Source organism: Coloeus monedula (assembly GCF_965178545.1).
Source record: "Coloeus monedula genome assembly, chromosome: 28".
Taxonomy (NCBI): domain Eukaryota; kingdom Metazoa; phylum Chordata; class Aves; order Passeriformes; family Corvidae; genus Coloeus; species Coloeus monedula.
The window spans coordinates 3,599,366-3,733,731 of NC_138808.1; the positions used below are offsets into that span (position 1 = coordinate 3,599,366).

A 134,366-nucleotide genomic window follows, 5' to 3' on the forward strand; every position below is an offset into this window, starting at 1 on the left:
ATTAATTATTATGATCCCAAAACAACCCCTGGGTTTGGGGTTGCAGTTTCATAACTCAGGAAAAGGAATTGGGAATCCTGGAACTCCCGGAGCCGGCACCCGGAAAGGGAGGGAAATGCTCTGGGATGGGGCTTCCAAAGGGGGGCAAGAATGGGTTTTGGGGTCAGGAATGTTGGGGGGGTGTCGGGAATGTCGGGGGGGGGGTCAGGAATGTTGGGTGGAGTTGGGATTGATTTTTGGGGTCAGGAATGTTTTTTGGGGTTGGGAATGTTGGTAGGAGTCGGGAATGTTGGTGGGGGTCAGGAATGTTTTTTGGGGTCAGGAACACCAGTGGGGGTCGGGATGTCGGTGGGGGTTAGGAATGTTCATTGGGGTTGGGAATGGTTTTTGGGGTTGGGAATGTTGGTGGGGTGGGGAATGGTTTTTGGGATCGGGAATCGTTTTTGGGGTCAAGAATATTGACTGGGGTCGGGAATGGTTTTTGGGGTTGGGAATGTCAGTGGGGGCCAGGAATGCTGGTGGGGGTTGGGAATGTTGGTGGGCGTTGGGAATGCTTTTTTGGGTTGGGAATGCTTTTTGGGGTCAGGAATGGTTTTTGGGGTTGGGAATGCTTTTTGGGGTTGGGTATGGTTTTTGGGGTCGGGAATGCTTTTTGGGGATCGGGAATGTTTTTGGGGTCAGAAATGTTTTGGGGGTTGGAATTGATTTTTGGGGTTGAGTGCTGGTGAGGGTCAGGAATGTTTTTGGGGTCAGGAATGTTGGTGGGGATTGTTTTTTGGGGTCAGGAACGTTTTTTAGGATCAGGAACACCAGTAGGCGTTAGGAATGTCCGTTGGGGTCGGGAATGTTTTTTGGGTTGAGGAACACCAGTGGATGTTGGGAATCCCGGTGGTGCCAAGCGGGAGCGAGCCGCCTTCTCTTCACCATTCCCATATTCCAGGTACTCTCAAGGCACTCGGGATCACCCCCAAATCCCTCCAGCTGCTCCCTGCCCTGCCACCATTCCCATTCCAGCTCCCAGCGCTGATTCCCACCCGGGCAGGGGTGGGAGTTCATGCCGGTCCTCATCCCGGGATTTGGGATCGGAGGGAACACCCTGTGCCGGGGGCGTCTCCCGGGGTGTTTCCCTCTGGATGGCCGGGAAAGGGGTCACTGGTTATGGCCGAGGGTTTGGGGGTGGTGGGACCACCCCGGAGGCACCCCGGAATGTCCCAGGGGTTGGATCCACCTGGAGAGGCTGGGAAAGGGGTGGGAGGTTTGGGATGAGCCCTGTGGGGTGGGAATGCTGGAGGATGTCCAAAGGAACGGAGCCCGGGATGTGCAGCCCTCAGAGCCACCCCCGGTCCAACGGGTTCCGGTGGGATTTTGGGATGGTCACGGCGCTGGTCAGGTTGTGGGATCGCATTCCAATGCGTTTGGGGGTGCTTGGGATGAGCCCTGGGGGGTGGGAATGCTGGGGGGTGTCAGAGGGAATGGGGAGCCCGGGATGTGCAGCCCCCGAGACCACCCGTGATCCAACGGGTTCCGGTGGGATTTTGGGTGGCCTTTGTGCCGGAATTCCCAGGTTCCGGAGCAACATTCCAAGGGCTGTGGGGCGCTGGGATTTGGGATCGGCGGCGTTGGGAAGCGCAGGCTCCCGGCCCCTTCAAAGAGCCGCTTTCAAGTGCCGAGGGGAGATGGTATCACCTGGGAACGGGCAGGGCCGGGCCGCTCCCCCCGGGGCTGGGAGCAGCTCCCACGGGAGGGGGACACGGGATGGGGACACGGGAGGGGGACACGGGATTTGGGTCACCACTGGCCGGATTTGGGTCACCAGCTCTGTCCCCAGCGCTCTGTGGGGACACTCTGAGCCCCGTGCCCACAACGCATCCCTCCCTCCCAAAGAAATCCAGGCTGAGCCCTGCGGAGTTTGGGATGACTGAGGCTGGGATCAGTGGGGTGAGAGCTCCATGGATTGCGGGATGACCAAGGGTGGGATCAGCAGGGTGGGAACCCCATGGACTGCGGGATGACCAAGATCAGCAGATTTTGGGATGATCAGGACTGGGATCAGCAGGGTGGGTGCCCCATGGATTCCAGGATAACCAAGACTGAGACCAGCAGATTCTGGGATGACCAAGGCTGGAATCCGTGGGATAAGAACCCCACGGATTCCAGGATGACCGAGGGTGGGATCAGCGGGGTGAGAACCCCACAGATTCCAGGATGACCGAGGGTGGGATCAGCAGGGTGAGAACCCACGGATTCCAGGATGACCGAGGGTGGGATCAGCGGGGTGAGGGCTCTCTGTGTTTCGGGATGACCGCGGCTGGGATCAGCAGGGTGGTGGCCCCGCAGATTTCGGGATGACCAAGGCTGGGCTCAGCAGCAGCCCAGGATGACACAGGATGTGCTGGCAGGGGTTTGGCAATCCCGGAGTCATGGGGGGCAGGGAGGGACATGGGGGACACGGTCAGGGGGTGACACTGAGCTGGGGCTCCCGTGGGACTCTCCCCCCTCATGTGGGTGACACAGGGTGACCCCAGCCCAAAGTTCAGCCGTGGAGGGGGTGGGGGGATCCCCTGGGGACACCCGGGTGGCAGCAGGGGGAGGGGCAGTGGCTGCACACCCGGGGGGGGGCACGGGGGTCCCGTGGGGGGCAGGGCCGTTTGTAGAGGAGGTTTGAGGCTCCGGGGGACTTGGGGTCCCAGGGGAGTCCAGGAGCACCCAGGGCGGGGGCTCCAGGGCGATTGGGGGGTGCTGGGGGATTGATGGGGTCTGTGGGTGGTGGGTCCAAGGGCTCTTGGGGGGTTCAGGGAGTTTGAAATACCGGGGGGGGTCCGGTGGTCTCTGTGGTCTGGGGGTGCAGGGGGGTCTCTGGGGGGTCCAGGGCTGAGGGACTGGGGGGTTCAGAGAACTCCGGGAGGGTCCCGGGGGATCCCGTGGTGGAGTGGCCGGGGGCGTCCGGATGGCCCTGAGGAGGAGTGGTCCCGGGTGGTCCCGGGTGTTTCCTGAGGGGTCCGGACGGGGGAGTCCCGGGGTGTCCCGTGGGGACCCCGGGGGATCCCGGCGGGAGCGGTCCCGGATGGTCCCAGGGAGCTCCGGGGGGGTCCCGGGGAAAGAATCGCGGGTGGTCCCGGGGCGTTCCCGAGGGGGTCCCGAAGGGTGTTCGGGGGGGTCCCGCCGGAGTGTCCGGGGGGGGTCCCGGGTGGTTGGGTGGTCTCGGAGGAGGGCGGGGTCTCGCAGGGTGTCCGGGGGGGTCCCGAGGGGATCCCGCAGGGTGTCCGGGGGGAGGTCCCGCAGGGTGTCCGGGGGGTCCCGGGTGGTCTCGGGGAGGGGATCCCGCAGGGTGTCCGGGGGTCCCGGGTGATTTCGGGGAGGGGATCCCGCAGGGTGTCCGGGGCGGGTGTCCGGGGGGATTCCCGAGGGGGTCCCGCAGGGTGTCCGGGGCGGGTCCCGCAGGGTGTCCGGGCGGGTCCGGCGGTGCCGCTGCCCGCGCTGTCCCCGCCCCGGCCCGGCCGGTGCCGCCCATTTCCGCCGGGCGGAGCCGCCCCTCGGCCCCGCAGCGGCCCCGCCGCCAGCGCCCGCCCGGCCCGGCCCGGCCCCGGCCCCGCTCGCTCCGGTGCAGCCCCGCCATGGCGGGCGGCCCGGCCGCGCTCGCCCTCGGTACGTGCGGGGCGCGGGGGGCTCGGCCCGGGGGGCTCCGCGCCCCCAACCCCGGGCAGACCCCGCCGAGGGGGGAAGCGCCCGCGGCGCCCCCGGACCGGGGCGGTCCCGAGGGCTCGGAGGGTTCTGGGGGTGGGGTGTGGGGGTCGGCTCCGTGAATTGCGGTAACGCGGTGAAAACCCCATAAAAATCCCATAAAAATCCCCCGCGCGGGCGCTCCCGAAGTTCGTTCCCTGTGGGAAAGGCGCCTTCGCCGCGACGCGTGAGTACGGCCGCGGTCAGACGCTTAATTAGGGCGGTTAATTAGGGCCGGGGGCTAATTAGAGCTGGTGGGGGGTGGGTGTCGGGGGAAGGGGCAGCGGTGGGAACTGGGGGCGCTCCGGGCTGGAGGTGAGGGCGATGCTGGGACGGGACGGGACGGGACGGGACGGGACGGGACGGGACGGGACGGGAGCGGCACCGGGGATGCTCCCGGGGGAAGGATCCCGGTGCGGGTGGCTGGAGCCCGGCTGGTTTTGTCCCGCTGTCCCCGCCCGTGTCATCCGCAGCTCCGGGGGTTCTATCCCGGTGGGAAAGCGGCGCTTTGGAGCGCTTGGATTCGGGAAAGCGGCTGGGCTTGGCCCCGCTCCAGCTCCCGGCGCTGCCGCTCTGGCTCCGGCACAGCCGCTCTGGCTCCGGCACAGCCGCGGCGTGTCCCGGTCCCGCTCCTGCGCCGAGCGTCCCCCGGGGGGTCCTGGCGTCCCTCGGGGGGTCAGTGGCTCCGGCGGGGTGTCCCTCCTTCCTCGGCTCATCCAGAGCTCCCGTGTCCCTTTTCCTCTCTCCCTGCTCCTTCCCATTCCCGTGGCTCCGGGTCTCCCCGGCCCCGGTGGTCGCGCATCTCGGGGGGGTTGAGCCGCGCCTTCCCCACCTGTCTGGGAGCCCCAATCCCTGAAGATCCGGTTGATCCCTGAGGCCGTGGAGGATCCCTGAAGCCCTGGTGGATCCCTGAACCCGGCGCTGGCTGCTCCCGGTTCCCATCCCGGATCGGATCCGGGTGGGAGAGGAGCCCTGGATAAACCCCAGCGGATCGGAGCATCCCCTTGGGATGGCGGGGAAGGAAAGGGGGGACCCCTCGAGCTCCCCGCACCTCCGGGATGGAGCCGAGCGGGAATGGGGCCGGGCGGATCCGGAGGGAAAGCTTGGAGCGGGGAACGAACCCCAGGGATAACGGGGAGCTGGGAGACGCCGTGGGGAGAGCCGGGGGCTGGGAATTAGCGGGATGGAGCTGCTGGAAGCGCGCTGGGAAGGCTTGGGAGCGCTTTGGAGAGTCGGGGGGCTCCTGCCGGCAGGCTGAGCTCAGGGGGGCTGGGCTGGCAGGGGCGATTCCCGAAAATCCCGGGAAACGGGGTGGGATGGGGCTGGAAAACCAAGCGGGGGAGGGTGGGAGGGAGGGTGGGTGGGTGCAGCCCCGCTCCGGGGCTCGGAGGCACCGAGGGTGTGGAGTGTCCGAGTGTCCAGGAGGTGTCCGGAGTCCCCACGCCGGCCCTGGGGATGGAAAACTGCGGCCAAGGGTCAGGGATCGGGGATGAGGGCCGGGATCGGGGATCAGGGCCAGGGATGAGGGCTGGGATTGGGGGTGAGGGCCAGGATCAGGGATCAGGACCGGGATCAGGGACGAGGGCCGGGATCAGGGATCAGGGCCAGGATCAGGGATGAGGGCTGGGATCGGGGATCAGGGCCAGGATCAGGGATCAGGGCCGGGATCGGGGATCAGGGCCGGAATCAGGGACGAGGGCTGGGATCGGGGATCAGGGCCAGGATCAGGGATGAGGGCCGGGATCGGGGATCAGGGCCGGGATCAGGGACGAGGGCCAGGATCAAGGATGAGGGCCGGGATCGGGGATCAGGGCCGGGATCAGGGTCGAGGGCCAGGATCAAGGATGAGGGCCGGGCTCTCCACCTGCCCACAGAGCGGAGCTTTGGGAAGAGGCACCGGAGCCGAGCGGGTCCCAGCCGGAGAGCGCAGCAGCTGGAATGCCGAGGGGATGGACGCCCACCCCATCCCACAGGATGGGCCCTTTCCCAAAAAACCCCGGAGTGGGGTCGTGATTGGCACCAGTGGGGCCGGAGGACGAAGCCCCGGGGCAGGAAAAATGGGAAAAGCTGGGATGAGATGGGACTCCTGATTGGATTTCGGCGGGAGGAGAATCCTCAAGGTCTGCAAGGAAACCGAGGAGGCCGTGGAGGATCCCTGAAGCTCCGGTGGATCCCTGAAGCTCCGGTGGATCCCTGAGGCCGTGGAGGATCCCTGAAGCTCTGGAGGAGGATCCCTGAAGCCATGGAGGATCCCTGAAGCCGGGGTGGATCCCTGAGGCTGTGGAGGATCCCTGAAGCTGGGATGGATCCCTGAAGTTCCAGTGGATCCCTGAGGCCGTGGAGGATCCCTGGAGCTCTGGTGGATTCTTGAAGCTCTGGAGGAGGATCCCTGAAGCCGTGGGAGATTTCTGAAGCTGTGGAGGATCCCTGAAGCCGGGATGGATCCCTGAGGCCAGGGAGGATCCCTGAAGCCATGGAGGATCCCTGAAGCTCTGGTGGATTCTTGAAGCTGGGATGGATCCCTGAAGTTCCAGTGGATCCCTGAGGCCGTGGAGGATCCCTGAAGCCAGGATGGATCCCTGAAGTTCCAGTGGATCCCTGAAGCCATGGAGGATCCCTGAAGCCAGGATGGATCCCTGAAGTTCCAGTGGATCCCTGAAGCCGGGGTGGATCCCTGAAGCTCCGGTGGATCCCTGAAGCTCCGGTGGATCCCTGAAGCCGGGATGGATCCCTGAAGCTCCGGTGGATCCCTGAAGCCGGGATGGATCCCTGAAGCCGGGGTGGATCCCTGAAGCCGGGATGGATCCCTGAAGCTCCGGTGGATCCCTGAAGCCAGGGAGCATCCCCAAAGCCCCAGTGGATCCCCGAGGCTCCGGTGGCGCCAGGATTTGCGGGATGTGCCGCCTCAGGCTCCGTCTCCCGCCCGCCGCCTTTTCCGCGCCGTTCGATCGAATCCGTGCGGGAAATTGGGTCAAATCCAGGGAAAACGGCCGCTGGCTCCGTGCCCTGGGAATGCTCCCAGCCGGGGGGGCCCCTCTGTCCCCAAAAAGGGGCGGCTCAGGGGGGTCATTCCCGCTGGGACCCCCCCCCCCCCCCTTTTTGCCATCATTCCGCCCGCGCGGGGAATTCCTGCGCTTTCCTTACAAAACCTCGGAGCGGTTTTGGGAAGCCCGGCTCCTTCTGGGGCTCCCGCCGAGGTTTTGGGGTCGGGGTGCGGCTGACGCCGTGTGTCCGTCCCCGCAGGTGTCCTGCTGGCCGCGTGCCACGCGCTGGAGAACACCACGGCTGCCGCCCGGAACGGTGAGTGAGAATTCCCGGGACATCCCGCCCCCCTCTCTGTGGGATAACGGAGCCCTGGGTGGGATCCCGGCCCTTGATCCCCGTGGGAAAACCGGGAACGGTTTCCATCCCCAAAATAAAGGGGTTTGTCCCCAAAACAAAGGGTTTCCAGCCCTCTCCCTTGGGGGATAAGGGGGCCCTGGGTGGGATCCTGGCCCTTGATCCCCATGGAAAACTGGGAGTAGTTTCCAGCCCCAAAAAAAAGGGGGTTGTCCCTAAAAGGAAGAGGTTTCCAGCCCCAAAGGGAAGAGGTTTCCAGCCCCACAAGGAAAAGGTTTTCGGCCCCACAAAGAAGGGGTTTCCAGCCCCACAAGGAAGAGTTTCCAGCCCCATGAGGAGAAGGTTTCCAGCCCCAATGGGAAGAGGTTTCCAGCCCCAATGGGAAGAGGTTTCCAGCCCCAATGGGAAGAGGTTTCCAGCCCCAAAGGGAGAAGGTTTCCAGCCCCACAAGGAAGAGTTTCCAGCCCCATGAGGAGAAGGTTTCCAGCCCCATGAGGAGAAGGTTTCCAGCCCCAAAGGGAAGAGGTTTCCAGCCCCACAAGGAGAAGGTTTCCAGCCCCACAAGGAGAAGGTTTCCAGCCCCACAAGGAAAGGCTCTGTGGTGGGTGTTGTCCGTGCACATTGTTTTGGGGGGCAGAATTCCCAAAAGTCCCGGCTCAGGGACGCTCGGAGGTGCGTTCCCAGCGGGAAGCTGCGCTCCCAGCGGGAAGTGCCGTGCCTGACTCCAGAGCATCAATCGGCTCATTCATGGCAGGGCCACAACGGCCGGGGCAGCCCCGGGCCCTGCAGAGCCGCGGGAGCCTGGGCAGGGCCGGGGGCGGCGAGGGGAGACCTCCTCTGGGGCCAAAAACCCTCTCCTTTTTGGGCCAAAAACCCTTTCCTTTTGGGGCCGAAAACCCTTTCCTTTTGGGGCTGAAAACCCTTTCCTTTTGGGGCCGAAAACCCTTTCCTTTTGGGGCCAAAAACCCTTTCCTTTTAGGGCCGGAAACCCTCTCCTTGTGGGGCCAGAAACCCTCTCCTTGTGGGGCTGGAAACCCCTTTCCTTTTGGGGCCAGAAACCTTTTCCTTGTGGGGCTGGAAAAGCCTCCCTTTGGAACTGGGAAACCCTTTCCTTTTGGGGCCAGAAGTTCTTTCCCTCTGGGGCTGGAAACCTTTTCCTTTTGAGGCTGGAAAAGCCTCCCTTTGGAACTGGAAAACCCTTTCCCTTTGGGGCTGAAAACCCTTTCCCTTTGGGGCTGAAAACCCTTTCCCTTTGGGGCCAGAAACCCTCTCCCTTCTGGGGCCGGAAACCCTCTCCCTTCTGGGGCCGGAAACCCTCTCCCTTTTAGGGCCGGAAACCCTTTCCTTTTAGGGCCGGAAACCCTCTCCCTTTTGGGGCCAGAAACCCTCTCCCTTTGGGGCCAGAAACCCTTTCCTTGTGGGGCTGGAAAATGGGATGGTTCCACAGCATTTTCTGGGATGTGGGACCAGGAGGTTTCAGAGCAAAGTCCTGGGGCATTCCCGGCACCCCGAGGGTGCTGGCAGCTCCTTTCCCGATGGATTTGTGCCCAACCTCCCTTTTGGGGTGGAAAATCTCCCTCTTGGGGCTGAGAAATCTCCTTTTGGGGTGGAAGAAATCCCTTCTGGGGCTGGAAAAGGAGATTGGGAAGCATTAATGGGAACGGTGCTGGGAGACTTGGTAGCGAAACCCCACGGTAGCTCCTTTCCTGATGGATTTGTGCCCAACCTCCCTTTTGGGGTGGACAATCTCCCTTATGGGGCCGGGAAATGTCCTTTTTTGGGGTGGACAATCTCCCTTTTGGGGTGGACAATCTCCCTTATGGGGCTGGGAAATGTCCTTTTTTGGGGTGGACAATCTCCCTTTTGGGGTGGACAATCTCCCTTGTGGGGCCGGGAAATGTCCTTTTTTGGGGTGGACAATCTCCCTTTTGGGGTGGACAATCTCCCTTATGGGGTGGAAAATCTCCCTTTTGGGGCCGGGAAATGTCCTTTTTTGGGGTGGACAATCTCCCTTTTGGGGTGGACAATCTCCCTTGTGGGGCCGGGAAATGTCCTTTTTTGGGGTGGACAATCTCCCTTTTGGGGTGGACAATCTCCCTTTTGGGGCCAGGAAATGTCCTTTTTTGGGGTGGACAATCTCCCTTTTGGGGTGGAAAAGGGGATGGCTCAACGGCATCGCTTGGGAGCAAAGCCCCGTGGCATTCCCGTCACCCCGAGGGTGCTGGCAGCCCCATTCCCGATGGGATCGTGCCCATCCCGGGGGCTGCAGGGCAGGGGCCGCTCCGAGGGGACCCTACAGGGACAGGGAGGGATCTGTGGGGTGGGAGGAGGAGGAGGAGGAGGAGGAGGAAGCTGCAATGTGGGCGACAGCTGCGAGCGGGGCTGAGCGGGAGCCAGGACACTCCGGGATCGGGATGCACCGCAGGGACAGAGGGTCCCATCTGGGGGGGGGGGCTGGCGGATTTGAGGGGTAAAACCCTAAAAAAGGGGAGTTTTATGGGGCTATTCCAGCGGCAGGAATCTGGGATAAATCCACCCCCAGGGATGGAGCTGTCGGGGTTTCCCTGGAGAGGATTCCAGCGGTGATTCCCACCCCAAATCCCAGCTCCGAGCCCTCCGAACCTCCTCAGAGCAGGGGACACGGGAGACATCCCAAAGACCCGGCAGCATTCCCACATCTGTGGGTTTAATGGGGTCAAATCCAGGGAAAACAGCTGCTGGGAATGCTCCAGGCCAGGGGGGGCCCCTCTGTCCCCCCAAAAAGAGGCGGCTCAGGGGGGTCATTCCCACCGGGAGCCTCCCGTTCTCCATCATTCCACCCGCACGGGGAATTCCTGCGCTTTCCTTAAAAAAAAAAAAAACCTCGGAGCGGTTTTGGGATCCGCGGCTCCTTCTGGGGCGGCCATAAATCCACGGCGCAGGAACTGGAGGTGGCTTTGAAAGGGCAGCGATCGGATGTGCCTCGCTGCCGGGATCATCCCGGAGCAGGATATTCCCTTCCCGCAGGATAATTCGAACCAGCGTGGGATGTAATGGGAAACAGGATCCCAAAAGCAGCCCCCGGCCTGCTTTAGGGTTTAACTCTCTCCTCCTCCCTTTTAAGCTCTTTAGGAAATTCCTTTGGGATTATTTTCCCTGCTGGTTTGAGCAGGAGCCGCCTGGGCTCTGTCGGTGGCCGCTGGATCGTGTCCCACACGGCCATCCCAAATAATGTTGTTGGGGGATCCCAAAACCCTGGGTTTGGTGTCCTGGGGATCCCAAAACCCCCGGCTTTGGTGCCCAAAACACCGGGTTTAGTGTCCCAGGGATCCCAAAAAAGCTGGGTTTGGTACCCAAAACACTGGGTTTAGTGTGCTGGGGATCCCAAAAAAGCTGGGTTTGGTACCCAAAACACTGGGTTTAGTGTGCTGGGGATCCCAAAAAAGCTGGGTTTGGTACCCAAAACACTGGGTTTAGCGTCCTGGGGATCCCAAAAAAGCCGGGTTTGGTGCCCTGGGGATCCCAAAAAGCCGGGTTAGGTGCCCAAAACCCCGGGTTTGGTGTCCTGGGGATCCCAAAACCCCAGGTTTGGTGTCCTGGCCATCCCAGAACAGTGGGGTCAGTGTCTCAGGGATCCCAAAAACCTGGCTTTAGTGTCCTGGGGATCCCAAAAAAGCCAAGTTTGGTGCCCAAAACACCGGGTTTAGCATCCTGGGGATTCCAAAAAGCTGGGTTTGGTGTCCTGGGGATCCCAAAAAAGCCAGATTTGGTGTTCTGGGGATCCCAAAACTTGGGTTTGGTGTCCCAGAGATCCCAAAAAAGCTGGGTTTGGTGTCCCAGGGATCCCAAAACCCTGGGTTTAGTGTCCTGGCCATCCCAGAACACCGGGTCGGTGTCCTGGTGATCCCAAAACCCTGGGTTTGGTGTCCCGGGGATCCCAAAAAAGCCGGGTTTGGTGTCCCGGGGATCCCCGCTGGCCCTAAAGCACAGCTGGGTTGGTGCCAGCCCAGGAGGATCCCGAAGCCGCCGTTTTTCCCTGTTCTCCTGGCAGCTCCGGTGGCGGCGGCGGTGAGGTCCCACTTCCACGAGTGCCCCGACTCGCACCGGCAGTTCTGCTTCCACGGCACCTGCCGCTTCCTGGTGCAGGAGGACAAACCCGCCTGCGTGTGAGTCCCCACGAGCACCGGGGTGCCCCTCCTGGGAGCCCAAAGCACCGGGGTCGGGGTCCTGGGCATCCCAAAACTGGGTTTGGCATCCCAAAGCACCGGGGTGCTCCTCCTGGGAGCCCAAAGCACCGGGGTCGGGGTCCAGGGCATCCCAAAACACCGGATTTGGCATTCCAAAACACTGGGTTTGGCATCCCAAAACACCGGGGTGCTCCTCCTGTGAGCCCAAAACACCGGGATCGGGGTCCAGGGCATCCCAAAGCACCGGGACCGGGGTCCAGGGCATCCCAAAGCACCGGGGTGCTCATCCTGGGCATCCCCAAACAGCGGGGTCGGGGTCCAGGGCACCCCAAAACACCAGGTTTGGTGCCCAAAACAGCGGGGTGCTCCTCCTGGGAGCCCAAAACACCGGGGTGCTCCTCCTGGGCATCCCAAAGCAGCGGGGTGCTCCTCCTGGGAACCCAAAGCACCAGAGTTGGGGTCCAGGGCACCCCAAAACACCGGGTTTGGTGCCCAGAACACTGGGGTGCTCATCCTGGGCATCCCAAAACACCGGGTTTGGTGTCCCAGGAATCCCCCAAACACCAGGTTTGGCCTCGCTCCTGGTGGGTCCTGGGCTGACCCTGATGTCCATCCCGGGGTGACTCCCTGTCCCAGGATGATTCCCTGTCCCCCAGCTGTCACTGGGGTTCATGGGGATGCCCTGTGGGTGCCCTGACCCGCTCTGTGTCCCCCAGGTGTCACTCGGGGTTCGTGGGGACGCCCTGTGGGTGCCCTGTGGGTGCCCTGACCCTCTCTGTGTCCCCCAGGTGTCACTCGGGGTTCGTGGGGACACGCTGTGAGCACGCTGACCTGCTGGCCGTGGTGGCAGCCAACCAGAAGAAGCAGACGATCACGGCCCTGCTCGTGGTGGCCGTGGTGGCCTCGGCGCTGCTCGTCACCGTCTGCGTCCTGGTCCAGTGAGTGCCGGCCGGGAATTCCCGGGGGCATCTGGGGACAAGGGACCCCCTGACCCCAGCCCTGACCCCATCCCTGACCTGGCCCTGGCCCTGGCCCTGTCCCAGACCCCAGCCCTGACCCTGATCCCATTCCTGGCCTCAGCCCTGAACCTGTTCTTGACCCCATCCCGTCCCTGACCCCATCCATGACCCGGTCCCTGACCCTGACCCTGGGCCCACCCTGTTCCTGTCCCCGTCCCTGTCCCTGACTCCATCCTGACCCCGTCCCATCCCGGTCCCTGTCCCCATTCCCGTCCCTGTCCCCATCCCCATCCCTGTCCCCGTCCCCATCCCTGTCCCCATTCCCGTCCCTGTCCCCATCCCCATTCCCGTCCCCATCCCCGTCCCCATCCCGGTCCCTGTCCCCATCCCCATCCCTGTCCCCATCCCCATCCCTGTCCCCGTCCCCATCCCTGTCCCCATCCCCATCCCTGTCCCCATCCCCATCCCTGTCCCTGTCCCATCCCATCCCATCCCCATCCCTGTCCCATCCCATCCCTGTCCCCACAGCTGCTGCCGCCTGCGGAGGCGCTGCCCCGGCTGGTGCCGGGAGCCCGGAGCCGGCCAGGACAAACCGGGGGGGCTGCTCAAGGGGGGAGCGTCCTGCTGCCACCCCGAGACAGGTGAGGGGACACGGGGACACCGGGGGGTGGCACCTGCTGAGCCAGGTGAGGGACACGGGGACACCTGGGGGTGGCACCTGCTGAGCCAGGTCAGGGACATGGGGACACCGGGGGGTGGCACCTCCTGAGCCAGGTCAGGGACACCTGGGGGTGGCACCTGCTGAGCCAGGTGAGGGGACACGGGGACACCTGGGGGGAGGGGACACGTCCTGCTGCCACCCCGAGACAGGTGAGGGGACACGGGGACACCGGGGGGTGGCACCTCCTGAGCCAGGTAAGGGACACCTGGGGGTGGCACCTGCTGAGCCAGGTGAGGGACACGGGGACACCTGGGGGTGGCACCTGCTGAGCCAGGTGAGGGACACGGGGACACCTGGGGGGAGGGGACACGTCCTGCTGCCACCCCGAGACAGGTGAGGGGACACGGGGACACCTGGGGGTGGCACCTCCTGAGCCAGGTGAGGGACACGGGGACACCTGGGGGTGGCACCTCCTGAGCCAGGTGAGGGACACCTGGGTCACTTGGGGGGTGGCACCTGCTGAGCCAGGTCAGGGACACCTGGGGGTGGCACCTGCTGAGCCAGGTGAGGGACACCTGGGTCACTTGGGGGGTGGCACCTGCTGAGCCAGGTCAGGGACACCTGGGGGTGGCACCTGCTGAGCCAGGTGAGGGGCACGGGGACACCTGGGGGTGGCACCTGCTGAGCCAGGTGAGGGACATGGGGACACCTGGGGGTGGCACCTTCTGAGCCAGGTGAGGGACACCTGGGGGTGGCACCTGCTGCTGTCCCCTGCCCGCGGAGGCCCAGTGCCAGCAGCCGGGGCTGTGACCTGTGCCATTCCCGCCCCACAGGTGTGTGACAGATCCGGGGACACCCCGAGAGCGGCCCCGCACCCCCATCCTCTGTTTCGGATCCTTTTTGGGGCCGTTTCCCCGTTTTCCCTCATTTTCCTCTGGGCGCCGCGGGAGCCGAGCCCTGAGTTTTCCCCTTGGCTTTTGGGTTGTTTTCCCGGGATTTTCGCCCTCCCAGGAATTTGGGGTTTAAACCAGAACCCCCGGCAGGATGTGGGGCTTTATTTTTCTACAGAGAAAAAAAAAAAACCAACAAAAAAACAAAACAAAACAAACAAAAAAAAAAAACCAAAAAAAAATTAAAAAAAAAAAACACCAAAAAAAACCCCAAAACCCCAGCTCATTTTTTGGGGACAAATCCCAGCTTTTTATGAATAATTAATGATCATAAATCCTAGGAAACCTCCTCGGGCCAGAGCTCCAACCTCCAGCCCGGCCTTAATTCTCCCCGTAGTCCTTTAACCAACCCGGAGCTTTTCCCTCTGTTTTGGGGCTGTTTTTTGGGGTTTGTTGTTGGTTTTTTTTTTAAAGTCATGGTTACTCTCATGTCTTCTGTATATGTTGCACTGAAAGTTAATATTTAATGTTTTAATTTATTTTGCGTGGTTTAAATTAATTTTGATTCCTATAAATATGTTCTTGTCATCGCCTGGTCTCGGGGCTTTGTTTGTTTTTATCCCCTGTCCTAAAAAACCTGGATTTGAGGTGTTTAAGGGATATAAAAGGCAAATGTTTTTCAGGAAATTTGTGGTTTGGGGCTTTTTTGGGGGGGATATTTGGGAAGGAGATGATGGATCCCACAGGTGGGAGTCGGGGGAATATCCCCAGGGATGGCCAAGCCCCATTTTCCCATGATTTCATCCCAAATTTTGAAGTACTGATGCCCCAATAATGGACTTAGCCCCATTTTTCCATTATTTCATCCCAGATTTTGAAGCCCCAGTGCTCCAATAATGGATTCAGCCCCATTTTCCCGTATTTTCATCCCAAATTTTCCATCCCTGATGCCCCAATGATGGACTCAGCCCCATTTTCTCTTGATTTCATCCCAAATTTTGAAGTCCTGATGCCACAATGATGGACTCAGCCCCAATTCCCCATGATTTCATCCCAAATTTTCAATCCCTGATGCCCCAATTTTGGGATCAGCCCCATTTTCCCATGATTTCATCCCAAATTTTCCATCCCTGATGCCCCAATGATGGATTCAGCCCCAATTTCCCATGATTTCATCCCAAATTTTGAAGCCCCAGTGCCCCAGTAATGGATTCAGCCCCATTTTTCCATGATTTCATCCCAAATTCTCAATCCCTGATAACCCAGTTTTGGGACCAGCCCCATTTTCCCATAACTTCATCCCAAATTTTCGATCCCTGATGCCCCAGTGACGAACTCAGCCCCATTTCCCCACATTTTCATCCCAAATTTTGAAGCCCCAATGCCCCAGTTTGGGGTTTAGCAGGTTTGGGACAATTCCCGGCGGAATTCGGGGCGGCTTTGGAGCACTTTTAGGGCGATTCCCGGCAGTTTTGGGGCAATTCCCGGCAGTTTTGGGGCGATTCCCGGCAGTTTTAGGACAATTCCCGGCAGTTTTGGGGCGATTCCCGGCAGTTTTGGGGCGGGTTTCGGGTGATTTCCAGCAGGTTTGGGGCACTTTTGGGGCAGTTCCAGGTGGGGTCGGGGCGCTTTTGGGTTTTCCAGCAGTTCTGGGACAATTCCCGGCAGTTTTGGGGCGGTTCCCGGCAGTTTTGGGGCGGTTCGGGGCGCTTTTGGGTTTCTCAGAGGCTTCGGGGCCGTTCTCGCAGATTTTGGGGCGGTTCCCGGCGGTTTTGGGACGATTCCCCTCAGGTTTGGGGCGCTCCCCGGCGCTTTTGGGTTGCCCAGCGGTTTGGGGGCGGTTCCCCTCAGGTTTGGGGCGGGTTTTAGGGCGGGTTTAGGGCGGTTCGGGGCGGGTTTACGGCGGCTTTAGGGCGGGTTTTAGGGCGGTTCCAGGCGGGTTTTAGGGCGGGTCCCGTGAGCTTTGGGGCGGGTTTTGGGGCGGTTCGGGGCGGGTTTGGGGCGATTTTAGGGCGGGGTTCGGGGCGGGTTTAGGGCGGTTCGCGGCGGTTTTGGGGCGGGTTTGGGGCGGTTCGGGGCGGGTTTGGGGCGGTTCGGGGCGGGTTTAGGGCGGTTCGGGGCGGTTTTGGGGCGGTTCGGGGCGGATTTGGGGCGGTTTGGGGCGGTTTTGGGGCGGTTTTAGGGCGGGTTCGGGGCGAGGTTTGGGGCGGGTTTTAGGGCGGTTTGGGGCGGTTCGGGACGGTTCTAGGGCGGTTTGGGGGCGGGTTTTGGGGCGGGTTTAGGGCGGTTAGGGACGGTTCGGGGCAGTTTTAGGGCGGGTTTAGGGCGGGGTTTAGGGCGGTTCGGGGCAGTTTTAGGGCGGGGTTTTAGGGCGGATTTAGGGCGGGTTTAGGGCGGGTTTAGGGCGGATTTAGGGCGGTTCGGGGCAGTTTTAGGGCGGGTTTAGGGCCGGCCCAGGGCACGCAGCGGGCCGATGGCGGAGGCGGCGCAGGGCCGGGTCCAGGCCGCGGTGGAGAGCGCGGTGCAGGCGCTGGAGCGGGAGCGGATCCGCGCCATGCAGGTACCGGCACCGCGGGGAGGGGGCTGGGGGCGTCCGGGGCTGCGGCTGCGACCCCCCCCAACCCCCCCACCACCAGCACCACACACGTGTGTGCCCTGGGCAGCGACGGGACCGGCCCTGGGACCCCCCAATTCACTGGGACCACCCCCCCAAGTCACTGGGACTCCCCCCAATTCACTGGGACGCCCCCCCAGAACAACCCTGGGACCTCCCCCCAGAACAACCCTGAGCCCCCCCCGGTTCACTGGGAACCCCCCCCCAATTCACTGGCACCCCCCAGAACAACCCTGAGCCCCCCCCCAATTCACTGGGAACCCCCCCCCCAATTCACTGAGACCCCCCCCAAGTCACTGGGACCCCCCTCCCAGAACAACCCTGAGCCCCCCCCATTTCACTGGGACCCCCCAGAACAACCCTGAGCCCCCCCCCCCAATTCACTGGGACCCCCCAAGAACAACTCTGAGTCCCCCAATTCATTGAGACCCCCCCAAAAACAATCCTGAGCCCCCCCAGTTCACTGGGACCCCCCCCCCAATTCACTGGGACCAACATTCCCGGTGTCCCCAACACGCCCCGTGCCCCCCATGCTTTGGGCACACCCAGCTCCTCCCGGGTGCCCCCCACTGACCCCTTGCCCCCCATGTCCCCCAGATGACCCCCCCCGTCCCACCATGGCCCTGAGGGTGCCCTCACTGACACCCCCCCCGTGTCCCCCCAGGCTGACCCTCCCTCCCCGCCAGGTCCCCCGGGTGCCCCCCGGTGTGCCCAGGGTGTCCCCTGTTCCCATTAATCCCCCAGGGTGTCCCCCACTGACCCCTTGGTGTCCCCAGGGTGTCCCCTGTTCCCAGTAATCCCCCAGGGTGTCCCGAGGGTGTCCCCTATTCCCAGTAATCCCCCAGGGTGTCCCCCGCTCTGTCCCCCACTGACCCTGGGTGTCCCCCACTGACCCCGAGGTCCCCAGGGTGTCCCCCACTGACCCCCGGTGTCCCCAGGGTGTCCCCATCAACCGCCACGTGCCCAGGGCACCCCCCATTAACCGTGGTGTCCCCTGGGTGCCCCAGTGTTCCCTGGGTGCCCGTGTGACCCCAGTGTGCCCCCGGTGTCCCCAGGGTGCTCCGGTGTCCCCCAGCTGCCAGTGTGACCCTGGTGTGACCCCAGTGCCCCCAGGGTGCCCCAGTGCCCCCGGGTGCCCTGGTGTTCCCCAGTGTGCCCCCGGTGTCCCCCGGGTGCCGGTGTGACCCTCGTGCCCGTGGTGTCCCCGGTGTGCCCCTGGTGCCCCCAGTGTGCCCCTGGTGTGACCCCCGGGTGCCCGTGTGACCCCTGTGCCCGAGGTGACCCCCGGGTGCCCGCGGTGTGACCCCGGTGCCCCCCCAGGGGACGATGTTCCGGTGCAGCGCGCGGTGCTGCGAGGACGCGGCGGCCTCGATGCAGGAGGTGCAGCGCTGCATCGAGCGCTGCCACGCGCCCCTGGCACGCGCCCAGGCCATCGTCACCGCCGAGCTCGAGCACTTCCAGGTGAGGATGGGCAGCGGGACCCCCAGGAAAACCCGGAATGCCCCAAATCTCTGCAATTCCCACTGCACGTTCTGTGCACCCCCCCACCCCGGTGCGTTCCCTGTGGGCCCCCCAGCATCCTGTGCCCCCCAGTGCATCCCCTGTGCCCCCCAGTGCATCCCCTGTGCCCCCGAAATACCCCCTGTGCCCCCCAGTGCATCCCCTGTGCCCCCCAATCCATCCCCTGTGCCCCCGAAATACCCCCTGTGCCCCCCACAGACGCCCCTTGTGCCCCCCAGTGCATCCCCTGTGCCCCCCACACGCACCCCTTGTGCCCCCCACCCCCAGTCCCTCCCCTGACCCCCCCCAGTGCATCCCTGACCCCCCAGTCCCCCCACTGACCCTGCTGTCCCCCTGCTGACCCCGCTGACCCCCCAGTCCCCCTGCTGTGCCCCGCTGACCCCGCTTAGCCCCCCAGTCTCCCCACTGACCCCCGAGTCTCCCCACTGACCCCACTGCCCCTCCAGTCCCCCCGCTGTCCCCTGCTGACCCCACTGTCCCCTGCTGACCCCACTGACCCCGCTGTCCCTCCGATGACCCCACTGACCCCGCTGTCCCCCCACTGACCCCACTGACCCCGCTGTCCCCCCGCTGACCCTGCTGTCCCCAGGACCGGCTGAGCCGCTGCTCGCTGCAGTGCTCGGACCAGGCCAAGGACGCGCTGGAGTCGGGGGGCTCGGAGCCGCGCGTGCGGGGCCAGCTGGACGCGTGCCTGGCCACCTGCGGGGACCAGCACCTGCGCCTCGTGCCCGCCATGGCCAAGAAGATGCGGGACGGGCTGGCCGCCATCGAGCAGTGACAGCGTGGCACCCCCGGGCACCCGCGCGCTCAGGAAAGGCGAGGGGCACCTGCCACCGACCGCGGGGGATGGGGGACACTGGGAGGGTGATGGGGGGTGATGGGGGGCACTGGGAGGGTGATGGGGGGTGATGGGGAGCTCTAAGGGGGTGATGGGGGGCACTGGAGGGAGGATGGGGTTGGTGATGAGGGGACGCTGCAGGTGATGGGGAGCACTGGGGGAGATGGGGGCACAGCGGGGGGAGCCCCTGTGGGGCGCAGGTGTGGGGTGGCGCAGGTGTGGGGTGACGCAGGTGTGGGGTGGCGCAGGTGTGGGGTTCAGGTGTGAGGTGGTGCAGGTGTGGGGTTAAGGTGTGGGGTGACGCAGGTGTGGGGTGACGCAGGTGTGGGGTGACGCAGGTGTGGGGTGGCGCAGGTGTGGGGTTCAGGTGTGGGGTTCAGGTGTGGGGTGACGCAGGTGTGGGGTTCAGGTGTGGGGTGGTGCAGGTGTGGGGTTAAGGTGTGGGGTGACACAGGTGTGGGGTGACACAGGTTGTGTGCTGTGCAAGGCTTGGGCTGTCCCCGGGCGTGTGCAAGGGACAGGGGCAGCCCCTGTGTGTGTGCAATGCATGCGGTGACCCTGCGCGTGTGCAGGGCGGGCACGCGGTCCCCAGGCCGTGCACACCTACACACACACGGACACGTACGGACACACAGACGGACACGTGGATACACGCGGACACACGGACACACATGCACAGACAGACACACACGCGCTCACACGCACGCACACGTACGGACACACGGACACACATGCACAGACAGACACACACGTGCTCACACGCACGCACACGTACGGACACACGGACACACATGCACAGACAGACACACACGTGCTCACACTCACGCACACGTACGGACACACGGACACACATGCACAGACAGACACACACGTGCTCACACTCACGCACACGTACGGACACACGGACACACATGCACAGACAGACACACACGTGCTCACACTCACGCACACGTACGGACACACGGACACACATGCACAGACACACACGTGCTCACACTCACGCACACGTACGGACACACGGACACACATGCACAGACAGACACACACGTGCTCACACTCACGCACACGTACGGACACACGGACACACATGCACAGACAGACACACACGTGCTCACACTCACGCACACGTACGGACACACGGACACACATGCACAGACAGACGCACACGTGCTCACACTCACGCACACGTACGGACACACGGACACACATGCACAGACACACACGTGCTCACACTCACGCACACGTACGGACACACGGACACACATGCACAGACAGACACACACGCGCTCACACTCACGCACACGTACGGACACACGGACACACATGCACAGACAGACACACACGTGCTCACACTCACGCACACGCGCTCACACTCACGCACAACACGTGCTCACACGCACACGTGCTCACTCGCACCGCACACCACGGCCGCCATGTCGCTGTACATCCCCGTGTAGCCGCGCACTCCCCCCCCGCCCCCTGCTCCGCCCTCTTAGCACCCCGCTACATTCCCCTCCGCTGCGCCCGCTACTCGGGTGAATGCGGTAGCGCCCCGCGGGCCATCATTGGCTGCCGTTGGCCGGCGCGGGGAGACGCAGGGCGCGCTGACGTCAGAGCGCGGCGCGCGGCAGAGACGGGCCGGGGGCTGTGGGCGCCATGAGCAAAGCGCACCCGCCCGAGCTGAAAAAGTGGGTCTGGGGGCGTCGGGCCGGGGCCGGGGCCGGGCCGGGAGGCGAGGGGAGCTGGGGAGGGTGTGGCGGGGAGCGGGAACCGAAACGGCGCGATCCGCCGCCTGCCGGTGTCCCGGCGTGCACCGCGGGCCCGGTGTCATGGCGGCGGCGGGGGGGGAACGAGGGGCTCGCCCCGGTGTCATGAGGGGGTGACGGGTTGGGGGTCTCTGGCCCCGTCCCCCCTTCCCGCCGGTGCTGACCTGGTGCCATTTCGTTGCAGGTTCATGGACAAGAAGCTGTCGTGTGAGTTCTGGAGCTGATCCCGCCCCGATCCCCCTCGCGGTGCCCGGTGACCCCCGCCCGCCCTGAGCCCCCTCACGGCCCCCGCTGTTGGGGACCCGCCCCGCGCCCCCCTGCAACGCCCGGTTTGGGGGATCCTCCCCAGCCGCGCTTCCCCCTCACGGCCCCCGCTGTTGGGGACTCCTCCTGAGCCCCCCGCCCGGTTTTGGGGACCCCCGGGCTCCCCTCACGGTGCCCAGGGAGGGGTCCCGGCTGCTGAGGCTGGTGCTCAGAACAGCCCGCCTGGAGCAGGTCCTGACTGACTTCAGGCCTCACAAGCCGTTAATTAAAATGAAAATAATTAATTAAAACAATCCATTCATTTAAACCATAGTTCGTTAATTTAACTATAATACAAAACTTCGCTCTTTGCCCCCTTTCCTTACCCCATCCATGGGCTGTGCTTAATCCTTTCCATTCCCCCTCCCCGCGGGTCCCGCTCCTTCCACGCTGCAGTTTTGGGGGGAAACGGTCCCGTTTTGGGAATTGCCACCCCTAACAGCCCGGGTTTCCCGCAGTGAAGCTGAACGGCGGCCGGCACGTCCAGGGCATCCTGCGGGGCTTCGACCCCTTCATGAACCTGGTCATCGACGAGTGCGTGGAGATGGCGCCCGGCGGGCAGCAGAACAACATCGGCATGGTGGTGAGCACTACTGGGAGCACTGGGAGCCACTGGTGGGGCCGGTGTGGGCGGGATGAGCGGGAAGTTTGGTGAGGGACAGGTTTGGGATGTGTCAGCGGGGACTTCAGCAGAGCTTTGGGTGCTTCTCCTTCCCAGAGAGGTGAAAGCTTGGCTGGAAACACCTGGATGGAGGCGTGGAGGGAGGGAGGGATAGACACAGGGATGGATGGATGGATGGATGGAGGAAGGGAGGGAGAGATGGATGGATGGATGGATGGACACAGGGATGGAGGGAGGGATGGATGGATGGATGGATGGACGGACATGGATGGGTGGATGGATGATGGATGGATGGATGGGTGGACACAGGGATGGATGGATGGATGATGGATGGATGGACGGACGGACACATGGATGGACAGACACAGGGATAGATGGATGGATAGAGGGATGGATGATGGATGGATGGACAGACACAGGGATGGATGGATGATGGATGGATGGATGGACACGGGGATGGATGGATGATGGATGGATGGACGGACACAGGGATGGATGGATGGACACAGGGATGGATGATGGGTGGATGGACACAGGGATGGATGGATGGACGGACGGACGGATGGATGGACAGAGGGATGGGTGGATGGATGGATGGATGGATGGACGGACCCAAGGATTGGTGGGAATGGGGCCAAATCCAGCTGGGAGCAGGCATCAGTGATGTCCCCGAGGATCAGGATTGGATCCAGTCCTGTGTAGTATCTTCATCAATGATTTGGGCGAGGGGATCAAGGGCGCCTTCTGTGAATTTACAGATGGCACCGTGGTGGGAGGGACGTGGATCGTCTGGAGAAGGGGCTGGAGCCCCAGGAGAGGCTGAGGGAGCTGGGAAAGGGGCTCAGGCTGGAGAAAAGGGGGATCAGGGGGGACCTTGTGGCTCTGCACAAGTCCCTGACAGGAGGGGGCAGCCGGGGGGGTCGGGCTCTGCTCCCAGGGAACAGGGACAGGAGGAGAGGGAACGGCCTCAGGCTGGGCCAGGGGAGGCTCAGGGTGGACAGCAGCGGGAATTTCCCCATGGAAAGGGTGCTCAGGCCTTGGAATTGCCCAGGGAGGTTTGGAGTGCCCATCCCTGGAGGTGTCCCAGGAACTCCTGGAGGTGGCACTCAGGGCTCTGGGCTGGGGACAAGGTTGGACTCGATGATCCCGAGGGCTTTTCCACACTCAAGGATTCTGGGATTCTGTAATCCTTGGGGATTTCGGGTTAAAATCAGCCCATTTTCATCCTTGTGGGGGAATTCCAGCCAGTTTCCCAAGGATCGGTGCTTTGGGGAAATAAACGGGAAGGAAGGAACCCTGAGATGGGAGGTAACAACTCTCAACTTGCCCCTTCCAGGTGATCCGAGGGAACAGCATCATCATGCTGGAAGCTTTGGAACGAGTATAAAACCCTGGAGAACCTCAAATCCCAACCCACCGGTTCCGTTCCCTCGTCCAAGACGCCGCCCACAAGTGTACAATTATTTTGTTGTTAATTAAATTTTGTAATGGTTGACCTAATTCAAGCCTTTCTTGCATCAGTTTTTGGCAGCTGGGCGTTAATTCCGCTCCCAATCCTGGGAAAACTCCTGGGAAAACTTTGAGGGGGCTGAATTTATTGAAGTGGGTGTTAAATTTCTGCTAGTTTTGGTGGTTTTCTCCTTAAAAAGCACTCAGGTCATTAAATTCTTTATTAACTCCTTCACACCTCTACCCAGCGACAGATACCCGTGGTTTTTCCTCTTTCCCACCCATTTTGGCAGCTCCCAGCGCTCCATTCCCCCCCATCCTTAGGCTACAGTGAAGTTTGGGAAGCAAACAAAGCCCCCATTTCCACCCTGAGGAGTAATTCCTTGGCAGACCCTTTGGAAAAGTTGGGGCAGAGGGAGGGACAGGCAGGGAGTTGCTATTCCCAGCTGGAGAGGGCATGGGATGGGCATGGCTTCACAGTGATCCCCAGCTGCAGGGCACTTTTGGGGTCAATAGGGCACTTTTAACCAATTCCCCAATCTCAGACAGGGATGAATGGAGGGTTTTGAGGAAAACTCAGGAATTTGCTTGAGGAAAATGTCCTGGCTTACTTGGGAACGCTTCACTGCTGTCCTGCTCCCTCCTGAGTTGGGCAAACGGCTTCCAAGTGGCACCAGGGGAGGTCAAGATGAGATACAGGGAATAATTCTGTCATGGAAGGGTTGTCCAGCCTAGGTCAGTGGTGGAGTCACCATCTCTGGAAGTGTCCGAACAACGCACGGACGCGGCACTTGAGGACATCGTTAACGGTGAACGTGGTTGGGTTGATGGTTGGACTTGAAGGTCTTGATGATCTTGAAGGTCTTGATGGTCTTGAAGGTCTTGAAGATCTTGAAGGTCTTCCAACCTTAAGGATCCCATGATCCTACAAAACACCTCCTTGGAGGGGCAAAGCACAGAGATCATTAATGTTAATTATGGCATCTTGAAGATCTTGAAGATCCTGAAGGTCTTGATGGTCTTGAAGATCAAGATCTTGAAGATCCAACCTTAAGGATCCCATGATCCTATGAAACACCTCCTTGGAGGAGCAAAGCACAGAGTTCATTAATGTTAATTATGGCATCTTGAAGGTCTTGAGGATCCTGAAGGTCTTGATGTTCTTGAAGGTCTTGATGACCTTGAAGATCTTCCAACCTTAAGGATCCCATGATCCTATGAAACATCTCCTTGGAGAGGTGAAGTATGGAGTTTGTTAGCGTTAATTACGGAATCTTGATGATCTTGAAGGTCTTGATCTTGAAGGTCTTGATTGTCTTGATGTTCTTCAAGATCTTGATGGTCTTGAAGATCTTCCAACCTTAAGGATCCCATGATCCTATGAAACACCTCCTTGGAGGGGCAAAGTATGGAGATGGTATGGAGTTCATTGGTGTTAATTACGGCATCTTGATGGTCTTGAAGGTCTTGATCTTGAAGGTCTTGACCATCTTGAAGGTCTTCCAACCTTAAGGATCCCACAATCCTACAGAACACCTCCTCAGAGGGGCAAAGCACAGAGTTCATTAGTGTTAATTAAGCCCCAGGAGGGGTCTCAGAGCTCTGTTTTGAGCTTCTCGTGCAGGTCCTCCTGGTCGATGCTGGCGCTGTGGCCGTGCCAGCGGTGGAAGGCGAGCAGGGCGGCGTTGCGGGCGGCGATGGCGCTCATCTCCATGGCGCTGGCCGCGCGCTCCAGCCCGTTCAGGTAGTACAGCTGCTCGTGCAGGATGATGGGAGGGCACTTCTCGGGAGGCCTGTACTGGGGATACGCCAACCACGGCTTCACCTTCACCGAGTCGTACGAGGAGAAGAGCAAACTGAGCTGCTCCTTGGTGAGCACCTCCTTGGAAAACACCTTCCAGACGGCCGACTGTAAGGGCAGCTTCCCGCCTGCGCCGGTGTCCCCCACGGGGGAAACCACACCCAGGCTGTTGATGAACAGTTTGGGGTTGTCCGTGGTGAAAATGGCCCCGAAGTGAAAGGCCTGGGGGTCCCGGTAGCCAAAGAAAGAGGCGTTCAAGCGCCCGTGCACCAAGGTGGTGACGGTCTGGTGGTAGGGATTTGGGAATTCTGGGATGGGAGGGTCGAAGTTGCGGAAGGTGATGTTGGCCATCCTGCGGCCGAGCGGGGCCGCGATGATGACGATGTCGTAGGTGTCCCCTGTCAGCCCCGAGGAGGTGTTGTAGGTGACCTGGTACAGCTTCACCGGGTCCCCTGTGGAGAACAGCTCGGTTATCCTGCTCCGGGGTGGGAGGGAATCCCGACTGTCCCTGGCATTTCAAAATGCCACCGCGTTTGGGTTCATAGACTTGTACAGCTGCATTCTGAGCCCTCTTTTCATGGAATCCTGGAATGGCTTGGATTGGAAGGGATGTTAAATCCCATCCAATGCCACCCCTGCCATGGGCAGGGACACCTCCCGCTGTCCCCAGGCTTCTCCAAGCCCCATCCAGCCCGGCCTTGGGCACTTCCAGGGATCCAGGGGCAGTCACAGCTTCTCTGGGAAATCCATCCCAGCCCCTCCCCACCCTCACAGGGAGGAATTTTCATTTTGGAACCCTAAGGGGCCGAGGTTGATCTCCAGCATCACGGTTCCCCTCCCCACTGAAGGGAATTCCAGCCCCACTCACCGCCAGGCCTGTGTCTGATTTTCGGCTCTATGGACACGACTGTTCCCGGGATAACCTCGGCCTTGGAGGAGTAGATGAGGCCGGAGCACACGAGTTTGTTCCCCCCTTTCACAGACCAAAGGCCTGACTGCACCCCAGCCAGGGACACAGCACCTGCGAGGAAACCACCACTGTCAGAGCAAGGAAACACTGGAAAAACTGGAAAATTAGGGGGATAAATCCCAAAACACTCACCTACAAAGCCATTGATGGTGACCCCTTGCCCGTAATTCACCCTCATGGCCGGACAAACGACCTCGTTGATGAATTTCTGGGAGAAGCCCGCTTTCTGCATGGCCTCGTCGATGGTCTGGTTGAGCAGCTGGGTGAAGTCGTTGCCTCCCAGGGCGTGGAGCAGGCGCTCGTTGCTGCTGAAGGCGTAGTCGTGCATCTGGTATCGGTAGATCCTTTAATTGCACACAAGAAATTGTCTCTGTTAATGAGCTCTGGGGCCCTGGAAGCTGCGGGGGATCTCATGGCGTGGCTTTGTGGGAGTTGCAGGGTAAGGGCCTGGAGGGACAGGACAAAGAGGGGAGGTTTAGGTTGGATATTGGGGAGTTTTGTGAGGATGGTGAGGTCCTGGCACAGTTTTCCCAGAGAAGCTGGGGCTGTCCCATCCCTGGAAGTGTCCAAGGCCAGGCTGGACAGGGCTTGGAGCAAGCTGGGATAGTGGAAGGTGTCCCTGGCCATGGAATGAGGTGTTTTTAAGGGCCTTTCCCACTTTTTCCCCCTCAGGACCCCAACCCACCTCATGAACTTGTCCAGGATGTCTTCCACCCACATGGACATGCGCAGGGGGTTGAGACCGTAGTGCCAGAGCAGCTTGAGGAGGTTGATGAAGGACCAGCTGCTCTCCTCAAACACAAATTCCTCCCCGTTGTAAACACCAGCGAGGCTGCCCTGGGCTGAGGCAACCGAGAGGCCTTTGGGAAAAGGATGGAAAAAGGTAATTCAGGGAAAGGCAGAGCTATTCCAACTCAATTTTAACTTCCTGAGACATCCTGGCTTCGTGCTGATAAGGGTGAGTGATTGAAGACTGGAGTCCCAAGGCATGGAAAGTGGAATTAGCCCTTGACCAGGAGCCAGGGAATGATTGGAGGTGACTTTTGGACCTTTATGATGGCCTTAGTGGGTCACCTGTGGGGAGAGGGGGGACCATTCCCATTGGGATGTAGGTTTCCTTTGCCTGGAGTGGGGCTGGGATAGCACAGGGAGCATGGGGGAGGTGATGGGGGGCTACCTGGGAAAGGAATGTGGCCTGTGGGGGAGGGATTTTGGAGAAAGGTGATTACTAGGGAAGTAGATGGGGGGAATATTGGGAGAAGAAGGGGGGCTATTGGGGAAGGATATGGGGGTTACTGGGGAAGAAGTGAGACTACTGGAGAAGGATATGAGGCCTACTGGGGATGGATAAGGGGCTACCAAGCCTTGTTCTTTCAAGGGATATCCCCCAGCAGAGTGGGCCCCAGAGCACCCCAGGGGGATAATTTTGGGACAGAAGGATAACTTTGGGGTTGGGGGACACCAGTGTGGGGGGTCCCTGCTCACCCAGCTCCTTGACAAAGTGCTTCATGTGCAGGTTGAGGGGGTGGATCACGGACCCCCCCGCCTCGTAGGTGGCCCCCTCCACGTCCAGCGTGTTCAGCCGGCCGCCCACCACCGCCTTCTCCAGCACGTGCAGCTGCACGCTGCGGCCGAACTTCTGCCGAAGGAAATACGCGGCGGCCGAGCCGCCGATGCCGCCCCCCACCACGGCTGGGAGAAGCGGGCCCGGTCACCTTCCCACCCCCACGGGCCCCGATCCTCACGGATCCACCCACGGGACCCCCCACTTCACACCCCCCACCCCTCACAGATCCCTGCACGACAGATCCCCTCAAGGGACCCCCCCGCCCCCTCAAAGATCCCTCATGGTCCCCCCAGCCCGATCTCCTCAAGAGATCCCCTTTCGTATCCCCGGCCCCTCACAGATCCCCTCATGGGCCCCCCCTGACCTCCAGGGACCTTGAGGGGTCCCTTCATCGCACCTTCCTCACAGATCCCCTCAAAGGATCGCCCTCACACCCCCGACCCTCTCAGACCCCTCACGGGTCCCCCCACTTCAGATCCCTCGAGGGACACCCCCTCACACTCCCTGCCCCTCATAGATCCCCTCACGGGCCTCCCATGACGAAGCCCCTCAAAGTCCCTTGAATTATTCTCTCCTCACACCTTCCTCACGAATCCCCTCAAAGGATCTCCCTCGCACCCCCCGCCCCTCACAGATCCCCTCAGTCTCCCCCCCAGATCCCTTCAAGGGACCCCCCCCCGCCATACCCCCCTCGCCAGACCCCTTTAAGAGATCCCCCCTCAGCTCTCCCCCTCAGATCTTTCACAGACCCCTCACAGAGTCCCCCTCTCGCCCCCCACCCCCTCCCTGACACCCGCCCTCCCTCACACAACCCCCCCAGCTCCCCTCCTCTCACCCCGTGCCCCTCACGCCTCCCCTCACACCCCACGTCCTTAACCCCTCTCTCCCGCGCCGCACCGATCCTGGCGGGGCCATCGCGGAGGCTCAGGGCGGGCGGGCTGAGCGCGGCGAGGAGCAGCAGCAGGAGCCGGCGGAGGCCCGGCATGGCGCCTGCCAAGGGCACAGGGCGATGGGCGGGCCGGGAGAGCTGCCCGGGCAGGCTGCGGGCGGCGGGCACATCAGGGACACGGGGAGCGCCTCCGCCATCCGCGCCGCTGGTGTAGTGGTATCATGCAAGATTCCCATTCTTGCGACCCGGGTTCGATTCCCGGGCGGCGCAGAAGGTTTTGCGTCCCTTTGAATCCTTCCGTCCTGAATTCCAAAGTTCTTTATTTTACTTCCCTTTGATTTTTTTTTCAAATCCCTTTCTTTTACTTCCTTTGATTTACCTTCTTCACTTTAACTCCTTTATTTTAATTTCCGCGCCCCTGTGGAAGGCACCCCCTTTCTCGGTGCCCACATGTACTTTCTCACCCTGCTTTTAATCCCTTTACTTTTAATCCCTTTACTTCTAATTCTTTTAACTCCTTCGTTTCAAATTCGTTTAGCCTCAACCCTTTTGTTTTAAACTCCTTTATTTTTAGTTACCTTATTTTAACTTTTTTATTTTTATTCCCCCCCCGCAAGGCCTCTATTCCTGGTGCCCACATGAATCTTTTCACCCTGCTTTTAAACCCTTCACTTTTGATTCTCTCATTTCTAATTCCTTTAATTAATTAATTTTAATTCATTTATTTTTAATTACTTTATTTTAGCTTCTTTTCTTCTAGTTCCTGTATTTTATAAACTTTATTTTCATTTCCCCACCCCAGTGCCCCGTTCCCAATGCCCACACGTCCCTTTTCACCCCGACTTTACTTTCAATTCTTTCATTTATAATCCTGTAATTTTACACTCCTTCACTTTACACTCCTCTATTTTAACTCCTTTAACTCATTTATTCTAACTCCCTTTATTTCTATTTCCCAGCCCTGCTGCCCCCATTCCCAGTGCCCACACGTCCCTGACTCCCATATCCCTTTCCACCGCGGTTTTGACCCCTGTACTTTTAGTTATTTTCTTTTTAATTCCTTAATTTTAAATTCCTTTCAACACCTTTATTTTCACCCCTTTACTGTCACTTCCCCGCGCTGATGCCCCCGCGCCCGCCAGCACCTTTTCACCCCGCTTTTAAGCGCTTCTCTTTTAACCCTTTCATTTTGAACCCTTTTCTTTTAAACCCCTCCATTTCTCACCCCTTTACGTTTAACGCCTTTATTTTAAATCAATTTTCACCACTTTTATCGCGGAGCGGCCGCGCATGCGCGGAGCGGCCAAGGCGGGCGGGCCGCGCGTCCCCGCGCCGTTCCCGCGCTCTCCCCGCGCACGCGCGTTCCCGCCCCCGGCTCCTTCCCCCCCCCCCCCCCCCCTCCCACCCCCCCCCGGCCCCTCAGCCCGCCCGCCCGCCGCCATCTTGCGAGGAGCCGCCGCGGGACCGTCCGCCGGCGGGGCCGGCGCCGCTCGGGCTGCCCGGGCTGCCCAGGGCTCACGGGGCCGCCCCGGCGGGCGGGAAGAGCCGGGGCGGGCGGCGGCGGCGCCATGGAGGATGAAATGCCCAAGACCCTGTGAGTGGGGAGGGGGCGAGACCGCCTATTGTTCCCGGCTCCGCGGGGAGGGGCGGCCCGGGGTCGCCTCACGGACGGGCCCCTCAGGGCTCCGCCGCGGACCCTCAGCCGCCCGCAGTGCTGAGGGAGCGACCCCCGCCCGGGGCTGAGGGGTAGCCGGCTCCCTCCGGCAGCGGGGGGAGCCCGGCTCCCGCGGTATTCCTGCCCTTTCCCCGTTCCCAGTGCTGGGCACCGCCGGCCTGCCCTACGCTCCGGGCGTTCCCCTGGGCCTCCAGCTCACATGTGGAGGGACAGGGCTGTGTGGAAGCTGTGTGTCCCTTCCCCAGTACATCCCAACTCACATTTGGAGGGAAAAGGGGTCTGGAAGGTGTGTCCCCCCTTACTAGTCCATCCCAGGTCACATCCGGAGGGAAAAGTGGTCTGGAAGGTGTGTCCCCCCTTGTCCTGGATAGAAAGGGGGTCTGGGAAGTGTGTGCCACTCTGCCCAGTCCATCCCAGGTCACATCTGGAGGGAAGGGCAGTGTCGAAGGTGTCCCCCCCTCCCTGGTACATCCACGCTCACATCTGGAGGGAAAGGGGCTCTGGAAGGTGTCTGTCCCCTCCTCCCCAATCCATCCCAGCCCATGGCAGGGGATAGAACTGGATGATCCAAGTCCCTTTCACCCCAAACCATTCCATGGTGATGATCCTGTCGTTCTGCATGATCCATGTAGGTTTTTGTGAGCGACTGGCTGGCAAGCAGCTGGAGCCCCACTGCCATGCCCAGCACCTCCGTGATTGCTGGTGCCCATGGATCCAATGCTTGTCCCAGTGTTCAAAGCACTTTCTGAACCTGTTGCTTCCCAAGGAATGAATTACGAAGCCACATCAGGGGAGGTTTAGGTTGGATTTTAGCAAAAGGTGCTGGTCCTGTGCACACCTGACTGTTTCCTGCAGCTCCTGTGCACACCTGGGCTGTGTTTCCCTCCTTTTCCCAGGCAGGTGTTATCTGGAGTAGTTTTCCTGTGTTTGGATCAGGGAAATCAGGCTCCAGTCTTCCCATCCCACCTCTAGAAACCTTGTTCTCTAGTGCAGCAGGAAAGACAGGAGGGAGAGGGAATCATTCCAAGGTGAGGGAATGTTGTGCCCTTGGACTGCTGCCCCTCCCCAGGGGTTGAGAAGTGACTTGGCCGAGTGACCACAGGACAACAAGACCCTGACGTGCCTCACCCCAGCTGTCCTGAGCAGTGACCACTCTCTGCCACCCAAATCCCGGTGTTTTCCCACATTTGGGGAGCTATTCCTGGCCTCTGCAAACACAGAGCCGCTGGTGTGTTTGTGTGTTTATTTGGGAAGATGTTTTCCCCCCATCCTAAGGGTCGTGTGGGGTCTGGTGGCCTCAGCATGTGCCAAGGAAAGCAGGTCCCTGTCCTGGAGCACGTGTGGCTGGTGGCACGGACAGGGAGCCAGTGAGGCTGGAAAAGACCTCCAGGATCACCAAGTCCAGCCCTAAAACAGCTGAGGACTGAGCAACAGCACAGATTTCTCTGACTCCAGTGACTTTCTGGGCTCACACAGGGAGTTGTCACCAGCTGGGTGTCACAGGTCGGGTTTAGAAGGAGCAGGTGAAGGCAGAAGGTGCAGCTAAAGGTGATCTTTAAATCCACGCTCACACGGGGATTTCTGTAGGATTTCTGCTCCAGAAAACCCTCCTGGGTGTGGATTTGGGGGCTCCCTCACTTGTGTGGCCCCCAAAGCCCTCTGCACCCTGTCCTTTCCTTCCTTTAGTTGTTGTTCTGGAGCAGATCACAGACATTCCTGGAAGGAACTCCTTGGTTTTGCCTTTCCCACCTCACCCATGTTTAGTGAGAGGGGTGCAGAGCCCTGTGTTCGTTAGGAGCTGTTTTCCCTCGTGTAAATGAATTCCTGGAGAGGCAGCTCCTTCTCCCGTGGGCAGTCCCCTTCCTTGACAGGCACTTTCAGCAGCAGGTTATGGATCTGCAGAGCAGTTATGAGGCAGCCTTGGAGGCGACAGAGTCCTGTTGTTTGTGTTTGTGTGGGTGCACGTGGCGTACGTGTCCTAAATTAAATCAATTTGTGGTCTGAAGCACGCACAAGTGCTGGCAGCAGTTGGGTTGGGCTTCTCGAGATAAACTTGGATAACACAGCCTTTCATCGGCAAAGTCATCCACTGATTCGTTAATTGGATTCTCGTCCAATTAGCAGGAAAGAGAGGGGTGGGAGAGGTGCAGGAAGAGCCAGGGCTGAGCTCTCCTCAGTTGTTTCCTGGCTGGGTCACCTGGGTGCTGGGTTATTTGTGTGTGAGTGACCCAGGACAAGGTCCAGGTGTGCTGGATCCTGCCTGTGCCAGCTCCGTGGGACGTGGAGCAGCACTGAAATTCCATGGAAAAGTCAGGCAACAGTTCATGGCACAGAGTGGGGTTGCAGCTCTGGGTGTTCCCCACCCGCCTTGGCACGCTCTGTGTGTGTGCACACGTATTCCTGCAGTGGATCCTTGAGGGAATGCCTTCGGGAAGATCTGGGCATGCAGAGATTCCGTGGGGCTGTTGGGAATTCCCTAAAACCTGCTCTCTGCAGCTGAACCCAGTGCTGAGGTCAGGAATGCTTCAGGAGACGCCTGTTTGTGGGGATGAAATCCCATTAGTGCAGAGGTCAGGGACCCTGATTCCGCTGTTTGGGAATCTTCCAGTCACAAATTAATTAGTTGGGACCCAGAAGGTCACGTGAGGCTCATCCCTCTGCTGCTTCCATTGAGCTGTTATCCAAATAATTATAAGATATAAAAAAAGAGGGAGTTAAAGAGAGGCCTTGCTAGTTCTGCTCTGGTTAACAAGGTGGTGATGGGTCAAAGGTTGGACTCTGATCTTGGAGGTCTTTTCCAGCCTCTCTGATTGCCCCTCTCAGTTGGACTTGATGTGGGGACAATGTCCTGGTGTTAATTACTTTAATGAAGTGCTCTAATCCCTCCCTTTTTTTAAGGAAACTTGTCAGAAGTGCAAGAATCGCTCACTCAGAGCGAGACATTGTCCTCCAAAGTCTGTCTGGAGATTTTAAAACCCAATCCTGCCTCCTGGCTGAACAGTTGTCCGGATGATGAACACAGAGCTCCTGTCTGAGCCCTTCCTGCCACAAAACTCTGTCTCCTTCCCACATTCCCTGCGTGACCCAACCTTCCCGGCCTGGTGGCAGCAGCAGGAGCAGAGCAGAGCCTGGATCTGCTGCTGGTGCTTTCCTGACAGCCCCTTTGCCCCTCTGGCAGCAGCTCGGGGGGCACTGCAGGTGCTCCAGAGCGGTTTTGGCCGGGATTCCCGTGGCAGAGGTTTCCCGTGGGACGTTCCTCTGCGGGAAGCTGCGGCCGCACCTCGGGGGCTGAGGTTTCTCACTGGGCTTTTTATAAAAATCCCGTGACTTGGGCTCGACAACAACAACAACAGCAGCCACCCGTGGGTCACGGATGGGCTTCGTGGCCAAGGAAGCCAAAATCCCAGGTGGGAGTGGGGATTTGGGATGTGGTTGTGCTTGAGGAGGCTGATCCGTGCCCGAATTGGGAATGTGTGCCCCCGAGCACGTTGGCCCTCGGTTATTCCAGGCAGATCTGGTGCTTCCAAAACCTGAGGGCTTTGGGAGGAACCGACCAAATGTTGTGTAGAACGTGGGCAAACACCAGCCTGAGCTGCTGGGGCAGCTGGGAAGTGGTGCTCAGGAAGGGATATGGGAACTGGAGTTTCTGTACTGGGAAATAAATGGGTGTAGGGATGTGGGAACTGGAGTCTGTACTGGGAAATCAGTTTGGAAGGTCGAGTTCATGGAGTCATGGGATCATGGAACGGTTTGGGTGGGAAGGAACATTAAACCCACCCAGTGCCACCCCTGCCCTGGGCAGGGACATCTCCCCCTGTCCCTGGGTGCTCCAGCCTGGCCTTGGGCACTGCCAGGGATCCAGGGGCAGCCACAGCTGCTCTGGGAATTCCAGCCCAGCCCCTCCCCACCCTCATTCCTTCCCATTATCCCATCTCACTCAGCCCTCCAGCACCGGGAAGCCATTCCCCCTTTTCCTATCTCTCCATCCCTTATCCCAGGCCCCTCCCCAGGTTCCAGCGTGTCCAACATCCGTCTCCATCCCTGTGTTTGACCCTCAGGTACGTGGGGAACCTCTCCCGGGACGTGACTGAGGCTCTGATCCTCCAGCTCTTCAGCCAGATCGGACCCTGCAAGAACTGCAAGATGATCATGGATGTAAGAGCCTGAATCCTCTGATTTCCCTGTTCCTGGGAGCTGCTGGCTCCAGGCTGTGCTTGTGGGTCTGGGAATTCCTCTGGAAACACACAGCCACCTTAAATAAATCTGGAGATGCAGTCAGGTGTTTTTGGCATCATTTCTGCCACATGCCTGGTGGTAAATTTAAGGATGGGTGGACATGGAGAGGGACAATGAATTCATTAAATCATGGGGAGGTTGTAAATGAGGTTTTACAAATTCTTCACCATAACTTTACCTTTCTAAAGCAGAATTGAAACCTCTGGGAGCATTGGTAGTAGAGTAAGAGTAAGAAAACTCTCCCTGTAGAGTCAGAAAACTTGTCCACACGGGGCTGTGGAGGTGTCAGCAGTCAGAGGCAGAGCAGAGCAGCCAGAGTCCGGGCTTGTATCCCTAATCCCGGGCTCGTTTCCTGTCTCAGACAGCTGGGAATGATCCCTACTGCTTCGTGGAGTTCTACGAGCACCGGCACGCGGCCGCCGCGCTGGCCGCCATGAACGGCAGGAAGATAATGGGTAAGGTAAGCTGCCATGGCCCGGGGTGAGTTTGGGCTGCCACACGGGCTGGGCCAGGGGCCCTGCGGGCATTCCAGGGGCACATCCCGCTGGGAGCGATGGGGACTCTTCGTTTGGGGTGGAGATCTTGATGGGACCTGACTGGGAGGAGGAGTTCGGAGTGTCGGGAGGAGGAGTTCGGAGTGCCGGGAGGAGGAGTTCGGAGTGTCGGGAGAGGTTCAGAGTGTCGGGAGAGGTTCAGAGTGTCGGGAGGAGGAGTTCAGAGTGTCGGGAGAGGTTCAGAGTGTTTGGAGAGGTTCGGAGTGTCGGGAGAGGTTCCGAGTGTCGGGAGGAGCAGTTCCGAGTGTCGGGAGAGGTTCAGAGTGTCGGGAGGAGCGGTTCAGAGTGTCGGGAGGAGCAGTTCAGAGTGTCGGGAGGAGCAGTTCAGAGTGTCGGGAGCAGTTCAGAGTGTTTGGAGAGGTTCAGAGTGTCGGGAGGAGCAGTTCCGAGTGTCGGGAGAGGTTCCGAGTGTCGGGAGGAGCAGTTCAGAGTGTCGGGAGAGGTTCCGAGTGTCGGGAGGAGGAGTTTGGAGTGTCGGGAGAGGTTCAGAGTGTCGGGAGAGGTTCCGAGTGTCGGGAGCAGGAGTGCAGGGTCCTGGGAGGAGTTCAGAGGGAGCTGGGGATGTGGAACTTGGAGAAAAATCTCAGAATTCCAGAGTGGGTGGGGTTGGAAGGCACCTCCGGAGATGATCCCGTCCTGAAGTCCATTCAGAGCAGGGTGCACAGGGTCGTGTCCAGGCAGGGTTTTGGTGTCTGCAGGGAAGGAGATGCCACAGCCTCTTCCAGGCCTCAAAGGAAAGTTTTCCCTCATATTTTCCTTCTTGTTTTCCTCATATTGAGGTGGAACTTGCCATGTTTCAGTCCTTGCCCCTTACCCTGTCACTGGGCACCACTGATAAGGGTCTGTCCCCATCCTCTTCGCGCTCACCCCAAAGACATTTGGAAGCCGTTCCCTGTGTCCTGTCCCTCCATGCCTTGTCCCCAGTTCCTCTCCAGCTCTCCTGGAGCCCCTTCAGGCCCTGCAAGGGGTTCTGAGCTCTCTCTGGATCCCTCCGTTCTCCAGGTGAACACCCTCCAGCCCCTGTTAATTTAAGAACAAACCCTCTCCCTAGAAAAACATCTTAAACTTGAGTTTTAACCCCAGCCTTGCACCTGGGGGGGCCCTGTAAAGCCAGAATTAAGCACTGGATGTGTCTGACCTTTTAGGGATTTACCAAACCTGATGTGTCATTCCCATTTGCAGGAGGTCAAAGTGAACTGGGCCACCACCCCCAGCAGCCAGAAGAAAGACACCAGCAGTAAGTGTTGATTGGTTAAATCCCAATATCCACGGACAAAAGCCCCTCTAATTAAAGTTAGACAGTGGGGTGTTTATCCAGGCACTGGCAGGTGGCATGGGAGCAGCATGGGACATGCCAGCCAAGTGCCAGGTTCTCTGTTCTCTGGTTGTTACTCACTCCGGGTTTGTGTGGCCCCGGCACCTCCCTTTATATGCAAATGAGGTCATTACCTCAGTTTCTCTCTCAAATTGGGTCACTGCTCCTGAAGGATGAAGTCAGGAGCATCTTCCTCACCGTGACCTTTTTACCTCCTTGCCTTCATGACCTCTTGGCACAGCCCAAGATCTCCTACTTTTGATTAATTGTTACAAGCCCCGGGTGCTGTTCTTGGTTCTGTTGGTTGCGGTTTGTTTTGATGAGAGTTCATTCATTCTGTTTCCTTCTAGAAAGAAAACTTAAAAATATCATGGCAAATAATACATCACTTGGCTCTAGCTTAGGCATCTAATAGTCATTAACTTATCTTTTGTTTTTCTACTTTGTGTCTTAATTAATGCCAATTTCTTCTCTTAGCTAAAATTTCAACCTTTTAAAACCTTGGCTCAATGTCACCTGTGCCCTGAGCTGTGCAAGTTCTTAAACAGAAATGCACCACACAGAGCTCTGTGGGAATGGTTTTGATTGGAATCCTAATTATTTATTGTGTTTGTGTTAATTAAACTTCAGGGCAAATCTGATCTTTGCCATCAGGTTCGCACAGTGTTCACAAGGTAATTAATTGTTTCTTCTTCAACATCAAATGGTGGATCTCCAGGGTGGTCCCTGAAGCTAAGTTTGGGGGGTTTTGGTTTGTTTTCCATTTATTTTTTTATGGAAAGACTTCCCTTTCATTTCCCTGTAGCATCAGGAAGGGATTTGGTGTCCAGAGTTTCGGGTTGGTGCAAATCCGTGGCTGTTTGGTACCGGGGCAGTTGTGATTTAAACCCCAAAGGCTCGTTCTGTGCTTTTGAGGCACATTCAGCATCTCCCAGCAGGGCTGCTGCTCCTTGGCAGCATCCAGGCTCCTTCCAAAACAGCTTCCATCACTCCCAACTATTTCTGTGCAGAAAATCTTGGAATTTCAGGCTGATGGGGCTAAACCCTGTCAGTGCCCGAGCAGAGTGGAGAGGGTGGTGCCTGCTGTGGCACAGCTCAATCTGTGCCACACACTGTAGGATTGGGATGGAAAACTCCTCGGATTCAGGCCTTTTGTGCCTGTTTTCGTCAGGAAGGGATCCCTCTTTCCATCCTGACACCTTCAGTCCTGGCTCACTGCAGCTGCCCCATCTCTGGCAGTGCCCAAGGCCAGGCTGGAGCAGCCTGGGACAGTGGGAGGTGTCCCTGCCCATGGCAGGGGTGGCACTGGATGGGTTTAAATCCCTTCCCACCCCACCATTGCAGGATTCCACATCACAGCTTAATGCTGGCCCAGGGAGACAGATTTTCCTGGGGACTGGGCACACCAAGTGTAAATAATCTCAGATTTGTGCAGTAAATGCTGGCAGGCCTTAAAAGCAGATTGTAAAATTCGAGATCCAAATGTGTGTCCTTCAAATCACGGGCTTGTGGCACTGCCAGGCGCAGGGGCTGTCAGGAACAGCAGGAATTCTGTTCCACAGCGAACTCTGCTCTTCCTGTAGCATCCAGGATGGGTTTTTGTGGTGTCTAATAGGTATTTTTGTGCTTTTTAACAATGTATTTTGAATAGCAGCTGGAGTTTTAATAAAGGGCTTTGTAGAAGAGTTTCTTTACTCTGCTCAGAGTAAAACACTTCATTTCTTCACTTCAACCACTGAATCCTCCTTTCTCTTCTTCCCCCAAAGACCATTTCCACGTCTTTGTCGGAGACCTCAGCCCCGAAATCACAACTGAAGACATCAAAGCAGCCTTCGCTCCCTTTGGAAGAATCTCGTAAGTCCTTTTTTAGGGCAGATCAGCTCCTGAGTGGAGGCAGCTTCGTGTTGGAGTGAGGGTCACCGTGGCACTGCAGGGACACACTCCCACAGCCACATCCTTTATCCCCCTCTCTTCTGCTTTCCCAGGAAAGTTGAATCCAGCTTGCTTTGGCTTTGTCCTCCTTGCCTCATTTGGCAAAGCTGGAAAATGCAGGTCCTGCACCTGGGCTGTGCATTCCCTGCCCCGAGAGTCCCTTGGCACTCCGGATTTTTGCTGCCAGCCACCCACAGCCAGCATTTTTGATGGAGTTAATTCCCATTCCCCTGAAAAACGAGCATTTTTTCGGAGCACGTTGGGGCAGCATCACCTTGTCCTGAGGCCCCACAGCTTTATCCAAACCCTTTGGGTCAGGGAGCTGGGACGGTCCCAGCGTGTCCCACGCTGGTGCCAGCCTGTCCCTGCCAGCCTGTCCCTGCCAGCCTGTCCCTGCCAGCCTGCAGCAGAGCGAGGAGCAGCACCTCCATTCCAGCCCCCAAACGTAAACCATTAATTTTCCTTGTAGTGTTGTCTGTACTGGACATTGGATGTAAGAACATAGAGTGCTTTGGAGTGTTGGGTAGTGAAGCATTTAATTGAAGTAAGTTTGGTTTTTGTTGCTTTATATTTTTTCTCCCCACCCCTCCCTCAAGAGTTGCAGTTTATTCCTCTTTTCGTGCCAGCTTGATTTGCTTTTATTAGAAGGTTTAAAAAGTTCTCTACATGGGATTTTTTGCTTCAGACGTCCCCTGAGGGCAGCTCAGGGGCACCAGGGAGTGCAGAGGGAGGGCTCCAGGGGGCTCATCCTCTGGATGGAAGGGATGGGGCTCCAGGGGGTCCAACCTCTGGCCAGATGTGGCTGAATAGAAGGGATGGGGCTCCAGGGGGTTCATCCTCTGGCCAGATGTGGCTGAATAGAAGGGATGAGGCTCCAGGGATTCCAACCTCTGGCCAGATGTGGCTAAATAGAAGGGATGGGGCTCCAGGGGGTTCATCCTCTGGAGGGAAGGGATGGGGCTCCAGGGATTCCAACCTCTGGCCAGATGTGGCTGAATAGAAGGGATGAGGCTCCAGGGGGTTCATCCTCTGGCCAGATGTGGCTGAATAGAAGGGATGAGGCTCCAGGGATTCCAACCTGTGGCCAGATGTGGATGAATAGAAGGGATGGGGCTCCAGGGATTCCAACCTCTGGCCAGATGTGGATGAATAGAAGGGATGGGGCTCCAGGGGGTTCATCCTCTGGATGGAAGGGATGGGGCTCCAGGGGGTCCAACCTCTGGCCAGATGTGGCTGAATAGAAGGGATGAGGCTCCAGGGATTCCAACCTGTGGCCAGATGTGGCTGAATAGAAGGGATGGGGCTCCAGGGATTCCAACCTCTGGCCAGATGTGGCTGACTAGAAGGGATGGGGCTCCAGGGGGTCCAACCTCTGGCCAGATGTGGCTGACTAGAAGGGATGGGGCTCCAGGGGATCCAACCTCTGGCCAGATGTGGCTGACTAGAAGGGATGGGGCTCCAGGGGGTCCAGCCTCTGGCCAGATGTGGCTGACTAGAAGGGATGGGGCTCCAGGGGATCCAGCCTCTGGCCAGATGTGGCTGACTAGAAGGGATGGGGCTCCAGGGGATCCAGCCTCTGGCCAGATGTGGCTGACTAGAAGGGATGGGGCTCCAGGGGGTTCATCCTCTAGATGGAAGGGCTGAGGCTCCAGGGATTCCAACCTCTGGCCAGATGTGGCCGGAGGGAAAGGATGGGGCTCCAGGGGGTCCAACCTCTGGCCAGATGTGGCTGAACAGAAGCGATGAGGATCCAGGGGGTCCAACCTGTGGCCAGATGTGGCTGGATGAAGGGCTGAGGGGCTGGCACAGCTGGAATGGTGCAGGAGGGCGGCAGGAGCAGGCAGGGTGTTGGTGTGAGAGTTTCCCATCCCTGTGGCAGTGAGCACCTTGCACAAAAGTCCCCCAGAACCCCCAAATTCCCTCCCGACCCCACAGCTGGGGCCAGGCCCTTTGTCCCATCTTCCCTGGAAGAGTTTTTTCCCCTACAAGAGCTGTCCCTGCCCGGTGCTGACAGGAAGGGAATGAAGCTCACACTGGCTCAGACTCACCATCCAACCTGAAAATTAAGTTTTTTTCCCCCAAAAAGCAGAATTCTCCCTTTTGAACTCCTGTTCCAAACCCCAAAGGACCCAGATTTTCTCCTTATTTAAATTCCACCTGGAAAACCACGGGGTGGAATGAAGTGACTTCTCCAGCTGTGTCTCACCTCTGGAAATGTGCTGCTAATTGACTGTTTCCTGATTGATTCCTTTTAATTTGAATCTTTACTGGTGCTAAACTGATTTTTACTGGTGACCTCGAGGCATGATGAGCACAGAGAGGAGTTGGGGTGATTCTTGGCCTCTGGCTGGTTTGAATCCCTGTCAAACACCCTCTCCCTCCCTTTGTGCTCACTCTGCTCATGTCTTCACTTGTTCTCGAGTCTTTATTCCCAAATTTTCAGTTGAGGATGAGTAGAGGGGAGTTTTTCCCCTCTTCCCTCTCAAGCAAGCCCAGCTCAGCCCCCCTGAGTGGCTTTTCCAGGCAATTTGGGACTTTGGACCCAAATTCAAGGAAAGTTCAAGAGGAAGAGGGATGTAACCGAGAACAAATATCCCTGCTGCTTTGGAGAGGTGTTTTCCTCAGGCATCTGCCTCTGTGGGTGCCAGAATTACTCTTAATTAGGCTTCAAACCTCCGAGCCTTAACGAACTCTGTGCCCGCCGTGGCTCAGCGCTGTGCCCGTGCTCTGCTGGTTTCTCTGCCCCCTCTCATTTCACTTCCATCATTTCCTGACTGGGTTTGGGGTTGGGTTTTTTTTTTGCTGTTTCTGTTTCTTTCCCTGTGGGGAGGGGAGCAGAGGGTGGCCTGGGGCTGAGGACACGTCCCCCCAAGGCTGCCTTTGTGCCCGGATTGCCCGGGCAGCGCCGTGTGCCACCGGTGCCTTTGGCTCTGGAGCTGGGATCTCTCCTACCTCAATCCCAAATAACGGGGCTCTGGTTATTTTGCAGAGTGTCCCTGAAGAATGGACAGCATTCCATGGCTAACCACAAGCTTCACAGTGGACAAACGTTGTAGTTTTATTTTATTTTATCCATTTTATCCCTTTTCCCCCCGGCCCTTTTGCTTCCTACACCTCGTAGTTCCAATCACTCCCGTTTGATTGCTGTTGTGCCGATGATGTGTGGTTTGAAGAGTTGAAATATGTTTTCTTTTCCTCAATAATTTCTGAAATATCAATCTCTCAAAATTTACAGCTGCCCACAGCCCAAAAAGGGGGTAACGAATTGACCCGAGAATTAAAGAATTCAGTTAACAGGCGACGTATGCCTTTTAATTCCTATTTTTTTTATTATTTTTTAATTTTAACTTTTATTTTCTATTCAATCTTTGGAATGAGCAGGTAGAATGTGTTGGCAAATAAATTAAGACTTTTAAAAAATTGCATGGTTCCAGAGAGCCAGCCAAGCTCCTGAAGTGATTTGAAACAGCTGCTTTGACCACGCTTTGTGTCTTTCCCAGCCTGTGACAGTGTCTGGAGCAGGAGCCAGCTGTAAAACGCAGCCATTTGTTAGAGAAGCTCTTTGATTTGCATGTTTTACGTTTAATTTTGCTCCTTTAGCCGAGCTGTGTGTAGACAAGGAGCCTTTTTTGCTTTGAGTGTGGTGCTGGTGCAGGGAGCAGTGCAGGGGAAGAGGTGGAGCTGAGCCTGCCCCAGCTGGGCTGGGGGGGCTGAGCTGGCTCCTGTTTGTGCTTTTTAGGGATGCACGGGTGGTCAAGGACATGGCCACGGGCAAGTCCAAGGGCTACGGCTTCGTCTCCTTCTTCAATAAATGGGTAAGAGCCCTTCATTTCCTTCTCCAAAAAATGGGTCAAATCCCTTCATTTCTCTCTCCAAAAAATGGGTCAAATCCTTTCATTTCCCTCTCCAAAAAATGCGTAAAATCCCTTCATTTCCTTCTTAAATAAATGGGGAAAATCCCTTCATTTCCCTTATTAATAAATGGGTAAAATCCCTTCATTTCCCTTTCAAAAAGTGGGTAAAATCCCTTCCTTTCCTTCTTAAATGGGTAAAATCCCTTCATTTCCTTCTTAAATAAATGGGGGAAATCCTTTCATTTCCCTCTCCAAAAAATGGGTCAAATCCCTTCATTTCCCTCTCCAAAAAATGGGTCAAATCCCTTCATTTCTCTCTCCAAAAAATGGGTCAAATCCCTTCATTTCTCTCTCCAAAAAATGGGTAAAATCCTTTCATTTCCCTCTCCAAAAAATGCGTAAAATCCCTTCATTTCCTTCTTAAATAAATGGGGAAAATCCCTTGATTTCCTTCTCCAAAAAATGGGTCAAATCCCTTCATTTCTCTCTCCAAAAAATGGGTAAAATCCTTTCATTTCCCTCTCCAAAAAATGCGTAAAATCCCTTCATTTCCTTCTTAAATAAATGGGGAAAATCCCTTCATTTCCCTTATTAATAAATGGGTAAAATCCCTTCATTTCCCTTTCTAAAAGTGGGTAAAATCCCTTCCTTTCCTTCTAAATGGGTAAAATCCCTTCATTTCCTTCTTAAATAAATGGGGGAAATCCTTTAATTTCCCTCATCAAAAAGTGGGTAAAATCCCTTCATTTCCTTCTCCAAAAAATGAGTCAAATCCCTTCATTTCTCTCTCCAAAAAATGGGTAAAATCCTTTCATTTCCCTCTCCAAAAAATGGGTAAAATCCCTTCATTTCCCTCTCCAATAAATGGGTAAAATCCCTTCATTTCCCTCCAAAAAGTGGGTAAAATCCCTTCATTCTCTCTTCAAAAAATGGGTAAAATCCTTTCATTTCCTTCTCCAATAAATGGATAAGAGCCCTTCATTCCTTCCTCAAAAAATGAGTAAAATTCCTTCATTTCCCTGATCAAAAAGTGGGTAAAATCCCTTAATTTCTCTCTTCAATAAATGGGTAAAATCCCTTCATTTCCCTTATTAATAAATGGTAAAATGCCTTCATTCCTTCCTCAAAAAATGGGTAAAATTCTTTCATTTCCTTCATCTATAAATGGGAAAAATCCCTTCATTTCCTTAATCAATAAATGGGAAAAATGCCTTCATTTCCTTCTCCAATAAATGGGAAAATCTCTTCATTTCCTTAATCAATGGGTAAAATCCCTTCATTTCCCTCTCCAATAAATGGGAAAAATCCCTTCATTCCCTCCTTTATTTCCTCCTTCATTCCCTCCTTCATTCCCTCCTTCATTCCCTCCTTCATTTCCTCCTTCATTTCCTCCTTCATTTCCTCCTTCATTTCCTCCTTCATTTCCTCCTTCATTTCCTCCTTCATTTCCTCCTTCATTTCCTCCTTCATTTCCTCCTTCATTTCCTCCTTCATTTCCTCCTTCATTTCCTCCTTCATTTCCTTCATTTCCTTCTGTTTCTTTCCCCATTAAAAGGGAAGATCCCTTCATTTCCCTCTCCGGTGAGCAGCTGAGTCTCTGTCACGCTCTCGAGCTTCCCCAGCTGATTTTCACTGGGGTTTCCCTGCCTGTGACAAGGGCAAGCTTCTCTCTCTGTTCCTAAATCCACAGAAGTCACAGAATCTGTAGCGGGTTGGGTTTGTAACCAGGCAGAAACACCAATTTCGTGTAGTGGTTTGGTCCAAAATACTCATTACTGTTTATCTTCTGTGAGATAACAATTAGGAGAAACACAAAGCAGGCACCAACCTTGAAAGAATAGAAAGAAGTTTATGAACAGACCTAAAAGAAGAAAAAAAAATTATACCACACCTTCAGAGCTCTCCTCCTCCCCCCACCTTCCTCCCCTCTCCCACTGACAATGGAAAAAGACAACCCTTGAGATGTTCAGTCTTTACCCCTTCCAGAATAACCTTGTTCAGTCCATTTAGAAAGAGAAGTCTCTTCTTGCTCGTGCTGTGAAAACATCATCACAACGAGAGAGCCACCCACTTCCAAATATTGTTCAGTCCATTTAGGAGGAGGAGTCTCTCTGCCTGCGTGTGAGTCCCTTCCCTGACTCGCAGCTTTCCCAACAACTGCTTTTGAGGGTCCACTCTTGGAGGTTTTTTTGGGGTACAATTTTAAGGTTGAGCCATTCAGAAATAAAAGTTCTCTTCACCCATCTCTGGGAGCATTTCATCTCTAAGAACAGAGGCCCTTCTCCTTTCCTGGGAGCAAAGGGTCTTCCTCATCTTCATCTCTAGGACTGTCTCTGGGAGCATCTCTAGGAACTGAGGTTTCTCCTTTCCCATTTGGAGCCAAAGTCCTCATCTGGTCCATCTCTCCCTGTCCAAACTTCTCATGAAATTACAGCTCTGTCAGCCTCTGCCTATCTCAGCGCAGGTGCTTTTGCTCACGAGTTGAACACTCCACCCCCCAGATCTTCATGAAATTACAGCAGGATACTCTGATATATCATAGCTTTACAACAGAATTTCAGCTTTAAGCATCTCCTCTTTCTCTTCCCTCAGGTTTACAGCTCTTCACAGCAATAAAAGGGTCAATCTCACCTCGGCCTTGCAGCTGGAATGTGGCTTATTGCAGTGGAGAGGGGGGAGAGCCAAGCTGCTCCGGGGGGTTACGTGGGTGGAACAGGGCCACTGGCTCCAGGATGGTCATGGCCCACTGGCCCCCGCACGGGGCCCGCAGCCACCTGTCCCAACACCAGAAACGAGACAGAGCCTCCGCCTCAGGGCTTCTGTTCTTAAGTTAGCATCACAGAGGTGGTCACAGCTTTAAGTGGCTCAACGAATTGTCCATATTCAAACTGGCCACTGCTAGGTCCTGTCAGGTCACAGAGGAAGCTGTAAGCACCCCTTGGCAAGGACATCACTTCCAGGACTGTGCTTGCTAACCCATGACAGAATGCCACAACGATTTGGGCTGAAAGGACCTTAAATCCCATCCAGTGCCACCCCAGCTGTGGGCAGGGACACGTCCAATCCCCATCCAGCCTGGCCAGGGACGCTTGCAGGGATGGGTCCCTCAGGAGGGCAGTGCTGTCGTTCCCGTGGCTCTGTCCCAAAGGAGCCGGTGCCAGCAGTGGGGTTTTTGTCTCCCTCTCGTGCCAGGACGCCGAGAACGCCATCCAGCAGATGGGGGGGCAGTGGCTCGGGGGGCGGCAGATCCGGACCAACTGGGCCACGAGGAAACCTCCGGCTCCCAAGAGCACCTATGAGAGTAGGTGCCCACCCTGTGCCCTGGCAGCTCCTGGGGCAGGGGATCCTGCTGTCCTTGGGGTGGGAAGGACCTCAGAGCCCACCCAGTGCCACCCGTGCCATGGGCAGCGACACCTTCCATTGATCCAGGGTGCTCCAGCCTGGCCTTGGGCACTTCCAGGGATCCAGGGGCAGCCACAGCTGCTCTGGGAATTCCAGCCCAACCCCTCCCCACCCTCATTCCTTTCCAAGATCCCATTTCAATCTCCCCTTTCCCAGTGGGAAGCCATTCCCTGTGTCCTGTCCCTCCATGCCTTGTCCCCAGTCCCTCTCCAGCTCTCCTGGAGCCCCTTCAGGCCCTACAAGGGTCTCTGAGCTCTCCCTGTAGAGATCCTCCATGACCCCAGCAGGTGTTTGTGGGTTGTGCTCCAAGTCCTGTGCCAGTCAGGACTAAAACTCCTCCCCAATTCCCATCCCATCCCTTAAAAATCCCCGTGCAATCTCTTCCAGCGAACACCAAACAATTGTCCTACGACGAGGTGGTCACTCAGTCCAGCCCCAGCAACTGCACCGTGTACTGCGGGGGGGTCACCTCGGGCCTCACAGGTACGTGTGGCCTCGCCCCCGTGCCCGCTGTCCCCGTGCCCGCTGTCCCCGTGCCAGCCACGGCTGCCTCACGCCGCTCTCTCTGTCCTTCCTGCTCCAGAGCAGCTGATGCGCCAGACCTTCTCTCCCTTCGGGCAAATCATGGAGATCCGAGTGTTCCCGGATAAAGGCTACTCCTTCGTCAGGTGCGGCGGGATTGGGGGAGGGAGGGGAGCTTTGCGAGGGTGGGAGCGTCCTGGATTTCAAGGGGTTTTCTTTCCTGTGGTCTGAGGAGGGTTGGTGGTTGTAACAAGGGGGGGAAACCCCAGAAACCCCTTGGAGCAGGGCCCTGTGTGATTTAGAATCTCCATCAGCACAGAGGAGTCACTGAAGCCTCCCACATTAGAGGGGTTTTCCTTCCTGTGGTCTGAGGAGGAGTTTATGGCCTTAACAAGTGGGGGAAACCCCAGAAACCCCTTGGAACAGGGCCCTTTGTGATTTAGAATCTCCATCAGCACAGAGGAGTCACTGAAGCCCCCCAGTTTAGAGGGTTTCTGCTCTGAGGAGGAGTTTATGGCCTTAACAAGTGGGGAAAACCCCAGAAACCCCTTGGAGCAGGGCCCTGTGTGATTTAGGATCTCCATCAGCACAGAGGAGTCACTGAAGCCTCCCAGATTAGAGGGTTTTTCCTTCCTGTGGTCTGAGGAGGAGTTTATGGCCTTAACAAGTGGGGAAAATCCCAGAAACCCCTTGGACACCACAGAGGAGTCACTGAACCCTCCCAGATTAGAGGGTTTCTGCTCTGAGGAGGGTTGGTGGTTGTAACAAGTGGGGGAAACCCCAGAAACCCCTTGGAGCAGGGCCCTGTGTGATTTAGGATCTCCATCAGCACAGAGGAGTCACTGAAGCCTCCCAGATTAGAGGGTTTTCCTCAATTAAAAAATAAAAAAAAGTAAAAAATCAATAAATTGACTAATCTTTCCCACTGAGTAAAAATTTAGTGAAAAAATCAATAAATTGACCAATCATTCCCACTTAGTAAAAAATCAATTAAAAAATTACAAATTGAGTAAAAAAATGAATAAATTGACTAATCCTTCCCACTGAGTAAAAATCGAGTAAAAAATGAATAAATTGACCAACCATTCCCACTCAGTAAAAAATCAGTAAAAAACCGATTAAAAAATTAAAAATTGAGTCACAAATCACTAAATTAACTAAATCCTTCCCACTGAGTAAAAACTCAATAACAAATCAGTAACAAATCAATAACAAACCCCCCCATCCAGTAAAACATCCCCACCTTGCCCGCTCTCCTTGCTGACCTCCCCGCTTGCCTTGGGGAGTTTCGCAGCGCGGAGGAGCCACCGGGGCCTCGTGCCCTGTGCCCGCTGTGGGGCACGGGGACAGCTCTGGCACCCAGCCTGCCTCTGACCCACCCCAATCCTCTCTGGGGTTGTTCCTGGTGGAGTCGTTCCCACTCAAATCCTGCCCTGCACCTGCTGTGGGTCACAGGGACACCTCCAGCTCTGACCCACCCCAATCCTCTCTGGGGTTGTTCCTGGTGGAGTCGTTCCCACTCAAATCCTGCCCTGCACCCACAGGGACACCTCCAGCTCTGACCCACCCCAATCCTCTCTGGGGTTGTTCCTGCTGTGCTTCCCGAGTCCTTCCTGCTCAAATCCCAATCCTGCACCCGCTGTGGGGCACGGGGACACCTCTGCCTCTGACCCACCCCAATCCTCTCTGGGGTTGTTCCCGGTGTGCTTCCCACTCAAATCCTGCCCTGCGCCCGCTGTGGGGCACGGGGACAGCTCTGGCACCCAGCCTGCCTCTGACCCACCCCAGTCCTCTCTGGGGTTGTTCCTGGTGGAGTCATTCCCACTCAAATCCTGCCCTGCACCCGCTGTGGGGCACGGGGACACCTCCGGCTCTGACCCACCCCAATCCTCTCTGGGGTTGTTCCCGGTGTGCTTCCTGCTCAAATCCCGATCCTGCACCCGCTGTGGGGCACGGGGACACCTCTGCCTCTGACCCACCCCAGTCTTCTCTGGGGTTGTTCCTGGTGGAGTCCTTCCCACTCAAATCTTGCCCTGCACCCGCTGTGAGGCACAGGGACACCTCTGCCTCTGACCCACCCCAGTCTTCTCTGGGGTTGTTCCTGGTGGAGTCATTCCCACTCAAATCCTGATCCTGCACCCGCTGTGGGGCACGGGGACAGCTCTGGCACCCAGCCTGCCTCTGACCCACCCCAATCCTCTCTGGGGTTGTTCCTGGTGGAGTCATTCCCACTCAAATCCTGCCCTGCACCCGCTGTGGGTCACAGGGACACCTCCAGCTCTGACCCACCCCAATCTTCTCTGGGGTTGTTCCCGGTGTGCTTCCTGCTCAAATCCCAATCCTGCACCCACTGTGGGGCACGGGGACACCTCCGGCTCTGACCCACCCCAATCCTCTCTGGGGTTGTTCCTGGTGTGCTTCCCGCTCAAATCCCAATCCTGCACCTGCTTGTGGGGCACGGGGACACCTCTGGCACCCAGCCTGGCTCTGACCCACCCCAATCCTCTCTGGGGTTGTTCCTGGTGTGCTTCCCGAGTCCTTCCTGCTCAAATCCCAATCCTGCACCCGCTGTGGGGTACGGGGACACCTCCGGCTCTGACCCACCCCAATCCTCTCTGGGGTTGTTCCCAGCTGAGTCCCTCCCGCTCAAATCCCGATCCTTTGCCCCGCCAGGTTCAGTGCCCACGAGAGCGCTGCCCACGCCATCGTCTCTGTCAACGGCACCACCATCGAGGGCCATGTGGTGAAGTGCTACTGGGGCAAGGAGACGCCCGACATGGTCAGCCCTGTCCAGCAGGTCAGGGGTGCCCTGCTCACTCCTCAGCCTGGTCAGGGATGGGGAGTGGCAGTGAGCTGGGAAAGGGGCTGGGCCTGGAGAAAAGGGGGATCTGGGGTGGGTTATGGGGTTGGAGAGTGTCCAGGGATGGGTTATGGGGTTGGAGAGCATCCAGGGGTGGGTTATGGGGTTGGAGAGTGTCCAGGGATGGGTTATGGGGTTGGAGAGTGTCCAGGGATGGGTTATGGGGTTGGAGATTGTCCAGGGGTGGGTTATGGGGTTGGAGATCATCCAGGGATGGGTTATGGGGTTGGAGATTGTCCAGGGGTGGGTTATGGGGTTGGAGATCATCCAGGGATGGGTTATGGGGTTGGAGAGCATCCAGAGATGTGGAATTCCTGAGGGAGCTGGGAAAGGGGCTCGGCCCAGAGAAAATGGGGGTCAGCGTGGCACGGGACGGGGATCGACCGGATATTGGGCAGGGATGGGATTCCCTGAGCAGCTGCAAACATCCATGGCCAGGCTGGAGCCACCAGGTCTGTCTAGCAGGGGGTGAGAATTCCCTAATTCCGTCATTCCCTGTCCCCAGAACCAGCTGAGCTACCCGCCGGCCTACGGGCAGTGGGGACAGTGGTACGGCGGCGCCCAGCTGGGCCAGTACGTGCCCAACGGCTGGCAGGTGCCCACCTACGGCGTCTACGGCCAGGCCTGGAACCAGCAGGGATTTGGGTGAGTCCAGAGCCCTTTTTATCCCAATTTTTATCCCCCCTGGGAAGCGATTTTTGCACCTCAGCGGGGCCGTCCCAGCTCAGGCGGGTCACAACAGCCCCGGAGCGCCCTGATCCTGCCTGAACCCCGTCCCTGCCGAGCTGTAGGGTTTGTTTAGGAATTCCTAAAGGATTGGTTTGCCCTCTAATTCTGGTGCTCAGTGCACGAGCTGTGGGTCAGAGAGTCCAGCTGCGTCTTGCGGGTCGCTGAAGCAATTTTGGGGTCAGGAAGGAGCTGCTGGCTGGGGTGGCTCGCTGGGTTCTTACAGAGGGAACAGGGCAGGAACCGATGGGATCGGCTCCCGTTAGCTTGGAGACAAAGGGAGAGAGAGGCTGTTCTGGTCTGGCTCCTAATGGGTTTATTGTTAGAAGTTCCAGAAGCAGAATGAGATGGGATGGGATGGGGATGGGATGGGATGGGGATGGGGATGGGATGGGATGGGATGGGATGGGATGGGATGGGATGGGATGGGATGGGATGGGATGGGATGGGATGGGATGGGATGGGATGGGATGGGGAAGGGGATGGGATGGGGAAGGGGATGGGATGGGGAAGGGGATGGGATGGGGAAGGGGATGGGATGGGATGGGATGGGATGGGATGGGATGGGATGGGATGGGATGGGATGGGATGGGATGGGATGGGATGGGGAAGGGGATGGGGATGGGGATGGGAAGTGATGGGATCATCCCCTGAGGCTCATCCTCAGGTTTATAGGGAATTTGAAAACAAGGGAAAACACCCAGGGGGGGATACAATCCAACAAGAACCAGTGGGATAAACAGGGAGGCGAGAGTTCCAACAGAGAACCGGTGAACCACCGAGGAACCGGGAATTGTCCTGAACCAGGGAGGGCAGCGTGTACCGGGCAGTGTGTACCGGGCAGTGTGTACCGGGCAGCGTGTACCGGGCAGTGTGGGAGGGCAGTGTGTACCGGGCAGTGTGGGAGGGCAGTGTGTACCGGGCAGTGTGGGAGGGCAGCGTGTACCGGGCAGTGTGTACCGGGCAGTGTGTACCGGGCAGTGTGGGAGGGCAGTGTGTACCGGGCAGTGTGTACCGGGCAGTGTGGGAGGGCAGCGTGTACCGGGCAGTGTGTACCGGGCAGTGTGTACCGGGCAGTGAGGGAGGGCAGTGTGTACCGGGCAGCGTGTACCGGGCAGTGCCCGGGGTGAGGGAGGGCAGTGTGTACCGGGCAGCGTGTACCGGGCAGTGTGTACCGGGCAGTGTGTACCGGGCAGTGTGGGAGGGCAGTGTGTACCGGGCAGTGTGTACCGGGCAGTGTGGGAGGGCAGCGTGTACCGGGCAGTGTGTACCGGGCAGTGTGTACCGGGCAGTGAGGGAGGGCAGTGTGTACCGGGCAGCGTGTACCGGGCAGTGCCCGGGGTGAGGGAGGGCAGTGTGTACCGGGCAGCGTGTACCGGGCAGCGTGTACCGGGCAGTGTGTACCGGGCAGCGTGTACCGGGCAGCGTGTACCGGGCAGTGTGTACCGGGCAGTGTGTACCGGGCAGTGAGGGAGGGCAGTGTGTACCGGGCAGTGCCCGGGGTGAGGGAGGGCAGTGTGTACCGGGCAGTGCCCGGGGTGAGGGAGGGCAGCGTGTACCGGGCAGCGTGTACCGGGCAGCGTGTACCGGGCAGTGTGTACCGGGCAGTGAGGGAGGGCAGTGTGGGAGGGCAGTGTGTACCGGGCAGTGCCCGGGGTGAGGGAGGGCAGTGTGTACCGGGCAGCGTGTACCGGGCAGTGTGTACCGGGCAGCGTGTACCGGGCAGCGTGTACCGGGCAGTGTGTACCGGGCAGTGCCCGGGACTGCGGCCGAGCCCCCCCTCGCCGCCTGTCGGGGCTGGGCCGGGCCCGGCGGCCCCGCGTTGCCCGCAGTGCCGTGGCTCACGCCACCGTGTCTCGTTGCCCGCAGGCAGAGCCCGCCGTCGGCGCCGTGGATGAGCCCCGCGTTCGGCGTGCCGGCGGCGCAGGGCCACAACGGCGCCGTGCTGCCGGCCCAGCCCGGCTTCCGCGTGGGCTTCGAGGCGCCCTGAGCCCCCAGCCCGCTATTTATTGCCGCAGCACCTCCGGGGCCATCATGGAACGAGCCCTCCCCCAGCGCTGAGATTTGACAGAATCCTCCCCCCACCCCCCTTTTCCTCCTCTCTTCTCCCCCAAAAAAACAAAACCCAGATGCTGGATCGCCACCGCCGCCGCCTTCTGCCGCCTTCGGGTTTGTCTTGTCCTTTTTGTTGTTGTTTGGTTTGGTTTTGTGGTTTTTATTTTATTTTATTTTGGTTTATTTATTTTATTTTATTTTATTTCATTTCATTTTCTTGTTCATTTTATTTTATTTTGTTTTGTTTTTCTTTTCTTTTTATTTATTTTTATTTTATTCTATTCTATTTTAATTTTATTCTTTTGTTTTATTTTGTTTTATTTATTTTATTTTTTGTTTTATTTTATTTTGTTTTGTTTTGTTTATCTTTCCTTTCCTTTTTATTTATTTTTATTTTATTCTATTCTATTCTATTTTAATTTTTTTCTTTTATTTTGTTTTATTTTGTTTTATTTTATTTTATTTTATTTTGTTTTGTTTTTCTTTTCTTTCCTTTCCTTTCCTTTTCTTTTTATTTATTTTTATTTTATTTTATTCTATTCTATTCTATTTTTTTATTTTGTTTTGTTTTATTTTATTTTATTTTGTTTTTCTTTCCTTTTCTTTTATTTTTATTTTATTTCATTCTATTCTATTCTATTCTATTCTAATTTTTTTGGTGGTTTTTTTTGTTTATTCTATTTTATTTTATTTTCATTTTTTTATTTTATTTTATTTTTTCTTTTCTTTTTTATTTTATTTTATTTTTTTTTTTAATTTATTTTTGTTGTTATTTTATTTTATTTTATTTTATTTTATTTTATTTTTTCTGTTCCTTAAATCCGTGGGTTTTTGTTTGGTTTTTTTCATGTTTTTGGAAACACGAATGCAGGGACTTCGCTGCCTTAGCTGAGAATCGGGGCAGGAATTGCACAAAGTCATCCTCGGGGGGGGGGGGGGGTTTAATTTTAGTTTTTAATAATTTTTTTTTTTTTTGGAGGGGATTTTTTTTTCCCCTCGGAGAAACCAGAAACAGCTGGGGAAAAAAACCAACAAAAACACAAAAAAAAAAAGAAAAAACACCCCAAAAAGAAGCCAAAAGTGTGGGAATCCTGGAGCTGCCTCCAGCCTCCCACCCTCTGTTTTTAAGGAGCCTCTTGGAGAATCCCTCCGGCTTTTGTTCCACCGGGAGGGAGGGAGGGGAAAAGGTTTTTTGGGAAGATAAATCCTTCGTTTACATCCTTTTTGTGGATCTCAGTGTGTTTTTCAGGGTCGGTTTTGCCTTATGCTGGGGAAAGAAAAAGAAAAAAAAAAAAAAGAGATTTTAAAAAAAAAGGGACCTGAAAGTGCCCAGCTCCCCACGTGAGCCAAGATTGCCACCCTGGGACAGCAAAATTCCTGTTGCTAGAACGTGACAAAGCCCTCCAGGAGGTTGTTGTTGTCGGGTTTGATTTGTTTTTTTAATTTTTATTTTTATTTTTTACTGATTTCTACATTTTCCTGTACTGATTCTGTAAAATATTCGAGCAAATTGAAGAGTTTTTTGCACAACCCTTGGCCACTTTTGTACGTTTCCTTATTTAAAGGTAGGACACGGAGGCTTTGGATGGGATTTATGCCTCAAATCTTCCTTTTTTTTTTTTTTTTATTTTTTTTGTGAATGTGAGCTTTCTCTTGGAATATAAAGTTTTTAATCCATTGTGTGAAATTCCCTCAGTAGCCCAGGTGTGTTTCACAAGGGAGTGAAGGTGAGAAGAGCTCCCAAACCTGACCTATCAGAGGCCAAAAACGCCCTTTTCTATCCTACCTCTTGCCCAGCCTTTAAAAAAAAAAAAACCACAAAAATGGAAAAAAAAATACGAAAAGCTTTTTTTTTAAAAAAAAAAAAAAAGGGAAAAATGAAAAAACCGAGCTGCTTGTGTGCTGTTTTTTGTTGGGTGGTGTCTCAGCTGGTGCTGAGGGGGGGCGGGTGGAGCTGGTGGGATTTGGTGGGGGAAAAAAGTGGAATTTGGGCGGGGGGAAAGGCGAAATTTGGGGGGAAAAAGGGGAAAGTGGGGAATTCACGCCGCGGGGGCCGAAGGGAGTTGTAGTCCAAGCGCTATTGGGGGTTCAGCGCCTTCTTGGACTACATCTCCCAGCAGCCTCTGCGGGGCACCACGTGGTGCCAGCGAACCAATAGGAGTGCGCCGATGGCGGTAGCGGGACTCCCTTCACGGCGCTCTCGGCGGCGGTAACGGGGCCCAGGTACCGGGGCGGGCCCGGCGGCGGAGGTGACGTCACGGGCCGCGAGGGATGCTGGGAAACCTTGGGAGACGCCGGTGAGGGGGGGGAGAGACCCCGGGCCTGGCCGTGAGGGGAGAGACCCCGGGCCTGGCCGTGAGGGGAGCCGGGGCCTGGTGGTGAGGGAAGAGACCCCCAGGGCTGGCCGTGAGGGGAGAGACCCCGGGCCTCAGGATGGCACAGGGATTGTCAGGGTGGCCATTGGGGTGGCACAGGGACTGCTGGAGTGGCACAGGGACTGTGAGGGTGGCACAGGGATTCTCAGGATGGCACAGGGATTGTCGGGGTGGCACAGGGATTGTCGGGGTGGCCATTGGGGTGGCACAGGGACTGTTGGGATGGCCATTGGGGTGGCACAGGGACTGCTGGAGTGGCACAGGGACTGTTGGGATGGCCATTGGGGTGGCACAGGGACTGTCGGGATTGCCACTGGGGTGGTGCAGGTACTGCTGGAGTGGCCCAGGGACTCTCAGGGTGGCACAGGGACTCTCAGGATGACCACTGGGGCAGCCCAGGCCTGTCAGGATGCCCCTGTGCCCAGCAGGTCCCCCCCATGCCCTCACTCCCGTCTCCCCATCTCTCTCCCTCCAGCTCCATGGATCCGTGCCCGGCCCGGCCCAAAGCCCCGTCCTTCCTGTCGGACCTGGGCAAGGCCACGCTGCGGGGCATCCGCAAGTGCCCGCGCTGCGGCACCTACAACGGCACGCGGGGGCTGAGCTGCAAGAACAAGACGTGCGGCACCGTGTTCCGCGCGGGCACGCGGCGCCAGCCGGGCGCCGACGCCGTGCGCGTCCTCACCGGCTCCCACAGCCAGCTCTACTCCGTGCGCCAGCGCGACTCCCGCTGCTTCGTGGAGCTGGGGGTGTCCGAGACGGCCATCCAGACCCCCGAGGGCACCCTGATCACCCAGCTGAGCTCGGGGCGCTGCCACGCGCCCGCCTGCTCCAAGGCGGCGGCCGACAAGCAGTGCCAACACCTGAAGCTGGCGCTGGGCTGCCAGGCCGAGGCCACGCCGCTGCCGCTCAAGAGCTCGGTGCTGGGCGCCGTGCAGGCGCCCGCCGAGGCCAAGCAGAGCCTGTGGGAGCTGGCCACCGAGCCCACGGGGCCGCTGGTGCAGAGGGTCACCAAGAGCGTGCTGGTGGTCAAGTGCAAGGCCAGCCAGAGGCACAGCCTGGGCTACCTGCACGCCAGCTTCGGCCAGCGCCGCTTCTCCTGCGCCTGCCGCGCCCCCGGGCACGGCCCCAGCAAGGGGGAGGAGGAGGAGGAGGAGGAGGAGGAGGAGGAAGAGTCGCCCCCCCCACGCTGCATCCACTTCCTCGCCTGCATCTGCGCCTTCGCCAGCGACGAGAGCTTGGCCCAGGAGTTCTCTGAGTTCCTGGCCTCCGACGCCGGCGGTGGGAGCGGGCAGGGGTCCAGGGGGGGTCCGGGGGCTGGGGTCACCCCAAACGCCTGCCTGGGTTCTCCCAGCAGCCGTCCCGTGGTTCCCAGTGGGTGCTTCCCATCAGCTGGGGTTGGGTTTGTGTCCTGCCCCGTCCCTGGGGAGGGATTCGCACCGGGATGCAGCCAAATCCTGTGGGAGCAGAGGGAGGGCTCTGCTGGGAGCTGGGGGGGCAGATCCCTCTGGGTTGGGGGTCCTTTAGCAGGGCTGGAAACTCCGAACCCCTTCCCGGAGCAGCCTCTGGGGTTCATTCCCTGTGAGCTCCGTCCCACAGCAGGAATATCTGGGGTTCATCCCCCAAACCCCTCCCACAGCAGGAATATCTGGGGTTCATCCCCTAAACCCCTCCCACAGCAGGAATATCTGGGGTTCATCCCCCAAACCCCTCCCACAGCAGGAATATCTGGGGTTCATCCCCTAAACCCCCCCCACAGCAGGAATATCTGGGGTTCATCTCCCCAAACCCCTCCCACAGCAGGAATATCTGGGGTTCATCCCCTAAACCCCTCCCACAGCAGGAATATCTGGGGTTCATCCCCCAAACCCCTCCCACAGCAGGAATATCTGGGGTTCATCCCCCAAACCCCTCCCAGAGCAGGAATATCTGGGGTTCATCCCCCAAACCCCTCCCAGAGCAGGAATATCTGGGGTTCATCTCCCCAAACCCCTCCCACAGCAGGAATATCTGGGGTTCATCCCATAAACCCCTCCCAGAGCAGGAATATCTGGGGTTCATCCCCCAAACCCCCCCCACAGCAGGAATATCTGGGGTTCATCCCATAAACCCCTCCCAGAGCAGGAATATCCAGGATTCACCCCATTAAGGGAGTTCTGTACCCCAAAAGGTGCTCCCCAATAACCCCACCCAGTCCTTGGGCACCCCAAAGGTGAAAACGCACCCTGAGGGCGCAACGGGAGCGGGATAAAATCCCCCCTCCCCTCCGTGTCCCCCCTGGTGGGAGGCTGGGGGGTCCCTGGGACATTTGGGGTGTGCTGGGCAGTCGCTCTGTCCCTCTGTGGCCCCGTGGCTCGTGGTCGGGATGTTTTTAGGGACAGGGCTTTTGTCCCCAGGGCTGAAGGGGACGGTGACCCCGCAGCTGCTCCGCGGCCCCGGAGCCACGGCGCGGCCTCGGGGGGCGGCTGCAGCCAAGGCCAAGAGGAGGAGAAGGGACGTGGGGCCAGGTGAGTGTCCCTGCGGAGGGCTGGGGGTGGCAGGGAGCCGAAATCCCCCCGGGGCAGCTCCCTGGGGTCACATCCAGCTGTTGGAGCCTCTGGAGCAGCTCCCTGGGGTCAGATCCAGCTGTTGGAGCCTCTGGGGCAGCTCCCTGGGGTCACATCCAGCTGTTGGAGCCTCTGGAGCAGCACCCTGGGGTCACATCCAGCTGTCGGAATCTCCAGGACAGCTCCCTGGGGTCAGATCCAGCTGTTGGAGCCTCTGGGGCAGCTCCCTGGGGTCGGATCCAGCTGTTGGAGCCTCTGGGGCAGCTCCCTGGGGTGTTGGGCTCTCACTTGCCCCGGGCCCGTGGGGGTCACTGGGGCTGGGGGGTGCCCGGGTACTGTGAGTGACCAGCGGGTGCCGGGGCAGTCCCGGGGGCTGTGAGTGACCAGCGGGTGCCGGGGCAGCCCCGGGGGCTGTGAGTGACCAGCGGGTGCCGGGGCAGCCCCGGGGGCTGTGAGTGACCAGCGGGTGCCGGGGCAGCCCCGGGGGCTGTGAGTGACCAGCGCTCCCTCAGGGCCGCAGGGGCCCGGGCCCCTCCTGGCTCCGGACCCGGCTCATCCCGGTCCCAGGAGGAGCAGCCTGAGGAAGCCGCCGGCCGCGTCCTCCTCATCCTCCTCTTCCTCATCCTCCTCCTCCTCGCTGAAGAGACACGGTGAGCACTGGGTTTGCGTGGGTTGATGTGGATTTTGGGGAGGAATTCCTGGCTGGGAGGGAATTCCCAGAGGGGTTGTGGCTGCCCCTGGATCCCTGGCAGTGCCCAAGGCCGGCTTGGAGCCCCCTGGGATAGGGGTGGGAACGGGGTGGGATTTAAGGTCCCTCCCAACCCAAAGCATTCCAGGATTCCGTGGGCTGGTTTAGATGGGATTTTGGGGAGGAATTCCTGGCTGGGAGGGAATTCCCAGAGGGGTTGTGGCCATCCCTGGATCCCTGGGAGTGCCCCAGGCCGGGCTGGAGCGCCCTGGGACAGGGGAAGGCGATGGAAGGGGATTCGGTGGGATGGGATTTAAGGTCCCTTCCACCCCAAACCATTCCAGGATCCCGTGGGCTGCTTCGGATGGGATTTTGGGGTGGGATTTTTGACTGTGAGGGTGGCGAGGTTGCCCAGAGGAGAGCTCAGAGCCCCTTGCAGGGCCTGAAGGGGCTCCAGGAGAGCTGGAGAGGGACTGGGGACAAGGGAGGGAGGGACAGGACACAGGGAACGGCTTCCAGTGGGAAAGGGGAGATTGAAATGGGATCTTGGGAAGGAATGAGGGTGGGGAGGGGCTGGGCTGGAATTCCCAGAGCAGCTGTGGCTGCCCCTGGATCCCTGGAGGTGCCCAAGGCCAGCTTGGAGCCATCTGGGATAGGGGAAAATGTCCCTGCCCATGGCAAGGGTGGGGTGGGATGGGATGGGATGGGATGGGATCGGGATAGGATGGGATCGGGATAGGATGGGATCGGGGTGGGATGGATGGGATGGGATTTAGGGTCCCTTCCAACCCAAACCATTCCAGGATTCCAAGTGCAGGTTTAGATGGGATATTGAGAAGAAATATTGGATGTCCCTGGATCCCTGGAGGTTGGAACAGCCTGGTCTTGGGGAAGATGTCCCTACTGGAGCAGGATGAGCTTTAGGGTCCCTTCCACCCCAAAGCACTCCCTGATTCCATGAGTTGTTTGCGTTGGGTTTGTGTGGGATGTCGGGAGAGGAAAAGTCCCTCCAGCACCATGGAATCTCGTGGGTTTCCCCACAGCCCTGTGGGAACCCCTCTCTCCACGCTGGCACTGCCCCGTGCCAGGCCAGCAGCCTCTGCTTGCTGCTCTTCCCGCTCTCGGCTTCCCTTTGGCCTGGAAGTTGGTACAAATCCTCGTTCTCCTGCTTTTCCCTTGCATGGAGCTCGCCCATCCTGCCCCAGAGGGCTGGTTCAGCTCCCACAGAGCTCTGGGGGGCAAGGTTTGGGGCAGGGTGGCATCAGGGTGGCATTCCAGTGTCCCCTGTCTCCTGCAGGCTGTCACCAGGCTCTGGACGAATCCCAGGTGTCCCTGTCCTTCCAGGAGTGGCATTCCAGCGTCACAGAGCTCTGTGGGGTTGTGTCCAGGGTGCCATCAGGGTGGCAACAGGGTGGCATTTCAGTGTCCCCTGTCTCCTGCAGGCTGTCACCAGGCTCTGGATGAATCCCAGGTGTCCCTGTCCCTTCAGGAGTGGCATTCCAGTGTCACAGAGCTCTGTGGGGTTGTGTCCAGGGTGCCATCAGGGTGCCATCAGGGTGGCATTTCAGTGTCCCTGCCATTTCCTGCAGGCTGTCACCAGGCTCTGGATGAATCCCAGGTGTCCCTGTCCTTCCAGGAGTGGCTGGCCAGCGTCACGGAGCGCATCCACCAGACCATGCACTACCAGTTCGAGGGTGAGTGTCCCCTCTGGCTGCAGGACGTGGATTTTCCCCCTGGGAAGTTTTATGGGATTTGATCGAGGTCACATCAAGAGCAGGCACATCAAATTTGGGGATGATTTGGTGTCATTTGGGGAATTCTGTCCCTCTGGCCCGCTCAGGTGAGACCCCACCTGCAGCTCGGGGCTCCCAGAGTCCCCTCCGGAGTGGGGCTGGGAGAGCTGGGAATGTTCCCCTGGAGAAGGTTCCAGAACATTCCAGGCCCTAAAGGGGCTCCAGGAGAGCTGGAGAGGGACTGGGGACAAGGACGGGCTGGAGGGACAGGACCCAGGGAACGGCTTCCAGTGGGAACAGGGAGATTTAAATGGGATCTTGGGGAGGAATTCCTGGCTGGGATGGAATTCCCAGAGCAGCTGTGGCTGCCCTGGATTCCTGGCAGTGCCCAAGGCCAGGCTGGAGCCCCCTGGGACAGGGGAGGTGTCCCTGGGTGGGACTGGATGGAATTTCGGGCCCATCCTGTGATTCCAGGGTTCTCAAGCCCCTCTGCTCGTTGGGTGCCACTTTGGGAACGCCGTGTCCCTTCTGGGGACCATTGGGTGCCATTTTGGGAACCATTTGGGTGCCTTTTTGGGAACGCCGTGTCCCTTCTGGGGACCATTGGGTGCCATTTTGGGAACCATTTTGGTGCCTTTTTGGGAACGCCGTGTCCCTTTTGAGGACCATTGGGTGCCATTTTGGGAACATTTTTGATGCCATTTTGGAAACACCATGTCCCTTTTTGGGGACCATTTGGGTGCCATTTTGGGAACCATTTGGGTGCCATTTTGGGAACATTTTTGATGCCATTTTGGGAACGCCGTGTCCCTTTTGGGGACCATTGGGTGCCACTTTGGGAACCATGTGGGTGCCTTTTTTAGAACACTGTGTCTCTTTTGAGGACCATTGGGTGCCACTTTGGGAACCATTTTGATGCCATTTTGGGAACACTGTGTCCCTTTTTGGGAACACTTTTGGTGCCATCTTGGGAACGCCATGTCTCTTTTTGGGGCCAACTTTGGTGCCATTCTGGGAGCCATTGGGTGCCATTTTGGGAACCATTTGGGTGCCATTTTGGGAATGCCATATCCCTTTTTGGGGAACACTTTTGGTGCCTTTTTAGGGGTCCTTTTGGTGCCTTTTTGGGAACACCGTGTCCCTTTTTGGGGATGATTTTGGTGCCGTTTTGGGAACAATTTGGGGGACATTTTGGGAGCACTGTGTCCCTTTTGGGGACCATTTGGGTGCCATTTTAGGAACACTTTTGGTGCCATTTTGGGGGTACTTTTGGTGTCATTTTGGGAACACTTTTGGTGCCATTTTGGAAACACCATGTCCCTTTTTGGGAACACTTGGGTGCCATTTTGGGAACATTTTTGGTGCCATTTTGGGAACACCGTGTCCCTTTTGAGGACCATCTGGGTGGTGCCATTTTGGGGGTACTTTTGGTGCCAGTTTGGGAACACTTTTGGTGCCATTTTGGGGGCACCGTGTCCCTTTTTGGGGATGATTTTGGTGCCATTTTGGGAGCACTGTGTCCCTTCTTGGGGACCATTTGGGTGCCATTTTGGGAACACTTTGGGTGCCATTTTGGGGGTACTTTTGGTGCCATTTGTTAACACTTTTGATGCTATTTTGGGAACACCATGTCCCTTTTGGGGACCATTTGGGTGCCATTTTGGGGGTACTTTCGGTGCCTTTTTGGGAACACCTTTGGGGGCACTTTTGGTGCCTTTTTGGGGATGATTCGGTGTCATTTTGGGAACATTTTTGATGCCATTTTGGGGGCACTGTGTCCCTTTTTGGGGACCATTTGGGTGCCATTTTAGGAACACTTTTGGTGCCATTTTGGGAACACTGTGTCTCTTTTTGGGGACGACTTTGGTGCCATTTTGGGAACATCTTTGGTGCCATTTTGGGAACACTGTGTCCCTTTTTGGGGACGACTTTGGTGCCATTTTGGGAACACTTTGGGTGCCTTTTTGGGAATATTTTTGATGCCATTTTGGGAACACCGTGTCCCTTTTTGGGGACGACTTTGGTGCCATTTTGGGAACACTTTGGGTGCCTTTTTGGGAACATTTTTGATGCCATTTTGGGAACACCGTGTCCCTTTTTGGGGATGACTTTGGTGCCATTTTGGGAACACCGTGTCCCTTTTTGGGGACGACTTTGGTGCCATTTTGGGAACACCGTGTCCCTTTTTGGGACCACTTTTGGGTGCCATTTTGGGAACCACATCCTTACCATCTGTGCCTCTCAGCCCCAATGCCACTGTCCCCACCCCCCTCCACCACCGCGTCCTCCCTGTGACCACAGGGACCCCCCAAAACAGGGACAGCCTCCAAATCCCAGACATTTTCCTGGGAATTCAAGCAGAGCCCTGCCCTGCTGATCCCACGAGCTGCAGGGACACTTTGGGATGGGGGTTTGGGACACCCCTGACCCCGCTGTGGCCATCCCAGGCCGCCCGGAGCCGCTGGTTTTCCACATCCCCCAGTCCTTCTTCGAGGCGCTCCAGCAGCGCATCTCCAGCGGCAGCGGCAAGAAGAGGCTCCCCAACTCCACCACGGGTGAGGGATCCCAAGGAAAAGGGGGAAAACTCGGGAAAACCCCTCTGGGAGCTGTGTTTGGGGGGATAATCAGGGGCACGGAGAGGATTCGGCGCTGCCCGGGCGGTTCCCGGATTTTTCTTGGCTGGTGCTGAGTGGGAAATGCTGAGGGGGAAAACCAGGGGGAAAGAAGGATGGGAAATAAAGGGGGGAAAAAGAGGCAAAAATGGAGGAAAAGAGGCAAAAAAGGGAGGAGAAAAAGGGGAAGAAGGGGGAAAATAAAGGGGGGGAAAAGAGGCAAAAAAGGGAGGGGAAAAATGGGGAAGGAAGGGAAAAATAAAGAGGAAAAGAGGCAAAAAACGGGGGAAAAGAGGCAAAAAAGGGAGGGGGAAGAAGGGGGAAAATAAAGGGGGGAAAAGAGGGATGGGAAATAAAAGGGGGGGAAAGAGGCAAAAAAGGGAGGGAAAAAATGGAGAAGGAAGGGAAAACAAAGAGGAAAAGAGGCAAAAAATGGGGGAAAAGAGGCAAAAAATGGGGGGAAGTGGCAAAAAATGGGGGGAAAAGGAAGGAAAAGGAAAAATAAAGAGGGAGAGGAAAAAAGGGGGGGAAGAGGCAAAACTGGGGGGAAAGAGGGGAAAGGGGAAAAAAGGGGGGAGAAAGAGGCAAAAAATGGGGGAAAAGAGGGGGAAAGGGGAAAAAGGGGGGAAAGAGGCAAAAATGGGGGAAAGGGAAAAAGGGGGGAAAATAGGCAAAAAATGGGGGGAAAGAGGCAAAAAATGGTGGAAAAGAGGGGGAAAGAGGAAAAAGGGGGTAAAGAGGCAAAAATGGGGGAAGAGGCAAAAATGGGGGGAAAAGGGGGAAAGGGGAAAAATGGGGAAGGCAAAAAATGGGGGAAAGAGGCAAAAATGGGGGGGAAGAGGCAAAAATGGGGGGGAAAAAGGCAAAAATGGGGGAAAAGGGGGAAGGAGAGGAGAAGGAGGGAAAGAGGGGAAAAAGGGGGGAAGGAAAGGGAAAAAGGGGGGAAGGAAAGGGAAAAAGAAAGGGGGCAGAGGCCCCCCCCAAGCCCATGCCCACCCCTGCCCGCAGCCTTCGTGCGCAGGGACGCGCTGCCCCTGGGCACCTTCTCCAAGTACACCTGGCACATCACCAACGTCCTGCAGGTGAAGCAGATCTTCGACACGCCCCAGGCAAGGGGGGACCCCAAAACTGCCCCGGGGAGGGCAGGGGGGGACCCCAAAACTGCCCCGGGGAGGGTGGGGGGGGGACCCTAAAACAGCCCCAGGGAGGGACCCCAAAACAGCCCCGGGGAGGGCAGGGCTGGACCCCAAAACTGCCCCGGGGAGGGCAGGGCTGGACCCCAAAACTGCCCCGGGGAGGGCAGGGGGGGACCCCAAAACACTCTCGGGGAGGGCAGGGGGGGACTCTAAAACAGCCCCGGGGAGGGCAGGGGGGGACCCTAAAACTGCCCCGGGGAGGGCAGGGTGGTTTTAGGGGATTTGGGACCCCCTGAGGAGGTCGGTTTAGGGCATTTGGGACCCCCCTAAAGAAGTTGGTTTTAGGGGATTTGGGATCCCCCAAAGAAGGTGGTTTTAGGGCATTTGGGACCCCCCTAAAGAAATTGGTTTTAGGGGATTTGGGGACCCCATCAGGAGAGGGTTGGGGGACCCCCTAGGGAGGTTGGTTTAGGGGATTTGGGACCCCCCAAAGAAGGTGGTTTTAGGGCATTTGGGACCCCCCTAAGGAGCTCGATTTAGGGCATTTGGGACCCCATCATGAGGTACTTTTAGGGCATTTGGGACCCCCCCCCCAGGAGGTGATTTGGGGGGGATTTGGGACCCCTCAGACAGTGGGGGGACACTCGGGGAGCGAGGCCCGGCGCTGAGCTCTGCCGGCTCCGCAGGTGCCGCTGGAGATCACGAGGAGCTTCGTGCAGAACCGCGACGGCTCCTACGAGCCCTTCCGCAGCCCCCGCGTGGAGGTGGAGCGGCTGCCCGAGGGGCTGGGCCCCCCCGAGAAACAGCCCCCGCTGCGGCCCCTCGAGCTGCAGACCTTCCTCAAAGTCGGTGAGAGCCGGGGGGGCACCGGGGCACCCCGAAACACAGCCGGGAGGGGCAGGGGGGAACCCCAAAACAGCTCTGGGGAGGGGCAGGGTGGGACCCTGAAACAGCTCCGGGAAGGGCACAGTGAGACCCCGAAACACAGCCGGGAGGGGCAGGGGGGAACCCCAAAACAGCCCCAGCAAAGGCACAGTGAGACCCCCAAAACAGCTCTGGGAAGGGGCAGGACTGGACCCCAAAACCCATCCGGGAGGGGCAGGGGGAAACCCCAAATCCCATCCGGGAGGGGCACCGGGGGACCCCAAAACAGCTCCAGGGAAGGGCAGGGTGGAACCCCGAAACAGACCCGGGAAGGACAGGGGGGACCCCAAAACAGCTCTGGGGAGGGGCAGGGCTGGACCCCAAAACCCATCCGGGAGGGGCAGGGGGGGACCCCAAATCCCATCCGGGAGGGGCAGGGGGGACCCCAAAACAGCTCTGGGGAGGGGCAGGGTGGGACCCCGAAACAGACCCGGGAAGGACAGGGGGGATCCCAAAACAGCTCTGGGAAGGGGCAGGGCGCGACCCCAAAACCCATCCGGGAGGGGCACTGGGGGACCCCAAAACAGCTCTGGGGAGGGGCAGGGTGGGACCCCGAAACAGCTCCAGGGAGGGCACAATGAGACCCCAAAACAGCTCCGGGGAGGGCAGGGGGGGACCCCAAAACAGTCCCAGGAAGGGCACAGTGAGACCCCAAAACAGCTCCTGGGAGGGGCAAAGGGGAACCCCAAAACAGCCCCCAGGAGGGACAGGGTGAGACCCCAAAAGAAGGGATGGGAAAAGGGGGTCCCAGAGGTGGGGGGGCTTCAGGGGAGGGGACAAGGGGGGGGTCCCAGAGGGTTGGGGGCTCCAAGGGAGGGGGTCCCAGAGTTGGGGGCTCCAAGGGATGGAAAAGGGGGGGTCCCAGAGGGGGGGGGGTTCAGGGGATGGAAAAGGGGGTCCCAGAGGGTGGGGGGCTTCAGGGGAGGGGGTCCCAGAGGCGGGGGGGGTTCAGGGGATGGGAAAAGGGGGTCCCAGAGGGTGGGGGCTTCAGGGGTTGGAAAAGGGGGGGTCCCAGAGGGTGGGGGGCCCCAAGGGATGGCAAAGGGGGGGTCCCAGAGGGTGGGGGGCCCCAAGGGATGGCAAAGGGGGGTCCCAGAGGGTTGGGGGCTTCAGGGGATGGCAAAGGGGGGGTCCCAGAGTTGGGGGCCCCAAGGGATGGCAAAGGGGGGTCCCAGAGGGTGGGGGGCTGGGCGGGCCGGGCCTGCAGCACCCCCGTGCCCCCCCAGGACACACGTCCCCCACGCAGAAGGAGCCCACCCCGTTCACCATCGAGTGGATCCCCGACATCCTGCCCCGCTCACGCCTCGGGGAGCTGCGCCTCAACTTCCAGTACGGCCACCACGGGGGGCCCCGGCAGCCCCCCGCCCCCCGAGGGACCCCCCCCGAGCCCCCCCCGGGCACCGGCACCTTCTCCTGAGCCCCCCGAGAAAGGGGCACGGGGGGCTGGGGCTGGGCATGGCACCGGGGAGCCCCCCCAGAATAAAGCAGCGCCACCCCCACCCCACAGTGTGCTGAGTGTCGGGGGGGCGGCTGGGAGACCCCCAAAATGGGGGGGGAGACCCCAAAATGGGGGGGGGGGGAGAGCCTCGGAGTGGGGGGAAAGGGGGGAGACCGGAGAGATGCCAGTATTGGGGAGGAGACCCCAAAATAAAGGGGGAGACCTGAGAGACCCCAATAATGGGGAGGAGACCCCAAAATAAGGGGAAGACCCCAAAATAAGGGGGGAGGACACCTGGGAGATCCCAATAATGGGGGAGACCCCAAAATAAGGGGAGAGGACCCCAAAATAGGGGAGGGGAACCTGGGAGATCCCAATAATGGGAGGAGACCCCAAAATAAAGGGGGGGACCTGGGAGACCCCAATATTGGGGGGGGGAGACTCCAAAATGGGGGACGGGGACCTGGGAGACCCCAATATTGGGGGGAGACCCCAAAATGGGAAGGGGGAGACCCCAAAATAAGGGAAAGGGACCCCAAAATAGGGGAGGGGAGGGGGACCTGGGAGACCCCAATAATGGGGGGAGACCCCAAAATGGGGGGACCCTCCAAGACCCCCCAGTGGTAGCAGGGGATGCCCAGGAAAGACCCCCAGCACCCCCAGTAGGCGTCCAGCAGCTCCCAGTTGCTCCCAGTTGCCCTCTGTGGCTCCCAGTTGCACGCAGAAGCTCCCAGTAAACAGCAGCTGGCTCCCAGTAGGTGCCCAGTTGCTCCCAGTTGCCCTCAGAAGATCCCAGTTACCTTCAGGGACCCTCAAGAGCTCCCAGTAAGCGGGACCTAGTTCCCAGTAGGCTCCCAGTTGCTCCCAGTAAGCACTCAGCAGTTCCCAGTTGCTCCCAGTAAGCACTCAGCAGTTCCCAGTAGGCTCCCAGTTGCCTTCAAGAGCTCCCAGTACTCCCAATATCCCCAGGGTTCCCAGTATCCAGGGTTCCCAGTATCCCCACTCCCCCCAGTGCTCCCAGTTTGCCCCCAGTATCTGCAGTACTTGCAGCACTCCCAGTGATCCCAGTCCCCCCCAGTGCTCCCAGTGCCCCCCAGTACTCCCAGTATCCCCCAGTGCTCCCAGTTCCCCCCAGTGCTCCCAGTATCCCCCCAGTGCCCCCCAGTATCCCCCAGTGCTCCCAGTGCCCCCCAGTGCTCCCAGTGCCCCCCAGTATCCCCAGTGCTCCCAGTGCCCCCCAGTATCCCCAGTGCTCCCAGTTCCCCCCCAGTATCCCCAGTGTTCCTAGTTCCCCCCAGTATCCCCAGTGCTCCCAGTGCCCCCCAGTGCTCCCAGTTCCCCCCCAGTATCCCCAGTGCTCCCAGTGCCCCCCAGTATCCCCAGTGCTCCCAGTGGCCCCCAGTGTTCCCAGTTCCCCCCCAGTATCCCCAGTGCTCCCAGTGCCCCCCAGTATCCCCAGTGCTCCCAGTGCCCCCCAGTGCTCCCAGTTCCCCCCCAGTATCCCCAGTGCTCCCAGTGCCCCCCAGTGCTCCCAGTGCCCCCCAGTGCTCCCAGTTCCCCCCCAGTATCCCCAGTGCTCCCAGTGCCCCCCAGTACCCCCAGTGCTCCCAGTGCCCCCCAGTCTCCCCCAGTGCCCCCCCCGCGCTGACCTCCCGCCGCCAGGGGGCGCCGCCCCGCCCCAGTGCCCCGCCCCCAGCCAAGATGGCGGCGGCGGCGCGCGCGCTGCGGGTGAGGGGAGAGGGGGGGAAAAACACCGGGAATGAGGGGAAAAACACCGGGAATGAGGGGAAAAACACCGGGAATGGGGGGAAAAACACCGGGAATGAGGGGAAAAACACCGGGAGTGGGGGGAAAAACAGCACCGGGAATGGGGGGAAAAACAGCACCGGGAATGGGGGAAAAACAGCACCGGGAATGGGGGTGACGACGCGAACGGGAGGGCACAGCGGGACAGGGGGGACAGCGGGGGCTCCAGGCCTGTGAGGGGCACTGGGGACGGGGGGCACTGGGGACACTGGGGATGGTGGGCACTGGATAGGAGGGCCAAAGGAAGGGCTGTGGGGTCACTGGGGATGGGGGGCACCAGCTGTGGGGTCACGCCGGCGCTGTGCCCACTCCGGAGACACCAGCGTTGCTCCGGGGGTTTCTGGGGACGCGCTGGCTGCTGTTGGGCCCAGGGGACGGGGCCGTGCCCCTGCCAGGCTGTCCCCAGCCCTGTCCCCCCCTCTCCAGGTAGTGCCCTGTGCCCTCCACATCCCCAGCGCCACCCGGCACCTCCACACCACCCCCGCCTGCCTCAAGGTGAGTCCTTGGGGACCCCGGGGCCGTGTCCCCATGGCCCCCCATGGCCCCCCGGGCCAGCCGCGGTGTCCCCGCTGAGCCCGCTGTCCCCACAGACGCGAGCGGCGCGGGTGCGCGCGGGCAAGGGCGACAAGCTGGTGACCTACGAGCGGGCACACCCGCCCCACTACATCGGCCACCGCAAGGGCTGGCTGTCCCTGCACACCGGTGGGTGACACGGGCACAGCGGGGACCTGAGGGCACTCTGGGGAAGGGTCACGGCGCGTTGTGGGGGACAGGGACGTGGAGCAGGAGGGGACTGTGGGGATGGGGGCATGGGGGGCATTGTGGGGACTGGGCATTGTGGGGATGGGGACAAGGGGGGCACCTTGAGGACATGGGGGTGTTGTGGGGACTGGGCATTGTGGGGATGGGGACAAGGGGGGCACCTTGAGGACATGGGGGTGTTGTGGGGACTGGGCATTGTGGGGCACGTGGGCGTCATGGGGATGGGACACGGGGACATGGTGGGGACAGGGATGTGTGGGGCACAAGGACACTGGGGACAGGGATGTGTGGGGCACATGGGCACGGCGTGGGCAGGAGGGTGTGGGACGCAGGGACTGGACACAGGGGACATCCTGGGGATGGGACACAGGGACACGTGGGCACGGTGGGCATAGCGACGAGGGCATCCTGGGGATGGGACACAGGGACACAGTGGGGACAGTGACGTGGGCATCCTGGGGATGGGACACAGGGACACGTGAGGAATGGGGACACACGGCACACGTGGGCATGGCATGGACAGGGACCCGTGGTACCCATGGGCATCCCAGGGATGGCACACACGAGTCCTGCGGGGCCAGGAGCACGCCGGGGCTGGCACCCAGTGCCACCGCTGTCCCTGTCCCCGCAGGGAACCTGCGTGGCGAGGCGGGCGCGGCGCAGCGGGCACTGGAGGACGCGTTCCTGCGGCGCTTCCTGTACGGGACCTTCCCGGGGCTGCTGGCGGACGAGGTGGTGCTGAAGCGCCGCGGGAACCTGCTGGTCATCGGTGCCCTGCTGGCCCAGGCACTGCCACCCCCCAAGCTCTACTTCCTGCTGGGCTACGCCGAGACCCTGCTCGGACACTTCTACAAGTGCCCCGTGCGCCTGGAGCTGCAGACTGTGCCCACCCGCGTGCCCTACAAGTACCTGTAGGGCTGGGAATAAACCTGGGAACATCCCACAGGGAATGCTTTGGGATATCCCCTGTGTGCCCTACAAGTGCCCGTAGTGCCAGGGATAAAGATCCCACAGGGAATGCTTTGGGATATCCTCAGTGTGCCCTACAAGTGCCCGTAGTGCCAGGGATAAAGATCCCACAGGGATGCTTTGGGATATCCCCTGTGTGCCCTACAAGTGCCCATAGTGCCAGGGATAAAGATCCCACAGGGAATGCTTTGGGATATCCTCAGTGTGCCCTACAAGTGCCCGTAGTGCCAGGGATAAAGATCCCACAGGGAATGCTTTGGGATATCCTCAGTGTGCCCTACAAGTGCCCGTAGTGCCAGGGATCAAGATCCCACAGGGAATGCTTTGGGATATCCTCAGTGTGCCCTACAAGTGCCCATAGTGCCAGGGATCAAGATCCCACAGGGAATGCTTTGGGATATCCTCAGTGTGCCCTACAAGTGCCCATAGTGCCAGGGATAAAGATCCCACAGGGAATGCTTTGGGATATCCCCTGTGTGCCCTACAAGTGCCCGTAGTGCCAGGGATAAAGATCCCACAGGGAATGCTTTGGGATATCCCCTGTGTGCCCTACAAGTGCCCGTAGTGCCAGGGATAAAGATCCCACAGGGAATGCTTTGGGATATCCCCTGTGTGCCCTACAAGTGCCCATAGTGCCAGGGATAAAGATCCCACAGGGAATGCTTTGGGATATCCTCAGTGTGCCCTACAAGTGCCCGTAGTGCCAGGGATAAAGATCCCACAGGGAATGCTTTGGGATATCCCCTGTGTGCCCTACAAGTGCCCATAGTGCCAGGGATAACCCTACGAAGGTCCCTAAATAATGCTCTGGGATATCCCCCATGCCCCCTTCCCCGCTCCAGCCATCCCAGTTCAACCAGTCCAGGATCTGACCCAAGGGTGGGACGGTTTGGGGGCACCTGGTCCCATCCCTGTGGTGGCCTTGTGCCCCCATGTCCCTGTCCCCACAGTGCCCCTGTGCCCCATGGGGCTGTGTCCCTGTGCCCCACGGGGCTGTGTCCCTGTGCCCCATGGGGCCGTGTCCCTGTGCCCACTGTGTCCCTGTGCCCCACGGGGCCGTGTCCCTGTGTCCCCCACACAGCCCCATGATGTCCCCCTGCCCCGTGTGTCGCTGTCCCCCTGTGCCCCACATGTCCCTGTGCCCACAGTGCCCATCAGCTTGTCCCCACGCTGTCCCTGTGTGCCCCACGGTGCCCCTGTCCCCACGGTGTCCTTGTGCCCCACATCGTGTCCCCACGTCCCCAACCCCTGGCACATTTGGGAGCTGAGGCGCAGCACCCCTTCCCCACCCCCCGGCCCATCCCAGTCCATCCAGTCCAGGATCTGACAAAACCAGTTTAAATAGAAAGGGGGGGCACGGGGGGGGGGACTGGGGGGCGGGGGGGCTCAGCCTTTCCCAGACACCCCCTCCTTGTCCTTGTCCGTGTCCTTTTCCTTTTCCTTGTCCGTGTCCTTTTCCTTTTCCGTGTCCTTTTCCGTGTCCTTGAAGTAGGGGTTGCCAAGGACCAGCCCCGCACCCCGTGCCTTGTCCCCCGCCGTGTCCTCCTCCGCTGGCAGCCGCGGCCTGGGCCCTGTGGGGACAACGGGGACGGTGCCAGGCTGTCCCTGTGCCCCGGGGATGGGGACACGGGGGACAACGGGGACGGTGCCAGGCTGTCCCTGTGCCCCGGGGATAGGGATACGGGGGACAACGGGGACAGTGCCAGGCTGTCCCTGAGATCTGGGGGGCCGGAGGGCACGGGGGGGGGTGGGGACAATGGGGGGACAACGGGGACGGTGCCAGGCTGTCCCTGTCCCCCTGGAGTGAGGATTCGAGGCTGGGGGGGTGACACGGGGGTACGGCGGTGCTGGTGCCAGCCTGTCCCTGTCCCCGGGGGGGGTGACCCTGCCCGTACCGATGTAGCTGAGCAGCACGGGCAGGAAGACCAGGCCGTGTGCCAGCCCCACCAGGGTGATGATGAGGTTGAGGCGGAAGAAGAAGATCTGGACGAGCCGCGCCTTGGCGAACGCCAGCACCACCACGCCCGGCAGGTTGGTCATGGCCACCCCGGCCACCACCTGCGGGGACAGCGGCCACCCTCAGCGACACGGGCTGGCCAGGCAGGGAGGGCACCCCGCGGTGTCACCTCCCGGCCCCGCTGTCACCCCCATCCCATCAGGTGTCCCCAGTGTCCCCCGTGCCCACCTTGCTGCCCATGGTGACCGTGGCCTCGGTGGCTCGTGCCACCCGCGTGGGCTGGCGGCTGTGGGCGAAGGCGCAGGTGATGTGGGACACGAACTCCACCGAGATGCCCACAGCCTGCGGGGACACGGCGCTGTCAGCCCGGGAGCCACCCCCTGTGCCCCACGGGCCTGTGCCACCTCAGGTCTCTGTGCCACCCACCCTGCGTTTCCTGTGTCTCTGTCCCACCCCACGTCCCCATGCCACTTTGTGTGTCCCAAATCCCGTGCCACCCCACAGTTCCCATATCCCCGTGCCACCCCATGTCCCTGTGCCACCCCTCACACCCTGTGTCCCTGTGCCACCCCATATCCCCCATGTCCCCGTGCCACCCCATGTCCCTGTGCCACCCCATATCCCTGTGCCACCCCATATCCCCATATCCCCGTGCCACCCCATATCCCCCATATCCCCGTGCCACCCCATATCCCCGTGCCACCCCATGTCCCTGTGCCACCCCTCACACCCTGTGTCCCCGTGCCACCCCATATCCCCATATCCCTGTGCCACCCCATATCCCTGTGCCACCCCATATCCCCATATCCCTGTGCCACCCCATATCCCCCATGTCCCTGTGCCACCCCATATCCCCGTGCCACCCCATATCCCCCATGTCCCTGTGCCACCCCATATCCCCGTGCCACCCCATGTCCCCATATCCCCGTGCCACCCCATATCCCCAGGTCCCTCATGCCACCCCATATCTCCGTGCCACTCCATATCCCCCAGGTCCCTGTGCCACCCCATGTCCCCGTGCCACCCCATATCCCCGTGCCACCCCATATCCCCGTGCCACCCCATGTCCCCGCTGTGCCCGCACCGCCACGAGGTTGATGAGTGCCACGGCGTTGTAGGGCACGCTCCAGAGTGCCATGCAGCCCACGGTGTCCAGCAGCACCATGGCGATGGTCAGCAGCGTGGCCAGGCTGGAGCGCAGGTCCATGCCCAGCAGCAGGAAGGACACGGCGAAGGTGGGCACGAGGCACAGTGCCAGCATCACCAGCCCCTCGTACACCACAGTCAGGTACTGCTCGTAGTACACGTACGTCACCCTGCGGGGACAGCGCCGCGGGGGCACCGCTTGGCACCGGCTGTGGCACCGGCGTGGCACTGGGGAGCCCGAGATGGGCATCGAGCACCCCAAAACGGGCACTGGATACACCGGTATGGGCACTGAGCACCCCAAAATGGGCACTGGGTACACCGGTATGGGCACTGAGCACCCCAAAATGGGCACTGGGTACACTGATATGGGCACTGAGCACCCCAAAATGGGCACTGGGTACGCTGATAGGGGCACTGTGGCTCCCCAGAATGGCACTGGGGACTCAAATACAGCACTGGGCACCCCAAAACGAGGACTGGGTACACTGATATGGGCACTGGGCACCCCAAAATGGGCACTGGGTACGCTGATAGGGGCACTGTGGCTCCCCAGAATGGCACTGGGCACCCCAATACAGCACTGGGCACCCCAAAACGAGGACTGGGTACACCGGTATGGGCACTGGGCACCCCAAAATGGGCACTGGGTACACTGATAGGGGCACTGTGGCTCCCCAGAATGGCACTGGGCACCCCAATACAGCACTGGGCACCCCAAAATGGGCACCAGGTACCCTGATATGGCCACTGGGCATCCCAACATGGGCATTGGGCACCCTGATACAGGCACTGGGCACCCCAAAGCAGCACCAGGCACCCTGACATGGGCACCCCTTAACTGGTCATCCCGTACCTGGGCACTGCCTGAGTTGGGGACCCCTCTAATCCCTGACTGGGCACCCGTTTGTGACCCCCATCACAAGTTCTGGGGCACCCCCGGCACCCCAGGATGGGCATCCTGACCTGGGCACCTCTAACTGGGAACCCCTAAAATGGGCACCCACACTGACGCCTGACCGGGGCACCCACTTGTGACCCCACCAGCCCAGCACCCCCGAACGGGCACCCCGACCTGGGCACCTCCAACTGGGAACCCCTTAACTGGGAACCCCTAACTGGGGCACCTACCCATGACCCCCGTGAAGGGCTCTGGGCACCCCCAGCACCGGAATGGGCACCCCTCGCTGGGCACCCGCTGCTGACCCCCGCGCCCGTGGCATCCCCGCGGTGCCACTCACGTGTAGGGGAAGACGCGGAAGGCGGGGTCGGTGCCGGGCACCCTGCGCAGGGTGTGGGTGATGCGCTCGGCCAGGGCACGGGCAGCGCGCAGGGCGGCCGTGAACTCCTGCGAGGTGCGGAGCGGCCGCTGGTACGCCATGAACCGCGACGCTGCGGGCACCGGGGGCAGCGGTCACTCCGGGGGCACGGGGCACTCTAGGGGCAATGGGCACTCTGGGGGCAATGGGAACTCTGGGGGCACGGGGCACTCTGGGGGCAATGGGAACTCTGGGGGCAATGGGAACTCTGGGGGCAGAGGGCACTCCAGGGGCACGGGGCACTCTGGGGGCAATGGGAACTCTGGGGGCAATGGGAACTCTGGGGGCACAGGGCACTCTGGGGGCATGGGGCACTCTGGGGGCAGCGGTCACTCCGGGGGCACGGGGCACTCTAGGGGCAATGGGAACTCTGGGGGCAGAGGGCACTCCAGGGGCATGGGGCACTCTGGGGGCAATGGGAACTCTGGGGGCAGAGGGCACTCTGGGGGCATGGGGCACTCCGGGGACAGCGGTCACTCTGGGGGCAGCGGTCACTCCGGAGGCATGGGGCACTCTGGGGGCAATGGGCACTCTGGGGGCAGTGGTCACTCTGGGGGCAGCGGTCACTCTGGAGGCATGGGGCACTCTGGGGGCAATGGGCATTCTGGGGGCAGAGGGCACTCTGGTGGCAGCGGTCACTCCAGGGGCACGGGGCACTCTGGGGGCAGCGGTCACTCTGGGGGCAGAGGTCACTCCGGGGGCATGGGGCACTCGGGGGGCAGAGGGCACTCTGGTGGCAGTGGTCACTCCGGGGGCACGGGGCACTCTGGGGGCACAGGACACTCTGGGGGCAATGGGCACTCTGGGGACAGCGGTCACTCCGGGGGCAATGGGCACTCTGGGGGCAGCGGTCACTCTGGGGGCAGCGGTCACTCCGGAGGCATGGGGCACTCTGGGGGCAGCGGTCACTCTGGGGGCAGCGGTCACTCCGGGGGCATGGGGCACTCTGGGGGCAGCGGTCACTCTGGGGGCAGCGGTCACTCCGGGGGCATGGGGCACTCTGGGGGCAGCGGTCACTCTGGGGGCACAGGGCACTCTGGGGGCAATGGGAACTCTGGGGACAGCGGTCACTCTGAGGGCAGTGGGCACTCTGGGGGCAATGGGCACTCTGGGGGCAATGGGCACCATGGGGGCAGCGGTCACTCCGGGGACAGTGGTCACTCCAGGAGCATCAGTCACCACGGGTGGCAGCGGGCACTCCGGAGGGCAGCGGTCACTCCAGGGCCAGCGGGCACCACGGGGGCAGTGGTCACTCCAGGGCCAGCGGGCACTCCAGAGGGCAGTGGCCGCCCCGAGGGCAGCAGTCACCTCCAGTGGCTACCCCCGGGGTCAGCAGCCACCACGGGGCACAGCCGTCACCGCCGGCAATCAGTGGTCACTGCCGGGGGACGGTGGCCACCCCGGGGGGCAGTGGTCACCCCTGCGGTCAGTGGCCACCATGGGGCCAGCGGCCACCACAGAAGACAGCAGCCACCACCGGGAATCAGCAGCCACCGCCAGGGACGGCGGCTACCACGGGGGTCAGTGGCCACCCCCAGGGACAGCAGCTACCATGGGGGTCAGTGGCCACCCCCAGGGACAGCGGCTACCACGGGGGTCAGTGGCCACCCGCAGGGACAGCGGCTACCACGGGAATCAGCAGCCACCCCCAGGGACAGCGGCTACCACGGGGGTCAGTGGCCACCCCCAGGGACAGTGGCTACCACGGGGGTCAGTGGCCACCCCCAGGGACGGCGGCTACCACGGGGGTCAGTGGCCACCCCCAGGGACAGTGGTCACCGCCGGGTTCAGTGGCCACGCCCGGAGCCCTGTCCCCCCCGTGTGCCCCCCGCACTCACCCAGGATGGTGCCGTTGGCATCCATGCTCACCGCGGTGTCGTAGGCGCCCAGGCCCCTGTGGGGACAGGGGGACACCCAGGGGGGTCAGGGGGCACCCGGGGACACCCGGCGAGTGCCCACGCTGGGGCTCGAGTGCCCACGCTGGGGCCGTGCTGGGCCTCACTGGCCGGGACCCTGCGGGTGTCCCCCAGGTGGAACCCACCCATGTGTCCCCACAGGTGGCACCGAGCCCTGGGTGTCCCCACAGGTGGAACCCACCCATGTGTCCCCACAGGTGGCACCGAGCCCTGGGTGTCCCCCAGGTGGCACCGACCCCCAGGTACCCCTCCAGATGACACCAAGCCCTGAGCGTCCCCACAGGTGGCACCCACCCCTAGATGCCCCCACAGTGCCACCCACCTCTGTGTCCCCCTGGGTGACATCTACCCCGTGTGTCCCCCTGGTACCACCCCTCAGTGCCACCCCCAGTGCCGCCCCCGGTGCCGCCCCCGGTGCCACGCACCCCTTGGCGCACTGCAGGTTGGGCCGGTCCTGCAGGAACCAGGGCAGGAAGCGCTGGAACTCCTCGGCCGTGGGGCGCCGCATCCACTGCAGGCACTGTCGGCAGCTCAGGTCACCTGCGGGCACACGGCGGGGTCAGCGCGGGCATCGCGGTGGACATCCAAAGGGCACCCAGTGGTCATCACAGTGGGCACCCAGTGGGAACTGTGGTAGGCAGCTAGTGGCCACCTAATGGACACCCAGTGAGCACCCAATGGTCATCTCAGTGGGCACCCAATGGACACCCAGTGAGCACCCAATGGTCGTCACAGTGGGCACCCAATGGACACCATGATTGGCACCCAATGGATACCCAGTGAGCACCCAGTGGCCATCTCAGTGGGCACCCAAGGACCACCATGGTGGGCACCCAATGGCCATTGCGGTGGACACTGAATGGACACCAAGGACCACCATGGTCAGCACCCAAGGACAACCATGGTCAGCACCCAAGGACAACCATGGTCAGCACCCAATGGATACCCAATGGGCACCCAATGGCCATCTCAGTGGGCACCCAATGGACACCCAACAGGCACCCAATGGCCATCTCAGTGGGCACCCAATGGATACCCAACAGGCACCCAATGGTCGTCACAGTGGGCGCTCAATGGCCACCATGATCAGCACTCAATGGATACCCAGTGAGCACCCAGTGGCCATCTCAGTGGGCACCCAATGGCCACCATGGTGGGCACCCAATGGATACCCAACAGGCACCCAATGGCCGTCACAGTGGGCACTCAATGGCCACCATGGTGGGCACCCAATGGATACCCAATGGGCACCCAATGGCCATCTCAGTGGGCACCCAATGGGCGCCCAACAGGCACCCAATGGACACACAATGACCACCATGATGCTCACCCAACATACACCCAAGGACCACCATGGTGGGCACCCAATGGCCATTGCGGTGGACACTGAATGGACACCAAGGACCACCATGGTGGGCACCCAATGGCCACCATGGTCAGCACCCAATGGATACCCAATGGGCATCCAATGGCCATCTCAGTGGGCACCCAATGGACACCATGGTGGGCACCCAATGGATACCTAATGGGCAACCAGTGGCCATCTCAGTGGGCACCCAATGTCCACCATGGTGGGCACCCAATGGATACCCAATGGGCATCCAATGGCCGTCACAGTGGGCACCCAATGGACACCCAACAGGCACCCAATGGCCACCCAATGGCCATCATGACGGTCACCCAACATGCACCCAAGGACCACCATGATGGGCACCCAATGGCCATTGCGGTGGACACTGAATGGACACCAATGACCACCATGGTGGGCACCCAAGGACCATCATGGTGGGCACCCAATGGCCACCACAGAGCACCCTCTGCCCCCCAGGCCCCGCACTCACTGCTGGTGGAGGGACAGAACTTCCCCTCGTCCGGCCCGAACTGGTGGAAGCGGCAGCAGCGCCCCATGGGGTTCAGCCAGTCCAGGAAATCGTCCACCCACGAGGTGGCCGGGATGGCCAGGTAGGACCTGGGTGGGGACACAGGGCTGGCAGGAGCCGGGCACGGCCAGCCCAGGTGCCCTCTGGGTGGCCCCAGGGTCACTCACACGTTGGGGAAGAGCGTGGCCAGCTGGATGGTCTGGGTGAGCGAGTCGGCGTCGCAGCCGGCGCTGGAGCAGATGGCGTTGGTGCCGTTGGCCGAGGAGAAGTTGTAGCCACCCGTGGTGATGAAGTAGGTGGGGACACCCACGGCCAGGTACTGGTTCAGCGCCGAGAAGTACTGGAGCATGTACGAGTCCTGGGGACGGCCTCGCGTCAGCGCCGTGGCACCCACGGGTGGCACAAAGGGGTCCCCAAAAGGGGTCCCCAAAAGGGATCCCCAAAAGGGGTCCCAGCATCCCCATGTGTCCCCACACGGGGCCGTGTCACCCACTCGGGCACCCTCAGGGTGCTGGGGGGTCCCAAAAGGGGTCCCAGCATCCCCCTGTGTCCCCACATGGGGCCGTGTCACCCCCCATGTCCCCTGTAGGGCCGTGTCACCCCCACATGTCCCCTATAGGGCCGTGTCACCCCCCATGTCCCCTGTAGGGCCGTGTCACCCCCCCCATGTCCCCTATAGGGCCGTGTCACCCCCCATGTCCCCTATAGGGCCGTGTCACCCCCCCATGTCCCCTATAGGGCCGTGTCACCCCCCATGTCCCCTATAGGGCCGTGTCACCCCACATGTCCCCTGTAGGGCTGTGTCACCCCCCGTGCCCCCAGAGCTTCCCCCATGGGTGCCACCCCCGATGTCCCCCCGCGCCGTCCCCTCCCTCGCGTGTCCCCACCTCGGGCAGCGCCAGCTCCTGGTCCAGCCCCACGGACACCTGGAAGAGCAGGAAGAGCCCGGCGCAGGCCAGGAACAGGAACAGCAGCACCTGGGGGGGCGGGGGGCTCCTGTTCAGGGACCCTCGGGACCCCCTCACGGACCCCCCAAACCCCCCCACGGACCCCCCAAACTCCCAACCCCCCCCACTGACCCCCCATATCCCCCAAACCTCCCCACCGAGCCCCTCCTGTCCCCCCAACCCTCCCAGATGCCCCCCAGTGCCCCCCATCCCCCCTATACCCTCCATGCCCCCCACAGCCTCGTGCCCCCCATCATCCCTGTGCCCCCCATTTACTCCAGCGTCCCCCAGTGCCCCCCGTGCCCCCCATGTCCCCCAGTGCCCCCCAGTGCCCCCCATGTCCCCCAGTGCCCCCATTCCCCCCGTGCCCCCCAGTGCCCCCAGTGCTCCCAGTGCCCCCAGTGCCCCCAGTGCCCCCAGTGCCCCCGTGCCCCCCGTGCCCCCGTGCCCCTCACCACGGCGGGCCGCACGAGGGGGTGCAGCAGCAGGGGGGTGTAGTAGCGCTCGAGGAAGGGGCGCAGCAGCCGCACCCCCGCCCCGCCCGGGCCGCCCTTGCCCGTCCCGCAGCAGCAGCAGAGGTCGAAGCGCCCGGCCTGGGGGCACAGCGGGCTTGGCACAGCAGCTCCGGGCCCCCCCGCACCCCGCGGGTGTCCCCTGCTCACCCCGGGCACAGCCTGGGGACCCCACACCCACCCTGGGGACCTCACACCCACCCCACACCCACCCTGGAGTCCCCACACCCACCCCACACCCACCCTGGGGACCTCACACCCACCCCACACCCACCCTGGAGTCCCCACACCCACCCTGGGGAACCTCACACCCACCCTGGGGACCCCACGCTCACCCTGGGCACTCTATACCCACTCCGTGCCCACCCCGTGCCCCGTCCCCTCGCCCCCCCGGTGCCCCCCGGTGCCACCTCCTGCCGCCGGTTGTCCAGCGCCACCAGCGCCACGAACCCCGACATCTGCAGCACGAAGTCGAAGGCGATGGCGAGCGCGGCCGTGAGCGCGAACGTGCGCACGGCGGGCATGGACGAGAGGGCACCTGCGGGACCCCCGGCACCCCCGGGTCACCGGGGCCTCCTCCGGACACTGCCCGGGCACCCCCCGGCTCACCCACCGGACAGCCCCGGGCACCACGCCTGCACTCCCGGGCCACCGGGGCACCCCGCGGGCCACCGGGACCTCCGTGGCACCCGTGTCGCCTCCCCTGGCACTCCCGTGTCACCAGGACCCCATGCCAGCCCCCCCACACCACACCAACCCCCACCCGTCCCCTTGTGCCCCATGTCCCTGTGCCCCCCCTGTCCCTGTGCCCCCCGTGCCCCCTCCATGTCCCTGTAGCCCCGGTGCCCCCCGTGCCCCGCGGTGCCCCCGGTGCCCTCCGGTCGCCCCCGACTCACCGAGCAGGAAGCAGACGGCCTCGGAGAGGCTGCAGAGCAGCATGCTGGGTGCCACCTGTGCCAGCACCCGCCCCAGGTGCTGCTCCCGCGTCTCGCCCGGCTCCCGCTGCGACTGCTGCTGCCCGGGCCGGGTCAGGGGCAGCCCGGGCACCCCCCGCTCCGGGGCACCCCCGCAGGAACCCCCCGCTCCGAGCAGACACCCGCCGGAAACTCCTCCCGGTGCCCCAGGGGCACCTCCCGCCCGCTCACCTGAGGGTGCCCACCTGCCCACCCGAGGGTGCCCACCTGCCCCGCGGGGACCCCCCAGGACCCCCCTTAGGGACACATTCCCCGTGGGAATCCCAGAAGTGCGCCCGTGCCCCATGGGGACACCTGTCCCCAAAGGTGCCCCCATGCCCGCAGGTACCCCAAGATGCCCCTGTGCCCCACAGGTGCCCTGTGCCCCACGGACAGCCCCATCTCCAAGGTGCCCCTGTGCCCCCCGTCCCGTGGGGATCCCTGTCCCCACAGGTGCCCCTGTGCCCCACAAGTGCCCCCGTGCCCCACGGACAGCCCCATCTCCAAGGTGCCCCCGTACCCCCCGTCCCGTGCCCCACGGACAGCCCCATCTCCAAGGTGCCCCCGTGCCCCACAGGTGCCCCCGTGCCCCCCTGCCCACGGACCTGGAACTCCTGCACGAAGATGAAGATGTTGTCGGCGCCCACGGCCAGCACGAGGAAGGGCACGACCTCGATGATGATGAGGGACGAGGGCAGCCCCAGCAGCGCCAGGAGCCCCATGGATGCCAGCGTGGCGCCCAGCACCACGACGATGCCACCCAGCGCCAGCGTCACCTTCGACTCCACCTGCGGCACCCCGAGCTCAGCACCCCCAGGTCACCCCCTGCCACCCCCGAACCCCCCCTGGGGCTCACCGGGACCCTCCATCCCCCCCGTGCCCCCCCCGTGCCCCCCGGGCTCACCAGGACTCTCCTCCAGGCCGTGTACTCGCCCAGGGCCAGCGCGATGTAGACGAAGACCACCAGGTAGCTGGTGGCGAACACCGGGATGTCCTCCCCGCTCGTGCGGTTGATCTCGTCCTCCAGGGAGCGCTGAGGGCACAGCGGCAGCTGAGGGGGCACCGCGCACCCCCCGCCCCGCAAAGGGGGCACAAGGGGCACGGGGGGTACGGGGGGCACGGGGACATAAAGGGGGAGCAGGGACATGGATGGCACTGGGGGCACCCAGGGACATGGGGGGGACACGGGGACAGGAAAGAACACGGGGGCACCAGGGACACCGGGGACATGGAGGGGACGCGGGGACACCGGGGGCATCTCTGCGGGGGCAGAGGACACGGAACCATGGGGGGCACAGGGGACATGGAGGGGACACAGGGACGGGGGCGGCACCAGGGCAATGGGGGGCATTGGGGGGCAGGGACATGGAGGGGACACGGGGGCACCAGGGGCACAGGGGCGTGGAGGGGACACAGGGACAGGGGGGCACAGGGGACATGGAGGGGGCACAGGACCATGGTGGGCAGCGGGGGCACAGCGGGGGCACGGCGGGGACACGGAACCATGGGGGGCACAAGGGACACGGAGGGGACACCGGACCATGGTGGGCACCGAGGGCACAGCGGGGGCACGGCGGGGACAGAGGACACAGAACCATGGTGGGCACAGGGGACATGGAGGGGACACAGAACCATGGTGGGCAGCGGGGGCACAGCGGGGGCACGGCGGGGGCACGGCGGGGACCCCGCGGGGGCCGCACCTCTGCCATGAAGGTGACCGAGAGGTTGCGGCCGTGCTGCCGCTGGAAGTCGCGCACGACCTGCAGGAAGCGGCGCTCCCAGCTCTGCGCCCACTCGAGGCGCGGGTCCCCCGGCTCGAAGTTGTTCAGCGAGTAGGTGACGATCAGCGCCTCGGCCTCCGTGTACTCCGAGTCTGCGGGGACACGGCGGTGAGGGCGCGGGCACACGCGTGGCTGGCATCCCCGGTGCCCCCCTCCCGGTGCCCCCCGTACCGCGGTAGCCGCCCAGGGCGATGTAGGGGAACACGGGCCCGCCGTACGCGGCCATGCAGCTCAGCTCCAGCGCCGTGATGTCCTTGAAGGAGAGCGGGGAGCTGGTGGGGACACGGCCCGGGGGGGGTCAGAGGGGGCTGTGCCCGCCCCGGCCCCTGCCCTGTGCCCGCCAGCGCCCGGGGGGGGGCACCTGGGAGCACCCCGCTGTGATGGGGGACAGAGAGGTGGCACCTCAGAGGACCCTACAGTGATGGGGGACACGTGGGTGGCACCCCAGAGCACCCTACAGTGATGGGGGACACACGGGTGGCACCCCAGAGCCACAGCCTGGCACCCTACACTGATGGGGGACAGAGAGGTGGCACCCCAGAGCCACAGCCTGGCACCCTAAATGATGGAGGACACACGGGTGGCACCCCAAACACACAGCCTGGCACCCTACAGCGATGAGGGACATGCGGGTGGCACCCCAGAGCCACAGCCTGGCACCCTACAGCCCCTCCCCATCCCCCGCAGCCCCCCGCGCCCCCAGCACGCACTTGACGCAGTACATGAGGTGGTCGTGCCAGTCCACGATGCCCTTGTCCTTGCCATCCTCCTGCGTGGCCGTGAGCGCCAGGCGGCTGCCGTTGTTCTGGAAGTACTGGGTGACGCTGGACACGGCGCAGTCGCCCACGCTGGGCTCGGTGGGGTTCAGGGGGGCATAGCACACGTCCTGCAGGCTCACGTTCCTGCCCGCTCCCGGTGCCCACGCCGTGGTGGCTGCCAGCGTGTCCTGCAGCTCCAGCAGTGCCCGCAGCACGTCCTCGGCCAGGACCCCGCTGAAGTTCTTGGTGCCCAACACCACGGAGTCGTAGGTGAGCCCGGGCCGGCCCGGCGCCGTCACGATCACCTGGTTGGTGCGCAGGAAGGGCCCGAAGTGGCGGTCGTGGAACGCCTTCTCCTGCCTGGCACGGCTGCCCGGCGCCGACCACAGCTCCACGGGGTCCGTGGTGAGGCGCAGGGTCACCAGCCCAGCCGAGAGCCCGCCGGTGGCCAGCACGGCCACCGCCAGCACGGCCACGGGGTGCGTGGCCACCGCCGTGCCCCACCAGCGGAACGCCCGCTCCAGGGCGCGGTGCCAAGCGTCGCCCGCCCGCTCCGAGCACCCGCGGCCGCGTGGCTTCTGTGCCACCTCGGCGGTGCCCCTGCGGCACAGCACGGCCACCAGGAAGACGAGGGCGAGGACGGCGAAGATGAGGATGCAGATGACCAGCACGCCATCGGCCTCGCCCACGCGGAACGGCGGCGGCGGGTCCGAGGGTGGCACCACGGGCGGGCAGGCCTGGGCGCAGTCCTGGCACGAGCAGGGCTCCTGGTCAGCGCTGGGCGCTTGGTCACAGCTCCACACGGGCGCGTCCAGCGGGGCGATGCCCTGGCCGGGCTCGGAGCCGTTGGGCAGCAGCTGGAAGTCGATCTGCAGCGGTGCCAGCCCGTTGTTCTTGTCGCCCTGGAAGTCCAGCCAGCGCTGGGCCGTGCACAGCTGGGCACCGTAGCGGCCGCACATGGTGGCGATGGCATAGCCGCCGGTGGCCGGCAGCCGCACGCCCTGGCACGAGGTGAAGGCGGCCTCGGCGTAGCGGGCGCGGTAGAAGAGCTGGTACTCCAGCACGGCGCGGGCACCGGGCACCAGGGCGTAGTCGGTGACGCGGGTGACGTTGGTGAACAGGCTCTGGTCGGGGCTGCAGATGTTGTGGCAGTAGAGGTTGGCGAAGTTGCGGGCACAGGCCGGGCACCGTGCCAGCACGGCGCCCGACAGCCCCACGCTGAGGCGCAGCGCGATGAGCTGCCCGTAGGTGCAGCAGACGCGCGTGGTGTCGTTGTCGCCGCGCACCAGCTCGGGGCACACGGAGCGCAGCAGTGCCAGCAGTGCCCCCGAGGCCACCCGCGCCGGCGTGTTGGACAGGCAGGGCACCTTGGAGGGCACCAGAGACACGTTGACCTCGGGGTTGGTGCCGCACTCGCCGTAGAAGGCGCAGACGCCGGCCTGGTGCGTGGGGGTCAGCGACGGCGATGCCTGCGGGGATGGGCAAGGGGACGGGTTGGTGGCGTGGCGGTGGCACCTCGAGGAGCCACGCGGCACCTGATGGGCGCTGAGGAGGTGTCCCCACAGCTCTGCCACCTTTGGTTGTGTCAAATGGCACCCAAAGGGCACCACTGCAGTGTCCCCACAGCTCTGCCACCCCCAGCCCCTCCAAATGCCACCCAAATGGCACCCAAATGGCACCATACCAGTGTCCCCACAGCTCTGTCACCCCCAGTCCCTCCAGATGGCACCCAGGTGGCACCTGATGGGCACTGCAGAGGTGTCCCCACAGCTCTGCCACCTTCAGTTGCACCAAATGGCACCCAAAGGGCACCCAAAGGGCACCACACCAGTGTCCCCCCACTCTGCCACCCCCAGCCCCTCCAGCTGTCACCCAAAGGGCACCACAAGGCGCGGCTCTGCCACTCCCAGCTGCTCCGAATCACCCCCGAGTGGCATCCAAAGGGCACCTCCCTGTCCCTGCCACCTCTAACGCCACCCAAACGGTACCCGCTGGGTGCCACAACGGGGCCCTGTCCCTGTCACCTCTAAATGGCACCCGATGGGCACCACGAGGGTGTCCCCCGGTTCTGCCACCCCCAAACCTCCCAGGTGCCACCCAAACATCACCCAATGGACGCCACCATGAGGCTCCCTGATGTCACCCGGCCCCCAAATGCCACCCGACGGGCACCGCACGAGTGTCCCCCCACCTGTGCCACCCCCAGCCCCTCAAAATGCCACCCAACAGGCGCCACAACGATGTCCCCTGGTTCTGCCACCCTCAGTGGCCCCAAATGGCACCTAAAGGGCACCACGGCTGTGCCACCCTCAGCCCCTCCCCAGTGTCACCCCACGGGCACCGCTGTCGCCACCTCTGCCACCCTCTCCGGTGTCACCCCACGGGCACCGCTGTCCCCCCCCTCCCGTGCCACCCTCCGCCCCCGCGGTCCCCGCGTCCCTCCCGGTGCCACCCGCGGTGTCGCCGGTCCCCTACCAGCGCCAGGAGCGCGGCGAGCAGGGCTGCGGGCAGTGCCAGGCTGCCGGCCATGCTGACGGGGGGGTGTCCCCGGTGCCACCGGGCCCTATAAACCGCCCCCCCCGCCCCCGCGGTGCCACCCGGGGAGGGCCCTGCTGGCCTGATGGCCCCGGGGCCAATCAGCCCCGCGCGGGGCCGTAAATCCCGGGATCATTAACCCGGATCGATCGATCGATCCCGACGGGCGGGGCCGCGGCAACGCCGGCGCCCATCTGGGGAGAAAAACCGGGAATTCGGGAGCGCGGGGTGGCACGGGGTGGTAGAGCCAGCAGGGGTCACTCACGGGCACCGAAATGGGGAGAAAACCCGGGGATTCGAGAGCGCGGGGTGGCACGGGGTGGCAGAGCCAGCAGGGGTCACTCACGGGCAACGAAATGGGGAGAAAACCCGGGAATTTGGGAGTTCAGGGTGGCGGTGCCAGCAGGGGTCACTCACGGGCACCGAAATGGGGAGAAAACCCGGGAATTCGGGAGCGCGGGGTGGCGGTGCCAGCAGGGGTCACCCATGGGTGCCAATTTGAGGAGAAAAACCGGGAATTCGGGAGCTCAGGGTGGCACGGGGTGGCAGCGGGGCGTCACCCACGGGCACTGTGACAGTACCAGTGCCACATCCCGCCCTGGTGTCCCCCACGGCGCGGGCAGGGACCCTGCGGTGCCGCTGCCATCCCGGCGGTGACAGGACCACCCTGATGCCATCCCAGCAGTGACAGGGCCACCCCGCTGCCATCCCGGTGGTGGCAGGGCCATTCTGGTGCCATCCCAGCAGTGACAGGGCCACCCCGCTGCCATCCCAGCGGTGACAGGGCCACCCTGGTGCCATCCCAGCAGTGACAGGGCCACCCCGGTGCCATCCCAGCGGTGACAGGGCCACCCCGGTGCCATCCCAGCAGTGACAGGGCCACCCCGGTGCCATCCCAGCAGTGACAGGGCCACCCCGCCGCCACCCTCGCGTGCCGCCGCCGCCGCCCCGGTGCCCTGTGTCCCCGTGCCCGGCGGGTTCAGGTCCACCAGGGCAGCCTTGGACCCCGATAAGGCGCTGCCACCCCGATAAGGGGCTGGGCAGGGCCACACCCGCCGCTGACGCCACCGGGGTGTGGCAGTGCCACACCCGCACCCCCCACCCGGTCCCGGTGCCACCCCCCGAGCCCGCGCCGGGTCCCCGCCGTGTCCCCGAGGGGCTCCGAGTGCCCCCCGGTGCCAGCGGTGCCACCGCGGGCTGTCCCCGGCCCGCCGCTCATGGCCTGGGTGGCCTTGGCGAGATAAGGGGGGCGATAAGGGGGGCGATAACGGGGGGCGATAACGGGGGGGGCGATAACGGGGGCGATAACGGGGGGGGTCCCGCCCTGGCACCTTTGCCCGCACCCCACGCCTCGATCACAAGCCCGGCCCCGAGGTGTCCCCGTCACCCGCCTGGCACTGTCCCCAGCACGGCCGTGCCACGCAGCCACCACGGGACACCAGGGCCCGGCAGAGCGGTGCCCGGGCACCTTTATTGTCACCAACCCCCGGTGGGCACCGCAGAGACCCCCCCCCGGCCCTCGGGAGGGGGACATGGTGACCCCAGGGTGGCACAGGGGGTGGCCATGATGTCCCCAGGGTGACCGTGGTGTCCCCAGGCTGGGTCAGGGGGTGGCCACGGTGACCCCAGGGTGTCCAGGGGTGTCCCCAGGGGCTCAGGGGGTGGCCATGGTCACCCCAGGGTGTCCCCAGGGTGTCCCTGGGGTGACCCCAGGGTGTCCCAGGGGTGTCCAGAGGTGTCCCCGGGGACTCAGGGAGTGGCCATGGTGTCCCCAGGGTGTCCTTGGGGTGGCCCCGGGCTGGCCCCAGGTGGCCCCGGGCTCAGGAGGTGCCCCCAGCCCCACGCTTGGTCCCTCTCTTGGTCCCTCGCTGGGCGAACCTGAAGCTCTGCAGGGGATTCCCGGAGCCGCGGGGCTGCAAGAGAACCAGGAGGGATTTTGGGGGGATTTGAGGGGATTTTGGGATTTGGGGGTGCCTGGGGGGGGGTCCCTCATCTTGGACCAGCCCAGCAGGACCCCGGGGAGCGCAGAGGAAGGAATCTGGGGGGGGGGGGCAGGGGGAGGGATTTGGGGGATTTTAGGAGAACTTGAGGGGGATTTGAGGTTTTGGGGGGCGATTTTGGGGTTTTGGGGGGGTGATTTTGAGGGGTTTCAGGGTGATTTTGGGGTCCCTCACCTTGTTCCCCCCCCGGCGGGCCCCGGCTCCTCGGGGACATTTTTTCTTCTTGGGGCCGGGTTTGGCGATGCCGCGGAGGCTGGGGGGCACTGGGGGGGCAAAAATGGGGTTATTGCACCCCAAAACCACCCCTGGACCCCATTTCCCACCCCAAAACCACCCCAGGACCCCATTTCACCCCATTTCCCACCCCAAAACCCCGTTTTGTCCTGTTTTTTCCCCAAAACAGGACCTGGGGGCAATCAGGGGGGGTCTCCCCACCCCCCAAACCACTCCAAATCCCCATTTTTCCCATTTTCCCCCCACTTCCCCCCAATTTTTCCCACTTTCCCCCCATTTTTCCCACATTTTCCCCCAATTTCCCCCTTTTTTCCTCCCATTTCTCCCGTTATTTCCCCATTTTTCCCCATTTTCTCCCCATTTCTCCTGTTATTTCCCCATTTTCCCCGGATTTTCCCCATTTCCTGCCTGTTTGTCCCCATTTTTCCCTTTTTTTCCTGTTTTTTTCCCCGTTTTTTGCCCGTTTTTCCCCTGGTTTTGCCCATTTTTGCCCATTTCTTCACCATTTTTTGCCCCATTTTTGCCCATTTTTCCCCGTTATTTGCCAGTTTTTGCCGCATTTTTTGCCCCATTTTTGCCCCGTTCTTGCCCATTTTGCCCCATTTTTTCACCATTTTTTGCCCTGTTTTTGCCCTGTTTTGCTCATTTTTTGCCCATTTTTTCCCCGTTTTTGCCCATTTTTTCACCGTTTTTCCCCATTTTTTCACCGTTTTTGCCCGTTTTTGCCCCATTTGTGCCCAGTCCGTACCCAGGTAGTCGGGCACGTGTGCCAGGTGGGGCTGCACGCTGGCCGGGTGCAAGGGCCGCTCCCACTGCCCCATTTCCCACCCAGTTTTTCCCCATTTTTTGCCCGTTTTTCCCCATTTTTTCACCGTTTTTGCCCATTTTTTCACCGTTTTTGCCCGTTTTTGCCCCTTTTGTGCCCAGTCCGTACCCAGGTAGTCGGGCACGTGTGCCAGGTGGGGCTGCACGCTGGCCGGGTGCAGGGGCCGGTCGTGCCTCAGCGCCTGCAGGTCCCGGGGATTGTCCTCAAAATAAACCTGGGAACAGTCGGAGCAGCAATTAACCCCCGAGCGGTAATTAATGGGGAATTAACGGGGAATTAATGGGGAATTAATGGGGAATTAAGCAGTTATTAAGCGGTAATGAAGCGGAAATTAATGGGGAATTAATGGGGAATTAATGGGAAATTAAGCAGGAATTAAGCAGTTATTAAGTGGTAATGAAGTGGGAATTAATGGGGAATTAAGCGGTAATTAATCAGGAATTAAGCGGTAATGAAGCGGGAATTAATGGGGAATTAATGGGGAATTAAGCAGGAATTAAGCAGGAATTAAGCAGTTATTAAGTGGTAATGAAGCGGGAATTAGTGGGGAATTAATGGGGAATTAAGCAGGAATTAAGCAGTTATTAAGCGATAATGATACGGGAACTAGTGGGGAATTAATGGAGAATTAATGGGGAATTAATCGGTAATTAAGCAGGAATTAAGCAGGAATTAAGCAGTTATTAAGTGGTAATGAAGTGGGAATTAATGGGGAATTAATCGGTAATTAATTGGTAATTAATCAGGAATTAAGTAGTTATTAAGTGGTAATGAAGCGGGAATTAATGGGGAATTAATGGGGAATTAATCGGTAATTAAGCAGGAATTAAGCAGTTATTAAGCGGTAATGAAGTTGGAATTAATGGGGAATTAATGGGGAATTAAGCGGTAATTAATCGGTAATTAATCAGGAATTAAGCGGTAATGAAGCGGGAATTAATGGGGAATTAAGCGGTAATTAAGCAGGAATTAAGCAGTTATTAAGCGGTAATGAAGCGGGAATTAATGGGGAATTAAGCGGTAATTAATCGGCAATTAATCAGGAATTAAGCAGTTATTAAGCGATAATGAAGCGGGAACTAGTGGGGAATTAATGGGGAATTAATGGGGAATTAATGGGTAATTAAGCAGGAATTAAGCAGTTATTAAGCGGTAATGAAGTGGGAATTAGTGGGGAATTAATGGGGAATTAATGGGGAATTAACCGGTAATTAAGCAGGAATTAAGCAGTTATTAAGTGGTAATGAAGTGGGAATTAACAGGGAATTAATCGGTAATTAATTGGTAATTAAGCAGAAATGAAGCAGTTATTAAGTGGTAATGAAGCGGGAATTAGTGGGGAATTAATGGGGAATTAATCGGTAATTAATTGGTAATTAAGCAGGAATTAAGCAGTTATTAAGTGGTAATGAAGCGGGAATTAATGGGGAATTAATCGGTAATTAATTGGTAATTAATTGGTAATTAAGCAGGAATTAAGCAGTTATTAAGTGGTAATGAAGCGGGAATTAATGGGGAATTAATGGGGAATTAATGGGGAATTAAGCAGTAAACCCTAATTGATCAGTAATTAAGCCGTAATTAAGCAGTAATTAACCAGTAATCAATCAGTGATAAAGCAGTAATTAATCAGCCATTAATCGATAATTCAGCAGCAATTAATCATCAATTGATCGGTAATTAATCGGTAATCAATCAGTTTTTAATGAGAATTTGGGGTTTTTATGGGAATTTGGGGTTTTTAATGGGAATTTGGAGTTTTTAATGAGAATTTGGGGTTTTTAATGAGAATTTGGGATTTTTATATGAGAATTTGGGGTTTTTTAATGAGAATTTGGGGTTTTTATGGGAATTTGGGGTTTTTTAATGGGAATTTGGGTTTTAATGGGAATTTGGGTTTTTTAATGGGAATTTGGGGTTTTTATGGAAATTTGGTTTTTTTTAATGGGAATTTGGGTTTTTTTAATGGGAATTTGGGGTTTTTAATGAGAATTTGGGCTTTTTAAATGGGAATTTGGGGTTTTGATGGGAATTTGGGTTTTTTAAATGGGAATTTGGGGTTTTTTATGGGAATTTGGGGTTTTTAATGAGAATTTGGGGTTTTTAAATGGGAATTTGGAGTTTTTAATGGGAATTTGGGGTTTTTATGGGAATTTGGGTTTTAATGGGAATTTGGGTTTTTTAAATGGGAATTTGGGTTTTTTTAATGGGAATTTGGGGTTTTTATGGAAATTTGGGGTTTTTTAATGGGAATTTGGGGTTTTTATGGGAATTTGGTTTTTTTTTAATGGGAATTTGGGTTTTAATGGGAATTTGGGTTTTTTTAATGGGAATTTGGGGTTTTGATGAGAATTTGGGTTTTTTAAATGGGAATTTGGAGTTTTTTATGGGAATTTGGGGTTTTTAATGAGAATTTGGGGTTTTTAAATGAGAATTTGGAGTTTTTAATGGGAATTTGGGGTTTTTATGGGAATTTGGGTTTTAATGGGAATTTGGGTTTTTTAAATGGGAATTTGGGGTTTTGATGAGAATTTGGGTTTTTTTAATGGGAATTTGGGGTTTTGATGAGAATTTGGGTTTTTTAAATGGGAATTTGGAGTTTTTTATGGGAATTTGGGGTTTTTAATGAGAATTTGGGGTTTTTAAATGAGAATTTGGAGTTTTTAATGGAAATTTGGGGTTTTTATGGGAATTTGGGTTTTAATGGGAATTTGGGTTTTTTAAATGGGAATTTGGGTTTTTTTAATGGGAATTTGGGGTTTTTAATGGGAATTTGGGTTTTTTAAATGGGAATTTGGGTTTTAATGGGAATTTGGGTTTTTTAAATGGGAATTTGGGGAGTTTTTTTGGGAATTTGGGATTTGAAATTCCCGGCACTCAAAGGGACCTCGGAGCGAGCGGGAGACGAAGAGGAAATGGAGGAAAATTGGACAAAAAGAACTAAAAAAGGGTTGAAAAAAGGATTAATAAAGGATTAATTAATAAAATAGAAATAATTAAAGGACCAAGAAAAGGCTGAAAGCAGTAAAGGGCAATTAATAAAAATATGGATTAATAAAAGACAAAAAAAGGGCCAAAAAAGGACCAAAATAGGAGTAAAAGAGGGGTCAGGAAAAGGAGAAATAAAAATATGGACTAATAAAAGCCTAAAAAAATCAGGAAAAGACTAATAAAGGGCTAATAAAAAGCAATTAAGGGCTAACAAAAAGCAATTAAGATTAATAAAGGACGAAAAGCACTAAAAAGGAGCAGGAAAGGCTTTAAAAAGGGGTAAAAAAGGGCTAATAAAGGATTAATAAATAGGATTTATTAATAATGGGTAATATAGACGAAATAACAGAAATAATACTTATAAATAATGTTTGTAAATAGCACTAATAACTAATAAATAATAAAAAATAAGTAACAAATAATAATAAATAAATAACAAAAATAATAAATAATAAAAAATAATAAATAAATAATAAATAACAATAAATAATAAATCAATAAATGAATTACTAAATGCATTAACAAAGGACCAAAATAAGACTAATAAAGGACTAATAAAAGGCTGATAAAAGCCTAATAAAAGCCTAATAAAAGCCTAATAAAGGACTAATAAAAGCCTAATAAAAGCCAAATAAAAGCCCGGAGTTAATCAGCATAATTAAGCAATCAATAACTGACGGGCTTGTTAATTAACAAATGGGATGACGTCATCAAGAACCGACGGCCGGCATCGATTCCCGGGTGGGTTTTATCCTGATTTTGGGGATTTTAGCCCGATTTTGGGGTTTTTAGCCTGATTTTGGGGGTTTTATCCTGATTTTGGGGTTTTTATCCTGATTTTGGGTGTTTTTTAATCCTGATTTTGGGGGGTTTTACCCCCATTTTGGGGTTTTTATCCCAATTTTGGGGGGTTTTAGCCCGATTTTGGGGGTTTTATCCTGATTTTGGGGTTGTTTTAATCCCAATTTTGGGGGGTTTATACCGAATTTGGGGGATTTGGGACGGTTTTATCCCTATTTTGGGGGATTTTATCCCAATTTTGAGGGTTTTAATCCCAAATTTGGGGGATTTGGGGAGGTTTTATCCTAATAGTGGGGTTTTTTATCCTGATTTTGGGGTTTCTATCCCAAATTTGGGGGCTTCAGGGTTTTTTTTATCCTGATTTTGGGGTTATCCCAATTTTAGTGGTTTTATCCCAAATTTGTGGGATTTTGTGGGTTTTTTATCCTGAATTTGGGGGATTTAGGGTTTTTTTATCCCGATTTTGGGGGTTTTCTATCCCGATTTTGGGGGTTTTATCCTGAATTTGGGGGATTTAGGGTTTTTTTGTCCCGATTTTGGGGGTTTTATCCTGATTTTGGGGGTTTTATCCCAAATTTGTAGGATTTTGGGCTTTTTTATCCCGAATTTGGGGGATTTAGGGGGTTTTGATCCCAATTTTGGGGGTTTTACCCCGAATTTGTGGGACTTCGTGGTTTTTTTATCCTGAATTTGGGGGATTTAGAGGGTTTTCTATCCCGATTTTGGGGGTTTTATCCTGAATTTGGGGGCTTTAGGGGTTTTTATCCTGAATTCGGGGGCTTTAGGGGGTTTTTGATCCCGATTTTGGGGGTTTTAGCCCCAGTTTGGGGCGGGTGGGGTCGGGCTCACCTTGAGCTTCTCGGAGTTGAGCAGCTCCTGGCGCAGCTCCCGCAGCCGCGCCTCCCGCACGGCCTGCTTGGTCACCGAGCGCATGGCGTCCTGGGGACAGTGGGGACAGCGTTGGGGACATTGGGGACATCATTGGGGACACTGGGGACATCAGGGACATCGGGGACACCGAGCGCATGGCGTCCTGGGGACATTGGGGACATTGGGGACATTGGGGACATTGGGGACACTGGGGACATCAGGGACATCGGGGACACCGAGCGCATGGCGTCCTGGGGACATTGGGGACAGCGTTGGGGACATCAGGGACATCACTGGGGACATTGGGGACATCAGGGACATCGGGGACACCGAGCACATGGCATCCTGGGGACATTGGGGACATTGGGGACATTGGGGACATTGTTGGGGACATTGGGGACAGCATTGGGGACATCGGGGACACCGAGCGCATGGCGTCCTGGGGACATTGGGGACAGCGTTGGGGACATCATTGGGGACATCAGGGACAGCACTGGGGACACCGAGCGCATGGCGTCCTGGGGACATTGGGGACATCAGGGACATCAGGGACAGCACTGGGGACACTGGGGACATCAGGGACATCGGGGACACCGAGCGCATGGCGTCCTGGAGACATTGGGGATATTGGGGACATTGGGGACATCAGGGACATCACTGGGGACATTGGGGACATCAGGGACATCACTGGGGACACTGGGGACATTGGGGACATCAGGGACAGCACTGGGGACATTGGGGACATCAGGGACATCGGGGACACCGAGCGCATGGCGTCCTGGGGACATTGGGGACATTGGGGACATTGGGGACAGCATTGGGGTCACCGAGCGCATGGCGTCCTGGGGACATTGGGGACATTGGGGACATTGGGGACATCGGGGACATCATTGGGGACATCGGGGACACCGAGTGCATGGCGTCCTTGGGACATTGGGGACATTGGGGACATCAGGGACATCATTGGGGACACTGGGGACAGCATTGGGGTCACCGAGCGCATGGCGTCCTGGGGACAGCGTTGGGGACATTGGGGACATCATTGGGGACATCATTGGGGACATTGGGGATATTGGGGACACCGAGCGCATGGCGTCCTGGGGACACTGGGGACAGCATTGGGGACACTGGGGACACCGGCAGGGACACCCCCACGGTGTCCTGGGGCACAGACGGGGTCACAGGGGACAGCACGGGGACACCCCCATCACATCCTCAGGAGGGGACACTGGGTGGCACCAGCCCCATCCAGTGTCCCTTCGGTGTCCCTTTGGCATCCCCTCGGTGTCCCCAGTGTGCCCCCAGTGTCCCCTGGTGTCCCCTCAGTGTCCCCGCTGTGTCCTCTTGCTGTCCCCTCAATGTCCCCTCAATGTCCCCTCAGTGTCCCCCTGCTGTCCCCTCTCTGTCCCCTCCATTTCCCCTCCCTGTCCCTTCCCTGTCCCCTCAGTGTCCCCTCGTGTCCCCTCCCTGTCCCCCACTGTCCCTCCCTGTCCCCCCGTGTCCCTCCCTGTCCCCCGCTGTCCCCTCCCTGTCCCCTGCTGTCCCCCCGTGTCCCCTACCCGGCAGCGGTACCGCAGCGTCTCGATCTCCTCCATGCGGAACTCGTAGGGCTGCAGCATGGACTGTCCGTTCTCTGCGGGGCCACGGGGCCACCTCAGTGTCCCCTCAGTGTCCCCTCAGTGTCCCCTCGGTGTTCCCAAACACCCCCAGCACCCCTCAAACCCCCCCAGGACCTCCAAAACCTCTCAGAACTCCCCAAAATCCCCCCCCCCAAACCAACCCGGACCCATCTCCTCCATGTGAAACTTCCAGGCCTGTGGGATCACCCCAGTGTCCCCCAGTGTCCCCAGACCCTTTAAAAACCCCACAGGAGCCCCCAAAATCCCCCCTGAACACCCCCAGGACCCCCAAAATCCCCCCCAAACACCCCCAGGACCCCCAAAATCCCCTAGAACCCCCCCCCAGACCCATCTACTCCATGCAGAACTTGTAGGGCTGAAGGGACATTGGGGTCACCCCCAGCCCCTGCAGTGTCTCCAAGTGTCCCCCAACACCTCCCAAGAGCCTCCAAACCCCCCCAGGACCCCCCAAAACCCCCCCAGGACCCCCCAAACCCCCCCAGTGCCCCCCGACCTCCGGCCAGCGCGTCCTCGATGCGCCGCAGCCGCTCGAGCTCCTCGGGCAGTGCCAGCGTCAGCGCCGTGCCAGGGTTGTCCCCACGCGCCGTCCTGGGGACAGGGGACATGCTGGGACCCCCCTGGGGACACCCCAGACACCCCTGGGGACACCCAAAACCCCTCTGGGGACAGGGGACACACTGGGACCCCCCTGGGGACACCCCAGACACCCCTGGGGACACTCCAGACCCCTCTGGGGACACCCCCAAACCCTCTGGGGACACCCCAGACACCCCTGGGGACACCCCAAACACCCCTGGGGACACCCCAGACACCCCTGGGGACACCCCAAACACCCCTGGGGACACTCCAGACCCCTCTGGGGACACCCCCAAACCCTCTGGGGACACCCCAGACACCCCTGGGGACACCCCAAACACCCCTGGGGACACCCCAGACACCCCTGGGGACACTCCAGACACCCCTGGGGACACCCCAAACACCCCTGGGGACACTCCAGACCCCTCTGGGGACACCCCCAAACCCTCTGGGGACACCCCCAAACCCCCCTGGGGACACCCAGACCCCCTGAGCAGCCCCAGCCCCCTCTGGTGACACTGGTGACCCCCGGGTGACCCTGGTGACCCCCTGGTGACGCTGCTGACCCCTGGTGACCCCCTGCTGACCTTGGGGACAGCACTGGGGACATGGGGGACATCATTGGGGACATTGGGGACATCACTGGGGACATTGGGGACATCATTGGGGACACCGAGTGCATGGCGTCCTGGGGACAGTGGGGACAGCACTGACCCCCTGCTGACCCCCTGCTGACACTGGTGACCCCTGGTGACCCCCTGGTGACCCCCTGCTGACACCCCGGTGACCCCGGTGACCCCCTGGTGACCCCTGGTGACCCTGCTCACCCTGCTGACCCCCCGGTGACCCTGCTGACCCCTGGTGACCCTGCTCACCCTGCTGACCCCCTGGTGACCCCCTGGTGACCCTGCTGACCCCCCGGTGACCCTGGTGACCCCCTGGTGACCCTGCTGACCCCCCGGTGACCCTGCTGACCCCCCGGTGACCCCTGGTGACCCTGCTGACCCCCCGGTGACCCCGGCGAGCCGAACCTGCCCACGCGGTGGATGTAGGACTCCACCGAGCCGGGGACGTCGAAGTTGACGACGGCGGCGACGTTCTGGAAATCGATGCCCCGGGAGACCCCGAATTCGGGGTCCTGGGGACACGGCGGTGGCTGTCCCTTCCTGGGGACACGGGGACACTCAGGGACACTCAAGGGACACTCAGGAGACACGGGGACACTCAGGGGACACTCAGGGACACTCAGGGGACACTCAGGGACAGGGGGACACTCAGGGGACACTCAGGGGACACTCAGGGGACACTCGGGGACACTCAGGGGACACTCAGGGACACACAGGGACACTCAGGGACAGGGGGACACTCAGGGGACACTCAGGGGACACTCGGGGACACTCAGGGGACACGGGGACACTCAGGGGACACTCGGGGACACTCGGGGACAGGGGGACACTCAGGGGACACTCAGGGGGACACTCAGGGGGACACTCAGGGACACCCAGGTGACACTCAGGACACACTCAGGACACACTCAGGTGACACTCAGGACACACCCAGGGACACTCAGGGACACTCAGGGACACTCAGGGACACCCAGGTGACACTCAGGACACACTCAGGACACACTCAGGGGACACTCAGGGACACCCAGGGACACTCAGGGACAGGGGACACTCAGGGGACACTCAGGGGACACTCGGGGACACTCAGGGACAGGGCGACACTCAGGGGACACTCAGGGGACACTCAGGGGACACTCAGGGACAGGGGGACACTCAGGGGACACTCAGGGGACACTCAGGGGGACACTCAGGGGGACACTCAGGGACACCCAGGTGACACTCAGGACACACTCAGGACACACTCAGGGGACACTCAGGGACACCCAGGTGACACTCAGGACACACTCAGGACACACTCAGGTGACACTCAGGACACACCCAAGGACACTCAGGGACACTCAGGGACACTCAGGGGACACTCAGGGACACCCAGGTGACACTCAGGACACACTCAGGACACACTCAGGGGACACTCAGGGACACCCAGGTGACACTCAGGGACACCCAGGTGACACTCAGGGGACACTCAGGACACACTCAGGGACACTCAGGGACACCCAGGTGACACTCAGGACACACTCAGGACACACTCAGGGGACACTCAGGGACACTCAGGGACAGGGGACGCCCCAGGGCCCCCTGGCTCTCCCCGGGCTCACCTCGCTGTGCCCCCCTTGCGCGGGCGCTGCCGGGGGGGCTCCGCCGGCCCCTCCTCGTCGGTGGCCACGATGACGTCGTAGAGGCCACGGTTGAACTGGGCGATGACGTGGCACCTGGGACAGGGACAGGCCAGTGTCACCAGGGACAGACCAGTGTCACCAGGCACCTGGGACAGGGACAGGCCAGTGTCACCAGGGACACCCCCAGTGTCACCAGGGACCTGGGACAGGGACAGGCCAGTGTCACCAGGGACACCCCCAGTGTCACCAGGGACCTGGGACAGGGACAGGCCAGCGTCACCAGGGACAGGCCAGTGTCACCAGGGACCTGGGACAGGGACAGGCCAGCGTCACCAGGGACAGGCCAGTGTCACCAGGGACCTGGGACAGGGACACCCCAGTGTCACCAGGGACACCCCCAGTGTCACCAGGGACAGGCCAGTGTCACCAGGGACCCCCCCAGTGTCACCAGGGACCTGGGACAGGGACATCAGCAGGGACCCAGGGGGACAGCTGCGGGCTGAGGGTGCAAATAGGATTTCCCATTGATCCCATTGATCCCATCGATCCCACCCCATTAACCCCTCAGCACTCACCATTACCTTGCAGGCAGTGGCACATTTAGGACACAAATAGGATTTCCCATTGATCCCATTGATCCTATGGATCCCATTGATCCCACCCCATTAACCCTTTAGCACTCACCATGACCTCACAAGCAGCTGCGGATTTAGGACACAAACAGGATTTCCAATTGATCCTATGGATCCCATTGATCCCACCCCATTAACCCCTCAGCACTCACCATTACCTTGCAGGCAGTGGCAGATTTAGGACACAAATAGGATTTCCCACTGATCCCATCACTCCCACCCCATTAACCCTTTAGCACCCACCATGACCTCACAGGCAGCTGTGGGTTTAGGACACAAACAGGATTTCCCATTGATCCCATCACTCCCACCCCATTAACCCTTCACCTCTCACCGTGACCTCACAGGCAGCTGTGGGTTTGGGGCACAAACAGGATTTCCCATTGATCCCATTGATCCTATGGATCCCATTGATCCCACCCCATTAACCCTTTAGCACTCACCATGACCTCACAGCCAGCTATGGGTTTAGGACACAAACAGGATTTCCCATTGATCCCATTGATCCTATGGATCCCATCACTCCCACCCCATTAACCCTTTAGCACCCACCATGACCTCACAGGCAGCTATGGGTTTAGGACACCAATAGGATTTCCCATTGATCCTATGGATCCCATTGATCCCACCCCATTAACCCCTGAGCACTCACCATCACCTTGCAGGCAGTGGCACATTTAGGACACAAACAGGATTTCCCATTGATCCCATTGATCCTATGGATCCCATTGATCCCACCCCATTAACCCTTTAACACTCACCATGACCTCACAGGCAGCTATGGGTTTAGGACACAAACAGGATTTCCCATTGATCCTATTGATCCCATCGATCCCACCCCATTAACCCTTTAGCACTCACCATTACCTTGCAGGCAGTGGCAGATTTAGGACACAAATAGGATTTCCCATTGATCCCATCACTCCCACCCCATTAACCCTTCACCTCTCACCGTGACCTGGCTGGCAGCTGCGGGTTTAGGACACAAATAGGATTTCCCATCACTCCCACCCCATAATTTCCCTTCAGCTCTCACCGTGACCTGGCTGGCAGCTGCGGGTTTAGGACACAAATAGGATTTCCCATCACTCCCACCCCATAATTTCCCTTCAGCTCTCACCGTGACCTGGCTGGCAGCTGCGGGTTGAGGGCGCAGGCGGCGATGCCGAACTGCTCCAGGAAGAGTTTGAGGCGCAGGGCACGGCCCAGGCTGGCAGCGAAGAGCAGCGCCCGGCCCCGCAGCAGCCGCAGCTTCAGCAGCGCCGCCAGCAGCAGGAATTTGTCCTCCTCGGTGCCGCAGCTCAGGCAGAACTGCTGCAGCTGCTGGCGGCCCGGCAGGCGCGGCTCCGGGGGCAGCACCGGCACCTGGGAACGGGGAACGGGGATTTGGGGTTTGGGATTGGGGATTTGGGGTTTGGGAAGCGGTGGATGGGGAATGGGGTGGGGCTGAATTCTGGTGGTGCAGCAGCGCTGAAATTCCCAGCCCCAAATGTGCCCCAAATCCCGGTGATTTCACAGCCCCAAATGTGCCCCAAATCCCGGTGATTTCACAGCCCCAAATGTGCCCCAAGTGTGCCCCAAATCCCGGTGATTTCACAGCCCCAAATGTGTCCCAAATGTGCCCCAAATGTGCCCCAAATCCTGGTGATTTCACAGCCCCAAATGTGCCCCAAATGTGCCCCAAATCCCGGTGATTTCCCAGCCGCGGCTCCGGGGGCAGCACCGGCACCTGGGATGGGGGATTGGGGTTTGGGGATTTGGGATTGGGGATTTGGGGTTTAGGATTGGGGATTTGGGGTTTGGGGATTTGGGATTTGGGAAGCGGTGGATGGGGAATGGGGTGGGGCTGAATTCTGGTGTTGTAGCAGCGCTGAAATTCCCAGCCCCAAATGTGCCCCAAATGTGCCCCAAATCCCGGTGATTTCACAGCCCCAAATGTGCCCCAAATGTGCCCCAAATCCCGGTGATTTCACAGCCCCAAATGTGCCCCAAATGTGCCCCAAATCCCGGTGATTTCACAGCCCCAAATGTGCCCCAAATGTGCCCCAAATCCTGGTGAGTTCACAGCCCCAAATGTGCCCTAAATGTGCCCCAAATCCTGGTGATTTCACAGCCCCAAATGTGCCCCAAATCCCGGTGATTTCACAGCCCCAAATGTGCCCCAAATGTGCCCCAAATCCCGGTGATTTCACAGCCCCAAATGTGCCCCAAATCCTGGTGATTTCCCAGCCCCAAATGTGCCCCAAATCCCGGTGATTTCACAGCCCCAAATGTGCCCCAAATCCCGGTGATTTCACAGCCCCAAATGTGCCCCAAATCCCGGTGATTTCACAGCCCCAAATGTGCCCCAAATGTGCCCCAAATCCCGGTGATTTCACAGCCCCAAATGTGCCCCAAATCCTGGTGATTTCACAGCCCCAAATGTGCCCCAAGTGTGCCCCAAATCCTGGTGATTTCACAGCCCCAAATGTGCCCCAAATCCTGGTGATTTCCCAACCCCAAATGTGCCCCAAATCCCGGTGATTTCACAGCCCCAAATGTGCCCCAAATGTGCCCCAAATCCCGGTGATTTCACAGCCCCAAATGTGCCCCAAATGTGCCCCAAATCCTGGTGAGTTCACAGCCCCAAATGTGCCCTAAATGTGCCCCAAATCCTGGTGATTTCACAGCCCCAAATGTGCCCCAAATCCTGGTGATTTCACAGCCCCAAATGTGCCCCAAATCCTGGTGATTTCCCAGCCCCAAATGTGCCCCAAATCCCGGTGATTTCACAGCCCCAAATGTGCCCCAAATCCTGGTGATTTCACAGCCCCAAATGTGCCCCAAATCCCGGTGATTTCACAGCCCCAAATGTGCCCCAAATGTGCCCCAAATCCCGGTGATTTCACAGCCCCAAATGTGCCCCAAATCCTGGTGATTTCACAGCCCCAAATGTGCCCCAAGTGTGCCCCAAATCCTGGTGATTTCACAGCCCCAAATGTGCCCCAAATCCTGGTGATTTCCCAGCCCCAAATGTGCCCCAAATCCCGGTGATTTCCCAACCCCAAATGTGCCCCAAATCCCGGTGATTTCACAGCCCCAAATGTGCCCCAAATCCTGGTGATTTCACAGCCCCAAATGTGCCCCAAATCCCGGTGATTTCACAGCCCCAAATGTGCCCCAAATCCCGGTGATTTCACAGCCCCAAATGTGCCCCAAATGTGCCCCAAATCCTGGTGATTTCCCAACCCCAAATGTGCCCTAAATGTGCCCCAAATCCTGGCGATTTCACAGCCCCAAATGTGCCCCAAATCCTGGTGATTTCACAGCCCCAAATGTGCCCCAAATGTGCCCCAAATCCCGGTGATTTCCCAGCCGCGGCTCCGGGGGCAGCACCGGCACCTGGGATGGGAGATTGGGGTTTGGGGATTTGGGATTTGGGGTTTGGGTTTGGGGATTTGGGGTTTGGGAAGCGGTGGATGGGGAATGGGGTGGGGCTGAATTCTGGTGGTGCAGCAGCGCTGAAATTCCCAGCCCCAAATGTGCCCCAAATCCCGGTGATTTCACAGCCCCAAATGTGCCCCAAATCCCGGTGATTTCCCAGCCGCGGCTCCGGGGGCAGCACCGGCACCTGGGATGGGAGATTGGGGTTTGGGGTTTGGGGATTTGGGGTTTGGGAAGCGGTGGATGGGGAATGGGGTGGGGCTGAATTCTGGTGGTGCAGCAGCGCTGAAATTCCCAGCCCCAAATGTGCCCCAAATGTGCCCCAAATCCTGGTGATTTCACAGCCCCAAATGTGCCCCAAATGTGCCCCAAATCCCGGTGATTTCACAGCCCCAAATGTGCCCCAAATGTGCCCCAAATCCCGGTGATTTCCCAGCCCCAAATGTGCCCCAAATGTGCCCCAAATCCCGGTGATTTCACAGCCCCAAATGTGCCCCAAATCCTGGTGATTTCCCAGCCCCAAATGTGCCCCAAATGTGCCCCAAATCCCGGTGATTTCACAGCCCCAAATGTGCCCCAAATGTGCCCCAAATCCTGGTGATTTCCCAGCCCCAAATGTGCCCTAAATGTGCCCCAAATCCCGGTGATTTCCCAGCCCCAAATGTGCCCTAAATGTGCCCCAAATCCCGGTGATTTCACAGCCCCAAATGTGCCCCAAATCCCGGTGATTTCACAGCCCCAAATGTGCCCCAAATTTGCCCCAAATCCCGGTGATTTCACAGCCCCAAATGTGCCCCAAATGCTGGTGATTTCACAGCCCCAAATGTGCCCCAAATCCTGGTGATTTCACAGCCCCAAATGTGCCCCAAATTTGCCCCAAATCCTGGTGATTTCACAGCCCCAAATGTGCCCCAAATCCCGGTGATTTCACAGCCCCAAATGTGCCCCAAACCCTGGTGATTTCACAGCCCCAAATGTGCCCCAAATGTGCCCCAAATCCCGGTGATTTCCCAGCCCCAAATGTGCCCCAAATCCCGGTGATTTCCCAGCCGCGGCTCCGGGGGCAGCACCGGCACCTGGGATGGGAGATTGGGGTTTGGGGATTTGGGATTGGGGATTTGGGGTTTGGGAAGCGGTGGATGGGGAATGGGGTGGGGCTGAATTCTGGTGGTGCAGCAGCGCTGAAATTCCCAGCCCCAAATGTGCCCCAAATGTGCCCCAAATCCTGGTGATTTCACAGCCCCAAATGTGCCCCAAATGTGCCCCAAATCCCGGTGATTTCACAGCCCCAAATGTGCCCCAAATGTGCCCCAAATCCCGGTGATTTCCCAGCCCCAAATGTGCCCCAAATGTGCCCCAAATCCCGGTGATTTCACAGCCCCAAATGTGCCCCAAATCCTGGTGATTTCCCAGCCCCAAATGTGCCCCAAATGTGCCCCAAATCCCGGTGATTTCACAGCCCCAAATGTGCCCCAAATGTGCCCCAAATCCTGGTGATTTCACAGCCCCAAATGTGCCCTAAATGTGCCCCAAATCCCGGTGATTTCACAGCCCCAAATGTGCCCTAAATGTGCCCCAAATCCCGGTGATTTCACAGCCCCAAATGTGCCCTAAATGTGCCCCAAATCCTGGTGATTTCACAGCCCCAAATGTGCCCCAAATCCCGGTGATTTCACAGCCCCAAATGTGCCCCAAATGTGCCCCAAATCCCGGTGATTTCACAGCCCCAAATGTGCCCCAAATCCCGGTGTTTTCCATCTCTGCGCCCGCTCTGCAAGCCCCAAACCCCCCCTGGCACCCCCAAATCCCCCAAAATGCCCCAAAATGCCCCAAAATGCCCCAAAAGCTCACGGGGTTGTGCAGCACCAGCTCCTGCAGCGCCTCCAGCTCGGGGTTCAGCGTGGCCGACACCAGCAGCGCCTGGTAGATCTTGGGCAGGTGGCTGGGGGGCACCAGGGGGGTCAGGGGCACCCCAAAAACCATCAGGGCACCCCCAAAAAACCATCAGGGTACCCCAAAAACCATCAGGGCACCCCAAAAACGATCAGGGCACCCCAAAACCCCTCAGGGGTGGCCCCAAAAACCATCAGGGCACCCCAAAAAACATCAGGGAACCCCCAAAAAACCCATCAGGGAACCTCAAAACCATCAGGGCACCCCAAAAACCCCTCAGGACACCCCAAAATCTCTCAGGGGTAACCCCAAACCCCCTCAGGGCACCCCAAGAACCCCCCCTGTCCCCCCCCGTGCCCTCTGTGCCCACCAGAGCAGGGCTTTGATGTCGTCCCCGAAGCCGAAGGACAGCAGCAGATCGGCCTCGTCCAGCACCAGCAGCTCCAGCCACGGCCGCAGTGCCAGGCTGTGCCCGGCCACGTGTGCCAGGACACGGCCCGGAGTGCCCACCACGATGTCCGGCTGCTCCATCAGCAGCGGCCTGCGGGCACAGGGGGGCTTGGGGACATCGAAGGGACACCCAGGGGACACCCAGGGGACACCCAGGGGACACCCAGGGAGGGGCCAGGGACACCGAGGGGTCTCAGGGTTCAGGCTGTGCCCAGCAACCTGTGCCAGGAGTGCCCACCACACTGTCCAGCAGCAGCAGCCTGCGGGCACAGAGGGGTCAGGGGGGCTTGGGGACATCGAAGGGACACCCAGGCGACACCCAGGGAGGGGTCAGGGACACCCAGGGGTCTCAGGGCTCAGGCTGTGCCCGGCCACGTGTGCCAGGAGTGCCCAGCACGATGTCCGGCAACACCGGCCTGCGGGCACAGGGGGGTCAGGGGGGTTTGGGGACACCCAGGGGACACCAAGGAGGGGTCAGGGACACCCAGGGGACACCCGGGGAGGGGTCAGGGACACCCAGGGGACACCCAGGGAGGGGCCAGGGACACCGAGGGGTCTCAGGGTTCAGGCTGTGCCCAGCAACCTGTGCCAGGAGTGCCCACCACACTGTCCAGCAGCAGCAGCCTGCGGGCACAGGGGGGTCAGGGGGGCTTGGGGACACCCAGGGGACACCAAGGAGGGGTCAGGGACACCCAGGAATGGGTCAGGGACACCGAGGGGTCTCAGGGCTCAGGCTGTGCCCGGCCACGTGTGCCAGGACATGGCCAGGAGTGCCCACCACGATGCCCAGCTGCACCGGCCTGCGGGCACAGGGGGGTCAGGGGGGCTTGGGGACACCCAGGGGACACCAAGGAGGGGTCAGGGACACGCAGGGGACACGCAGGGGACACCCAGGGGACACCCAGGGGACACCCAGGGAGGGGTCAGGGACACCGAGGGGTCTCAGGGCTCAGGCTGTGCCCGGCCACGTGTGCCAGGAGTGCCCAGCACGATGTCCGGCAGCAGTGGCCCGCGGGCACAGGGAGGAGGCTCAGGGACACCGGGGGCTCTCAGGGGTCACTGACCGCTGCTCAGCCAGGTCCGAGTGGCCGCAGAGCTCGGCCACGCGCAGCTGGCGGGCACAGAAGGCCGAGAGGCGGCGCAGGGTGTGCCCGACCTGCCGCGCCAGCTCCGCCGAGGGCACCAGCACCAGCGCCCGCACGGCCTGCGGCACCGCCGGGGACGCCTGCGGGCACACCGGGGGCACCGGGGTCACACCGGGGTCATTGGGGTCACACCGGGGGCACACCAGGGGCACCGGTGTCACCCCGGGGTCACCCCAATCCCCCCCCACCCCAATCGCCCCCCAGTGCCCCCCAGACCCCCACTCCCCTCCCATCCCAGTGCCCCCCAGCCTGCCCCATTCCCAAACACCCCCAGCAGTGCCCACTGGACCCCCCAGTGCCCCCCAGTACCCCCCAGTGTCCCCCAGTACCCCCCAGTACCTCCCAGTGCCCCCCAGCCTGCCCCACTCCCAAACACCCCCAGCAGTGCCCACTGGACCCCTCAGTGTCCCCCAGTACCTCCCAGTGCCCCCCAGTGCCATCCAGACCCCAGTACCCCAGTGCCCCCCAGACCCCCCTGTGCCCCCCAGTGCCCCCCAGTGCCCCTCACCTCCTTGATGCCCAGCAGTTTCTGCAGCAGGGGCAGCCCGTACGCTCCCGTTTTCCCGGAGCCCGTCCTAGCCCGGGCCAGCACGTCCCGGCCCTCCAGGGCCAGCGGGATGGCCTGCGCCTGGATGGCCGTGGGCACTGCCCAGCCCAGCTCCGCCACCGCCTGCGGGCACGGGGGGACTCGGTGGCACCACGGGGACACCCCCTGCCCATGGCGGGGACACCCAGTGCCACCTCCCGGACACCCCCTGCCCATGGTGGGGACACCCAGTGCCACCTCCCGGACACCCCCTGCCCATGGAGGGACACCCAGTGCCACCTCCCGGACACCCCCTGCCCATGGTGGGGACACCCAGTGCCACCTCCCGATCCCCCCTCCCCACTCTGGGGGTCCCAGAGTCCCTCCCGGACACCCCCTCCCCACTCTGGGGGTCCCCACTGTCCCCTCCCGGTCTCCCCCTCAGAGCGTCCCCACGTCCCGGTCCCCTCCTCACTGAGGGCCCGCAATGTCCCACCCCCCAAGTGACCCCACAATCCTCCCCCCACCCACCCCAGCGCCCCCCGCTGTCCCAACCCCCTCCTCCCCACCCCCAAAAAGACCCCGATCCCCTCCCCAAGGAGCGACCCCAGCCTCCCACACCCCCTCACGGGACGTCATCGACCGCTACCCCCCTCCCCCCCCCCCTACACACACACCCCGCTCCTCCCCGGCCCCTCAGAGCCCTCCCCCGGGGGCTGAGCCCCTCTCCCGGTGCCCGCAGCCCCCCGTTGCCCCCCTCACGCCCCTCGTTGCCCCCCGCACCCGCAGCAGCCGCCCGTCCAGCCCCATGTGCTCGAAGCCCTCCGCCTCCGCCGCCATCTCGGCCCTGCCGCCCACAGACACTTCCGGTCGCGCGCCCAGAGCGCCGCCAGGGCGGCTGGGAGCTCACAGCGCCCCCTGGCGGTGGAGGACTGACAGCATACACACCCCCACCCCGTGACCCCCCAAAATCCCCCTCCCACCCCCCAGGGATCATTTTTAGCGAGGATTCACCCCCTCCCCACCCCCCCGGCAGCGAGAAAACGCCCTTTAGACAGGCACCTGAACGCCTGGAACACGAGGAACCCCATCCCCACCCCAAAAACACACCGACAACTCTTGGTGGAACCAAAAAAAAAACCCTTTATTCCCACCCCCCAAAATAACCACATCGGGAGGGGGGAGGCCCCCTTTGCTCCCCCCAAACCCACCCACCCTCCCCCCGGGGGGTCCCAGCAGACAGCAAGGGTCCCTCCCCAAACCCAGACCCAGAGGTGGGTGGGCACCCCCCTTTGGCGGGGGGTGAGGGTGGGTTTGGGGGTGGTTTTGGGGGTGGGTTTGGGCTACACCAACTTCTTGGCCTCGAAGAAGCTCTTGAGGTGCCTCATCTGCCAGATGCCGGTGAGGATGAGGATGATGGTCTGGGCTATGGACCACCACAGCACGCGCTGGTTCGTGCTCTCGCTGGTCATGCGGAACCGCTCCTCCCGGTACTGCCACGGCAACCGGAGTCAGCCAGGCACCAAAACCGCCTGGATTCACCCCAAAACAAACAAACCACCACCTCCCTGCCCTCTCGCTCACCCTCTGGTAGTTCTGCTCCTTCTGGATCTGCTCCACCTGGTCCAGCAGCTGCCGGGCACGCAGCTGCAGCTCGGTCAGCTTGTCCTTGGCGGCGATCTCGGGGTAGTTGTTGGTGTGCTCGCCCACCTGGATGTCCAGGTGTACCCTCTGCGTGGGGGCACGGGGCCGTCACCAGGGTTGTGGGCAGCGCTGGCACGGCCCCGGGGCACGGAGGGGAGGCCTGGTGGCGTTACCAGTTTGCCGCCGGCGAACAGGGCCATGCGGGTGGAGTTGGAGTGCAGGCAGATCTGGTGCTCGCCCGGCGTGTGGGAGGTGAAGGTGAAGCGGCCCTCGGAGCCGTACTGCCGGGACAGGACCACCTGCGGCACGGCGGGCACGCGGTCACTGCCTGGGCACCGGGGCACGGACAGTGGCACTGCCCTGGGACCGAGGTATGGACAGTGGCACTGCCCTGGGCACTGGGGTATGGACAGTGGCATTGCCCTGGGACTGGGGTATGGACAGTGGCATTGCCCTGGGGACTGGGGTATGGACAGTGGCACTGCCCCAAGCACCGGGGTATGGACAGTGGCATTGCCCTGGGACTGGGGTATGGACAGTGGCACTGCCCTGGGACTGGGGTATGGACAGTGGCACTGCCCTGGGCACTGGGGTATGGACAGTGGCATTGCCCTGGCACCGGGGTATGGACAGTGGCATTGCCCTGGGACCGAGGTATGGACAGTGGCACTGCCCTGGGACTGGGGTATGGACAGTGGCATTGCGCTGGGCACTGGGGTATGGACAGTGGCACTGCCCTGGGCACTGGGGTGTGGACAGTGGCACTGCCCTGGGCACTGGGGTGTGGACAGTGGCACTGCCCTGGGCACTGGGGTATGGACAGTGGCATTGCCCTGGGCACTGGGGTGTGGACAGTGGCACTGCCCTGGGCACTGGGGTATGGACAGTGGCACTGCCCCAAGCATGGGGAAATGGCCACTGGCACCACCCCGGGCACCGGGACATGGCCACTGGCACTGCCCCAAGCACTGGGAGATGGCCACTGGCAGCTCCCGGGCACCGGGACGTGGCTGGGCTGGGCCAGGGACCCCTGGCCAGGATGGAGCAGCACCCAAGGGACCCCTCAGGGACCCCTGCCAGGATGGAGCAGCACCCAAGGGACCCTCAGGGAGCCCTGCCAGGATGGAGCAGCACCCAAGGGACCCTCAGCGACCCCTGCCAGGATGGAGCAGCACCCAAGGGACCCTCAGGGAGCCCTGCCAGGATGGAGCAGCACCCAAGGGACCCTCAGGGAGCCCTGCCAGGATGGAGCAGCACCCAAGGGACCCTCAGGGACCCCCATCCCAGCTGCAGTAGCACCCAGGGGAAACCCCCGTCAGAGCCCCCTCCCCATGCCCAGGGGATGCCCGGAGCCCCCTCCCCATGCCCAGGGGATGCCCCAACCCCCAGCCCAGCCCCCTCCCCACCTTTCCGTCGGGGTCTTTGACCTCCACGTGCATGCCCAGCCCCGGCGTGGAGGGCAGGAAGGACTCGGACTGTTTGTCCCACAGCTGCGTCCGGTAATTCCCTGGCAGCCGTGACGGGAGCACGGGATCGGCCCGGACCCGGACCCTCAGCCCGGTACCCCCGGCCCGGTACCCTCAGCCCGGTACCCCCGGCCCGGTATCCCGGTATCCCGGTGGTCTCTTCCTTCCCCCCCCCAATTCCGCAATGGTTCCTCCCGGTCCCCGGTAGTCTCGGCACCCCCCTCCGGTCCCTAATGGTCCCTCCCGTTAATTTCCGCCTCCCCCCCGCCCCGGTCCGCAGTGGTCGTTTCCATCACTCCCGGTGGTCTCGCCCACACCCCTGGCCCTGGGGGTCTCTCCCGTTGCCACCTCCGGTCCCCGTGGTCTCCTCATCTCCCCCCCCCCCCCCCCAGCCCAGTGGTTCCTCCCGTTAACTCCCCCCGGCCCTAAATTGTGTGCGTGTGTTTCCCCCCCACCTCCCCCACAAGTGCCCAGTGGTCTCTCCCGCCTCCCCCCCCCCCCGCCACTCCCCGGTGGTCCCTGCCGCCGCCGCCGCCGCCGCCGCCGCCCTCACCGATGACCATGGTCTCGTCGGGGATCTCCTCGATGAAGCAGCGCTTCTCGGTCTCGCCGATGTGGAAGTAGAGCCCGTGGGCGCCCCAGCCCAGCAGCAGCACCGCGGCCACCGCCGCCCTCAGCGCCTCCCCCAGCGCCGCCATGGTCCCTCCCGCCCGCCTGCCCGGCCGCCGGGGGGCGCTCTGCGCATGCGCGGGCACCTCACCCGGCTCCGCGCGCACGCGCAGTGCCGCCCTCAGCGCCCGGCCCGCGCGCCCGCGGCTTCGCGCCTCGCTCTGCGCATGCGCCGCGCGCCCGCGGCCACTCAGCGCCCCCCACGCCGCCCCGGCGGGGTTCCCGCCGCTCCCGCGCTGCGCATGCGCGCCCGCCGCCGCGGTGGCGCAACAGGGAGGGCGCCGCTCCCTCGCTGCTTAGGTCGAGGGTTCGAGCCCCGCCAACGCTGCCGCGGGGGTCGCGGTGTCCCTCCCGTGGTGCCGCGCTGTCGCCCCCCGCCATGTGTCCCCTCGGTTGTCGCCCCGCGGGGGTGCTGAGCAACGGGCAGGGCGGGGCCCGCCCTTCCCGGCAGTGTGGCAACACCACCGCCACCCTCCTTCCTTCCTTCTTCTCTCGGCGTCGCCCGCGCGGTGCCCGCAGCGCCCGGAGCCGGGGGTCCCATGGGTGAGCGCTGCCCGGGAACCCCGGGCACGGCCCGGCCGGGCGGGAGGGCACACGGAGCGCTTGGCACCGACGGTGACACCTCGGGGACCCCCCCGGATTTGAGGAGGGGTCCCAAAGGCTCGGGGGGCGCGGGCAGGGGGCTCGGGGGGCGCGGCGGGGCCACGGCGGCCGCCCTCAGCCTCGCCCTCCTCTTCCTCTGCGCAGAGGCCGAAGGCTTCGCCCTCTGCCACGCGCCCGCCCTGCAGACCAAAGTCTTCCAGTACCGGTAAGGGCCAGCCCGGGGGGACACCGGGGGTGGCAGGGGCAGCGCGGTGGCACCGCTGGCCGTCCCCCCGCCCCGCAGGCTTTGGGACGTGAACCAGAAGTCGCTGTACCTGCGCGATGACCAGCTGGTGGCCGGGCACCTGCAGGGCGCCAACGCCGCGCTGGAAGGTGACGCGGGCACACGGGGACACGGGGACACGCGGGTGGGGACACGAGCTGACGGGTCCCCGTGTGCCCGTGTCGCCCGCAGAGAAGGTGTTCTGGGTGCCCAACCGCGCCTTCGAGCCCGCCCGGCTGCCCGTCATCCTGGGCATTCGCCACGGCTCCCGCTGCCTGAGCGCCGAGCGCGGGCGGGCCGGAGCAGAGCCCCAGCTGCGGCTGCAGGTCGGGGACACCAAGGGGACACCAAGGGGATGGGGACAGCAAGGGGATGGGGACAGCAAGGGGATGGGGACAGTAAGGGGATGGGGATGCCACGGGCATGGGGACACCGTGGGGATGGGGACACCAAGGGGACAGTGCGGGGATGGGGACAGCAAGGGGATGGGGATGCCAAGGGGATGGGGACATCAAGGGGGTACCGCGGGGATGGGGACACCAAGGGGACGGGAATGGGGACACTGCAGGGACACCAAGGGGATGGGGACACCGTGGGGACACCGTGGGGATGGGGACATCAAGGGGACAGGGATGGGGATGCCACGGGGATGGGGACATCAAGGGGATGCTGGAGGGAGGGGGATGGGGATGCCGAGGGAATGGGGACACCGCGGGGACAGGGATGGGGATGCCAAGGGGGCAGGGATGGGATGCTAAGGGGAGGGGGACACCAAAAGGACAGGGATGGGGACATCAAGGGGACAGGTATGGGGATGCCACGGGGATGGAGACATCAAGGGGACGCTGGAGGGAGGGGGATGGGGATGCCAAAGGGATGGCGACACCGGAGAGATGGGGATGGGGAAAGGGTTAAAGATGGGCACCCAAAAGCCTTGGGGATGGGGACACGGTGGGGACACCACGGGCACGGCGACACCGTGGGGACAGGGATGCCAAGGGGATGGGGGCACCGTGGGGACAGGGATGCCAAGGGGATGGGGACACCGTGGGGACAGGGATGCCAAGGGGATGGGGACACCACGGGCATGGGGACACCGTGGGGAGGGAACACCTGGGGACACGGGGACCTCCGGGCTGGGGACACGGGGCACGGCGGGACGGGGCCGCACCGGGCCGATGGCGCACGGGGGCCGCGGGGCCGGGACGCTGCCGGGCGGTGTCCCCGCGCCGCGGGTGACACGGGGGTGGCCCGCAGGACGTGGACATCCGGGAGCTGCCCCGAGCCGGGGACAGCGCGGCCGCCTTCACCTTCTTCCGCTCCTACCGGGACGGGCTGTGGCGCTTCGAGTCGGCCGCGCACCCCGGCTGGTTCCTGTGCACGTCCCCGCGCGGCCACCAGCCCCTGGCTCTCTGTCGCCACCGCGATGTCACCTCCCAGCTACTCGACTTCTACTTCCAGCTCTGCTGAGCCCCTCCCCGGCCACCGGCGCGGGGACAGCCGAGCCCCGGGAATGGTGACAGCCTCCTGGGGAGGGTGGCATCCTCACTGGGATGGTGACATCCTCACCCCGGGGATGGTGACATCCCCCTGGGGAGGGTGACATCCCCCCCAGGACGGTGACATCCCCCTGGGGAAGGTGGCATCCTCACCGCAGGGATGGTGACATCCCCCTGGGGAGGGTGGCATCCCCCCCGGGACGGTGCCATCCTCACCCAGGCATGGTGACATCCTTGCTCCTCGCTGGCGTCTTCCCCGGACTGGTGACATCACCCGCAGGACGGTGCCACCCCAGCAGGGATGGTGACACCTCCCCGCCCCCCTCCGCGGTCGGTGCCATCCCCTTGGGGACAGTGCCATCCCCTTGGGGACAGCGACACGCTCACCCGGGGCGCTGTGGGAATAAAGATGCTGATGCCACGCGGTGCCCGCGGCGTGGGTGGCACGGAGGGGCCAGGGCGGGGTTGGTGGCCCCGCTGGCCGCGTCACCGCGGCGGGGTGGCCGCTCTTGCGCCACCCGCGCGATGGGGACAGAACGGGACATCCCCGGGCGGGGGTGACGCGGCCCCGCGGCCCGGCCCCTTCCCGGATCCTGTGGGGCCGCCCGGGGACACCGTGGGGACAGGGGACACCGTGGGGACAGGGGACACGGGATTTGGGGAACGGGACACCGTGGGGACAGGGGACACGGGATTTGGGGGACAGGACAGCGTGGGGACAGCGTGGGGACAGGGGGTGTGGGACAATAGGGACAGGGGACACCGTGGGGACAGGGGACACGGGATTTGGGGGACAGGGGACAGCGTGGGGACAGCGTGGGGACAGGGGACGCGGGATTTGGTGGACAGGACAGCGTGGGGACAGGAGACACGGGATTTGGGGGACAGGGGACACTGTGGGGACAGGAGACACGGGATTTGGGGGACAGGGGACACTGTGGGGACAGGAGACACGGGATTTTGGGGATAGGACACCGTGGGGACACGGGATTTTGGGGGACAGGACAGCGTGGGGACACGGGGTGTGGGGCAATAGGGACGGGGGGGCGGGCGCAGAAGGGACACGGGGTGCAGGGGGATGTGGGGACAGGACATGGGGACAATAGGGACAAGGGGCACAAGGCCAGGGACAGGACACACGGGAACGTGGGGACAGGGGATGGGGACAATAGGGACAGGGGATGTGGCGTTTTGGGGACTGGTCACCATGGGGACAGAGCACGTGGGATCATGGGGACAAGGCACAGGGGACCACAGGGACAAGGCACAGGGGACCACAGGGACAAGGCACAGGGGACCACAGGGATGGGGCACACGGGAGTTCGGGGACAGCGCTCACAGCACCTTGGGGACAGGGCTCATGGTGACCGTGGTGACAAGGCCCATGGCACCTTGGGGACAGGGCCCAGGGGCCTGGCAGGGACCACCCACGGGCTGCCAGGGGACACCGCAGGGACAGGGCCGGCCCAGGGGACATCCTCGCCACGGTCCCCGCAGTCATCACTGGGGACGCTGGCACGAGGTGGCATTTCGCCACCGCTCGGCGTCACCGTCACCCATCCCTCCAATTACCGGGGCGGGCTCTGTCCCCCACCCTCCCGGCCGGCTCTATAAAGCCACTGCCACCCGTGGGGAGAGCCCAGAGCGCGGGGGACACGGCATCCCGGGAGGTGACACATCCGCAGGTACCGCTGGGGACGGGCACGAGCCGCCTCCTGCTCGGGGACAATCCCAAGGGCGTCCGCGGCTGCTGCTGGCACGCGGCTGTCCCCACCCGTGTCACCCGTGTCACCCGTGTCACCCACGTGCCACCCTCTCCGCAGGCCCAGCCATGTCCCGCACGTCCAGAGCCGCCCTCAGGTGAGCGGGGACAGCGCGGGGACGGGGCTGTCCCCTCCCCCCTCCTCACCCCCTGCCCCCGGGTGTCACCTCCTCTGACCCCACTGTCCCCACAGGGGGACACCCCGGGGACGCCCCGCGGGGCTCACGGCGGGCAGCGGGGACATGGCCGAGCCCGTCATCGACCCCGACATGGTGGCCTTGTTCGACGACTTCCTGGGGACAGGTAGTGCCTGGCGGGTGCTGGTGGCCCCCTGTCCCTGTGCCCGTGGCCCTGTGCCCGTGGCCCTGTCCCTGTGCCCATGTCCCCATGTCCCCGTGTCCCCATGTCCCTGTCCCCCTGTCCCTGTGCCCGTGTCCCCCTGTCCCTGTGCCCGTGTCCCCATGTCCCTGTGCCCATGTCCCTGTGCCCAGCCCTGCCCCACATGTCCCCATGTCCCTGCCATGTCCTCGTGGCCCAAACTCCCTGGGTGTCCCCTGCGTGTCCCCGTGTCCCTCATGCCCACAGGCCCATCACCCCCACGTGTCCCATCCCCGTGTCCCCATGTCCCCATCCCGCATATCCATCACCCCCTGTGCCCCGTCCCCGTGTCCCCACATCCCCACATCCCCACATCCCTGTGTCCCCATGTCCCCGTGTCCCCATGGTCCCCACGTCCCCACATCCCCACATCCCCGTGTCCCCACATCCCCGTGTCCCCACGTCCCTGTGTCCCCTCAGAGATGACCACCCAGGCGGCCCCGGTGGCGCCGCGCCCGCCCGCGCAGCCGTACCACTACGTGCTGCGGGACACGGAGCAGAAGGGGCTGTGCCTGCGGGACGGTCGCCTGGTGGCCACCAGCCTGCAGGGTGCCAATGCCACCCAGGAAGGTGGGTGTCCCTCCGGGGAGGCGGGGGGCACAGGGGTGACACCCCCCCGTGGGACCCCCGCCCACCCCCCGTGTCCCGCAGAGCCCATCAGCGTCGTGCCCAACCGGCACCTGGAGCGCCGGCGCTGTCCCCTCATCGTGGGCATCCGCGGTGGCAGCCGGGCGCTGTCCTGTGGCACCGGCCCCGAGCCCCGGCTGAGCCTGGAGGTGACCGGGGGGACCTGGGGGTGACCGGGGGGGACAACTCGATGTGGGGCAAGCTGGGGCAGGTGGGGACAGGCCAAGGGCTTGACCCAAGGTGGGTCAACTTGAGGTGGGTCAAGCCAAGTTGGGTCAATGTAAGTTGGGTTGACTCAAGGTGGGTCAAGCCAAGGTGGACAACCCAAGGTGGGTCAAGCCAAGGTGGACAACTCAAGGTGGGTCAACTCAAGGTGGGTCAAGCCAAGGTGGACAACTCAAGGTGGGTCAACTCAAGGTGGGTCAATCCAAGGTGGACGACCCAAGGTGGGTCAATCCAAGGTGGACGACCCAAGGTGGGTCAACTCAAGGTGAACAAGTCAAGATGGGTCAACTCAAGGTGGTCAACCCAAGGTGGACAACCCAAGATGGGTCAACTCAAAGTGGTCAATTCAAGATGGTCAACCCAAGATGGTCAACCCCCAATGGGTCAACTCAAGGTGGGTCAACACAAGGTGGGTCAATTCAAGATGATCAACCCAAGATGGTCAACCCAAGGTGGACAGCTCAAGGTGGATGACCCAAGGTGGACAACTCAAGGTGGGTCAACTCAAGGTGGGTCAACTCAAGATGGTCAATTCAAGATGGTCAACTCAAGGTGAACAACTCAAGGTGGGTCAATCCAAGGTGGGTGAATCCAAGGTGGACAACCCCAGGTGGACAACTCAAGGTGGACAACTCGAGGTAGGTCAACTTGAGTTGGATCAACTCAGAGTGCGGGCACCCAGAGATGGTTCAACCCAAAGTGGGTCAAGCCAAGGCGGGTCAAGCCAAGATGGAAAGCCCAAGATTGGTCAACTCAAGGTGGATCAATCCAAGTTGGGTCAACCCAAGATGGGGCAATCCTAAAGTGATGTCATCCCAGAATGATGCCACCTGGAGGTGGGGTCACCTGGAAGTGGGGATTCCCCAGGGTGGTGTCACTTAATGATGGCCTCACCTGGAGGTGGGGTCACCTGGAGGTGGTGTCACCTGGAGATGGTGTCACCTGGAGGTGGGGTCACCTGGAGGTGGTGTCACCTGGAGATGGGGGGTGACCAGGAGATGGGGGGGTCACGTGGAGGTGGGGTCACCTGGAGATGAGGGGTCACCTGGAGATGGAGGGGTCACGTGGAGATGGGGGTCACCTGGAGATGGGGGGGGGTCATGTGGAGATGGGGGGCCACCTTCAGATGGGGGGTCCCCTGGAGGTGGTGCCACCTTCAAATGGGGTCACCAGGAGATGGTGTCACCTGGAGGGGGCCTTCCTTGAGGTGGTGTCACCAGGAGATGGGAGGCCACCAGGAGATGGTGTCACCAGGAGATGGGGGGGCCACCAGGAGCTGGTGTCACCTGGAGGGGACCTTCCTCGAGGTGTTGTCACCTGGTGGCGGTGCCCCCTGGCCACGGTGCCCCCGTGGGCGACATCCCATTGCCGTCCCCTCCCCGGGCAGGACGTGGGGATACAGGAGCTGTTCTCCAGCGACCAGGACCGGGCCACCCCCTTCACCTTCTACAAGACCTTCGGGGGCTCCACGCACACCTTCGAGGCCGCCGCCTTCCCCGGGCTCTTCCTCAGCACGGCCCCGGGCCCGGGGGAGGCGCTGGCCCTGGCACCCCCCCCCGGTGCCACCGCCTTCTACCTGCGCCGCAAGTGACGGTGCCACCGCCGCGGGGACACCTCGAGGGGACACGGCCCCGTCTGCCGCTGCTTCCTGCCCGTGCCACGAGTGACAGCGGCGCCGCCGAGGGGGCACCTGTGGGTGGGGGGGTGTCCATGATGAGGGACCTCCAGGGCTTGGGGACATCCATGGAGGGAGGGGACATCCATGGTGAGGGGACATCCAGGGCTTGGGGGGAGAGCTCCAGGGCTTGGGGGGGGGAGCTCCAGGGCTTGGGGACATCCATGGTTGGAGGAGCAGCCATGGCTGGGGACACATCCAGGGCTTGGGGATCTCCAGGGCTTGGGGACATCCATGGAGGGAGGGGACATCCATGGTGAGGGGACATCCAGGGCTTGGGGACACATCCAGGGCTTGGGGACATCCAGGGCTTGGGGGGGGAGCTCCAGGGCTTGGGGACCTCCAGGGCTTGGGGACATCCATGGTGAGGGGACCTCTGTGGTGAGGGGACATCCAGGGCTTGGGGACATCCGTGGTTAGAGGGGCAGCCATGGTTGGGGCACACATCCAGGGCTTGGGGACCTTCAGGGCTTGGGGACATCCAGGGCTTGGGGACACATCCAGGGCTTGGGGACATCCAGGGCTTGGGGACATCCATGGAGGGAGGGGACATCCATGGTGAGGGGACATCCAGGGCTTGGGGGGGGACCTCCAGGGCTTGGGGACCTTCAGGGCTTGGGGACATCCATGGAGGGAGGGGACATCCATGGTGAGGGACCTCCAGGGCTTGGGGCCCTCCAGGGCTCGGGGCCTCGGTGGCTCTGGGGTCACCTCCGTGGCCGTTGTCGCTCCCAATAAAGCGCCGGACGTTGGTGTCACCTCGTGGGGTGTGCCTGGGGGGGCAGAGCTGCTCCGGGGGGGGCAGGGGGCTCAGGACCCCTTTGGGGGGGCTCAGGACCCCTTGGGGGGGATCAGGACCCTCCTTTTTGGGATCAGGACCCTCCTTCTGGGCTCAGAACCCCCCTTTTTGGGATCAGGACCCTCCTTTTGGGCTCAGAACCCCCCTTTTTGGGCTCAGGACCCCCCTTTTGGGGTCAGAACGTTCTGTGGGAGCTTAGACCCCTTTTGGGGGGGCTCAGGACCCTCCTTTTGGGGTCAGAACCCTCCTTTTTGGGATCAGGACCCTCCTTTTTGGGATCAGGACCCCCTTTTTGGGGTCAGAACCCCCTTTTTGGGCTCAGGACCCTCCTTTTTGGGATCAGGACCCTCCTTTTGGGGTCAGAACGTTCTGTGGGAGCTTAGACCCCTTTTGGGGGGGCTCAGGACCCTCCTTTTGGGGTCAGAACCCTCCTTTTTGGGATCAGGACCCTCCTTTTTGGGATCAGGACCCCCTTTTTGGGGTCAGAACCCCCTTTTTGGGCTCAGGACCCTCCTTTTTGGGATCAGGACCCTCCTTTTGGGGTCAGAACGTTCTGTGGGAGCTCAGAACCCTTCTGGGGGGGCTCAGGACCCTCCTTTTGGGCTCAGAACCCCCCTTTTTGGGCCCAGAACCCCCCTTTTGGGCTCAGGACCCTCCTTTTTGGGCTCAGAACCCCCCTTTTGGGCTCAGAACCCCCCTTTTTGGGCCCAGAACCCCCCTTTTGGGCTCAGAATCCCCCTTTTTGGGGGTCAGAACCCTTTCGGGGGGGGGCTCAGCCCCTTCCCCCCCGCCGGGCCCGATCCGCCCGCGCCGAGAGGGGGCGTGGCCTCAGACCAGGAAGGGGCGTGCCCTCGGGTTGGGGGCGTGGCCTCGGGCTGGGAGGGGACGTGACCTCGGGCTGGGGGCGTGGTCTCACAAATGGGCGTGTCCATGCATACTAATAACCCCTTCCTGCCCAATGGGGGCGTGGCCCCAGCAGTGGGCGTGTCCATGCATACTAATGACTATTTCCCGCCCCCGAGGGGGCGTGGCCAACCCCGACCACGCCCCCCCGCGCGCGGCAGTGCCGGTAAGGGAAGGGGGAGGGGAGGGGAGGGGGCGGCACCCGGGGGTCCCCAAGGCCCGGGGGGGGGTCCGGGGTCCCCTGAGGGTCCCCAGAGAGTCCCCAGAGACCCCCAGAGCTCCCCTCCCCCCGCCGGGAGAGCCCCCCCAAATGTCAGGGACACCCCAAAAACTCGGGGCTGCGCTTGGGGCCCCCCCATCACCTTTGCCCCCCCCCCCCCCAACTTTTGGGGACCCCCATAACTTTTGGGGTCCCTTATAACTTTTGGGGTCACTCCTGCCCCTTTTGGGGTCCTTGGGGTCCACACCCCCCCCCCCCGGACTTTGAGGGTCCCCCTGGAGCTCCCCCCCCCCCCCCGTCCGTTTTGGGGTCCCCTCCACCCCGTTGAAGTCACCCCTGCCCCTTTTGGGGTCCCCTATAATTTTGGGGTCCCCCCTGGGTGCTGACAGTGCCCCCGGCACCCCCACAGATCTCTGCCCCCCACTTTTGGCCCCCCCCCCCCGTTTTAAGTCACCCTTGCCCCTTTTTGGGGGTCTCCCCACCCCTCCTGACCCCCCCCAAAACCTCTGAGCCCCCCCCAAACCCCACTTCCGGGGGGGGAAGGGTCACTTTGGGGGGGCGGGGCCTCACCTGATTTTGGGGGGCCCCCCTCCCCCATCCCATCAGCACCCGCAGCAGGGTGCAAGACCCCCCCTCAATTTGGGGTGCTGCCCCCCCTCCCCCCCTCCAGACTTGGGGTCCGGGACCCCCGACCCTGAAGTGGCTTCTGCGGGGTTTGGGGGGGGGAGGGGGGGAAGTGGGGGCACAATTTGGGGGTGCAGCCCCCCCTCCCCTCCCCTCCCCCCCCGGGGGATCTTTGGGGTTTCCCCTCTCCCGGTTGGGGGGGGGGGGAGGGGTCTTTTTGGGGTGCTTGGGGGGGTTTTTGGGGTCCCCCCTCCCCCGTTTCCTGTCCCGGCGGGGCGGAAGCGGCGCGGGTGACGCGGGTGGCACGGGGACGGTGAGGCGGGGTGGCCACGGGGTGGCCGCGGGTGACACGGGGACGGTGACACGGGTGACACGGGGTGGCCGTGGGTGACACGGGTGACACGGGGACGGTGGCCGTGGGTGGCACGGGGTGGCCGTGGAGTGGCCATGGGTGACACGGGGAGGCCGTGGGTGACACGGGGACGGTGACACGGGGTGGCCGCGGGTGACACGGGGTGGCCGTGGGTGACACGGGGTGGCCGTGGGGTGGCCGTGGGTGAGGCGGGGTGGCCGTGGGTGACACGGGGTGGCCGTGGGTGAGGCGGGGTGGCCGTGGGTGACACGGGGACGGTGACACGGGGTGGCCGTGGGTGACACGGGTGACACGGGGACGGTGGCTCGGGGTGGCCGTGGGTGACACAGGTGACACGGGTGACACAGGTGACACGGGTGACACGGGTGACACAGGTGACACGGGGTGGCCGTGGGTGACACGGGTGACACGGGGACGGTGGCGCGGGGTGGCCGCGGGGTGACCGCGCCGGCTGCAGGTGCGGAAGGAGGGAGGGAAGGAGGGAGGGAGAACCCCCAGAGCCCTCCCCAGCCTCTCCTTCCTCCTCCTCTTCCTCTTCCTCTTCCTCCTTCCTCCTCCGAGCCCTCCCTCCGCCCCTCCCTCTCTCCTCCTGCGCTTCCTCCTTCCCTCTCTCCTCGTTCCCCGCGCCTTTCCTCGCTCTGCCTGGATCCTCCCTCCCTCCCTCCCTCCCACCCTTTTTCCCTCCTCCATCTCTCTCTGGCTTCTCCCTCTCAGCTTCCATCTCCCCTCCTTCCCTCCCTCCCTCCTTCCCTCTCTTCCTTGCTCCTCTTCCTCCTTCCCTCCCTCCTTCCCTCTCACCCTTTTTCCCTCCTCCATCTCTCTCTCGCTTCTTCCTCTCACCTCCCTTCTCTCCCTCTCTCCCTTCTCCCTCCCTCCTCCTCCTCCTCTTCCTCCTCCCTCCTCTTCCTCCTTCTTCCCTTTCTCCTTCCCTTCCTCCCTCCCTCCCTCCCTCCCACCCTTCCTTCCCTCTCCCTTCTCCCTCCCTTCCTCCACCGTCCTTCTCTCCCTCCTCCTCCTCTTCCCTCTCCCCTCCCTCCCTCTCCTCTTCCTCCTTCCCTCCCTCTCTCCTTCCCTTCCTTCCCTTCCTTCCTCCTCTCTCCTCCATCCTCCCCTCCCTCCCTCCCTCCCCTCATCCTCTCCCTCTCCTCCCTCTCCCCAGGGCCTCCTCACGCCATGGCCACTCCTCCGGCCACTCCGGCCACTCCGGAGCCGCTCCTCGCTGTCCGGCGGCCGTAGGGAGGGGCTGACCCATGGAGCCGCCCGGTGCCCCCCCCGCCCCCGGGCTCCTGGCAGCGCTGGACGCCATCGCCTTCTCGGGGGGAGGGGCCGAGACCCCCGCGCTGACCCCTGCGCTGACCCCCACCCTGACCCCCACCCTGACCTCCACACTGACCCCCACCCTGACCTCCACTCTGACCCCCGCGCTGACCCCTGCGCTGACCCCCACCCTGACCCCCACCCTGACCTCTGCCTTGACCCCTGCCCTGATCCCTGCCCTGACCACTGCCCTGACCACTGCACTGACCCCTGAGCTGACCCCTGCACTGACCCTGACCCCCACCCTGACCTCTGCCTTGACCCTGACCCCTACCCTGACCCCTGCCCTGACCTCTGCCTTGACCCCTGCACTGACCCCCACCCTGACCCCCACCTTGAGCCCCACCCACATCCCTGCCCTGACCTCCACCTTGACCCCCACCCAGACCCCTGCACTGACCCCTGCCTTGACCCCCACCCTGACCTCCACCTTGACCCCCACCCAGACCCCTGCACTGACCCCCACTCCAGCCCCCACCCTGACCTCTGCCCTGACCCCCACCTTGACCCCCACCCAGACCCCTGCACTGACCACTGCCCTGACCCCCACCCTGCCCCCCACCCTGACCCCCACTCCAGCCCCCACCCTGACCTCTGCCCTGACCCCCACCTTGCCCCCTGCACTGACCCCTGCTCTGACCACTCCAGCCCCTACCCTGACCCCCACCCTGACCCCCACCCTGACCCCCACCCTGCCCCCCGCCCGGCCCCGTGCCCCCACCCCCGACGTGTTCTGGGCCAGCCTGCTCCGTGTCCAGCTCTGCGTCCAGGAGCTCCAGGGGGCCATCGAGGGGCAGCCGGACACCGGGGACCTCCCCCAGCCCGGGGGTCCCGAGCCCCTGGATGGGGCTGGGAGAGTCTCCCAAGAGATCCAAGGCCATGGGTCTGGCCTTGAGGACATCTTCCAGGTGTCCGTGGGTGAGGACATCCCACCCAAATCCATGGCCAAGGATAAGGACATCCCACCCAAATCCATGGCCAAGGATGAGGACATCCCACCCAAATCCATGGCCATGGATGAGAACATCTTCCAGCAGCACCAAAGTCATGGATCCACATTTGAGGACATCTTCCAGGTGTCCGTGGGTGAGGACATCCCACCCAAACCCATGGCCAAGGATGAGGACATCCCACCCAAGCCCATGGCCAAGGATGAGAACATCTTCCAGCAGCACCAAAAACTTGGATCCACCCACGGGAGCATCTTCCAGGTGTCCACAGATGGGTCCATCCTGTCCATGGCCATGGGTGGGAGCATTTTCCAGGAGCACCAAAGCCACGGATCTACATTTGAGGACATTCTCCAGGATGTCCAGGACATCCCACCCCTGTCCGTGACCATGGATGAGAACGTCTTCCAGAAGCACCAAAGCCATGGATCCACCCACGAGAGCATCTTCCAGGTGTCCATGGGTGAGGACATCCCACCCAAGCCCATGGCCATGGATGAGAACATCTTCCAGCAGCACCAAAGCCATGGATCCACATTTGAGGACATCTTCCAGGTGTCCATGGGTGAGGACATCCCACCCAAATCCATGGCCAAGGAAGAGAACATTTTCCAGGAGCACCAAAGCCATGGATCCACCCACGAGAGCATCTTCCAGGTGTCCACAGATGGGTCCATCCCACCCAAATCCATAACCATGGATGAGGACATCCCACCCAAATCCATGGCCAAGGAAGAGAACATTTTCCAGGAGCACCAATTCCATGGATCCGCTCACAAGAGCATCTTCCAGGTGTCCACAGATGGGTCCATCCTGTCCATGGCCATGGGTGGGAGCATTTTCCAGGAGCACCAAAGCCACGGATCCACATTTGAGGACATTCTCCAGGATGTCCAGGACATCCCACCCAGTTCCATGCCCAAGGATGAGGACATCCCACCCAGTTCCATGCCCAAGGATGAGAACATCTTCCAGGAGCACCAGTTCCATGGATCCGCTCACAAGAGCATCTTCCAGGTGTCCACAGATGGGTCCATCCCACCCAAGCCGATGGTCATGGATGAGAACGTCTTCCAGAAGCACCAAAGCCATGGATCCACTCACGAGAGCATCTTCCAGGTGTCCATGGGTGGGGACATCCCACCCAATTCCGTGCCCAAGGATAAGGACATCCCACCCCAGTCCAATGCCGTGGATGAGAGCATCTTCCAGGTGTCCACGGATGGTTCCACCTCACCCAATTCCATGGATAAGGACATCCCGCCCAAGCCCACAGACGGGAGCATCTTCCAGCAGCACCAATTCCATGGATTCACCTATGAGAGCATCTTCCAGGTGTCCACAGATGGGTCCATCCCACCCAAATCCATGGCTGTGAATGAGGACATCCCACCCAAATCCATGACCATGGATGGGAGCATCTTCCAGGAGCTCCAAAGCCACGGATCTTCATTTGAGAACATTCTCCAGGTGTCCATGGATGAGCCCATCCCACCCAAGCCCATGGCCATGGATGGGAGCATCTTCCAGGAGCTCCAAAGCCATGGATCCACATTTGAGAACATTCTCCAGGTGTCCATGGATGAGCCCATCCCACCCAATCCCATGGTCATGGATGAGAGCATCTTCCAGGAGCTCCAAAGCCATGGATGTCCATTTGAGGACATTCTCCAGGTGTCCATGGATGAGCCCATCCCACCCAATCCCATGCCCGTGGATGAGGACATCCCACCCCAGGTTGTTCCCGTGGATGGGAGCGCCTTCCCCGAGGACCAACGCTTTGGGTTCCTCTTTGGGAGCATCTTCCAGCTGTCCATGGGTGGGGACACCTCCCACGGCCAGGGGACAACGGACGGGACCACCTCACCCAGGACCGAGCTGTCCGAGTGCTGGGAGCACGTGCTGAGGGACAGGAGCTTCTCGCCCGCTGTCGTCACCATGGGTGGGGACATCCCCCACGTGTCCGTGCCTTCGGACATCTCATCATGGACCGTGACCATGGGTGGGGACATCTCCGGCACATCCATGGCTTCGGAGACCTCATCCCGGACCGTGGCCATGGATGGCACCAGCTTGCCCAAGACCATGACCATAGGTGGGACCATCTCATCCAAATCCGTGACCATGGATGGTCCCGTCTCACCCAACTCCATGACTGTGGATGAGACTGGTTTGTCCAACACTGTGACCATGGGTGGGACCATCTCACCCAAGTCCATGACCATGGATGGGTCCATCTCTCCAGAGCCCCTTCCCATGGATTCGAGGAGCTCATCCAAGACCATGACCATGGATGGGTCCATCTCTCCGGAGCCCCTTCCCATGGATTCGAGGAGCTCACCCAAGTCCATGACCATGGATGTCACCAATTTGTCCAAGACTGCGACCACGGATGGTCCCATCTCACCCAAATCCATGACCACGGATGGCACCATTTCTCCAGAACACGTGCCCACCGATTTGACCAACTCATGCCAGCCCATGGCCATGGATGGTCCCATCTCACCCAGATCCCTGACCCCAGATGGGTCCATCTATCTGGAGGACGTTCCCATGCGTTCAAGGATCTCATCTGAGCCCATCACCATGGATGGGACCACCTTGTCCAACCCTGTGGCCATGGATGGGACCACCTTGTCCAACCCCATGGCCATGGATGGGACCACCTTGTCCAACCCCATGGCCATGGATGGGAGCACCTTGTCCAACCCCACGGTCATGGATGGGACCCTTCCTCTGGAGCACCTGCTCATGGATTTGACCATCTCATCCCAGACCGTGGCCCCGGATGGGAGCACCTTGTCCAAGACTGTGACCGTGGGTGGAACCCTCTCCCCCAGACCCATGACCATGGATGGGTCCACCTCTCCACAGGACGTTCCCACGGATTCAGGGACCTCTTCCAAGTCCATGACCATGGATGGGACCACCTTGTCCAACTCCATGACCCCAGACGGTCCCATCTCCCCCAGACCCATGACCACAGCTGGTTCCACCTCATCCCAGACCATGACCACGGCTGGTCCCACCTCATCCCAGACCATGACCACGGATGGTCCCATCTCCCCCAGACCCATCTCCCCAGATGGTCCCATCTCCCCCAGACCCACGACCATGGGTGGGACCCTTTCTCTGGAGCACCTGCCCATGGATGGTCCCACCTCATCCCAGACCACGACCACGGACGGTCCCATCTCCCCCAGACCCATGACCATGGATGATCCCATCTCCCCCAGACCCATCTCCCCAGATGGTCCCATCTCCCCCAGACCCCGAGCCCCCGAACGCAGCCAGGAGGAAGAGGAAGGTGACCACGACCACGACCACGACCACGACCACGACCATGACCATGACCACGACCTCGACCACGACCACGACCACGACCATGACCATGACCACGACCATGACCTCGACCACGACCATGACCACGACCACGACCTCAACCACGACCATGACCATGACCATGACCACGACCTCGACCACGACCACGACCACGACCATGACCATGACCACGACCATGACCTCGACCACGACCATGACCACGACCACGACCTCAACCACGACCATGACCATGACCATGACCACGACCTCGACCACGACCACGACCACGACCACGACCTCGACCACGCTGACACCGACGACGCCGACGACCCCGGCGGCTCCTCCCAGGAGGACGAGGAGGACCTGGATGAGGAGGACCTGGATGAGGACCTGGAGGAGCCCCATTTCCACACCAACCCCCTGTTCCAGAGCCGGCTGCCCCCGGGGGTGCCCCTGTACCGTCCCCACGGTGCCACCCTCGGTGCCACCCTCCGGTGTCACCCCTCGGGAGGAGCCACCCTCGGGGACACCGGTGGCACCCTGGGGTGGGGTGAGTGTGGTGACCCCCAAACCTTCCAAGGGGGGGTGGGGGGGGGGTCATTTGGGGGAGGGGTCACACGGATGCTGATGGGGACCCCTCCCCCCCCCTTTCCTTGTGTCTTCTCCTCCCCCAGGACCCCCCAGACCCCCCGAGCCGCCGCTCGCCGACCCCCCGGATCCGCCCCCAAATTTTGGGGACCCCCCCGGCCCTCGGATGGACCCCGAGTGGGGGGGGCTGGACTCTCCCCCCACCCCCTTGGAGGTCACCCCAGAGAGGGGTGGGGGGGACTCCCCCAACCCTTGGGACCCCCCAGATTTACCCCAAAAAGGAGGCTCCCAAACCCCCCCAGATTTACCCCAAAAAGAGGGACCCCAAAGCCTCCCAGCCCCCCCAGATTTACCCCAAAAAGGAGGCTCCCAAACCCCCCCAGATTTACCCCAAAAAGGAGGCTCCCAAACCCCCCCAGATTTACCCCAAAAAGGAGGCTCCCAAACCCCCCCAGATTTACCCCAAAAAGGGGGGCACCAACTCCTTGCAGCCCCCCAAGATTTACCCCAAAAAGGAGGCTCCCAAATCCCCCTAGATTTACCCCAAAAAGAGGGACCCCAAATCCCCCCAGATTTACCCCAAAAAGAGGGACCCCAAAGCCCTCCAGCCCCCCAAGATTTACCCCAAAAAGGAGGGTCCCAAATCCCCCCAGATTGGCCCCAAAAAGAGGGACCCCAAATCCCCCCAGATTTACCCCAAAAAGAGGGACCCCAAAGCCCCCCAGCCCCCCAAGATTTACCCCAAAAAGGGGGGGTCCAACCTCCCCCAGCCCTCCCAGATTTACCCCAAAAAGGAGGCTCCCAAACCCCCCCAGATTTACCCCAAAAAGAGGAACAAGAGCCCCCCCAAAAGCCCCCCAATATGCCCCAAAAAGGGGGGGTCCAAGCTCCCCAAAACCCCCCAGATTTGCCCCAAAAAGGGGGCCACGAGGCCCCCCCAAATTTGCCCCCAAAAGGGGGGGTCCAGTTGCCTTTGCCCCCCCCCAATTTACACCGGAGCCCCCCCGGCCCCCTGAGCCCCCTTAAACCCCCCCAAATTCCCCTGACCCCCCTTAAACCCCCCCTGAGCCCCCCCAAACCCTCCCTGAGCCCCCCCAAAATCCCCCAGGAACCCCCCAAACCCCCCCTGAGCCCCCCCAAAACCCCCCAGGACCCCCCCAAAATCCCCCAGGAACCCCCCAGAACCCCCTGGGACCCCCACAAAACCCCCCAGGACCCCCCGAAACCCCCCCTGAGCCCCCCCAAAATCCCCCAGGACCCCCCCAAAACCCCCCAGGACCCCCCCAAACCCCCCCTGAGCCCCCCCAAAAGCCCTCAGGACCCCCCCAAAACCCCCCTGAGCCCCCCCAAACCCTCCCTGAGCCCCCCCAAAACCCCCCAGGACCCCCCCAAAATCCCCCAGGCCCCAGGGGGGGACTCAGGGGGGTCCCAGGGTCCCCCCCCGGCGCCGCCCCCAGACCCCGAGGAGCCGCCCCCCAAAACGGGCCCGGACCCCCCGCGGGACCCCCCTGGGTGAGGACCCCCCCAAAACCCCCCAGACCCCCCAAAACCCCCCCAAATCCCCCCAAATCCCCCCCAAATCCCCCCAGACCCCCCAAAACTCCCCAAAACCCCCCAAATCCCCCCAGACCCCCCCAAACTCCCCAAAACCCCCCCAAATCCCCCCAAATCCCCCCAGACCCCCCCAAACTCCCCAAAACCCCCCAAATCCCCCCAGACCCCCCCAAATCCCCCCAGACCCCCCCAAACTCCCCAAAACCCCCCAAATCCCCCCCAAATCCCCCCAGACCCCCCAAATCCCCCCAAAACCCCCCAGACCCCCCAAATCCCCCCAGACCCCCCAAAACTCCCCAAATCCCCCCAAATCCCCCCCAAATCCCCCCAAAACCCCCCAAACTCCCCAAATCCCCCCCAAACTGCCCAAAACCCCCCAGACCCCCCCAAATCCCCCCAAAACTGCCCAAAATCCCCCAAAATTCCCCAGACCCCCCCAAAACCCCCCCAAATCCCCCCCAAAACCCCCCAAAACCCCCCAAACTTCCCAAATCCCCCCAAAACTCCCCAAAACCCCCCAAACCCCCCCAAGCCCCCCCCAAAACCCCCCCAAACCCCTCCAAATCCCCCCCAAATCTCCCCAAAACCCCCCAAAATCCCCCAAAACTCCCCAACCCCAGGACAGATTTTTGGGGGTCCCCTCGCCCCCAAATCCCCCCAAAAATCCTGTCCAGACCCCCCCCAACCCCCCCTTCCTTTTTTCCCGTTTCCCCCCCAAAATTCTCCTTTTTTTCCCGAAATCCTCCTTTTGCTTTCCCAAAATCCCCATTTTCCCCCCAAAATCCTCATTTCCCCTCCCCAAAATCCTCATTTTCCCCCCAAAATCCCCATTTTTCTCCCAAAATCCCCAGGTTTTTTTTCCCCAAATCCCAATTTTCCTCCCCAAATCTCCTTTTCGTCCCCCAAATCCTCATTTTTTTCTCCAAAATCCCCATTTTCCCCCCAAATTCTCGGCTTTTTCCCTCAAAATTCTCATTTTTTTTCCCCAAATTCCCATTTTCCTTCCAAAATCCCCGTTTTTCCCCCCAAATCCCCATTTTTTCCCAAAATCCCCTTTTTCCCCCCCAAATCCCCATTTCCCCCCCAAATCCCCATTTTTTCCCAAAATCCCCATTTTTCCCCCCAAAATCCCTGTTTGTTTTTTCCCAAAATCCCCATTTTTTCCCAAAATCCCCTTTTTTCCCCCCAAATCCCCATTTCCCCCCCAAAATCCCCATTTTTTTCCCCAAATCCCCATTTTTTCCCCCAAAATCTCCAGTTTTTTCCCAAAATACCCATTTTTTCTCCCAAAATCCCCATTTTTCCACCCCAAATCCCCCTTCTTTCCCCCCAAAATCCCCATTTTTCCCCCAAATCCCCATTTTCCCCGCAAAACCCCCATTTCCCCCCCCAAATCCCCATTTTTTCCCCAAATCCCCGTTTTTTCCCCAAATCCCCATTTTTTCCCCCAAAATCCCGGTTTTTTCCCAAAATACCCATTTTTTCTCCCAAAATCCCCATTTTTCCACCCCAAATCCCCATTTTTTCCCCAAAACCCCCATTTCCCCCCAAAATCCCCATTTTCCCCCCTAAAATCCCCGGGGTTTTTTTCCCAAAATCCCCGGTTTTTCGCCCAAATCCCCATTTTTGCCCAAAATCCCCGTTTTTCCCCTCAAAATCCCCGTTTTTCCCCCCAAATCCCCATTTTTTCCCAAAATCCCCATTTTTCCCCCCAAAATCCTTGTTTGTTTTTTCCCAAATTCCCCATTTTTTCCCAAAATCCCCTTTTTTCCCCCCAAATCCCCATTTCCCCCCCCAAATCCCCATTTTTTCCCCAAATCCCCATTTTTTCCCCCAAAATCCCGGGTTTTTCCCAAAATACCCATTTTTTTCTCCCAAAATCCCCATTTTTCCACCCCCAAATCCCCCTTTTTTTCCCAAAATCCCCATTTTTCCCCCAGATCCCCATTTTTCCCCCCAAAATCCCCATTTTCCCCCCTAAAACCCCCGGGTTTTTTTTTCCCAAATCCCCGTTTTTCCCCCCAAATCCCCATTTTTGCCCAAAATCGCCGTTTTTCTCCTCAAAATCCCCGTTTCCCCCCAGGGGGGACCCCCGGGCTTTGGCCTCGCGGCTTTTCCGCCTGGACGGGGTCAGGAAGTCCCAGGTGGCCTCGTTCCTGCGGAAAAAGTGCGGAATTTGGGGCGAAAAGCGGGGATTTTGGGCAAAACCGGGGATTTGGGGGGGAAAAGGGGATTTTGGGGGGAAAAAATGGGGATTTTGGCAAAAAAAAAAGGGGATTTTGGGGGGAAATGGGGATTGTGAGGGGAATTAGGATTTTGGGGGGAAAAACTGGGATTTTGGGGAAAAAAAGTGGATTTGGGGGGGAGAATGGGGATTTTGGGAAAAATAATGAGGATTTGGGCAAAAAAATGGGGATTTTGGCCAAAAAAAATGGGGGTTTGGGGGAAAAAATGGGGATTGTGGGGGGAAAATGGAGATTTTGGGGGAAAAACTGGGGTTTTGGCCAAAAAAAGGGGGATTTTGGGGGGAAAAAAAGCGGATTTTGGGAAAAATAATGAGGATTTGGGGAGGAAAATGGGGATTTTGGGGTAAAAAATGGGGATTTGGGGAAAAAAATCCCGGGGATTTTGGGGGGGGGAAATGGGGATTTGGGGAAAAAAATGGGGATTTTGGGCAAAAACGGGGATTGGGGGGGGGGGGAAGGGGATTTGGGGGGGAAAAAATGGGGAATTTGACCAAAAAAAATGGGGATTTGGGGGAAAAATAATGGGGATTTTGGGGGGAAAAATGGGGATTTTGGGAAAAGAAGTGAGAATTTTGGGTGGAAAATGGGGATTTGGGGGGAAAAATTGAGGATTTTGGGGGGAAATGGGGATTTTGGGAAAAATAATGGGGATTTTGGGTGGAAAACGGGGATTTTTGGGGAAAAATTGGGGATTTGGGGGGAAAAAGGAGGATTTGGGGCAAAACCAGGGGTTTTGGGAAAAAAATGTGGATTTTGGGAGGAAAAATGTGGATTTTGGGAAAAAAAGCGAAGATTTTGGGCAGAAAATGGGGGTTTGGGGGGAAAAATGGGGATTTTGGGGTGGAAAAATGGGGATTTTGGGGTGGAAAAATGGGGATTTTGGTGGAAAAATGGGGATTTTGGGAAAAATAATAGGGATTTTGGCAAAAAAATGGGGATTTGGGGGGAAAATGGGGATTTTTGGGGAGGAAAATGGGGATTTGGGGGGGGAAATGGGGATATGGGGGGAAAAATGAGGATTTTGGGGGGAAAAATGGGGATTTTTGGGGAAAAAATGGGGATTTGGGTGGAAAAAAAGCGGATTTTGGGGGGAAAAAATGAGGATTTTGGCCAAAAAAATGGGGATTGTGGGGGAAAAATGAGGATTTTGGGGGGAAAATGGGGATTTTGGGGGGGGAAATGGGGATTTGGGGAAGAAATGAGGATTTGGGGGGGAAAAAAGTGGATTTTGGGAGAAATAATGAGGATTGGGAGAGGAAAATGAGGATTTTGGGGGGAAAAATGGGGGTTTGGGGGCTGAAAACGGGATTTTTGGGGGGGAAATTGTGGATTTGGGGGGGAATTGAGGGTTTGGGGGTCCCTGGGGTCGGGACCCCCCCCCAAATTCCCGTCCCCGACCCCTCCCCAGCACCGATTTCAGCGCTCGGGTGGCGCAGGAATACCTGGAATTGTTCCAGTTCCAGGGGCTGAGCCTGGACCAGGCGCTCAGGTGCGGATTGGGGGGAATTTGGGGGATTTTGGGGAAATTTGGGAGGATTTGGGGGGAATTTGGCGGGATTTGGGGGGAATTTGGGGGGATTTTGGGAGGGTTTGGGGGGATTTTAGGGGGTTTTGGGGGGATTTTGGGAGGGTTTGGGGGGATTTTGGGGGGTTTTGGGGGGATTTTAGGGGGTTTTGGGGGCATTTTGGGGGATTTTGGGGGGATTTTAGGGGTTTTTGGGGGGATTTTGGGGGATTTGGGGGGATTTTAGGGGTTTTTGGGGGGATTTTGGGAGGGTTTGGGGGGGTTTTGGGGGGATTTTGGGGGATTTTGGGGGAATTTTAGGGGTTTTTGGGGGGATTTTGGGGGATTTTGGGGGGATTTTAGGGGTTTTTGGGGGGATTTTGGGAGGGTTTGGGGGGATTTCAGGGGGTTTTGGGGGGATTTTGGGAGGGTTTGGGGGGATTTTAGGGGTTTTTTGGGGGGGTTCGGGGTTTTGGGGGGATTTGGGGATGGTTTGGGGATGGTTTGAGGGGATTTTGGGGGATTTTGGGGGATTTGGGGAAATTTGGGGGGATTTTGGGGGAAATTTGGGATGGTTTGGGGGGATTTGGGGGGGGTTGGGGGGATTTTAGGGGATTTTGGGGGGGGTTGGGGAGATTTGGGGAGGTTGGGGGGATTTTGGGGGAATTTTGGGGGATTTGAGGGATTTTGGGGGGAATTTGGGATGGTTTGGGGGGATTTTAGGGGGTTTTGGGGGGGTTTTGGGTGGGTTTGAGGGGGGTTGGGGGGATTGGGGGGGGTTTTAGGGGATTTTGGGGAAATTTGGGGGGATTTTGGGATGGTTTGGGGGGATTTGGGGGGAGTTGGGGGGATTTTGGGGGGATTTGGGATGGTTTGGGGAAGGTTTGGGGGGATTTTGGGGGGTTTTGGGGGAATTTTGGGGGAATTTTGGGGGGATTTTGGGGGGTTTGGGATGGTTTGGGGGGGGTTGGGGGATTTTGGGGGGATTTGAGGGATTTTGGGGGAATTTGGGGGATTTTGAGGGATTTTTGGGGGGATTTTGGGATGGTTTGGAGGATTTTGGGGGGATTTGAGGGATTTGGGGGAATTTTGGGGGGTTTGGGGAGATTTTGGGCGGAATTTGGGATGGTTTGGGGGGGAATTTGGGGGGATTTGAGGGATTTTGGGGGGATTTGGGATGGTTTGGGGGGATTTTGGGATGGTTTGGGGGGTTTGGGGAAGGTTTGGGGCGGTTGGGGGAGATTTGGGGGGAATTTGGGGGATTTTGAGGGATTTTGGGATGGTTTGGGGGGAATTTGGGGGATTCTGGGGGGAGATTTGAGGTCTGGGGGTGGGGTGAGTATTTTTGGGTTGGTTTTGGGGTGTTTTGGGGTGTTTTGGGGCTGTTTTGGGGTGTTTTTGCAGTGGTTTTGGGGTGGTTTGGGGTTGGTTTTGGGGTGTTCTGGGGTGTTTTGATGTTCCAGGGTGGTTTTGGGGTGGTTTGGGGCTGTTTCTGGGGTGGTTTTGGGGTAGTTTGGGCTGGTTTGGGGTTGGTTTGGGCTGTTCCGGGGTGTTTTTGGGGTGTTCTGGGGTGTTCTGGGGTGTTTTTGGGCTGTTCCGGGGTGGTTTTGGGGTGTTTTGGGCTGTTTTGATGTTCCAGGGTGTTTTTGGGCTGTTGCGGGGCTGTTCTGGGGTGTTCCGGGGTGGTTTTGGGCTGTTCTGGGCTGTTCTGGGGTGTTTTGGGCTGTTCCGGGGTGGTTCTGGGCTGTTCTGGGGTGTTTTTGGGCTGTTCTGGGGTGGTTTTGTGGTGGTTTTGGGCTGTTCTGGGGTGGTTTTGTGGTGGTTTTGGGCTGTTCTGGGCTGTTCCGGGGTGGTTCTGGGCTGTTCTGGGGTGTTTTTGGGCTGTTCTGGGGTGGTTTTGGGGTGGTTTTGGGCTGTTCTGGGTGGTTTTGGGGTGTTTTTGGGGTGCCGAGGTGCCTTTGGGGTCCCCAGGCAGTTCCTGCGGGCTCTGGTGCTGTCGGGGGAGACGCAGGAGCGGGAGCGGGTCCTGGGGCACTTCTCGAGGCGCTTCCACCGCTGCAACCCCGCAGCGTTCCCGTCCTCGGGTCAGACCCCAAACCCGCCCCAAATCCCCCAAACCTGACCCCAAACCCACCCCAAATCCACCCCAAACCTGACCCCAAATCCACCCCAAATCCCGCAGCGTTCCCGCCCTCGGGTCAGACCCCAAACCCACCCCAAACCCACCCCAAATTCCCCCCAAACCCACCCCAAATCAACCCCAAATCCACCAAAAACCCACCCCAAAACTCCCAAACCCACCCCAAATCCACCCCAAATCCACTCCAAAACTCCCAAATCCACCCCAAATCCACTCCAAACTCCCAATTCCGACCCCAAACCCCCAAATCCACCCCAAACCCATCCCAAATCCACCCCGAATCCAACCCCAAACCCCAAATCCACCCCAAACCCCAAATCCACCCCAAAACTCCCAAACCCACCCCAAACCCACCCCAAAACTCCCAAACTCCCAAACCCACCCCAAATCCACCCCAAATCCACCCCAAATCCACCCCAAACCCCAAATCCACCCCAAATCCACCCCAAATCCACCCCAAAACTCCCAAACCCACCCCAAACCCACCCCAAAACTCCCAAACTCCCAAACCCACCCCAAATCCACCCCAAATCCACCCCAAATCCACTCCAAACCCCCAAACCCACCCCAAACCCCCCCAAACCTTTCCCCTCCCCCCCCGTGCCTCAGTTTCCCCTCCCTCCTTCCCCCGTTGCCCTTTTGGGGTTCAGGGGTTTGGGGAGGGGGGGGTGGCCTCGTTTGGGGGATTTTGGGAGCCCTTTGGGGGATTTTAGGGCCCTCCTGACCCCCCCCAAACCCCAAATCCCCCCCCAGACTCGGTTCACGCCCTCACCTGCGCCCTGATGCTGCTCAACACCGACCTGCACGGCCAGGTGAGGGGGAGCCCCAAAACTGCCCCAAACACCCCCAAAATACCCCAAAAACTGCCCAAAACCCACCCAAAACACCCCAAAACCTGCTCAAAATACCCCAAAATTCCCCAAAAACCACCCAAAACACCCCAAAACCCGCCCCAAATACCCCAAAATTCCCCAAAAAACACCCAAAACACCCCAAAACCTGCTCAAAATAGCCCAAAATACCCCAAAAACCACCCAAAACACCCCAAAACCTGCTCAAAATACCCCAAAATTCCCCAAAAACCACCCAAAACACCCCAAAACCTGCTCAAAATACCCCAAAATTCCCCAAAAACCACCCAAAACACCCCAAAACCCGCCCCAAATACCCCAAAATTCCCCAAAAAACACCCAAAACACCCCCAAACCTGCTCAAAATAGCCCAAAATACCCCAAAAACCACCCAAAACACCCCAAAACCTGCTCAAAATACCCCAAAATTCCCCAAAAACCACCCAAAACACCCCAAAACCTGCTCAAAATACCCCAAAATTCCCCAAAAACCACCCAAAACCACCCCAAAACCTGCTCAAAATACCCCAAAATACCCCAAAACCCACCCAAAACACCCCCAAACCTGCTCAAAATAGCCCAAAATACCCCAAAAACCACCCAAAACCACCCCAAAACCTGCTCAAAATACCCCAAAATTCCCCAAAAACCACCCAAAACCACCCCAAAACCTGCTCAAAATACCCCAAAATTCCCCAAAAACTGCCCAAAACCCACCCAAATACCCCAAAAACCACCCAACACACCTCAAAACCTGCTCAAAATACCCCCAAACCCACCCCAAATACCCCCCAAACCGCCCAAAATACCCCAAAACCCGCCCAAAATACCCCTAAAACTACCCAAAATACCCCAAAACCCCCAAAATACCCCAAAAACTGCCCAAAATACCCCCAAAACCGCCCCAACCCCACCCAAAATAACCCCAAAAAACGCCCAAAACACCCCAAAAAGCACCCAAAATACCCCCAAAACTGCCCAAAACACCCCAAAATACACCAAAACCGCCCAAAATACCCCAAAACCCACCCAAAATACCCCAAAAACTGCCCAAAATCCCCCAAACACCCCAAACCCACCCCAAAATAACCCAAAATCCCCCAAAGTATCCCCAAATCCCCCCCAATCCCCCAAATCCTCACCTGGAATTTGGGGAGGGGGATTGGGGCAAAGGGGGGAGGATTTGGGGCGGATTTGGGGTTTTTGGGGTTCCAGGGGCGGATTTGGGGCGGATTTGGGGTTTTTGGGGTTCCAGGGGCGGATTTGGGGCAGATTTGGGGTTTTTGGGGTTCCCGGGGCGGATTTGGGGCGGATTTGGGGTTTTTGGGGTTCCAGGGGCGGATTTGGGGCAGATTTGGGGTTTTTGGGGTTCCCGGGGCGAATTTGGGGCAGGTTTGGGGTGGGTTTGGGGTGGATTTGGAGCGGATTTGGGGCAGATTTGGGGCGGATTTGGGGCTGTTTGGGGTTTTGGGGTTCCAGGGGCCAATTTGGGGCAGATTTGGGGCGGATTTGGGGTTTTTGGGGTTCCCAGGGCGGATTTGGAGCGGATTTGGGGTTTTGGGGTTCCAGGGCAGATTTGGGGCAGATTTGGGGCGGATTTGGGGTGGATTTGGGGCAGATTCGGGGCTATTTGGGGCGGATTTGAGGCGGGTTTGGGGTGGGTCAGATCCGGGGGGGCTCGTTTGGGATTTTTGCCCGTTTTTGGGGTGATTTTGGGATCCCCAAATCTCCCCCGCAGCGCCTGGGCCGGGCCATGAGCTGCTCCGAGTTCGTGTCCAACCTGAGCGGGATGATGGACGGGCGCGACTTCCCCCGGGAGCAGCTCAAGGTACCCCAAAACCCCCAAAAAAACCCCCAAAAACCCCCAAAAAACCCCCAAAAACCCCCAAAACCCCCCAAAACCTCCCAAAAACCCCAAAAAAACCCCCAAAAACCCCCTAAAACCCCCAAAAACCCCCCCAAACCCCCCAAAACCCCCCAAAAACCCCCCAAAAAACCCCAAAACCCCCAAAAAACCC

The 134,366-nt window shown here is 60.1% G+C and overlaps 13 protein-coding genes across 16 annotated transcripts in view; 9 read left to right on the plus strand and 4 right to left on the minus strand.

Moving 5' to 3' along the window:
- The first annotated feature begins 3,546 nt into the window (after window positions 1-3,546).
- TGFA (transforming growth factor alpha) lies at window positions 3,547-14,166 on the plus strand. The gene is made up of 6 exons (XM_082298411.1): window positions 3,547-3,645; window positions 6,964-7,020; window positions 11,090-11,204; window positions 12,014-12,163; window positions 12,713-12,825; window positions 13,679-14,166. Exons 1-6 carry the CDS (start codon window positions 3,615-3,617, stop codon window positions 13,684-13,686), a joined length of 474 nt encoding a protein of 157 aa, XP_082154537.1. The 5' UTR covers window positions 3,547-3,614; the 3' UTR covers window positions 13,687-14,166.
- A 1,990-nt stretch (window positions 14,167-16,156) lies between these two features.
- Window positions 16,157-18,648, plus strand: FAM136A (family with sequence similarity 136 member A; the record flags this gene model as incomplete). The annotated part of the gene is made up of 3 exons (XM_082298346.1): window positions 16,157-16,295; window positions 17,670-17,810; window positions 18,460-18,648. The coding sequence occupies exons 1-3, from the start codon at window positions 16,209-16,211 to the stop codon at window positions 18,646-18,648; spliced, it is 417 nt and encodes a 138-aa protein (XP_082154472.1). The 5' UTR covers window positions 16,157-16,208.
- Window positions 18,575-22,899, plus strand: SNRPG (small nuclear ribonucleoprotein polypeptide G). Of its 2 annotated transcripts, none has more exons than XM_082298350.1 (4): window positions 18,575-18,678; window positions 20,656-20,681; window positions 21,236-21,360; window positions 22,736-22,899. In XM_082298350.1, exons 2-4 carry the CDS (start codon window positions 20,663-20,665, stop codon window positions 22,784-22,786), a joined length of 195 nt encoding a protein of 64 aa, XP_082154476.1. In that variant the 5' UTR covers window positions 18,575-18,678; window positions 20,656-20,662; the 3' UTR covers window positions 22,787-22,899. The 2 variants fall into 2 exon arrangements, with proteins under 2 accessions (XP_082154476.1, XP_082154475.1); XM_082298349.1 differs by lacking the exon at window positions 18,575-18,678 and adding an exon at window positions 20,324-20,396 and having other exon boundaries at window positions 20,659-20,681.
- Window positions 22,900-23,066: 167 nt separating this feature from the next.
- On the minus strand, window positions 23,067-28,175 carry PCYOX1 (prenylcysteine oxidase 1). Its single transcript, XM_082298227.1, has 6 exons — window positions 28,084-28,175; window positions 27,105-27,311; window positions 26,305-26,479; window positions 25,752-25,963; window positions 25,518-25,670; window positions 23,067-25,101 (listed from the first exon to the last, which is right to left on the minus strand). Exons 1-6 carry the CDS (start codon window positions 28,169-28,171, stop codon window positions 24,443-24,445), a joined length of 1,494 nt encoding a protein of 497 aa, XP_082154353.1. The 5' UTR covers window positions 28,172-28,175; the 3' UTR covers window positions 23,067-24,442.
- A 1,369-nt stretch (window positions 28,176-29,544) lies between these two features.
- TIA1 (TIA1 cytotoxic granule associated RNA binding protein) lies at window positions 29,545-51,330 on the plus strand. 2 transcript variants are annotated; one of them, XM_082298330.1, is made up of 13 exons: window positions 29,545-29,669; window positions 33,809-33,905; window positions 34,348-34,441; window positions 35,723-35,777; window positions 36,486-36,529; window positions 37,622-37,709; window positions 41,527-41,602; window positions 44,834-44,942; window positions 45,431-45,526; window positions 45,627-45,711; window positions 48,239-48,362; window positions 48,931-49,070; window positions 51,021-51,330. In XM_082298330.1, exons 1-13 carry the CDS (start codon window positions 29,644-29,646, stop codon window positions 51,139-51,141), a joined length of 1,155 nt encoding a protein of 384 aa, XP_082154456.1. In that variant the 5' UTR covers window positions 29,545-29,643; the 3' UTR covers window positions 51,142-51,330. The 2 variants fall into 2 exon arrangements, with proteins under 2 accessions (XP_082154456.1, XP_082154455.1); XM_082298329.1 differs by lacking the exon at window positions 36,486-36,529 and having other exon boundaries at window positions 34,348-34,446.
- A 2,068-nt stretch (window positions 51,331-53,398) lies between these two features.
- On the plus strand, window positions 53,399-64,703 carry LOC309582928 (uncharacterized protein C2orf42). Of its 2 annotated transcripts, none has more exons than XM_082298357.1 (9): window positions 53,399-53,503; window positions 54,057-54,859; window positions 55,975-56,085; window positions 56,637-56,774; window positions 58,402-58,506; window positions 60,993-61,100; window positions 62,166-62,266; window positions 62,980-63,142; window positions 64,444-64,703. In XM_082298357.1, exons 1-9 carry the CDS (start codon window positions 53,478-53,480, stop codon window positions 64,632-64,634), a joined length of 1,746 nt encoding a protein of 581 aa, XP_082154483.1. In that variant the 5' UTR covers window positions 53,399-53,477; the 3' UTR covers window positions 64,635-64,703. The 2 variants fall into 2 exon arrangements, with proteins under 2 accessions (XP_082154483.1, XP_082154484.1); XM_082298358.1 differs by having other exon boundaries at window positions 58,449-58,506; window positions 62,249-62,266; window positions 64,464-64,703.
- Window positions 64,704-66,344: 1,641 nt separating this feature from the next.
- Window positions 66,345-68,185, plus strand: MRPS24 (mitochondrial ribosomal protein S24). Its single transcript, XM_082298373.1, has 4 exons — window positions 66,345-66,383; window positions 66,888-66,956; window positions 67,052-67,163; window positions 67,855-68,185. Exons 1-4 carry the CDS (start codon window positions 66,357-66,359, stop codon window positions 68,136-68,138), a joined length of 492 nt encoding a protein of 163 aa, XP_082154499.1. The 5' UTR covers window positions 66,345-66,356; the 3' UTR covers window positions 68,139-68,185.
- A 1,393-nt stretch (window positions 68,186-69,578) lies between these two features.
- NPC1L1 (NPC1 like intracellular cholesterol transporter 1) lies at window positions 69,579-83,890 on the minus strand (the record flags this gene model as incomplete). The annotated part of the gene is given in 20 exon segments (XM_082298292.1): window positions 69,579-69,763; window positions 70,088-70,250; window positions 70,378-70,491; window positions 71,234-71,465; window positions 72,537-72,687; window positions 74,453-74,508; window positions 74,956-75,070; window positions 76,372-76,499; window positions 76,578-76,768; window positions 77,298-77,387; window positions 77,813-77,950; window positions 78,280-78,407; window positions 78,766-78,880; window positions 79,428-79,610; window positions 79,727-79,855; window positions 80,523-80,695; window positions 80,775-80,875; window positions 81,314-82,895; window positions 82,898-82,928; window positions 83,837-83,890. Coding segments are annotated over 20 exon segments (4,059 nt in total).
- A 1,475-nt stretch (window positions 83,891-85,365) lies between these two features.
- Window positions 85,366-105,033, minus strand: DDX56 (DEAD-box helicase 56). Its single transcript, XM_082298364.1, has 14 exons — window positions 104,932-105,033; window positions 104,131-104,292; window positions 103,542-103,702; window positions 102,398-102,568; window positions 101,986-102,076; window positions 97,832-98,076; window positions 96,059-96,172; window positions 94,866-95,000; window positions 93,752-93,846; window positions 93,178-93,251; window positions 91,598-91,687; window positions 87,065-87,170; window positions 86,071-86,159; window positions 85,366-85,809 (listed from the first exon to the last, which is right to left on the minus strand). Exons 1-14 carry the CDS (start codon window positions 104,986-104,988, stop codon window positions 85,717-85,719), a joined length of 1,683 nt encoding a protein of 560 aa, XP_082154490.1. The 5' UTR covers window positions 104,989-105,033; the 3' UTR covers window positions 85,366-85,716.
- A 240-nt stretch (window positions 105,034-105,273) lies between these two features.
- Window positions 105,274-107,981, minus strand: TMED4 (transmembrane p24 trafficking protein 4). The gene is made up of 5 exons (XM_082298367.1): window positions 107,812-107,981; window positions 107,199-107,299; window positions 105,966-106,091; window positions 105,733-105,879; window positions 105,274-105,641 (listed from the first exon to the last, which is right to left on the minus strand). Exons 1-5 carry the CDS (start codon window positions 107,954-107,956, stop codon window positions 105,492-105,494), a joined length of 669 nt encoding a protein of 222 aa, XP_082154493.1. The 5' UTR covers window positions 107,957-107,981; the 3' UTR covers window positions 105,274-105,491.
- A 485-nt stretch (window positions 107,982-108,466) lies between these two features.
- Window positions 108,467-110,471, plus strand: LOC309582882 (interleukin-1 family member 10-like; the record flags this gene model as incomplete). Its single annotated transcript, XM_082298293.1, has 4 exons — window positions 108,467-108,735; window positions 108,814-108,902; window positions 108,985-109,118; window positions 110,050-110,471. 4 exons carry the CDS (start codon window positions 108,467-108,469, stop codon window positions 110,260-110,262), a joined length of 705 nt encoding a protein of 234 aa, XP_082154419.1. The 3' UTR covers window positions 110,263-110,471.
- A 1,642-nt stretch (window positions 110,472-112,113) lies between these two features.
- Window positions 112,114-114,874, plus strand: LOC309582883 (interleukin-36 receptor antagonist protein-like; the record flags this gene model as incomplete). Its single annotated transcript, XM_082298294.1, has 5 exons — window positions 112,114-112,151; window positions 112,247-112,356; window positions 112,852-113,001; window positions 113,083-113,207; window positions 114,671-114,874. Exons 1-5 carry the CDS (start codon window positions 112,123-112,125, stop codon window positions 114,872-114,874), a joined length of 618 nt encoding a protein of 205 aa, XP_082154420.1. The 5' UTR covers window positions 112,114-112,122.
- Window positions 114,875-119,127: 4,253 nt separating this feature from the next.
- LOC309582884 (uncharacterized protein) overlaps window positions 119,128-134,366 on the plus strand; it is a gene marked incomplete at its 5' end in the record, with an annotated part of 29,195 nt that continues 13,956 nt past the window's right edge. Inside the window, 8 exons of the mRNA XM_082298295.1 lie at window positions 119,128-124,015; window positions 124,140-124,418; window positions 125,511-125,565; window positions 127,691-127,774; window positions 129,262-129,342; window positions 131,329-131,441; window positions 132,251-132,309; window positions 134,087-134,176. Coding sequence (XP_082154421.1) covers window positions 119,128-124,015; window positions 124,140-124,418; window positions 125,511-125,565; window positions 127,691-127,774; window positions 129,262-129,342; window positions 131,329-131,441; window positions 132,251-132,309; window positions 134,087-134,176 — 5,649 coding nt within the window. The remainder of the gene's footprint in view (window positions 124,016-124,139; window positions 124,419-125,510; window positions 125,566-127,690; window positions 127,775-129,261; window positions 129,343-131,328; window positions 131,442-132,250; window positions 132,310-134,086; window positions 134,177-134,366) is intronic.

Excerpts from the sequence above, each read along its gene's own strand:
- TGFA (XM_082298411.1), top strand. The coding sequence starts at position 3,615 with ATGGCGGGCGGCCCGGCCGCGCTCGCCCTCG. Across the intron at positions 7,021-11,089 it reads CACGGCTGCCGCCCGGAACG|CTCCGGTGGCGGCGGCGGTG; the intron begins GTGAGTGAGAAT and ends TTCTCCTGGCAG. Across the intron at positions 11,205-12,013 it reads GAGGACAAACCCGCCTGCGT|GTGTCACTCGGGGTTCGTGG; the intron begins GTGAGTCCCCAC and ends TGTGTCCCCCAG.
- SNRPG (XM_082298349.1), top strand. The coding sequence starts at position 20,365 with ATGAGCAAAGCGCACCCGCCCGAGCTGAAAAA. Across the intron at positions 20,682-21,235 it reads CATGGACAAGAAGCTGTCGT|TGAAGCTGAACGGCGGCCGG; the intron begins GTGAGTTCTGGA and ends GGTTTCCCGCAG. Across the intron at positions 21,361-22,735 it reads AGAACAACATCGGCATGGTG|GTGATCCGAGGGAACAGCAT; the intron begins GTGAGCACTACT and ends TGCCCCTTCCAG.
- PCYOX1 (XM_082298227.1), bottom strand. The coding sequence starts at position 28,171 with ATGCCGGGCCTCCGCCGGCTCCTGCTGCTGCTCCTCGCCGCGCTCAGC. Across the intron at positions 27,312-28,083 it reads CGATGGCCCCGCCAGGATCG|CCGTGGTGGGGGGCGGCATC; the intron begins GTGCGGCGCGGG and ends CGCTTCTCCCAG. Across the intron at positions 25,102-25,517 it reads AATCAGACACAGGCCTGGCG|GGGACCCGGTGAAGCTGTAC; the intron begins GTGAGTGGGGCT and ends TGTTCTCCACAG.
- TIA1 (XM_082298330.1), top strand. The coding sequence starts at position 29,644 with ATGGAGGATGAAATGCCCAAGACCCT. Across the intron at positions 37,710-41,526 it reads GCTCCCTTTGGAAGAATCTC|GGATGCACGGGTGGTCAAGG; the intron begins GTAAGTCCTTTT and ends TGTGCTTTTTAG. Across the intron at positions 45,712-48,238 it reads AAAGGCTACTCCTTCGTCAG|GTTCAGTGCCCACGAGAGCG; the intron begins GTGCGGCGGGAT and ends TTGCCCCGCCAG.
- LOC309582928 (XM_082298357.1), top strand. The coding sequence starts at position 53,478 with ATGCTGGGAAACCTTGGGAGACGCCG. Across the intron at positions 53,504-54,056 it reads GGAAACCTTGGGAGACGCCG|CTCCATGGATCCGTGCCCGG; the intron begins GTGAGGGGGGGG and ends CTCTCCCTCCAG. Across the intron at positions 54,860-55,974 it reads CCTGGCCTCCGACGCCGGCG|GGCTGAAGGGGACGGTGACC; the intron begins GTGGGAGCGGGC and ends TTTTGTCCCCAG.
- MRPS24 (XM_082298373.1), top strand. The coding sequence starts at position 66,357 with ATGGCGGCGGCGGCGCGCGCGCTGCGG. Across the intron at positions 66,384-66,887 it reads CGGCGGCGCGCGCGCTGCGG|GTAGTGCCCTGTGCCCTCCA; the intron begins GTGAGGGGAGAG and ends CCCCCTCTCCAG. Across the intron at positions 67,164-67,854 it reads CTGGCTGTCCCTGCACACCG|GGAACCTGCGTGGCGAGGCG; the intron begins GTGGGTGACACG and ends CTGTCCCCGCAG.
- DDX56 (XM_082298364.1), bottom strand. The coding sequence starts at position 104,988 with ATGGCGGCGGAGGCGGAGGGCTTCGAGCACATGGGGCTGGACGGGCGG. Across the intron at positions 102,569-103,541 it reads TCGGACCTGGCTGAGCAGCG|GCCGCTGCTGATGGAGCAGC; the intron begins GTCAGTGACCCC and ends CTGTGCCCGCAG. Across the intron at positions 86,160-87,064 it reads ACACGTGCCCGACTACCTGG|TGCCCCCCAGCCTCCGCGGC; the intron begins GTACGGACTGGG and ends TTGCCCCCCCAG.
- TMED4 (XM_082298367.1), bottom strand. The coding sequence starts at position 107,956 with ATGGCGGCGCTGGGGGAGGCGCTGAGGGCGGCGGTGGCCGCGGTGCTG. Across the intron at positions 107,300-107,811 it reads CGACGAGACCATGGTCATCG|GGAATTACCGGACGCAGCTG; the intron begins GTGAGGGCGGCG and ends CACGGCTGCCAG. Across the intron at positions 105,642-105,732 it reads AGGAGCAGAACTACCAGAGG|TACCGGGAGGAGCGGTTCCG; the intron begins GTGAGCGAGAGG and ends TTGCCGTGGCAG.